A 144,179-nucleotide genomic window follows, 5' to 3' on the forward strand; every position below is an offset into this window, starting at 1 on the left:
ACTGGAAAACACAGGTTAGAAAATTCATCTTGTCAAAATTCTTGGTGTCATAGATGGAGACGCTAAGGTGCAGAAAAATGAAGTGATTTCTGTAAAGTCAGAATGTGGCAGAAGTAGGATTATCATCAAAATGTCTCCCAAAATTTCCCCATATAAAAAAGCAAATTACGGGGCGGAGCCAAGATGGCAGAGAAGATACACACTATTCTGTGAACGTTCTTACTCCCTCACAACCAATTAGATAAATCAGCCTCAAAAATAGCACTGTACTGATAGATACCACAAGGACTGGTAGCATGACTTACAAGCTGAAGAGAATCTGGAGTTTCAACAGAAAAGGTCAGCTCCCAGGGGAGGAAGAAGAGAGACCAGCACAGACGGTCGGGTAGTGGCACACTGCTCCGATCGCGTTGGGGAGGGCTCTGGGATCAGAGAAGCCACTGAGATAAAGGAATCTGGCACAGGTTGTTAGCTCTTCTCTGCTTATAATACAGCAGTTCAGAAGAGAAATCTAAACTACTTTAAAAATTCAAAGATAGATTAGATCTTCCCGGATCCTGGGGGTGACTCAGCAGATCTCGGCGCTGTGGGTGTGGCCCCTAGCTCCCACCTGAGACTAGTTAAGAGATTGAGAAGTGGGCGGATAAGGCCCAAGGCAACACACACTGCCTGGCTCAGCTGAAGGCTGTGGAACTCAGCCCTGGGAAGGACCAGAGAAGCGGAACCTTTGAACTAGGGACCATGGTTTCTGGCAGACACTTCCAGTTTGAGAGCAGGGGCTTTTCACTTCACCTGCTACTGACATCCACGCTCCACTGGGACTCACAGGTTGGGCTTTGTGTTGCCTTTACTGTTCAGTCTCAAACCTCAGGGAAGCCACTAGAACACAGCCCCCACAAAGCACAGAAGTGCTAGTCACCTCTGAGGCACTTCCAGGGAGGGGGTGGGGAACTCTCTCCAGAGCTCTCTCTTAGCTCAGGAGCAAGAGCCGCTACATCCATCTAGTCTGGGATAATATGATGGCAGGAAATACAGAATTAGTCATTTTAACTGTAAATGTGAATGGGATGAACGCTCCCATCAAACGGAGACGGATAGCAGATTGGATCAAAAATTAGAACCCTACAATATGTTGTCTACAGGAAAAACACTTAAAGCAGGGAGATACATAAAGAGTAAAGGTAAAAGGTTGGAACAGAGCCTATTATGCTTCAGGTAAAGCCAAAAAAGCAGGGGTAGCTATCCTTATCTCAGATCAAGCAAAAGCAGAAGCTGATCTAGTTAAAAAAGATAAGGAAGGAAACTATATCCTGCTGAAAGGTAGCATAAATAATGAAGCCATATCAATACTAAACTTATATGCACCAAGTGGTATAGCATCTAACTTTCTAAAGGAAAAGTTAAGAGAATTGCAAGAAGAAATAGACAATAAAACTATAATAGTGGGAGTTCTCAACCTTGCACTCTCAGATTTAGACAAATCAAACCACAAAACAAATAAGAAAGAAATTTAAAAAGTAAATAGAACATTAGAAAAACTAGGTATGATAGACCTTTGGAGAAAACTGAATGGCAATAGAAAGGAATATACTTTCTTCTCAGCAGTTCATGGATCCTATACAAAAATAGACCATATATTAAGACATAAAGATCTCAAAATTAAATGTAGGAAGGCAGAAATAATAAATGCCTTCTTCTCAGATCACAATGCAATAAAAGCTACATTCAGTAAAAAGTTAGGGGTAAATAGACCAAAAAGTAATTGGAAACTGAATAATCTCATCTTAAAAAATGACTGGGTGAAAGAGCAAATTATAGAAACAATTCATAATTTCACCCAAGATAATGACAACAATGAGACATCATAACAAAATCTGTGGGGTGCAGCTAAAGCAATAATAAGGGGAAATTTTATATCTTTAGAGGATTATTTGAAGAAAATAGAGAAAGAGAAAATTAACGAATTGGGCCTGCAACTTAAAAAGCTAGAAAAAGACCAAATTAAAAACCCCTAATCAAAAATTAAACTTGAAATACAAAAATTAAAAGGAGAAATCAATAATATTGAAAGTAAAAAAAACTATTGAATTAATAAATAAAACCAAGAGTTGGTTTTATGAAAAAGCCAATAAAATAGATTAACCTTTGGTAAATTTGATTAGAAAAAAGAAAGAGGAAAAGCAAATTGTCAGTCTTACAAATGAAAAGGGGGGTCTTTCCACCAATGAAGAGGAAATTAGAGAAATAATAAGGAGTTACTTTGCCCAACTTTATGCCATTAAATTTGTTAACTTAAATGAAATGGATGACTTCCACCAAAAATATAGACTCCCTAGATTAACAGAGGAGGAGATAAATTGCTTAAATAGTCCCATTTCAGAAAAGGAAATAGAACAAGCTATTAATCAACTCCCCAGGAAAAAATCCCCAGGACCAGATGGATTTACATGTGAATTCTACCAAACATTTAAAGAAGAATTAGCCCCAATGTTATATAAATTATTTGAAAAAATAGGGGATGAAGGAGTCCTGCCAAACTCCTTTTATGACACAGACATGGTACTGATACCTAAACCAGGTCGATCAAAAACTGAGAAAGAAAATTATAGACCAATTTCCTAAATGAATATTGATGCTAAAATCTTAAATAAGATATTGGCAAAAAGACTTCAGAAAATCATCCCCAGGATAATACACTATTATCAAGTAAGATTTATTCCAGGAATGCAGGGCTGGTTTAATATTAGGAAAACTATTAATATAATTGACCATATTAATAATCAAATTAATAAGAACCATATGATCATCTCAATAGATGCAGCAAAAGCATTTGACAAAATCCAACATCCATTCCTACTAAAAACTCTTGAAAGTATAGGAATAAATGGACTATTCCTTAGAATAATCAGGAGCATATATTTAAGACCGTCAGTAAGCATAATATGCAATAGAAATAAACTGCAACCTTTCCCAGTAAGATCAGGAGTGAAAAAAGTTTGCCCACTATCACCATTAATATTCTATATAGTACTAGAAACGCTAGCCTCGGCAATAAGAGCCGAGAAAGAGATTCAAGGAATTAGAGTAGGAAATGAGGAAATCAAACTATCACTCTTTGCAGATGACATGATGGTATACTTAGAGAACCCCAAAGACTCTGCTAAAAAGCTATTAGAAATAATTCAAAATTTCAGCAAAGTGGCAGGATACAAAATAAATCCACATAAATCCTCAGCATTTTTATATATCACTAACAAAATGCAACAGCAAGAGATACAAAGAGAAATTCCATTCCAAACAAATGTTGAGAGTATAAAGTATTTGTGAATCCATCTACCAAAGAAAAGTCAGGAATTATATGAGAAAAATTACAAAGCACTTGCCACAAAAATAAAGTCAGATTTAAATAATTGGAAAGACATTCAGTGCTCTTGGATAGGCCGAGCAAATGTAATCAAGATGACAATACGCCCCAAAGTAATCTATTTATTTAACGCTATACCAATCAGACTCCAAGAAACTATTTCAATGACCTAGAAAAAATAACAACAAAATTCATATGGAAGAATAAAAGGTCGAGAATTGCAAGGCAACTAATGAAAAATGAAAGGGGTCTAAGTGTACCTGATCTAAAGCTATATTATATAGCAGCAGTCACCAAAACCATTTGGTATTGGCTAAGAAATAGACCGGTAGATCAGTGGAACAGGTTAGATACAAAGGATAAAAAAGGGTACATCTATAGCAATCTAATCTTTGACAAACCCAAAGATACCAACATTAGGGACAAAAATTCATTATTTGGAAAAAACTGTTGGGAAAACTGGAAATTAATATGGCAGAAATTAGATATGGATCCACACTTAACACCATATACCAAGATAAGATCAAAATGGGTCCATGATTTAGGCATAAAGAGGGAGATAATAAATAGATTAGAAGAACAGAGGATAGTCTACCTCTCAGACTTGTGGAGGAGGAAGGAATTTATGACCAGAGGAGAACTAGAGATCATTATTGATCACAAAATAGAAGATTTTGATTACATCAAATTAAAATTTTCTGTACAAACAATACTAATACAAAAAAGATTAGAAGGGAAGTAACAAATTGGGAAAATATTTTTAAAAGCAAAGGTTCTGACAAAGGTCTCATTTCCAAAATATATAGAGAACTGAGCCTAATTTATAAGAAACCGGATCATTCCCCAATTGATAAATGGTTAAAGGATATGAACAGACAATTCTCAGATGAAGAAATTGAAACTATATCCACTCATATGAAAGAGTGTTCCAAATCACTACTGATCAGAGAAATGCAAATTAAGACAACTCTGAGATACCACTATATACCTGTCAGATTGGCTAAGATGACAGGAACAAATAATGATGAATGTTGGAGGGAATGTGGGAAAACTGGGACACTAATACATTGCTGGTAGAGTTGTGAAAGAATCCAACCATTCTGGAGAGCAATTTGGAACTATGCCCAAAAAGTCATCAAACTGTGCATACCCTTTGACCCAGCAGTACTACTACTGGGCTTATATCCCAAAGAAATACTAAAGAGCAGAAAGAGACCTATATGTGCCAAAATGTTTGTGGCAGCTCTTTTTCTTGTAGCTACAAACTGGAAGATGAATGGATGTCCATCAGTTGGAGAATGGTTGGGTAAATTATGGTATATGGAGGTTATGGAATATTATTGCTCTGTAAGAAATGATCAGCAGGAGGAATACAGAGAGGCTTGGAGAGACTTACATCAACTGATGCTGAGTGAAATGAGCAGAACCAGAAGATCACTGTACACTTCAACAACAATACTGTATGAGGATATATTCTGATGGAAGTGGAAATCTTTAACCTAAAGAAGAGCCAACTCACTTCCAGTTGATCAATGATGGAAAGAGGTAGCTACACCCAGAGTAGAAACACTGGGAAGTGAATGTAAATTCTTAGCACTAATATCTGTCTGCCCAGGTTACATGTACCTTCTGAATCTAATGCTTATTGTGCAACAAGAAAATGGTATTTACACACATGTATTGTATCTAGGTTATATTGTAACACATGTAAAATGTATGGGATTGCCTGTCATCAGGGGGAGGGAGTAGAGGGAGGGGGGGATAATTTGGAAAAATTAATACAAGGGATAATATTATAAAATATATATATATATATATATATAATAAAAATATATAATAAAGGCAATACATTTAAATTTTAAAAAAGCAAATTACAAATAACAATATACTTATTCTCCATGAGAAAATGTGGATTTGTATCCTTGACTCAATTATTTCAAATTCCGAAGGCCCAGATTTCTAGAACCAATCAAACAATCAAAGGTTTAAACTAGGTACGAAAAATATAATCATTTTGAGAAGAATCAAGCACTTGGATTATTGGATGAAAGCAAGGTCACACAGGAAATATTCTGTGTATGACTGAGAGATTCAGACTACCCCAGGGCCTATGTTTAACACAGTAAGATAATTTGGAAATTCACAGTACAGCAGTGAAGTAGTCAGACTTTGAAACTTTCCAGGATCTTGAGTTTTCAGAGGAGACAGAGCTTTGTACCTGATTCACAAGGAAGACAGAAAGGAGGAGATGCATCTGAAGGAAATTTTTAGCAAACACACAAACACACACATTTACCATTGACCATGTCTTCAATTCTAGAGCTAAGAAGCACAGCAATTCCAGGAATCTTCAGGACTCTTGAAAGACATTTATCAAAGAGATTAGAAAGAGGAAAGGAAAAAAGTATTTATATAGTACTTACTAATTGTCAGGCACTGTGCTGTGAACTTTACATGTATTACCTTTACTACAACCCTATGAGGAAGGTCCTATTATAAACTTCATTTTATAGTTGAGGATACTGAGACAAATAATGGTTTAAGTGACTTTTCTCAGTTCACAGAATTTAGTAAAATCTGACCTGTGTTTATAGCAAGATTGTTCCTCAGGTATTTCCTTCAGGCCCAAGAGTATCTCTCCTGCCCTACCTACCTGCTTCCCAAGAGAGTTAAACCTAGTGAATGGACTCATGAGGAATCCAGAAAGAGAAAAATAGATTCCAAGTACCCAGGAACTAGTTATGCCTTAACCTCATGTTATACAAGCTTCATTTATCATCACCTTTATAGCATATGGTATATTCTACCTTTGGATCAATTTGTATTTGAAAGAGCATGTCCCAGATTTGGTGAGACAAATGTGTTAATGATTTTTCCATGTATATTTCATTAATAAATCTTTTTTATAAAATTTTCTGACTTATTGTGAGGAACACACCAGTGAAAATATGTGAAAGAGTAGTACTAAAATCCACAACATTTATGGTTTACCTCTAAAGCTGGAGAAAACCTCTGAGGATGCACTTTGCCAATATCAAGGGAAGATGGGAAAGTAGACCAGAAGGGTTGGTACATACATTTGATTTCCATAAGAAGTGGGATACAATTACTATATCTATATAATGCAGTTATGTGCAAACAAACTGCATAATTGCTGCTAAACCAGATTTCTCAAGAAATCAAGAGTGCCAAAAATGTGAATCATCAAGGTAGGAGATTGCTGTCTAGACGGCTCAGTTTTAACAGCTTAAGTAGTTCCCTTTTTAATTCCAACTTTCCTTAGAACAAATAACAAGAAAAAGTAAGTATAGGATCCCAAGATCCTTACTTGGATTTTTTTAAAATTACAATCAATTGTAATTGTATTTCAGCCCTATTTATTATCTCTCCTTTCACCCTGTCTCTTAAAAAGTGTTTTGGTAATGACCACTCCCTCCCCTAATGTACCCTATCTTTTTTTCACCTACTCTGCTTCCCATATCCCCTTACTCTCCTATTTACCTGAAGGATGAAATAAATCTCTATACCCCTAGTAAACTTGTATGTTATTTCCTCTTTGAGCCAAATCTGATGAGAATGATATTCACTCACTCACTCACTCTCTCTTGCCCCTCTCTCCCTTTACTGTAAAAGCTTTTTCTTGTCTCTTTTTTTATGGTAGATTACACCATTCCATTCCACTTCTCCCTCTCTTTTTATCCTAGTGCATTCCTCTCTCACTCCTTAATTTCATCATTTAAAAAAAAAAACACCATATTATCCCTTCATATTCACCTCACACGTGTGCATCTATCTACATATACTTCTTCTACCTGCCACAATAAGAACTTTCTAATGCATTACAAATATCATTCTCCCATGTAGGAATGTAAACAGATAAACCTTATTAAGTGTCTTACAATATCACTTTCCTAATTAGCTCCTTATGCTTCTCCAGAATCTTGTATTTGAAAATCATATTTTCCATCCATCTCTGGTCTTTTCATCATAAATGCTTGAAAATTATCTGTTTAATTTAATGACCACCAGACTTCCGACTAAGATGGCGGCGTGGAGGCAGACAGCTGCTTGAGCTCCCCGTTTTCTCTCAGGACTTACTTCATGACAAGCCTCAGAGTTAATGTTTGACCGGAAAAGAAACACACACATAATCACCAACAGAAGCCATCCTTGAAATTCACCAGAGAAGGTCTGTGTTTGGTCTGGGGAGGATTGAACAGACTGAGCCCAGACTGAAGGCAGGCAGCGAGAGTGAGACAGGCAGGTCATACAGCTCAGACCTGAGTGGGGAGGGGTAGTATCTCTGCCGTTTCTGCAAAAAGACTTTTACCCCAGTGTGGATATTCTGTCTTGGCAGGAAGTCAGGAGCAGCAGAGAGGGTGTAAACACCGGAGGTGAAGAATAAAACCCAGGAAAGCTAGCATCTCTCTGGAACCTGGCAACCCCCAAACCCCACCTGGAGTGACAGCACATTCTCAGAGCCCAGACACAGTGCAGCCATCACTGTCCTGTTAGGGGCTCTCTGCTGCCCTGCCCCCAGTCTGTAGAGGAAGCCCATTAACACCATTCAGCCCCATCCTCCCCAAAACAGACCAATTGTTTCTCTTGTCAATTTGTTTTCTTCGATTCTGCTCGGACAAAATGAACAAAAAATTCAAAAGGTCTCTAACAATCTAAAGCTTCTGTATGGAGAGAGAGCAGACTTCAAATACTGAGGAGTCTAAAAACAGATTGTCCCCAGAGGAAGCCCCTAAGGGGGATATGAGCTGCTCCTCCATACAAAAGAACCTCATAGAGGAAATCAAAAAGGCTCTCACAAGAGAGTTAGAAGAAGAATGGGAAAAGGAAAGGAAAGCTTGGCAAGAGAGCCTGGAGAAGGCATCCAGAGTGGATAAAGAGATCAAATCATTGAAAAACAAAATTAGTAATCTGGAAAAGGTAAACAACTCCAAGGAAAACAGGATTAGTGAGCTGGATAAAGAAAACAGCTCTCTAAAAAATAAAATGAATAAAATGGAAAAAAAAATTCCATAGAAGAAAAAAACTCACTTAAAAACACAATTGGACAATTACAAAAAGATATAAAAAAAGTGAGTGAAGAAATTAGATGGGCGAACAAGTAGAAATGAATGACTCAAGGAGAAACCAAGAGGTAGTCCAACAAAACCAGAGAAATGAAACAATTGAAAAGAATGTCAAGTACCTTACTAGAAAGACAACAGACCTGGAAAACAGATCCAGGAGAGACAATTTGAGAATAATCGGACTCCCTGAAAAATGGGAGGAAAAAAAGTGCTTGGACAATATTTTCGAGGAAATTATCAAAGAGAACTGCCCAGACGTTTTGGAAACAGAGGGTAAAATAGACATTGAAAAAATTCATCAATCATCTACTGAAAGGGACCCTAAAATCAAAATGCCAAGAAATATAATGGCCAAGTTCAAGAACCATCAGACAAAGGAAAAAATACTGGAAGCTGCTAGAAAAAAGCAATTAAGATACAGAAGAGACACAATAAGGATAACCCAGAATCTAGCAGTGATCACATTAAAAGAACGAAGGGCCTGGAACATGATATTCCGGAAGGCTAAGGATCTTGGTATGCAGCCAAGAATAACTTACCCAGCAAAAATGAGCATGATTTTCCAGGGAAGAAGATGGACATTTAATGAAATAAATGAATTCCATCTATTCTTGATGAAAAAACCAGACCTACATAAAATATTTGATCTTCAAATACAGAACTCAAAAGATTTCTAAAAAGGGAAAAAAAATCTTGAGAACTATACTTCTGCCATAAAAATATGTAAAGAACATATGTATAATTTGTCCTAGAAACTAGAGGTGGAAAGGAAATTATATCATAAAAAAGTGTAAAGTGGTGGTACTACATCTCATGAAGAGGCAAAGATAACCTATTATATCTGAGAGAAAGAAAGGAGGGAGATGAACATAGTGTGTATCAATAGACATATTTAATTTATGGTGAAACTTCTTCCACTTCATTGAAAAGTGAGAGGGAAGGAGTAAGCTAAGGGGAAGTGAATACAGAAATTGTGAGGAAAAGGGGTAAAATAAGGGGAGGAACTTTTAGGTGGGGGAGGGATACTAAAAAGGGAGGGCTGTGAAAAGAAAGCGGTGTTCACAAGATTTAAGTGAAATGGATGCCTACCTCCAAAAATATAGGCTTCCTAGATTAACAAAGGAGGAGATAAATTGCTTAAATAGTACCATTTCAGAAAAAGAACTAGAAAAAGTTATTAATCAACCCTCCAGGAAAAAATCCCCAGTACCAGATGAATTTACATGTGAATTCTACCAAACATTTAAAGAACAACTTGCCCCAATGTTATATAAACTATTTGAAAAAAAAAAAAATAGGGGATGAAGGAGTCCTGCCAAGCTCCTTTTATGACACATACATGGTAATGATACCTAAACTAGGTAGATCAAAAACTGAGAAAGAAAAATTTCCTTAATGAATATTGATGCTAAAATCTTAAATAAGATATTAACAAAAAGACTTCAGAAAATCATCCCCAGGATAATACACGATGATCAAGTAGAATTTATACCAGGAATGCAGGGCTGGTTTAATTTTAGGAAAACTATTAATATAATTGACCATATTAATAATCAAATTAATAAAAACCATATGATCATCTCAATAGATGCAGAAAAAGTATTTGATAAAATCCAACATCCATTCCTACTAAAAACGCTTGAGAGTATAGGAATAAATGGACTATTCCTTAGAATAATCAGGAGCATATATTTAAGACCGTCAGTAAGCATAATATGTAATGGGGATAAACTGTAACCATTCCCAGTAAGATCAGAAGTGAAACAAGGTTGTTCTCTATCACCATTACTATTCAATATTGTATTAGAAATGCTAGCCTCGGCAATAAGAGTTGAGAAAGAGATTAAAGGAATAAGAGTAGGTAATGAGGAAATCAAACTGTCACTCTTTGCAGATGATATGATGCCATACTTAGAAAACCCCAGAGATTCTAATAAAAAGTTATTAGAAATAATTCACAACTTTAGCTAAGTTGCTGGGTACAAAATAAATCCACATAAATCCTCAGCATTTTTATGCATCACCAATAAATTGCAATAGCAAGAGATACAAAGAGAAATTCCATTCCAAACAAATGTTGAGAGTATAAAGTATTTGTGAATCCATCTACCAAAGAAAAGTCAGGAATTATATGACCAAAATTACAAGGCACTTGCCACAAAAATAAAGGCATATTTAAATAATTGGAAAGACATCCAGTGCTCATGGATAGGCCAAGCAAGTATAAGAAAGATGACAATACTTCCCAAACTAATCTATTTATTTAACGCTATACCAATCAGACTCCCAAGAAACTATTTCAATGACCTAGAAAAAATAACAACAAAGTTCATGTGGAAGAACAAAAGGTGGAGAATTTCAAGGGAATTAATGAAAAAAAGTCAGATGAAGGTGGTCTAGGTATAACTGATCTAAAGCTGTATTATATAGCAGCAGTCACCAAAATAATTTGGTATTGGCTAAGAAATAGACCAGTTGATCAATGGAATAGATTAGGTACAAAGGACAAAAAAGGGTACAACTATAGCAATCTAGGGTTTGATAAACTCAAACATACCAACATTAGGGTTAAAATTCATTATTTGAAAAAACTGTTGGGGAAACTGGAAAATAGCATGGCAAAAATTAGATATGGATCCACACTTAAAACCATATACCAAGATAAGATCAAAATGGGTCCATGATTTAGGCATAAAGAATGAGGTCATAAATAGATTAGAGAAACAGAGGATAGTCTACCTCTCAGACCTGTGGAGGAAGAAGGAATTTATGACTAGAGGAGAACTAGAGATCATTATTGATCACGAAAAAGAAGATTTTGATTACATCAAACTAAAAAGTTTCTATACAAATAATACTAATGCAAACAAGATTAGAAAGGAAGTAACAAATTGGGAAAATATTTTTCAGTTCAAGGTTCTGATAAAGGTCTCATTTCCCAAATATATAGAGAATTGATCCTAATTTATAAGAAATCAAACAATTCTCCAGTTGATAAATGGTCAAAGGATATGAGCAATTTTCAGATGATGAAATTGAAACTATATCCACTCATATGAAAGAGTGTTCCTAATCACTACTGATCAGAGAAATGCAAATTAAGACAACTCTGAGGTATCACTACACACCTGTCAGATTGGCTAAGATGACAGGAATAAATAATTATGAATGTTGGAGGGGATGTTGGAAAACTGGTACACTAATACATTGTTGGTGGAGTTATGAAAGAATCCAGCCATTCTGGAGAGCAATTTGGAACTATGCCCAAAAAGTTATCAAACTGTGCATACCCTTTGATCCAGCAGTGCTACTACTGGGCTTATATCCCAAAGAAATCCTAAAGAGGGTAAAGGGACCTGTATGTGCCAAAATGTTTGTGGCAGCTTTTTCGTAGTGGCTAGAAACTGGAAGATGAATGGATGTCCATCAATTGGAGAATGGTTGGGTAAATTACGGCATATGAATATTATGGAATATTATTGCTCTGTAAGAAATGACCAGCAGGATGAATTCAGAAAGGCTTGGAGAGACTTGCATGAACTGATGCTGAGTGAAATGAGCAGAACCAGAAGATTACTATACACTTCAACAACAATACTGTATGAGGACGTATTCTGATGGAAGTGGTTATCTTCAACATCAAGAAGATCCAACTCACTTCCAGCTGATTAATGATGGACAGAAACAACTACATCCAGAGAAGGAACACTGGGAATTGAATGTAAAATATTAGCACTACTGTCTATCTACCCAGGTTACTTATACCTTCGGAATCTAATTCTTAATGTGCAACAAGAAAATTGGATTTACACACATATATTGTATCTAGGTTATACTGTAACACATGTAAAATGTATGGGATTGCCTGTCATCTAGACGAGGGAGTAGAGGGAGGGACGGGAAAATTTGGAAAAATGAATACAAGGGATAATGTTATAAAAAATTACTCATGCATATATACTGTTAAAATTTATAATTATACAATTAACAAAAAATTACCCAGGCATATGTTCTGTCAATAAAACATTATACTTTTTTTTAAAAATATGATTTTCAGATAGACCTATAATTTTAAAATTACCTTTCTTGGATCTATTTTCCAGGTCAGTTGTTTTTCTAATGAGGTATTTCACATTTTAAAAATCAATTTTTGTTTTTGTTTTGGTTATCTTGATTTCTCACAAAGACAATAGCTTCCATTTGTTCAATTCTATTTTTAAAGAATTATGTTCCTCAATTAGCTTTTGTATTTCCTTTCCATATTGGCCAATTTTGCTTTTTAAGGCATTCTTCTCCTTATTTGATTCTTGTATTTCTTTGTACCATTTTCAGTTCTTTTCCTAAATGTCCTTCTATGTCTTTTATTTGATTTTGAAAATCCCTTTTTGAACTCTTCCATGAAGGCTTACTTTCCTTTGTAGGAGTTTGGATTTTATTATCATCTTCTGAATATGTGTTTTCATCTTTCTTGTCACCATGATTACTTTCAATGTTCAGAATTTTTTATTTTTCTCTGCTCATTTCCCTAGCCTATTACTTAGTTTTTAACTCTTTTTTGAAGTAAGGCTCAATTTTCAAGGTGGAAGAAATATTTGTCCCAGGTTTCAGGAATTTTGTGCAGCTGTTTTGGGAGATCCTTCTAGAAACCTTCTCACAAGCATTCTTTTCTACCCTCAAGCTCTTAGCAGTGACCCTCACCCACTATAGCTGTAAGTAAATTTAGAATGCTGAAGCAGCAGAATTCTTTGCTTTGTTGACCTTAGGCCTTCCAGGGTTGGGCTCAGGGCTGTGCTAGTGTGGCTTCTGCTGGGACTCTACACTGGCTCCCTCCCCATTGCTACATATCCACTTTGTTGAGCTTCCAAAACGTTCCTGTTTTCCTTTGTCTGAAGGATCCAGAAGCCTCCAGCACTGATTCAGAGGGTCCACCTTGCTGAAGGGTCTGAGCTGGGACTGAGGCTGGGGCTGTGCTGGCAATGCTTGCTGGTCTCCCACCCTGGTTGCTGACTTTCTAGATTCTCTTTGATGTCTCTGGCCTGAGAGATCTGGAAGCTGTCAGAATTGCCACTGATTCAGTAGTTTGACCTGGGCCAAGTCTGGGTCCAGGGTAGATCAGGGCCTAGATCAGGTAGCCCTACACTGAGACTACATGCTAAACTCCATCTGGTATCACAAATCTTTTCTGCTGACCTTCTAAGTTGTGTTCACTTGGTAATTATTCTACTTCATCTTTTGAGGTGTTCTGGTGCTAGAAATTTTGTTTAGAGTCATTATTTAAAGGAATTTGGACCAGCAGGACAGAAGTTGGGCAAGTTCCTACCTTTTCTCTGCCTTATTAGATCTGTATTTCAGGATCCTTACTAATGAATAATTAGTAGATTTCTGTTTACCTATGAAAAGACAAAGATTAAATAATCTACCCAATAATCTTCACCTTCTTATTATCCCCAACAAAAGCTAATTCACAGGGTAGAATGAACCCTTATACTGGTGGCCAAATGATTAATTATTCGTTAGAGAAGTTAGTGGATACCCCCCCTCTGGATGTATGTTGTATTACTGTCTAATGGAAAAGTAAGTAAAAATATGAGTTCAATATTAAGAGGTAGTAGGTAAAGGTGATTTAGAGAAAGTGGTGGATTTAAGAAGCTTAAAGCCCAAAATATATGTATTGGGCTACTCATATTGGTAGTGAGGAAGAAAATGAGTAGTTCAATCATCCCTATGTCTATCTAAGCGAAATGTAATATAGTGTTGCAAATAGAAAACTAGGCTGTAAATTAAAAACATTGACCATGGTTCAAGCCCTGTCAATGACCCATTTAGTTTCTCATTATCCAAGGAAACTTTATAAGAATTTCAGTTGTGGAACAAGTGCCAACATATATCAGCAGATAGGGTTTTCTCTTCAGGAGCTTATCATACTGATGAAATAACCAGTCTGCTTTAAAAAAAATGAACACAACTAGAATCTAAAAATCTAAAGCATATTGGCAGAATGACAAGTTCAAGATGCTTTTCTTTAAGTGGTTAACACATACTTGGGGATAAAAACACATCATGCAATGCTTCAGATTCATGAAACCTCTAACATTATAATCATATATATATATATATATATATATATATATATATATATATATATATATATGTATGTGCATATATTTAATGTGTGTATGCATGTATGTGTATTATATATGGAAATATATATAAAGCTAATGCAAATGATGATGATGGTAAAAAGTTATTTCATGTTGAAAAGTTTTGTGGCCATTCAGAAATCTGATATGAGTAAACATACTTTTCATGTTGAAAAATATTTTTCAATTATTAGAGCTGCCCAAAAGTAGACTAGGCTGTTTGGATAAAAATAAATTTCCCATGGGAATAAATCTTCAAATGGAGTCTGACTGACTAATTGTCAAGATTTGTCAAGGAGATTCCTGCACAGGTTTGAATTGAATGACAGAATTTTTAAGGTCCTGACTTAGATTCTATGATTCTATCAAAAAAGATAAAATCATAATTGGACTCCTTCTGCTATTCTTCACTTTAGTTAAGAATATAGACTCAATTCATCTCATGTGAGTAGTTTTTTTTTTGTTTGTTTTTGTTTTTGTTTTTGTTTTTTTTGGTTTGTTTTTTGGTGCAGTCTGTGCTCAGATGTCAATCTCTTTAAAATATTAGTAATTATATTCCTAACAATAGGCTCCCATTTAGTGCTTCTCTAGTGTTTATCATAAGAGTAAGAACATAGATGTGGCAGTAGGTTAAGAAGCATATAACTTTGTCCTATTAAACATCATATGAAAAAGCAACTGGGCATTATTTACTTCAGTACTTCTGTAAACCATTTGCAGTTTTCACCTAAACCATGGCTCCTTTCTGATTTCTTAATTTGACTTCTGATCTAGTCAAATCATCAGTATTATGACATGTGGAATGAACATTAATGTCTGCCAGACTTATAAGGTTTATCTTCTTATTTGTTCTCCCTATTATTGTTTTGATTATATACATTATTATTTCCAAGTCAACTCAACTTAACCTCCAGAAAACTTTTTGATACTTTTAATTGAATTTGTCAAATTACTTGCCTAATCATAGAGTAATCATTAAAATATTGTTTTAGGAAACTGGGTGAAGACTCCTGTATAAATAAATGTTGCATAGTTTGAAATATTTTGGCTTTGTAATGGTTTAGAATTTGATACTTAGAACAAAATCAAAGTTTTTGTCCATGCCATTTTTTCTTTTAAAAATATGACTCCCACCCATGGAGATTACTTCATAGAGCTAGAAAAAATAACAAAATTCATCTGTAAGAACAAAATGTCAAGAATTTCAAGATAATTAATGAAACAAAATACAAATGAAGGTGTTCTAGTTATACCAGACCTTAAAAATATATTCTAAAACAGCACTCATCAATATTATTTGGTACTGGCTAAGAAATACAGTAGTCAATCAGTAGAATAGGTTGGGTTCACAGGACAAAATACTCAATGACTATAGTAATTTAATATTTGAAAAACCCCAAAACCACAGCTTCTGGGATAAGAACTCATTATTTGACAAAAAGTGCTTGGAAAATTAGAAATTAGTATGGCAGAAACTAGATGTTGACCCGCACCTAACATCCTATAGCAAGAAAAGATAAAATTGGTTCACAATTTAGACATAAAAACATTAATATAAGTACATTAGAAGAAAAAAGGATAGTCTTCTTCTCAGATCTGGGAAGAAGGAAGGAATTTGTGATCAAAGAAAAACTCAAAAACATTATTGAATGCAAAATGGATAATTTTGATTCTATTATGTTAAAAAGATTTTTATACAAATAAATCCAATGCAGACAAGATTGAAGATTAGAATGAAAGCAGAAAACTAGAGAAAAACTTTTACATGCAAGGATATTGATAAAGGCCTCATTTCTAAAAATACAGAGAAAGCTGTTCATTAGAGGATTTTCAGTACCAACCTAAATCTTGATCATGGGGGAGAAGTGAAGTGGCAGAACTCACAAAGATGGTCAAACAGGAGTCTGTTTATTCAAAACTTTCTCAACCTTATATACCCTAATATATTTACATAAGTAAGTGTAGTTCTTTCAGGTAAGTATAGTTCATTCAGAAATGTGAATGGCATGTACACTGTGCATGCACTAACTATAGGATACTGTGCATGCAAATCCACATAAACAATTTGCTGTTGTGTACAGCTTTTCCCTAGCCACTTTAATATAACTCTGCTTTAATTACTACATAGGTTGTCATACCTCATGACTTCTCAGAAATGCTAAGACGCTCCTAGGGAGGATGGGGAGCCGAACCAGACACAACAGTAGGGTTCCTTTTACTGAACTAAAGGGTCTAATACCTCACTCAGGTTTCCCCAATAGGTATTGTGGCCCTCTACAAGAACTGACTCAAATTTATAAAAATTCAAGCCATTCTCCAATTGATAAATGGTCAAAGGATATGAACAGACAATTTTCATATGAAGAAATTAAAACCATTTACGATCACATGAAAAGGTGCTCTAAATCATTACTGATCAGAGAAATGCAAATTAAGACAACTCTGAGATAAGACTACACACCTCTCAGATTTACTAAAATGATACGAAAGGTTAATGACGAATATTGGAGGGGATGTGGGAAAACTGGGACACTAATACATTGTTGATCAACCTGTGAACTGATTCAACCATTCTGGAGAGCAGTTTGGAACTATGCTCTAAAAGTTATCAAACTGTGCATACCCTTTGTCCCAGCAGTGTTACTACTGGGCTTATGTCCCAAAGACATCATAAAGGAGAGAAAGGGACCCATATGTGTAAAAATGTTTGTGGCAGCTCTTTTTGTAGTGGCAATAATCTGAAATTTGAGTGGGTGCCCATCAGCTGGAGAATGGCTGGGTAAATTATTGTTTATGAATGTTATGGAATATTATTATTCTATAAGAAACAATAAGAAGGATGGATATCAGAGAGGACTGGAGAGACTTACATGAACTGATGCTAAATTAAATGAACAGAACCAGGAGATCATTGCACAGCAACAAGAAGATTATATGACGATCAATTCTAGTGGACGAGGCTTTCTTCAACAAAATGATTCAGCCAGTTCCAATGGTCTTGTGATGGAGAAAATCATCTGCACACAGAAAGAGGACAATAGGAACTGAATGTGTGCCCCACATTAGTATTTTCACTTTTTTTGTCTGTTTCCATTTTGTTTTCTTATTTTTTTTCTGTTTGATCTGATTTTTTTGTGCAGCATGACATTTGGGGAAATACATATAGAAGGATTTCACATGTTTAACACATATTAGACTACTTGCTGACTGGGGAAAACGGTGGGAAAAATAAGAACACAGGGTTTTGTAGGGAAGAATATCAAAAATTATCCATGTATATATTTTGAAAATAAAAAGTTTTAATTAATAAAAAAATGGAATAATGACCTACCTAGAAAAAATATATGATCAAATGTCATTCAATTCAAGTCAATAGTTTATTTACATTGTTGCTTTTAAAGAATATTATTCTAAAATACATCAGAATCTATTATTCCAACAGAGAGATTATAATATCCATGGGATTCAATTTCATTCTCCATTAAAATCCAAATTTCAATAGTGCTAGCAAGTTGCAAACATCTTGACAAGCTACAAGTAAAACTTACATCCTTTGACTTCTCACGGTAGGCCCTAAACACTTTGTACTTTGTACTTACTTTTTAAGTACTTTATCTAAAGCAAAGTGGAAACTTGATATGTCTTCTTCAAGTTCACTTCTGAAAGGTAATTAGGATCATATAGTAAGTCAAATATTAAGATAATGTTGCCTGCTTTAAGAATCACAAAAGGTGAAGTTAAAGCTTACAAGTTGTTCAGATAAACCATATGGAATTAGTGTTTCATATATTTTTGTTTAGTGATTTTAAATATGTTTCATTATCAAAATATTTCAAAATCGAATTCTTATCTACCAACCTTGAAATTTATTCTGAAGGGAGGTCACTCACCACACACACACACACCAGCTAGCTAATTATCTAATTGCTATTGTGTTCTAGCTACTCATTGTTTCATAGCAAACTTCTTTCTCTTTTTCTTATTGATGTCATCATATTTTATATGATGTTATGTGTTTATATGATGTTATATGTTATGTTTATATGTGTTACTAGATGGTTTGTCTTATGAAGTCCTAACCCCGAATGATTGGAAATCCATAGCAAGGACATGTCTGGAACCTGGAGAAAATTTATTATGGCTTGCGGAATTTCATGAATTATGTAAAATTCAAGTCAGATGCAATTTGGAAATAGGAGTTAACACACAATTCACTTTTGAGCACTTAGCTGGTGAAGGTCAGTATGGAGAGAATTCGGAACAGATTAATTATACCATGACAATATATGAACAAATTGCTAAGGCTGCAATAAAAGCTTGGGGTGTCCTTCCTGGACAGAAAGATCGGGGAGAGGCTTTCACTAAAATACAGCAAGGTCCCAATGAACCTTTTGCAGATTTTGTGGGACGTTTGCAAACTGCTGTCAAAAGAACTATTGGAGAAAATTCAGCTACAGAAATAATGACCAGACATCTGGCTAAGGAAAATGCCAATGAGATTTGCAAAAGAATTATATGGGGATTAGACAAAGATGCTCCTTTAGAGGAGATCATAAGACGCTGTGCTACAGTGGGAACAAATGCTTTTTACACCCGGACAATGATGAATGTGGAAAGACAGGGTCCCTCCTGGCAAGGGCCTTCTAGAGAAACTCATAGATGTTTTCAATGTGGAAAAATTGGACATCTAAGAGCTCAGTGTAGGTATGGAGATACAGTGAGGAAACAGGGTGAGAGAAAACCTAAAACCCCACGTCCAAAATGCAACAGAGGACTCCATTGGGCATCAGAGTGTAGAATAATTCAGGGAAATGGGATGAGGGGCCCAGGTCCAGGGCCCCAGGCAAAAAAGACTTGGGGCATGATGGCAGCTGATGTTACACCCAAAGAACCTTTAGAAGGCCGGGACTCTGATTTAATCAACCAGCAGAAAAGCAATCACATGGCAGAAAGGGATTACCTGATCAGTCAACCAAAAGGCAATCAGATTGCAAAAATGGATTACACTTGGGGAGAATACAGGCCTTTTAAACCAACAGGGCTGTGTCCAGTGCAAACAATTCCAATGTAATTGCCAGATGATGAGAAGAGATTTAGAAAGTGGTAAATAGAAGGTAATTAGATAGGTTAACTGCCTGGGGGAGAGGGTTTGCTTGTATTTCTTCAGCAGGAGAAGGAATCAGATGGGTGCCAAGGAGTTGTATTCGCCTTGTCCATCAGAGAGAGACAGAAAAAGAGAAAGACCTCAAAATAAAGGAGAAGATCTAAGAAACATCTTACACCGAAAGAGCATGGCTAATAAAAAGACTGTTAAAGAACTTTAAAACCAGCAGGAATCATTGGACTTCCTCACACAAGATGAGACTAATGGACAATGGACTTATGGACATTTATAAATTTTCAATTTATGATTATGTTATATACTTCTAGCATGTGTTACGTTACTATGTTACTATGTGCTTATGTAATTTATGTAATTATCTGTAATACTTCCCATATTGATGGATTTATGTTTCAAGGTCATGACTGTCCTATGTTCTAAATCAAAAGAAAGGGGGAGATGTTAGGATTACTAAGTGAGAACTCGGGTTGTCTGGATAGTGACAAGGTGAGAATTCAGGTTGGACAATTACAAGGTGAGAACTCAGGTTGACTTGATGGAAGGAGCAGGCTCATTGGCTGAGGTGGTTCTTCCCAGAAGCCCTTGCATTATCCCACGCCCATTCTCTGGGAGAATAAAAGAGAGAACAGTGGGCCTGGAAAGTGAGTCTACATGGAGAAGGATAAGAGCTGGAGGAGATTCAAGGAGAAGACTTTGCATTACATCTGGCTTGACGGGGCTCTCTGCAGGAAGGGAAGTCACTTCTAAGGACAAGAGTTAACAGGGAAGGGAAGTCACTTCTAAGGACAAGAGTTAACAGCAACTGCCTGGAGACAACGGTTCACTACAGGAAGAAGAATCTGTCGGAAAGATTTGAGTAGACACAGCAGATCTCTTCCCAGAGAGCGATCCGGCAGCTTCTAGAGACGACAGCTCGCTACAGGCTGTTATTCTGAACTTTATATCTTCTCTTTAAAAACATCACAAACCATCTTCTCAACAATCGTGCTTCCTAATTGAGAAAAAGGAGCAATCATTCATGAATTCCTGTTTCTCAAATACAGTTTTCAAAACTCATCTGTATCACGCCTATCCTTTCTTCTTTTGTTCTAGTTCTTGATGAATAAGTGGATCTTTTCCTCCACAAAGTAAACTTATCTACTTGTTCTCTTGAGGTAAGCTCCTTCCAACTTCTCTTAGAAAATGTTTCCCTTTTAAAGAAAGGAAAAAATAAATAATCATTTTCATTTTGATTTATGAATGAGTTTTTCCCCATTATCATAACAGCAATAGTAAATAAGAATGATCCTTTACTTGACTTTGTTATCCCCTCAAGCTATTGTTCCTGTGTCTGGTTTCCCTTTTATAATAAAATTGGTTTTCAAAAAAAAATCAAGGCAAACAAAAACTTTTTACTTGACTTTTCTGCATTTTTTGCTGCTCTTGATCACAACTTCCTCCCTTGACATAAGCATATCTCACTTTTCATATTTTGTTTCCTTACCTTCAAAGAAATGAACTCATATCTGTCATATACTCATAGAAGCAGAGTTCTTGAAATGGAAGGGATATCACAAGTCACCCCCCCAAATCACAAGTTCAATTGAATAAGTTTATTATGTGCCCATAATAAGTGAAGACAGTAAAGAGTCAGTCCTGGAATCAGGAAAACCTGAATTGAAGTGTCCTGGGACACTTACTGTGTGCCCTTGACCACACCTACTTTACCTCAGTTACTTCATCTGTGAAAATGAATTAGAGAATGAAATGACAAACCATTCCAATATTTTTGTCAAGAAATTCCTAAAAGGATGCCCATCAGTTGAAGAATGGCTGAATAAATTATGGTATATAAATGTTATGTATGGAATACTATCTTTCTATAGGAAATGATCAGCAGGATAATATCAGAGAGGGCTTGGAGGATTTATGTTAACTGATGCTAAGTGAAATGAGCAGAACTAGAAGATCATTATACACCACAAAAATATTATACCATAATCGATTTTGATGAACATAGCACTGTTCAATTTGTGATGAAGAATGCCATTTGCACCCAAAGATAGCACTGTGGAAACTGAGTGTGGATCACAACATAGTATTTTCACTTTTTTTTGCTCTTGTTTGCTTGCATTTTGTTTTCTTTCTCACTTTTTTTTTTCCTTTTTGATCTGACTTTTCTTGTGCAGCATGATAATTGTGAAAATATATATGTAAAAGAATTGCATATGTTTAACATACATTGGATTATTTGCCACCTAGAGGAGGGAGTAGGAGGAAGGGAGGCAAAAAAATTTGGAACACAAGGTTTTTCAAGGGTGAATTTGCAAATTATCCATGCATATATTTTGAAAATAAAAAGGTTTAATAAATATTTTTAAAATAAATAAAAAATGCAAACTCCCCAAAGGGTAGTGTTAGACACAACTAAAAACAACTGAACAATTTATGTGAAAACTAAGTCATATGGATCTTAACTTACTTGCATATGCATTAATTGTGGGATTTGAATTTCAGGACTCTTCTGACTTCAGCATTCTCTCCATTTATAACTCTGCCGCTCTTCTTTTCTGTTTCTTAAAATCTTTATCTTTTATCATATCATAATTTTAGTTATTTATTTTTGTATTTATCATTTATTATTCTCTATGCTACCACAAACCTTCAGTATAAAACAAATTTTCTGAGGGCAGGGCTGTTAAGTTTCTATTTTTTGTTTTTTTGGGTTTTTTTGTAATTTATGTAGCTAATATATTGCCTTCTGAAAAGAAAACAATAAGTATCTATGCAAGTCAAATGAATGAGAACAACATAGGAAAATGGTTAGAACACAAGATTTGGAGTCAGAAAACTTTTGTTACAATCCTCCTTCTAAAACATTTTGGAGATGTGAACGTGGAGAAGTAATTTAACCTCTAAATGTTTAAGCAACTTTCTTCAAACATAACTTAGAAAAAGCTGTCAATTCTCATTCAAAGGAGTATAGTTCTACAATAGTATTTCTCAGATTTGTGAAATCACAGACATGAACCATCTTAAAAATACTAAAACCTGATTTCCTAGAGTAGCTTTTCCTCCTCCCTCAAAAACTACTCTCCCAGGTTTCATTCATAATAATAAATTGTCCTTGATGGTGGCTGACTACAACTTTGAGAGTTGTAGAAATTAATCTATAAGATTGAGTTGTAATTATAATTATATTGAAAATGTGTCTTTTTCTAGTTTCCCTGAACAGTTCCCCTCCCCTTTTATAGTATTATAAGTAAATTTATTAGTAAAGACATATCAGTAAATAAGATTCCAAAAACAAAACCTATGTCACTAGATTGTCCCCTAGATCAAAGGAGCATAATTTGCAATGTATGATATATATTAACCAAATTTACATTGTTAATATGTGCTCAAACGGAGGAAAACAGCTAAGTTTTGCTGTCACTAGCTTTTTGGTTTTATAATCTGTAAATCTCGGATAAATTGTAGACAAATGTTGCTTATAAGTTTGAGATGTTGCTGATATGTTAATGAATCAACCTCAGGGTGACACAGATAAAAACTAGTCTGTTCCGTACCAAAACCCTATAAAAATGGGACCTCAAAATCCTATCCCTTCCCTGAGCATTGAGTTCCTTAGGCTGACTGCAGCCAGCTCTAATCCATGGTTGAGTGAGTGATTTTCCATGCCCCTCCCCTTCCTTTCCCCATTCTCTTTTTCACCTTGCCTTCCTTCTCCCTTTATTTCAATCCTGCCCACAGCATCTTCCTCTGTAACCCTTCATTTTGTACCATTTATTTGTCTATTTTTGCCATTGTATCTTGACTAATTAAATATATATTTGAAGTATTACTTTTGCAATTCCAACTGATCTTTCAGGTAAGAACCTAAAGAATAAGGAGTACCTGTCCCAATTAATAATTCCATAAAGTAATTTTCAATTCAAGACATTCATAAGCCCTAAACAGGTGCTCCTTAAGAACAACAAGCCACTTAGACTGGAGGCACAGTGGATAGAGCACTGTCCCCAGAGATGGGAATACTGGACTTCAAACCCAGTCTCACAAATTTACTAGTTTTTTTTTTTTTTTTTTTAATCCTGGGCAAGCCACCTAAACTCTGCTTGCTTCAAATTCCTTGACTGTAAAGTGGTGATGATATTAGAAAAAGGGGCAAAGTTCTCAGCTTAGTCCCTGTAATATACTTGGCACTGTGCTTATTCTTCTCTCCTATTGCAGTTAGGTTTAACTAGATTTTTGGGAAAAGATTTACTGAGAAAATTAGTAAGAAGAACAACTAAAAAATTAAACCCAAATTGAGGAAGGTGTGACTAGAAGGGTGCTTTCTCCCCCCTCTGCACAGCAAAGTCAATTAAAGGGATCTAAACTTTTAAAAGTATAAAAGTAATGATATATATATATATATATATATATATATATATATATATATATATATATATATTTTTTTTTTTTTTTTTTTTTTTTTTTTAGAAGAACTCATGTGGCAAAGGAGAAACTCCTGATTACTGGAAGTCACTTTTTTATTCATACAGTGTTCATGATTTCTTTAATTACAATTCTTTTTTGTGACTCTATTAACAGCTTTATCCTTATACCTTATACCTGCATACCTTGCTCTTCTCTTCTTCTGGAAAGCTCATGCTGCCATAAATTTCTTTCCTCTCAGAACTGACTATACTTCTGTATAAATTCAGAAAAGAATATGTTATATACATCAAATTTGTAATTAATTATCACATAGAAAAGCAAATCAATGTTGTACAATCCAAAACTATAGTTTCAAAACACTTTTCTTGGATTGGTATATAACACTTAATAGGTATATTTTATTCTTTCAGCTAACAACACTTTTCATATGTATGTGCAAAAGTGTCTTTAATAATAACTCATTTTGATTCTCTTAAGTTAATTAAAATTATTTCTATTTCATGCTTTTGATTAATGAATCAGGTTAACATCATATGATTTTTAATTGGACTATGATAAAAAAGAAAAAGAATAATACATTATTTCTAAAAAGCTCAGATAAAGAGAACTAAAGTGACTTGCTCAGAGTTACACAACTAGTAATTGTCTGAAGTGGCTTTGAATTCACATCTTCTTCACTTAAAGTCCAATACTCCCTAACAAACTTTCTTAAGTTCTATTTTCAACTTTCTATTTCCTAAATGTTACTTCCTGCTTCCTTCCATTTCTTTATCTCATACTGAAATAATGGAATATATTCATTCATTACCCCTACCTCCAATATATCCCCAGTTCTAATAACAGCACTCACAAAACATTCATTCAAGGTTTCTCCCTCTGAAGTAGAAGAGAAGCAACAAAATCATAATAAAAATAGTAAACTTTGAGTAAGAAAACCTGGCTTTGAGTACTGGGACCTTACAAAATGACGTTGCCCTCTCTGAGCCCTAGTTTCCTCATCTAAAAATTAGTTTTTAAATCAGATGACTTCTAGGTCTCCTTCTTGTTCTGACATTCTGTGACACTTCATTTTATTGTGTAGCTCTCATCTCCACTTACCATATTTTATTTTGTATTATAATATTTAAATAAATCTTGTATTATAATATTTAAATAAATCTTATCTCTCTTTTAAAATGAGAGAGTACACTCCTTGATGGGAGGTGACCTTTGTAATTTATCTTATTATTTCTCCTAAATCACATCTTAAAATCTTGCACTTGAGAAAAATTTAAACAAACTTTTGTTGAATTGAAATGAACTAAAAGCCGAGTTTAATTTCTTTTTCTGTCAGACTATTTGGAGAATGCTAGACCACACTTATCCATCTCTATAGGACTTAGACTGTGGGCTATATGACTTAGCATCATTTTCCTCAGTAATGTCACACTCTAAAATAAGACTAAGAACAAGAATATGGTGCTAATTTTGTTATTCTTATTTTGCTGTTTGTTGTTGTTTAATTTAAGTAACCAAAAGCTAGTAAAGCAAATGGATTTTTCTTCTAAGAAAACCTTAGCATCCAGAGTACAGGATGCCTTTGGCTCCAGACTTCATAATTATAGCAGAAATTGATTTAATTAAAACAATGACCAAGAAGAGGTACTCATTAAATTCTATATTATTTATATGACAGATTAAACATTTCATGAGTATGAGGACCAAATCTTTCCTTAAAACACAGGTTTGATAAATATACCTTCTCCCTACTGATGATAATATCATAAAATTCAAAGTCTAAAACTGCTCAAGGGAAGGTTCACATTATGGAAATTTAGAGATATGATCACAGATTCTCAATATGCCACAATGGCAATTCTGCTCTAGTGTTATGTCCCTGGCAAATGAATGTTTCCAGGGCTATGATTTTTTGACAATAAAGAGGACCATTTCCACTAGGCACTATTTCTAAAATACTATCAGAACACCAAAGGATATCTTTTAAAAGAAGTGAAATAACAAAGCACTGATAATGTTTGTGCCATTAGAGAAATGAAAGAAGCACCCCAATATTTTGCTTACAAATATCTAGAATTCTAATTAATTAATTTGCAGAATTTCCATATCAGATAATAAAATGTTTTAGCTTTGTGCATGAGGAATGGAAATAACAAGGTTGTAAAATCAAAGAGCAAGGAAAGAAAATTCAGACTTATGCTTTTTGTCCTATCACTGATTAATCAGAACAGAGAAATAATTAGAAATACATGATGCTGCATTAAAATGTAATAAATTCCCAGTCCCATTTATCCATAGATACATTTTTATAAATTATTATGCATATGTGTATCATAATATGTCCATTATGTGTAGAATTTCAGGGTGATCAGGGCTGGGAGATGGTTGAAAGATAAAAGGATTTTAATCCAAGATTAGTTTCCTTCTAGTATTGAATAGTCTGCAAGATTACCTCTTTACAGATATTAGGAAGGATACTGGATTTGGAGGCAGAGAAAGTAGATTTAATTTCCAATTGAGATACTTAATTTTGTGAGGCCTCTGACCTTGTCTTCACTCATAAACGGTGGTAATGAGAACTCCCTCTCTCTCTCTCTGTCCCTCTCCTTCTGTTTCTCTCTGTCTCTCTCTGTCTCTCTGTCTCTGTCTCTATCTCTGTCTCTCTGTCTCTCTCTGTCTCTGTCTCTCTATCTTTCTCTCTTTTTCCCTCTCTTTCTCTCTCTCTCTCTCCTTCCCTCCCTCTCCCTCTCTCTCTCTCTCTCTCTCTCTCTCTCTCTCTCTCTCTCTCTCTCTCTCTCTCTCTCTCTCTCTCTCTCTCTCTCTCTCTGCATCAGAAAGGATCTGAAATTATATTTTACTGTCTTCAAGATTAACTTTTCAATTTCCTGTTACCTATTGATATTATGTTTTAGAGTAGAAGGATCCTTAAAGAGACTTGAATTTGACAGATGAAGCAAAATCAAGTATTCTTTTTATGACACTATTATTGAAACCATTCACAGGAAGGCTTTCCTAACATTTTTTCTACTTGCAAAAAATAATGACAGCAGCTCATATAGTCCTTCATTGTATAAAAATGTACTTTGTAGTATACAAATATATAAGTATACTTCCTTTTCAACAATCTTATAAAGTATGTTTGGTAAGTTATATTCTGATCTCATAGATGTGGAAATCAAAATTCAGATATTAAGTAATTTACCCATAGTAATAAATAGTAAGGTTAGAGAATATTTCAACTGACTTTCTGACTGCATCAAGTTACACCATTAACTAGACTTAGAGAATTTAATTGAGACATCAAAATTTAGATAAGATGATTAACTCAGGTTTATTGCCTCTATTTAACTATGTCAATTAATTAAGTAAAGGTGAGTCTGAAAATTCTATCTTTATTCCTAATATTGACTAACTAGTTTATATTATTATATAATAGCAATCTATCCCTTGTGCTTTGATGGGACATTTGAGTCTTTACCTTCCCCTTATGCCATTTGAAAAATTCCATTGACTCTAGTCTGTCCCATGACTACATGAATTTGGTGAAAACAGCTGTTTAGGACTGTAGATTTTTGTTTGAGTCTTTTAACAGCAAAACAATGAAGTGATTACTGAAATACCACCAAGCACTAAAAGTATGATTGGCAATAGTAGCTATCAATAAATCTTTGAACAATTTTTATGTTAGTTATATACTCAAATCTAAATACAGATCATTTTGAAAACAAAGCACTACACTAGCAAAACTTGTACAATGGATAGAAAATTAGATCTGGAATTAGGAAGACCTGAGTTCAAATTTGTCCTCAGACACTTACTAATTGTGTGATTCTGAAAGAATCATTTTACCTCTGTTTATCTGTTTTCCTTATCTTTAAGAAGGAAATTATTAGTGTGTGTGTGTGTGTGTGTGTGCATGCATGTTGCTTATATAGTTTACATACTGTATTATATATTAATATATGTTATGTTATATATGTATAAAGTCCTTTCCAAATAGTCTCGTTTAGCCTTACAGTGAGGATAAGATGGAACAATATTTGAAAAGCACTTTGCAAAACTTAAAGTACTATATAAAGGGTATATTTTGTTAACACTTCTATCAGACACCTAATATAAAATCTGAGGAAAATGAACTATAAATTTATCCTTTATGTCATCAATGATAATTTAAATTTCTTTATGACAGGATGCTTATCAAATTAAAATTTTCAACTTTTTTTTTCATCTACCCCTTTTTTGAGACATGTAGGAGATGTGAGTATTTAGGCAAGGAGTTTACCTTTTCATAAGTATAGAAGCTCATTTGAATAGGTCTAGGTCAGGATGACGATATTACGATTTTATCTTTATCCTTATGTTTTGTCTCTGGGACAAAAGAAACAGGAGAACAAAACATATTCACCAAATATTTATTATTTTTTTCCAAGTAAAGAGACATGTTTGCCATGGAAAATGCCTTTTTAGAATGAGGAAGATGGTGGGAGATTAGTACTTTATTAAAAGTACTAAGAGTATTCCTAGATCTGGCAGCAGGATCAAAGAGATAGAAATGGAACTGAGCTGTAAATATTACTATGGAATGTGATTTCTTTTTTTCTTCAATGTTAGTAAAACCACTTCGCCTGTGATCTAACATTTTAGATTCCATTTTTTCTAGTTGAATAGTACAGTAATTTTAAAAATATTTTTTAGGAAATTTTAATTTTATGTGATTATTTTTCTGCAACTAGAATGTTGCCTGATCCCAGTAACTATTTAGAAATATTAGAGATGGCTACAAGATATTTTCAATTGCTTCAGGTCCTAGATGCACATAAAGCATTCTTGATTTGGAGTACCACACATAGGACTTATACTGGATCTAACCAAATTTATATTTTGGCTTCACTCAAATTTTATTGGGATTTACTACTATTTATATCACACAGGTAGTTAATAAAAAAAAACAAAAAACATGGTTCACAAACCTCCTCTAACATCATTGTCAGTTGATGGTCCTCTTTATTATATGAGTGCCATGTTTTCTCAGAACTAATGAGTTTATTAGGCAGGCTGTAATGGTAAATAAATCTACATCAAGTAAGGGTTACAAAGAATTTTGCATACATTAAAGTATGTCTTTCAAGTCAAGAATGATCAAGTGGGAAAAATGCTAGTCTTGGAGTCAGAAACTCTTGATTTGAATATTACTTCTGACATTTAGTGGCTAGGTAATCTTAGACAAATCAATTAACCTTTCCTTGGTCCTAGATTTCATCATTTGTAAAATGTGAGCTCTTAGACTACATACAGTACTTAGTTATATTTTATGTCTAAAAATAAAATGTTGTTGTTTACAACTCTGTGAGATAAATTGTACAAATTTCATCATTTACATTTTATGGCTGAAAAAAAAAGAGATTTAAATAGGTGCTTTTGTCAAGGTCCCATGCCTATTAAATGGAAGAGATCCCATGTTTGGTATACAATAACAATAATCTGGGAAAATAATTAAATATATAAACTATACAAAAGTACTAATGCTATTATGATACCATGAAGTCCTCTGGTGGTGGTGTTGTTTTTTTTTTTGTTTGTTTGTTTTTTGTTTTTTGTTTTTTTTGTTTGTTTGTTTTTAATTTACTTAAACTTAATAAAAAAGCAAAAACAACCAAGTAAAATATTCCCATGTGCATAGCAGGACATAAAACATAATTCAAAGTAAAAAAATAACAATATTTTTACATTTTAAGAAAGCCTATATAAGAATATTATACACTGTGGTCAGAGCTATATATCTCTTCTTTCCTTCCTTGCAGGTTTTATTTTATTCTCTGATATGTATTTTACTTTATTTTTTGCTCTTTTTTCTACCTCTTCAAGAAAGCTAAAATGAAATGGATACAATTCTCTATAAAGATGGAGATCTATCTATGTATTTATGTATCTATATATCTATTTATGTATCTATCCTAAGGTCTTTTTGGCTAAAATATATATAAACATACACACATATACAGACATATGCACATAGACATGTATATATATATACACAAATATAGAGATAATCATATACACATATACATATATATATATTGATATTGATATTGATATGGATTTAAGACCATTCTAAGCCTATTTATACTTGTACTGTTTATCTAAAGATGGAAGTTCTTTTGCTCTTCAATATATAGTGTTCCAAGAGCTTCAGTCTTTTTATGTAGCCAGTACTGGGCCTTCTCAGATTCTAATTTTGATTGCCATAATTGAATTGTTTTTTTTTTTTTTTCTTGTTGCATATAATATTTTCTCCTTGGAATTTTTTAATATTTTGTTTTATTATTTCTTGGGCTTTTATAATTTCACTGGCTTCCTCTTGCCCAATTCTAATTTGAAGGAGACATTTTCTTAAATTCTTGAAGTTTGACTTCAAGAATCAGTCAAACAAAACAAACAAATGAAAAAATAGAAGAAAATATAGATACTCCATGGGGGGGGGGGGAACTGACTTGGAAAATAGATCTAGGAGAGACAATCTACAAATTACTGGACTTCCTGAAAATCATGATTTTAAAAAGAGCCTAGACATTATCTTTCAGGAAATCATCAAGGAAAACAGCCCAGATGGCCTAGAATCAGAGGGTAAAATAGCCATTAAAAGAATTCACCAAGCACTTCCTGAAAGAGAACCCAAAATGAAAACTTTAAGGAACATCATCACTAAATTGCAGAATTATCAAATCAAGGAGAAAATATTGCAAGCAGCCAGAAGCAAACAATTCAAATATTGAGGAACTACAATCAGGATTACATAAGATCTAGCAGCTTCCATATCAAAAGATTAAAAGACATAGAATCTGATATCACAAAATGCAAAGTAATTAGGCCAAAAAATCAATTAACCAGCAAAATTAAGCATCATCTTTCAGGAAAAAAAGATGGATATTAAATGAAACAGATAAATTAAAACTTTTTCTGATGAAAAGACCAGAGCTGAATAGAAAATTTGATCTTCAAATACAGAATTCAAGAGAGGGATAAAAAGGTAAAAAGGAAAGAAAAAAAATAACTTTCTTTTAAAATTTAAAAAGCTTATGTCCCTTTGTGGGAAGATATGTTTAACTGTTAAAATCTGTGTATCTGTAATGGGGATACTTAAAGGGTACAGATATAATTTGATACTTTTGTCATGATTGAATAAATAAATTAGATAAGGAAAGGTGATTCTACTGGAAGAAGAGGAAAAATGAGTTAAAATTCGATAAACTATATCTCATGAGAAGGCAAAAAGACCTATTGCAATTGAGGGGAAAAGGGGAGATGGATGAGCATTGTATGAATATTACTTTCATCAGATTTGGTTCAAAGAGAGAATATCAAACACATTAAGTTCACAAAAGTTTCATCCTATATGGAAGTAGGAAGAGAAGGGGGAAAGGAAGCAGAGAGACAAATAGGAGAAAAGAAGTACATGGGGAAAGGTATAAAAAGGGAGGACTGCAAATTGAGAAGGCTATTTGAGAGAGGGGTGATCAGAGACAAAATACTGGGCAGAAGAGAACGGGGTAAAGGGAAGAGAAAATTATAATGGGGTAAACAAGATGTCAGGAAATACAGAGATAGTAATTTTATCTGTGAATGTGATTGGGATGAACTCTTCCATAAAGTGGAAGCAGATCCCAGACCAGATTAAAAGCCAGAACTCTACCATTTGTTGTTTTCAAGAAACTAATTTAAAGCAGAGTGATACATTTAGAATAAAGGTAAAAGGCTGGAATAGAATCTATTATGCTTCAGCTGAGGTTAAAAAAAACAAAAAACAGAGGGAGCAATCCTGATCACAGATCAAGCAAAAGCAAAACTACATCTAATTAAAAGAAATAAGGAAGGAAACCATATCCTTTTAAAAGATACCAAAGATAATGAAGGCATATCAATACTAAACATATATTCACCAAGTGGTATAGCAAACAAATTCCCAGAAGAAAAGATAAAAGAGCTGCACAACTATACTAGTGGGACATCTCAAACTTGATCTCTCACAGTTATATAAATTGAAGTACAAAATAAGTAAGAAAGAAGTTAAGGAGAAAAGTAGAATTCTAGAAAAGTTAAGGATGATAGACTTTTGGAAGAAATTGAATGAAGGCAGAAAGGAATATACTTTTTTCAAGGCAATACATGGAACTTATACAAAAATTAACCATTTATTAGGGCAAAAAAAAAACCTAAAAAATAAAATGCAGAAAGACAGAAATAGTTCAATTTTTCAGATCATGATACAATAAAAATTACATACAAAAAATGAGCAGGGGAAAAGAGACCAAAAATTAATTAGAAACTAAATAATTTAATCCTAATTAATAAGTGAGAGAATGAAAAATCATAATCAATAATTTCAACCAAGAGAATGACAACAATGAAACAACATAGCAAAATTTGTAGGATGCAGCCAAAGCAGTTATTAAGGGTAATTTTATATCTCTAAGATATTTACATGCATAAAATAGAGAAAAAGATGATCAATGAATTGGGCTTGCAACTAAAAAAGCTAGAAAAAAATTAATCCTCTTAAATAAATGCCAAATATAAAATTCTGAAAATAAAAGGGGAAATTAATAAAGTTGAAAAGAAGAAAATTATTGACATAATAAATAAAACTAATTTTTTTAAAACCAACAAAATAAATAAATATTTAGTTAATTTAATTAGAAAAAGGAAAGAAGAAAATCAAATTATTAGTCTCAAAAATGAAAAGGGAAAACTTTCCCCAATAAAGAGGAAATCAGAGCAAAAATTAAGAGTTATTTTGCCCAACTTTATGTCAATAAATGACAATATAAGTGAAATTCATGAATACCTATAAAATATAGATTGCTCAGATTAAAAGGAGAGGAAATACATTACTTAAATAGTCCCATTTTAGACAAAGGAATTGAACAAGCTATTTATCAGTGCCCTAAGAAAAAATCTTCAGGGCAACATGGATTTACATGTGAATTCTACCAAACATTTAAAGAGCAATTAAATCCAATACTATGGAAACTATTTTTTTTAAGAGCCAAAAGTCATTTTATTTTTTTATTATAGCTTTTTATTTACCAGATATATGCATGGGTAATTTTATAGCATTGACAACTGCCAAACCTTTTGTTCCAAATTTTTTTTCCCTCCTTCCCCCCATCCCCTCCTCTGATAGCAGGTTGACCAATACATGTTAAATATGTTAAAGCTATATAAACTATTTGGAAAATATGGAAAGAATGAATTCTACTAAATTCCTTTTATGACACAGATATGGTGCTGATACCTAAACCAGATAGGGTGAAAAAAGAGAAAAAAAAAAGTTTTACACAAATCTCCCTAATTCATATTGAAGCAAAAATCTTAAATAAAATGTTAGCAAAAAGATAACAGAAAGTCATCTCCATGATACAATATGACAAAGTAGGATTTACACCAGGAATGCAGGGCTGGTTATATATTAGGTGTTAGGGACCACACCTAAGTGCCAAACCCCAAAAGCTTGTAAAGGGCTAAAGAGGAGCAGGTCTGTTCTCTGGAAGCCCTCATAGTTGTGAATCATAACATTCTTGAAGGAATTGCAAATCAGCCTTTACTAATGCAGATGTTGCCTCTCAGTCTTTTTTTTTTTTTATCATTATCATCCTCTCACATGAAAGGATGTATTCTTCTGGACAGAATTAGATCCCCAGAAGCCACCAGCAGGTGGCTCACATAACACCCAGCATCCACTAGATAACAAACTAACAAAAAATAATGTGATTAGCTCAGTAGATGAAGAAAAAGCATTTGATAAACTCCAACATTCATTTCTATTAAAAACATTAAAAAAAGGAATAAATGGAGTTTGCCTTAAAATGATAAGTAGCATTTATTTAAAACCATCAGTAAGCATCATATGTAATGGGGATAAACTGGAACCATTCCTAATAAGATCAGGGGTGAAACAAGATTGCCCACTATCACCATTACTATTCATTATTGTATTAGAAATGCTAGCTTTGGCAATAAGAGAAGAAAAAGAGATTAAAGGAATGAGAGAAGGTAATGAGGAAACTAAATTATCACTCCTTGCAGATGATATAATGGTATAGTTAGAGAATCCTAGAGAATCAAAGAAAAAAACTACTAGAAACAACTAATAACCTTAGCAAAGTTGCAGGTTACAAAATAAATCCACATAAATCATTAGTATATTTATATATTACCAACAAAGTCAAATAGCAAGAGAGATGAAGAGAATTTCCATTCAACATAACCGTTGATAGTATAAAATGTTTGGGATTCTATCTGCCAAGACAAAGTCAGTAACTATATAATCACAAATACAAAATACTTTCCAAGCGAGGAGAGTCAGTTCTAATGAATTGGAAAAGTATCAAGTGCTTATGGGGAGGTCAAGCTAATATCATAAAAATGACAATACTAACTAAATTAACCTACTTGTTTAGTGCCATGCCAATAAAACTCCCAAGAAATTATTATACAGATCTAGAAAAAAATAATAGGCAACTAGACCTAGAAGAATAAAATGTCAAGAATTTCAAGGGAATTAATGAAAAGTTCAAATGAAGGTGGCCTGGCTATGTCTAGATCTAAAACTATATTATAAAGAAGTAGTAATCAAAAGCATTTGATACTGGCTAAGAAACAAAGTAGTTGATTGGAGGAATAGGTTAAGTTCACAGGACAAAATAGTCAATTACTATAGTAATGTTTGACAAACCCCCAAAATGCCACCTTTTAGGATAAGAATTCTATTTGACAAAAACTGCTGGGAAAATTGGAAATGAGTACAACAGAATCTAGGCATTTACCCTCTCCCAAAATCATATACCAAGATAACATCAAAATGGGTTCATGATATAGACATAAAGAATGATATTGTAAACAAATTAGAAGAACACAGGATAGTTTACCTCTCAGTTCTGTGGAGAAGCAAGGAATTTGTGGCTAAAGAAGAACTGGAGATCATTATTTATAAAAAATAGATAATGTTAGTTATATTAAGTTATAAAGTCTTTGTACAAAACAAAAACAAAACAAAAAAAAAACTAATGTACAAATTAGAAGGGAAGCAATAAACTGGGAAAATATTTTTATATTTAAGATTTCTTATAAAGGCCTCATTTCTAAAATACACAGAGAATTGACTCAAATTTATAAAAAGTCAAGCCATTCTCCAATTGATACATGGTCAAATGATAGGAGCAGTCAATTTTCAGATGAAAAATTAAAACCATTTCTACTCATATGAAAAAGTGCTCTAAATCACTATTGATCAGAGAAATGCAAATTAAGACAACTCTGAGATTTCATTACACCTCTCAGATTGGCAAAATGATAATGCTGAATGTTGGAAGGGATGGGGGAGAACTGGGACATATACATTATTGGTCGAGCTGAGAATACATCCATCCATTCTAGAGAGCAATTTTGAACTACAGTAAAAAAAAACTTATGAAACTGTCCATATCCTTTGACCTAGAAGTGTTTCTGCTGGGCTTGTATCCCAAAGAGATATTAAAGGAAGGAAAAGGACCCACATGTACAAAAATGTTTGTGGCAGCCCTTTTTGTAGTGGCAAGAATTGGAAACTGAGTGGATGCCCATCAATTGTAGAATGGCTGAATAAATTATTGTATATGAAAGTTATGGAATATTATTGTTCTATAAGAAACGACCAGTAGGATGATTTCAGAGAGACCTGGAGAGATCTACATGAACTGATGCAAAGTGAAATGAGCAAAATCAGGAGATCAATTGCACATGGCAACAAGAAGATTATATTACAATCAATTCTGATGGACTTGGCTCTTTTCAACAATGAAATGATTCAGACCAGTTCAATTCTGCCTCCAGGGCTGAATTAGACTTTTGTCCCAAAGAACCCAGCATGGAATGTGAGCCTTTTTAAATAGGCTTCCAAACTCCAGTTTGGTGCATTTCTCTGTCTTCACAGAGAATGCCTAGAGATAACCAGATAGTGCCAAAAGACACTCAAAACCAGATGGTGCCAGAGCACCCAGCCAGATTTATTGTCTGAATAATATTCAGACCAGATATGTGTCTTAAAAGACACTGGACCATACTGTGTCCAGTGGGTACCATTGGTCTCTGAAATTAACATCTATTGGTGTCTTATTTTTCTGAGAGTCCAGATGCTAACACAGACAGACAGAACAGGTAAACAGATGAGATTGTGTCCTAAAACACCCAGATTTACTTTCCTGTGGCCAAAATGGAGGTATCCACCAACAAGCCTCTTTGCAGATGAAAAACTGCTCTCTTCCAGGAAACTCTGGAGCAATCCAGAGGGCCAGACTTTTCCAAACAAAGAGCCCAGACGTCAGCTACCTCAAGTCCCAAGGCAGAGACCTGAAGGTCTCTAATATCTAATCCCTCACTCATATGTCATTGGGGCTTCCAAAATATAATCCTGGAGAAATTAAAGCAAGATAGAGATTAGAGAGTTTTGAATATTTTACTTGGATTTCTGAGAGGGAGAGAGTCTGGAGGCAGAGCAGAATCCATTCTGCCTCCAGGGCTCAAGTAGACTTTTGTCTCAAAGTATCCATCATCAAATGTGAGATTCCAATGAATTATATATGTTTTCATACATCAGGGTAGTCAAGGGGTTAGAGTCTGAACATTGACAAATAGTTGGAATTTTCAAGGACAGACCATCAATTCATTTCTGACAGGGTGGGGGTAGGACCATAAATTCTTGATAATTTAGGAGGATTTAGGAGCCAGAATATCTGAATGCCCCTTTATCTGGGATTATACATTTATATATATATATATATATTTACATATCAGTTTTAATGGTCAGGAAGGGGAGTTACAACCAGGGGGATTGAGGCAGAACAATTCAAGGAACTAAGGCAGAACAATTTAGGGGAACTGAGGCAGGATAATTAGGAAACTGTGACACAACATCCCTTGGCCTATATTATTTCTTCACTTCTGAAATATATACTGGTTCTTTCTTGTTGAGGGCTGAGAAAAACAAAGTTTCCTTCAGTCTTTCCTGCTTTGATATTCAACTCCCAACAATGTTTTAAAGGTGAAAAATATTGTGACTGGGGCCAAGTTATCCAGTTATCCCCCAAGGCTAGCTGCTTGCTTTCAATAGAGCTAGCCTGGAGATATTTATACTTCATGTAGGCTACTGAGGATCTTTCTTCATATCTCTGGTTGTCCCCAAAAGGCCACTGTTCTATTATAACTCTTGTTTATTTTTACTTCTCCACATTGACTGTGTGGGGCTACTTTTTCACATTTGTGAAGGAAATCTAGATTGAGAGTTCAACACCCCTGAATCCCATCATTTGGGGTAAACATGAACATTTCCTGAGTTGATCCCAAGCTTTATAATGATCATTCAAATATGCTGATCAGAACCATTGTAATGGATTCAATGTAACTAGTTAAGTAAATGGAAATAGATTTTGTATTAAAAATATATAATTTACAGGTAGAAAGGATCTTTTTTAAAAAGCTGCTTCTAATACTTATTCTTTATGTGGTGAAACTTAGGGCCAAAGATATTAAGAAACTTTTCAATTATATAAAGTAAGTTAATAGAAGTTAAATACCACATTTTTTCTCAAAGGACTTGTGTTCATACTTTGGTACTTGCATGTTTTGAAGAAATAACTTTATTTCTCTAGACCATGTCCTCATTTTTGAAATATAGTAACTGCAATAGATAATTAGGAAAGTAATATTCATCTATAAAATTCATTTTAGTCAAACTCACAGTGGTAAGAATTACATGCTTTTTTTTTCCCCAGCAGAAGTTATTGGGTGTAACTTTATCTTAGAAGTTTAGGTTCCTTCCTTCTTTCCTCTCTTCCCTCTTATGAGTGTAGGGAGGAGAACAAATGCTCATGGCACAAAAAAAAAAAAAAAAAAAGTCTTTTTGGAGCTGAAGGATTTACATTTGGAGGAAAGATCACAATCCTTCTAGATTTTCTATCTCAACAAAGCTAAAAACAAAAACCTTAAAAGCACAAATGTCAAACAGAATTTAAAACTTTCTTTGAAGCTAAAAGCAATCTGTCAATTGTCAAAAGGGAATAGTTCTCTTTCAGTCATGAATTTAGCAGCATCAAACATCCACAAGTTTTAATTTCCTCTAACCTTCCCAGTAGGAAGAACACAAATTCATTATCTCTTCTTTATCTTCCAGGCAAAATATTTACTTAGAAAAGAAACCTTTAGTAATTAACCTGCACTTGTGGTCTAAGGCAATTTAAGAGCAAGAGGTTGATGCCATAGTGTCTCAGGGTTTCTGAGTTCTAAGAAGTCAAAATTCATTCTGTCCACTAGATTTTTTTTCATAAGCAAAGCTGCATGCCAGGAAAGGTAAAAGGCTTCAGTTGCTTTTAGGTATATCTGTTTTCTGGGAAGAATAATCTGCCTGCTAATTCCATTGCTGCTACCTACTATCTGAATTGCTAACTGTGGGCCTGTGTCTCTCTCCAGAAAGATTTTTTTTTCCAAATATGGAATATACAAAAAAAGTTATTTCTGCTATGTCTTATCCAATTATGTACCTTTACTTTTCTCCCTTGAAGATTATTTTTAATCACATCAGTTTGTTTGAGCTTACATGACTTGTATGTCTTCAAGAAATAAATGCAATCCAAAGGAAAAAATAAATTAGTTAGTTGCAGGAGTTTGTGTAGTGGTTGTCTGTACTTGTGATTTCATCAGTATGATATAAAAATGCCCTTTAACAAAGAATAACAACAACCCAACTATAACACATGTTTTAATATTTTTATGTGAAGTAATAGAGAAAAAGAATAAGCATTATTGAAATGTCCACTAGGTATCAGATATTGGGCTCAGCACATTACAAATATTATCTCAGCTGATCCTTATACAAACCTCTTGAGATAGGTATTATTAAGTCTTTCTCACTCCTGGTCCAGACCTTCTAGCCACTGAGTCATTTAGTTGTATCTAAAATCAATTGCATTGATCTTGAGATAAACTCCCCAGGTGCAAGCATACATGTCTCCCTACTATGTAGGAGAGCTTGATTAAAATGGAGAAAAGCACATAAAAATCCTGCAATGAGCATCCATAATTGGTCTTTAAAATATATGAGTTACTTATCAAATCATGAGAATTTCAAAATATCAGAGTAAACAGTAAGCCACGGTAACTCTCTCATGTTTCCACAACCCAGCAATCATAAAACAGTACACAAGACAGGTTCTGAAGCAATGGTACCAGCATGTACATGGAGTGAAATAATCGTTTAGCCAGAAACTTGGAAAATCAACAAGGGAATTATCTCTCACTCTGTTAAAAGCAGGAATGCAGTCCATGAAAGAAAGCTTCCCAGCCAGCTATCAGGAAAACCCACTGCAGCAAACCAAAAGGACATCCTGAGGCCCAGGGTGGTTGACCTGGTGATCACCAATACCAGGATGTCCACATGTGGCTTGGAAAAGCCAGGAAATCCTGTGAACTCCAGCTTCTCAGATTCAGCACAGCTGGGGTATGCAAGTACAGACTTCTACATATTTCAGTAGCCCGGGGAAAATGCAGAAATACTTCATTGGACCTCAGTACAAGGCAGTTACCACTTATTGGACTTGAAAGGGGCAGCAGTAAATCTGCCAGACCCCAAAAGCCTCCAGCAGTTTTGGCTCCCCCTATACCCCCCTTAACCCAATATCAGACACAAGAAGCAATATCAGAGCAATAGTAATGCAGCATTGGGTAAACATCCAGGGCCTACAGTCATCATCACAAAAAATCTTGAGGCATTCTTTCCACCCTGGAATTACAGCTCATATTTAAAAGAAAGGAAAAAGGACAAAACACAAAAAAGATAATTATTATGTTAGAGAACTAAATAACACAAATTCAGAACAGTAGAGCAGTGTCAAAATATCTATAACCAAGTCCCCAAAGAAAAATGGAAACTGCTCTCAAGCCCAAAAATAATTCACAGAAGAGCTGCAAAAGCTTAAATATCATATAAGAGAGGTAGAAGAAAAATTGTGAAAAGAAATATGTGATGAAAAAAAAAACTATTTTTAAAAAGTAAAATTGGCCACATAGGAAAGGAGTTGCAAAAATCCATTAAAGAAAATAATTTCTTAAAGAGTAAAGTGTACAAAATTGAAAGAAAAAGTACAAAGGCTATTTGTAAAAAAAAAAAAAAAATTAAAACCTTGAACTGGGCAAGTCAGAGCTAATGATTGTGAGATATCAAGAATCAATGAAATAATTGATGAAAAATGAAAAATGAAAGAAATATAATGCATCTCACGGGAAAAGCAACTAATTTGGAAAATAGATACAGGAGGGACATCAGAATAACTGGACTACCTAGGAGCTGAAGAGTATCTTCAAAAATATTTTTTTTAAGGAAAACTGTCCTGATGACATGGACCTAAAGGGCAAAATAAGTTTGAAAGAATGCATCAACTTTCTCAGGAAAAATAAAAACTCCAAGGAACATTACAGCCAAATTTTGGAACTATAATGTCAAGGAGAAAGTTCCAGTGGCTAGAAAGAAATAATTTGAATATCACAGAATTACAATCAATAACACACAGAAACTTGCAGATGCAACATTAAAGAAGCAGAGGTCATGGAACATGATATTCTGGAAGGCAAAAGATGTAGGACTGACCAGGAAGGACTAACCCAGCAAAATTGAGCTTAATGCAACCAGGGTGAAATAGTTATTCAATAAAATAGAAAAATGTCAAGCTTTCATAAGGAGAAAATCAGAAGTAAACCAAAATTTGAGCTTCTATATTAATATTCAAGAGAAATATTAATAGGTAAAAAAGGAAGAGAAAAAACAACAGATTCTATAAAGCTAAACTTCTGCATCTCAACACTGGAAGATGATACTTGTAATTTGTGAAAAGTACATTAATAGTACATCTAGATGGAATATACATAGAGAGTATGAGTTTAAGGTGAATTTAAAGAATTACATTAAAAAATAAGGAATGAGAAAGAGGAATGTACCAGATGCAGAAGGAAGGAAGAGATAGAAAGGTGGAAATTGTTTTAATATGAAAAGACACAAAAGTCCTATTATAGTAGAGGAGAAGATAGGAGTATAAGCAATAAACATTGCTTAAACCTTACGCTCACCAATATTGACTCAAACAAGGAAAATTTACACAATAAATTGAATATAGAAATCTATCTTACCCAACAGGGAAATGGAGGGAAGGACTGATTAACAGAGGGGAGAGCAGATCAGAGGAAGTGGTAGACAGAAAGAAAACATTGATTAGGAGGTAAAGGGTAAAAGGAGAGGAGAAACAGGAGGTAAAATGCAGAATAGAATGAATCAAAAATCAGAATTCTACAGTAGGTTGTTTTTTCTTGTTATATAATTGGTGGGAAAAAATGAAATGCTACTAAGACTATTTACATATATATTTATGTATGTGTGTATGTATGTTTTAGAATTTCCTAAAACATAATGGTGACATTCAAAATTGATACTCGTCTAACAATGAAGGAGTCAATTTGCCAACTCTTGTAGTTTTCTCATGTGTAAAATTATCAAATCAAGAAAGATTCTATTGTATGTCCAGTATAATTCTACATCTTTGATCTTATTCATTCTGCTTATTTTGGTGAGTATTTGCTATATCATTATCGTGAATAATGCATGAAAACTATAATAATCCTATAATAATCATTAACAATAACATTGACAGTTGATCCCTTTCTTAGTTTCTTAGTTATTAAATTAGAATAAGCACTTTTTTTTGAGAATGCTCTTGGACTTGTTGAGTATTCTGAAAGCATAGAGTATAAATAGTTCTTTAAGGAATTTTATTGTTGTTCAGCCATTTCAATCATGTCCAACCCTTCACAATCTCATCTGGGTTTTCTCTGAATAAATCTCATCCAATTTATGCAGAAAACAAAACAGAAGAAAACTCCATACCTAAAACTGAAAATCTATAATCCCTTACACTCAAACAGTGATGCCAGTGATCAGCAAATAGATTTCAGGAAGGTTCTATTTGTTCTTCCCTTATAGTTTTCTGTCCTCCTATAAGCTTCTTAAGAAGGATCCAGGCTCCTGCTTAAGGTGGCATCAGGAACAGTAATAATTCAAACTTTACAGTAACTTTAGAAAAAGGTCCTGTGAGGCCCATAGGAATGGGTCTGCAGAGGATCAGAGGCTCTTATTTAATTGAAATTTAATTATTTATTTGCTCTAAGGATGCTAAGGATGAAGCAACCTATAGACAGAAGTTATCTCATTCATCATGTATAAAGAATATGCTTGGAAACTGCAGGGAATTCCACTGTCATTGTGATTCAGCATTTGTGAATAAGTGTATATTTATTAAATGTGTGCTTGTTAGCATTACATATTTAGATTTTCTTTTATGTGTAGGAATAAATATTCTGCCTTATGCCAGATTCATATTGTACAACAAATACCTTTCTACTCCCCCTTTTGGACACCTAGAGACATGAGTCATGACACAATATAAAAGATCTTTTCCCTCTCTTCCATAGGCAGTTGAGATAGCAATTAAAGTCCTTCCTTAGAATATAGGCTTTCCAAAAATTGAATTCAGTAAATACACAATACTTTTCAAAGCAGAGGAAAAGTAAGGGAGAGACAGAAAGAGAGAGAGGGAGAAAGACAAGGTATAGTGCTTTGGTCTCCTTCATAGTAAAAAAGTGACCAAAATAAATTACCTTATTATGTTGAGATTAATGTATCATATGCTTCAATGTGGCTCATTGAATGTGGCTTAGAAGCCTCTATCATAGATTTAGCACAACAGTCAATGTGAATATTTGGAATGGAGATATCTTTAAAGATATCTTTAAATTTATACCTTTAACATTTCTTTTTAAGCTACTGCAAGTCTACTTTGCAGGTACAATGTCATAGATTCTTTGTATAGCAGTAATTCCGTCTAAGATTCATGTTTCATACGAGTAGAACTAGGAGATCATTATACACTTCAACAATGATACTGTATGAGGATGTATTCTGATGGAAGTGGATATCTTCAACATAGAGAAGAGCTAATCCAATTCCAATTGATCAATGATGGACAGAATCAGCTACATCCAGAAAAGGAACACTGGGAAATGACTGTAAACTGAGACCATTGTTGTTTTTTTTGTTTGTTTGTTTTTGTTTTTTGTTTTGTTTTGTTTCTCTTCCCAGATTATTTTTACCTTGTAAATACAATCCTTCCTTTGCAACAACAACAACAACAAAATTCGGTTCTGCACATATATATTGTACCTAGGATATACTATGAGATATTTAATATGTATGGGAATGCCTGCCATCTAGGAGAGGGGGTGGAGGGAAGGAAGGGAAAATCTCGGAACAGAAGGAAGTACAAGGGATAATGTTGTAAAAAAAAAAAAAAATTACCTATGCATATGTACTGTCAAAGAAAATGTTATAATTATAAAAATTAATTTAAAAACTAAATGAAAGATTTATGTTTCATATATCCTAACATAAAAATGGAGATGAAAAGATAAACAGATTTGATTGATATCACAATCAACATTAATTGTACGTTCCTTATATTTATACTTTGAACTGAAAGTCCCAATGTCTTTATGATGCGTACTGGTCACATTGAATGAAAATCCACTTCAAGAGAGAAAATCAAAAAACTTTAGCATTATATATTTATGACAGGAAGGAAATTAAAAATTTAACTAATCAAGCTTTTTTCTAAAATGGGACTATTTAACCAATTTACTTCTTCCTTTATTTATCTGGGCAACCTATATTTTTGAAGGCATTCATCCATTCCATTTATCAAGTTTATTGGCCTAAAGTTGGGCAAAGTAACTCCTAATTATTGCTCTGATTTCCTCTTCATTGGTGGAAAGTTCTCCCCTTTCATTTTTATGACTAATTTGATTTCCCCCTTTCCTTTTTCGAATCAAATTTACCAAGGGTTTATCTATTATTTTGTTGTTTTTTTTCATAGAACCAACTCATAGTTTTATTTATTAATTCAATAGTTTTTTTTTAACTTTCAATTTTACTAATTTCGCCTTTTATTTTTAGAATTTCAAATTTAGTGTTTGATTGAGGGTTTTTAATTTGCTCTTTTTTCTAGCTTATTTAGTTGCAAGCCTAAATCAGTGATTCTCTTTCCCTATTTTGTGCAAGTAGGCCTCTAGAGCTATAAAATTTCCCCTTATTACCACTTTGGCTGCATCCCACACATTTTTGTATGACATGTCATTATTGTCATTCTCTTGGGTGAAATTATTAATTATCTCTATGATTTTGCTGTTTCACCCATTCATTCTTTAGGATGAGATTAGTTAGTTTCCAATTACTTTTTGATCTATTTTTCCCTGGCTTTTTATTGAATGGAATTTTTTATTTCATCGTGATCTGAAAAGGATGCATTTACTATTTCTGCCTTTCTTCATTTGAATTTGAGGTTTTTATGAGGTCTGAGAGTGCAAGGTTGAGATTTCCCAATATTATAATTTTGCTTTCTATTTCTTCTTGCAGCTCTCTTAACTTCTCCTTTAGGAATTTAGATGCTATACCACTTGGTGCATATATGTTGAATATTAATATTGCTTCATTAACTATGCTACCCTTTAGCAAGACATAGTGTCTTTCCTTAACTCTTGTAGTTAGATCAATTTTTGCTTTTGCTTGATCTGAGATCAGGATGGCTACCCCTTATTTTTTGACTTTACCTGAAACGTATTAAGTTTTGCTCCAGCCTTTTTACCTTTACTCTGTATGTATTGCCCTGCTTCAAGTGTGTTTCCTATGAACAACATATTGTAGGATTCTGGCTTTTTATCCAGTCTGCTATTTGCCTCTGCTTTATGGAGGAGTTTACCCCATTCACTTTTATGGTTAAAATTACTAATTCTGTATTTCCTGCCATCTTGTTATCTCTAGATTCAAGTTTCTTCTTTATAGAATGAAGCAAGTGAGGCTGAGAAAAATTATGTACTTCACCCCAAATCACACAAGTATTAAGTAGAATTAGGGCCCACACACAGGTCATCAGATTCCAAATCCAATACACTTTCTAGTTTCTAAATTATCTTTCCAAAGAAAGTCATATTAGAAAAAAAAAAACTTATGCATATTTTAATCGATTGAAATATGCACTCCAAAAATAAAAAAATAAAAAAGGAATTAGAGACTCCAGTGGATGTTTAAAAGATCAGATTTTAACCACTTTTATGTCTTTAATAAATATTGCATTCCTACTATTTTAATAGTAATTCAGAAAATTGAGACTGATAAAATAAAAATAATTTGTAGTGATATATAATGTTATTTGTTTCTCAAAACGCCATTTAAAACTAAACTGTTTTATTACTATTTTCATTTGTGCTAGCTATTATTATTGTTTGACAGCTGTACAAAAGACAGTGAGAAAGTAATTGGTTTCTCAATCATGCCAACTTTTGTTTCCAGTAAATAGTTATCCACATTATGAAAACAGTTATCATAATTACTTCACCTGTGGGTATTCTTATCTAAAAGGTAAAGCAGAATTGTACTTTCATATTAAGTACAGAAGGAAATGTTCCAAACAAAGGTGCCCAAACTTGGAGAAATAGCATATTTTTTGGTGAATCAGTGAAGCTCAAAATATTTAATCACCATGGCCCTACTAAAATTTTGTAGAATTGTAAATAATTTAAAGAATAAAGGACTATCAACAACAACAACAAAGAAATAAATTCCTAATAAAACAAATACTGTAGGAATTTTTTTTAATAAAAATAATATCTAGACTTGATTTTAGCTATTAGTTTCTTGTATTTCTAGACTACTTTCATTTCTCTTCTAGATTTGTCATACCTGTATATATAGTGAGTCTTAATTGATGCCTTGGTTTCTGGGATCTAGTTTTCTTTCCTGGCACACACCTTTAGGATCTGTTCCTATCCTGACTCATACCTTTTTTTCCCCCTCTTCCCAGTTCCTAGTCTTGGCCTGACTTTCCCACATCTGACTGCCAGTCTTGTTTCAATATTTAGTACTATTCACATGCTTTGAATCACACACACACACACACACACACACACACACACACACACAGCCTTATCTGAATCAAATCTAAATGGATCATTAAGGAGGATTCATGACAAAGATGGGTTGCTTAACCTTTCATCCAAACTAATCCAAATTCCTTTTAATAATGACCAAACAAATGTTAGAGCATCAGAACACCCAAAAATATGGAGTCGAACATTTTCCAGCTAAAGGCAGCTGAGAAGGTCAGAAGAAAGTCTATGACATCAGGGTGATCCCACCGTGAATTCCCAAAGTATGTGTTGCCATTGCAGCCTTGGCCCCAGCCCCATTCCTGTTCCAGTGTCAGCTAACCAGGACCTCTGGGCTTCAGGGCACCAGGGAGAACTTGGAAGTTTAGCAGAAAGGATCTGGGATACCAGAGTGGGAGTCCAGAGTGCAGGTCCATCCCAGGTCAGGTCAGTACAACCCAAGTCCCAGTCCTGACCTCAGCATCAGCAAAGCAGGACTCTGTTGCTTTAGTGCAACAAAGCTTACAGCTACAGTGAGGTAGGGATGCTCTTAACAGTTTAAGAGCAGAAAAGAATGATCAGTCAAATCCCAAGAAGCATCTCTGAAAATAGCCACACAAGTTCAGTGCACCCTCCACCCTGGAAAAGCAACCACACTTTAACAAAAAAAGAAAAAAAAGTATTAGGCTAGGAAATTGAAAAGACAGCAGAAAAAATTTCTGACTCTTGAAAGTTATTATGGTGACAAGGAAGATCAAAACATACACTCAGATGATGATAACAGTGTCAAATCTCTTACATCCAAAGACTCAAAGAAAAATAAGAATTGGGCTCAGGGCCAGTTCAAAAAAATCAAGTAAGAGAGGAGAGGAAAAGTTAGGGAAATAATTGAGAGGTGCAAAAGGAAATACAAAAAAACTAATGAGGAGAAGAATGCCTAAAAAAGCAAATTGGCCAATTGAGATAGGAGGTACAAAAATTCACTGAGGAAAATAATTCTTAAAAATTAGAATTGAATAAATGGAAGCTAGTGGCTTTATGAGAAATCAAGGCAAAAATTTGAAATACCTTATTGGACAAACAACTGATGTGAAATTTAGATCCAAGAGAGGTGATTTTAAAATATAAAAGTTAAAAGTTATGAAAGTCATGATAAAAAAAGAGCCTCAACATTTTCATTCAAGAAATTATCAAGGAAAACACATTTAATATTCTATAAGACAAGGGTAAAATAGAAACTGAAATAATTTACCAATTATTCCTGGAAAATGTTCCCAAAATGAAAACTTTCCTGAATAATATGGTCAAATTCCAGAACTCCCAGGTCAAGGAAAATATTCCAGAAAGAAACAATTCAAGTATGGTGGTACCACAGTCAAGATAACACAAGATTTAGCAGGTTCTATATTAAAGGACCAGAAAGCTTGGAATGTAATATTCTGGAGAATAATGAGCTAATATTACAATGAAGAATCACCTCATCAGCAAAACTGAGTATAATTCTTCAGAGGAATTCAATGACATAGTGGATTTCTAAGCATTCTTGGTGAAAAAACCAGAGCATTTGATGTTCAAATACAGGACTGTGGAGAAGCATAAGGAAGTCATTAGGAAAGTAATAGGAAAGGGATTTCATATAAGTTTCATCTGTTTACATTCCTATATGGGAGGATGATACTTGTAACTCATTAGAACTTTCTCATTATTATGGCAGTTAGAAGAAGTATATATAGAAAGAGAGCACAGGTATGAGTTGAATATAAAGGGATAGTGTATATTTTTTTTAATTTTTTTAAATGATGAAATTAAGGTGTGAGGGAGGAATGTGCTAGTAGAAAGGGAAAGAAAGAGGTGTAATGGTGCAAACTATTTGCTTAAAAAGAGGCAAGAATTTTTTTTTTTTTTTGCATTGGAGGGGAATAGAGAGAAGAGAGGGTGAGTGAGAGAATTTTTCTGTCATAAGAATGCTCCAAATAGGAAACAACTTATATACTCAATATAGAAATCTATCTTATCACTGCAGCAAAATAGGAAGGAAATGATATATAAGAAGGTGGGATAAGGTGATAAAAAGAGAAGGCATATTGGAGGAGAGAGTGATCAGTACCAAAAGACTTTTCAGGAGAAATAGGGTAAAAGGAAAGAAAAAATAGAATAAATGGGAGAAAATACAGTTAGCAATAGTTATTGTAAAAATAATTTTGAAGCAAGTTTCTCTGATAAGGCCTCTTTTCTCAAATATAGAGAGAGTAAAGTAAAATTTATAAAAAAAAAAAGTGCCTTCTCCCAATTGATAAATGATAAAAAGATATGATCTGGGCCAAAAGGGCTATCAATACATGATAATCCTTTCATCTAACAACAGCACTACTAAACATGAATAGCAAAGGAGATTTAAAATAAAAAGGCAAATGACCTATAGGTAGAAAGAATATTCATAGCAGCTGTCTTCTCCAGGCAAAAAAAAAAAAAAGTTGGAAATTGGGAGATTTCCACCAATTGGGGAATGTCTCAATAAATTGTAGTATATGTTTGTAATAGAATATTATTGTTCAATGGGAAATGATGAGCACGATGCTATTAAAAAAAAAAATCTGGAAAATCCTCCACGAATTCAAGCAAAGTGAAATGTTCTATATAAACAGTAATTGTAATGTTGTGGGATGTCCAGCTGTAAATGACATAATATCTATGACTATTCTGAAGGACTAATGGTGAAAAATCCTATCCATATTCAGAGAAGGATCTGAATATAGATAAGCACTCCCTCTCTCCCACCTCTTTCTCTCTTTAATTTATTTTTTTCTTGAGGGTTATTTTCATTAAGATGGAAGATTTGTGTTTTCTTTTACAACTTGTTTTTTATGTAAATTTACTTATCTTTTTATGTAGTTTCTTAATTATGGGTGGGGATAAGGGAGAGTGAAGATCTCAAAGATTTTTAAAACAAATGTAAAAAAATGTTTTGAATGTAATTGGGAAAGTATTAAATAATTTAATTTGTCATTAATGCATTTGAAATGGTTAATTCTTGTCAACTTTTTTGACCCATATATTAAAGGTAATGTGAAGAAACTAGATGGGATTTGGGTCTTAGAACTATCCCAAGTTCAGAAGAAAATTCAATAGACCTAGAATATCAAGCTAATAGCAAAAATAAATAAATAAACAAATAAATAAATAATGAAAATGCTTAATGTAAGGATAATTTCAAAACCATTCACAAGTTAGTGAATTGAATTTAAATTTCAAAACACTGAAAGTTCATTCAGAAAAAAAATATGATTTGTCAAGTTAAAATATCAGGAAAGCGAAAATTTTTAATTAATCATTTTTTAATTTGAAGGACTTTTAACATGTAAGCTCCTTTTGTACTTAGACAGATTATATCTGTCATTTTATAAATGATACAATTACTAAAATTGATTTGTAAATTGCATATGTAGTTGAAGTTAATTTACATTTAATTTAGAGTAAAATTTTATTTCCTTTGCTTCATTTGTCCAGTGCTTTGGGCTGTGCCTTAAGTGGAAGATTTGTAAAAAGAGGATGATTGTCAACTAGTGTTTATTTTACTGATAATGCTAGCGAACTTAGATTTTCTATAAATCTAAGACTTTACTATGACATTATGACATATAAGATATTCAATGACCTTTTCTTTTTATTAAGTATATTATATATTTGCTAAACCTCCTTTTTCTCTATCACTTGTTATATGATTGTTAGTGACATTTTTAACCCTCCTCAGTGGCTTTGAGCATCTTGCTATACCAAATGATGAATTTAATTTAGCTTGTCAAAATGTATGTTTATTTTCCTGATGTTTGTGTGTGTGAGTATATGTGCACACATCCATACATGTGTAAGTCTTAATTAAAAAAATTTAACTTACTATATGGTATGTTGATGGATATGCCATAATGAAATTTTATCATATAGCAAATTCCCCATGACATAAATTTGTTAAATTTTTATCCTATGTCATATGTCAATTAGACACTGCAGAACATATATAGATACATATGACAGTCCCTTTGTTTCTAGAGATTTGACACTCTTTTAGGGAAAATAAAACAGACATAAGTATAAATATGAAATTGATTTTTAGTTTAAAAAATAATATGGGAATAAGGCATTTTGCTTACCATATACCAATACGGTATTTTATTATGGTATATTATCTTTAAAGTTTATAAACAAAGAAAACCTGATATACCTAATAACAGTGATTGTCAATCAGTGTAATCAATCAATAATAGTAATGTGATTCACCATTTATTTCCCACTTTTGAAACTATATTTAGATAAACTTTTCTAATTTTTTAATGCAATACACATGTTCTGCACTCACTCTTCTGGAAGCAAATACTACATTTGCCATACAAAGTTCTAGAGTACATGAGGTACTCCTATCTACTTCTTGTCTACTTCTAGCAGATCAAAGCAAAAAGTAATTAAAGGCCTATAACTCATACTCTAGTTCTATTTAGCTGTTTTTCATTAATTAGCTTTATCAAGAGATATTTATTTACAAACATTTCTATGCAAATCCTTAGGAGAATACTTTCTCCTATATCATTTCAATTTAAAGGGAAGTATTTTCAAAATTTATCTCAGTTTTTAATATAATAATGGACCTACCATGGGCAGATTAAGTTCCTATCTCACCTTTACTGGTCTGCTTCAGTAGGATCATTCTTCATTACACAAAGTATTGATACTTGACTAATTCCAATAGTCACCCTGAAACTCAGTTTCTAGAATGCGAAAACCAGTAAAACTTAAAAATATTTAGAAATCCAAAGGTCAAAGATATTATCTTGACATATGAGAACAATTTGTTCCACTGGCCAAGGAGGCAGGTAAAGCAGGTGCTGTGGAGTGTTTAAAACTGGATTAGACATCCAAGATGCCATCATCCCCTGCATCCTGAGACATCCATCAACAGTCATCTTAACTTTGCCCTGCCACTGAACCATGATAGCTCTGGAAGAGAGAGATGCTCATGACTGCATGCAACTCTGTCTCACTTAAATCCAATTTACATATGAATCAAAAGATATCACCATGCCATTTTAGCTTGAAAATAAAATAAGGAAAAAAAAAAAGCAATAAAAACCAAAGACTTAGGCTTCTTTATGTTGCCCTCAGAAAGGAGAAGTCCTCTTTCCTTACTTCATTGTCACTTAGCAGATGATGAGCAGAATAGAATTACTCCACAAGTAACAGATTAGCAAAAAATATCAAGGTAAGAGTGATGGTAGGAGCCAATCAAAGGGTTTTTAATGCCTCCATAGCCAATAAACTTCCCATTCAAAAAAATAGGTAGAAGGCCAAAAATAATTACAGAGTACTTACCAATTATATATATATATATATATATATATATATATGTATATATATGTATATATATATATATAAAAAGTGTATGTATATATACATATATATACATACATGTATATATATATATATATACATATATATATATATATATATATATATATATATATGAGTATTTCTCAGAACAATGCTTTTCAGTGTCTTCCATGTGGAGAGATTTTAGACTAATTTATTTTTTTAAGTATTTTAAACAATTGTGTATTTGAAATTGTATTCCCATTGTTTGTCTCTCTCTATGACCCCAATAGTTTATATCATCTGTAGTTATCTGAAATAGAATTTCTCTCCCTTTTTCTGATGGATTTTGTTTATAACATATAGAAATTCTAATTATGCTGCTGGATTCATTTTATATTGTGCAGCTTTGCTTAAGCAATTACTTGCTCCATTTAGAGTTTTTTTTTTAGTTGATTCTCTTGAGTTCTCTAAAGCATCATCAAATCACCTGTTAAAAGAATCCATTACATTTTTGACAGTGGTTATTTATTTTTGTTTTTTCTTTTTCTTTAAAATTAAATATTCTAATTATATATGTATTTTTAAAAATTCTATTTTATTTATTAATGTAATAAACTTGTTAATTTTGTTAATATATCCTTTTACTTTTAAGATTTCTATTTTGTTATTAAATGCTTTTAATTTATTGGGGTGGTAGTTTGTGTTTTGTGTTTTTTTGTTTTTGCTTTTTTTTTTTTTTTAGTTACATTGTCAATTAATTGATCTGTTTTTTTTTTTAATTGGAGATGAAATTCTTTGTAGTTATTACTTTTCTCTTATATAAAGCTTTCCATGAATCCCCAAAATTTCATTATGCTGTTTTGTTATTGTCTATTTCAATGAAGTTGATTAATTTTCTCATTTTTATAATCAAGCTATATGGTTTTCGTTAATAAATTTTAAACATTGCTTAAAAGATTCTATATATAACATTATATTTATTGCTTTATGATTTCTGCATTTTGATCTGTTTGTGAAGTTTCTATGCCCTGATAAATGATTGTTTTATTTGTTTTTTTTTTTTTGTTGTTTGTTTGTTTGTTTTTTTGTACCAGAGCAATTTACAGCTGAAAGGAGATATTTTTCTTTCTATTACCATTCAAGATTGATTATTTAGAGCTGCAGCATGGCTAACTTTTCTAAAATTTTATTCAGTTCTTTAATTTATTTTTGTGGATTTTTTTTTTTTTTTGCTTAGATTTATTTAATTCTTAGAATGGTGAGTTGAAGTCTTCCACTATTAGAGTTTTATTGTCTATATGTCTAACTCTGTCAGCTATTCATCTAATAATTTAAATGCTATGGCATTTTGTGTATCTGTTTAGTATTGATATTAATTCATTGCACCTTTTTCTACCATTACCCCACTTCTTCTACCACTCTGAGATTCCTTTCATATATTGCATTCCCCCATCAAACTACAACTCTTTGAGGATAGGGACTGTATTTTTTCCCTTTATTTGTATCCCTAGTGCTAAGCATATTACTTGGCATAAATTTGTACTTAACATGTTTATCATATTGTACTATATTGGTAATAATGACCTATTTTCTTCACTGACAATTATAAATCCCAAATAATAATTTTCATTTCTAATTTCTTTCTTTAGATATATTTTCAATGTGATCAGTTCTTTTTTGTTGTTGTTGTCATTGTCTTTCTATTTTCTCTTACTATTTGGAACATCATCAATCATTTTGTTATGCATTATTTGATAAACAAACTGTATATTATCTTTGAAGATGTAGTATCCTTTATTTCTGATTAGTAGACTTTTTTAATTGTACATGATCATGATTTTTTTGTATTTTTTATTTTTTGGAATAAGACAAGCATTTATGTATGATTTTCCTTGAAACTTTTTTTTTATTTTTTATTTCAACCTTTATGTGTGTTTTCTTAACACTTCCTTTCTGATCTGATTGCTGGATGTCAGTTAGCTTCTAGCATGTTTGAACCTCCTCTGTGCACTATATATGATTTAGTTACCTGTCTGTTTTTTGAATCTTGAATCTTGTTTTATGAATCTGGGTTTCAGTTCACTTTCCCCTTACAAACATTTATAATGGTCCCTTCCCAATTCTTCTTACCTCTTACTCTTTACTTCTCCAGATGAACTGAATCAACAATCATCACTTCTCATAGGGTTTTCTGCATAGATTACTGAACTGAATCTGTATCTTTAAAGGCCTCTCAACATATAGTTACAACTCAATCCTGAAGTAGAATATTTACATCCTCACTGCATTTCCTCCATAGCCATATGTAACTGCCTGAGTTGGGTGAAAATCCCTTGCTGAGACCTAGGTATGAGTCTTTGAGTGACTGTTTTCCTGCTATCAATTAATAGAGGATCATGAGGGAGAAATGCTGAATGATCATCAAGAAATAGCTTTCTCTGTAGTCATTTCATTTTAATACCAAGTTCTCTCCTTTATTTCATGGATTCAGCCGTATTTATTTTATTTATGTCACCTAATTCCTTCTTTCTAAATATTAGGTAGTTAATAGTTCTAAAGACATGATCTTCTTGTCACATGACATGGATTTCTTAAAGAGTGATTTGGTTTTCATTTATATATAGCTGGAGAGGTAGTCCTATGAGGATGGATAAATTCTACAAGTGGAAATGTAAAGAGAGAAACAAAGAATTAAGCATTTGAGCTGCAGGGATGTCTTTGGTTCTCCAGCAAAAAAAAAAAAAAAAAAAAAAGTAAACAGGCCAAAGGGTGAAAAAGGAACAATGATCAGATAAGCAAGAGGAGAATTAAAATAATCTAATACTTTGAAGGGCAATGGAGGAAAGGATTTAAGAAGCTCAACAATGCCAAGTGCTAATACCTATGAAAACAAGATTGAACAATAAAATATATCACTAAATTATATGGTACAGATAAATTGTTCGAGCTCAGAAGAAATCAATAGTTTGTAGATGTTAGAAAAAGCTGCAGAAAAGAGAGATTGGCCTTGAAAGATAGTTATGTATATGAAGGAAACAAATTAAACCTGTTTTGGGACAATAGAGTGAACCCAATAAACTTTTTGGGATTTTTTCAGACATTAGTCTTTGATCCAATAGAGAAATTTGTTGAAAATTTTCCAAACTAATTACTAATTATTCTAACAAAATATTCCCTTTCTCTTATAACCTCACTGTCAAGCACAATCAAATGGAAAATACCTTTTCATTTCCCCTCAAAAGAATTCTATTTTTGTTTTTTGGTATTTTCTTATTTGAACCATCTTATTCTAAATGTGCACTAAAGTCAACTGCATGACCTATTTGTTTTACCAGGAGCTAATCCTTTATACACTGAATTACCCAGAGGTACTTGGAATGATGTGTTCCATTTCTATTCATTCCTTTCTTTTAACTGAAATTTTTCTAATTCATTTCTGAGAACTCACTAATCCTTATGTGTTAGTAACTTCATTTAAAAAGAAACTGCTTTCCTTGATATTTTGAAAGAAAAAAAAAACCTTTACATATGTTGATTTTTATATTTTAGCATTTCATCCCTAATTTTCATATTTTAGCTCCCATGTCCAGCCCATTCTTTCTTTATATTTTAATATTTCTTCCTCCTGAAGAATTTGTTTTTGTGGAATTTTAGTTGGCCACATGAGTTTAATAAAGAATTATTTAGGCCTTTATTTCTAGGGTTTCTAGTTTAATATTAATCAGAATATTACCTTCATTATCTTCACAGGATAAATCCCAGAGGCTCTATTCCCAATTTCCTCATATAATATCTTTATCAGAACTAAAATAATGCTGATGTTCACATTCTATTCATCATGACCACAGTGTTAGAAGGTGAATATAGTCCAGTATTATAAAGCTATTATTATAAACGGAAAATAATGAATTGCAAAACCAAGACTATAAGCAAAAAAAAAGGCCTTAAATAAATCTCTCAGCATTAATTTTACTATGTTTCTCAAGGAATTTTGAAATTCTTGAAATGTGTTGAACATTGGTCTCTAGAGTATGATGTATTGCTTCCAGCTGTGAAACAAATGTGGCTCAGAAATAGGTTAGTTGCCTCACACCATCTGGAAAATACCTGTGAGCCAACAAGGGAGAAGTATTTCTAGGAAAGTTTAAATAGATTTTATTGCTTTCAAGTCTGACAAAGACTACCAGATTATCAACTGCAATTTTAAAGAGTATAGGAAACTATGTACAACAGGGTTTTTTTTTTACTTTTTTTAGCAATATTATTTGAAATTAGCCATCTATAGAATTGGATAATCAAATGATTCATTCATGTTATTGTTTCTTGAAAAAACAGCATCCCTCATTATCAAGTTGGAAAGATTGTTGTGTATGTGTGTGTGTGTGTGTTATGTCATGTTTTCTATTAGAGTATTCAAAACAAAATAAGTTAAATTATTTTAAATTGAACATATGGTGGTTAAAATAATATGGTTTTTCAATTCAATAAATTATTATTTATTATTTTCAACAATTGTGTATGGAAAGATTGATAAGAAGATGAAAATAAACAAAATTCTTGCTCTCAAGGAATTTACAATCCTGCCTTTGACCCTTGCTATCCTTAGGCAAATCATTTTCCTTTTCCAAGCCTCAGCTCCAAGTTCCTTCCATCTCTAGATATACAGTCACACTATGCTTACCATAAACATAATACTAAAAAGAAGAGGTGAGAAAAATACTGTCTCAAAGAATTTGAGGAATTCAAATTTGAGATCTTTTAGGAGGAATATTAGGCATGTTCCATTTGACCCCACAGGGGAGAACAAGGAATATATAGGGAAGACACACAAAGGTTAATTTAGGTTCATTGTCAAGAAATACTTTCTAATAATTGGAAATTTCAACTGTGTTCATTGCTTCCAAAAAGTGGGGAGGGAAGTATCCTTTCCCTAAAGGTTCTCAAGCAGAGACTGGACTCTCACTTGTCAGGTATGTTCTAGGAGAATTCCTTTTCACATGTGAATTGTTCTAGATGTCTACTGGCATCTGATTTAAATTTCATATTCTGTAATTCTATGATTCATTTGTATGTTTCTACCTTGGGAACATTTTTAAGTGTTTCCTCTTCCTTGAATAAACAGCAAGAGGTGATGAGGAAAGAAGATGGAGCTAATTTTTCTTCACTTTCCTCAAGAGGCAAAGATAGGTTACAGAAGCACATACCAGGTTATTAAACAAGACATTAAATTTCTGGTTACTTCATTCTTTTCTTCCATTTTGTTTTATTAATAAAAATTGTCAATTTGCTATTTTGAGAAATCGATATTTTTATCTGTATAAATAACTTAATGGATTGAGAGATTATAAATTTGGTACTTAGAAAAGAGCAAAAGAGAAAAAAAAAAGTTCATAACATATTTCTTTGAGAATGAGGAGACTTTCCTGAAACTTAAGGACAAAAGAAAATCATTTTCTAATTGATAGGTATCATCAGGTGCAGGTCTAAGATAAATGCTAATTTGCCCCAAAGTCCAGTGCAGGAAGGACTACTTAAGAAAGAAATTATCTTACCAAAAGCTTCACCTACTCATTGATGAATGAAGAATAATTTACTATTTCTGCCTTTCTTCAATTCATTGTGAGATTTTTATGATCTAATACATGATCAGTTTTTGTGTAGATACTATGTACTGTGGAGAGAAATGTATATTCCTTTCTATACCCATTCAATTTTCTCCAGAGGCCGATCAGATATTAGTTTTCAAATATTCTATTAATCTCCTTAAATGATTTCTTGTTTACTTTATGGTTAAATTTAACTAATTCTGAGAGGAGGGTTGAAGTTCCCTACTGGTATACATTTTCTATTTCTTCCTGTAACTGACAACTTATACTCTAAGAATTTCCTTGTACCACTTGGTGCATATATAAGTATAGATATTTTCATTTTTATAGTGCCTTTTAAGGATATTTAACTTCCTTATTTATATTTAAACTACATTTATGTTTGCTTTTGTTTTGCTTGAGATCAGGATTGCTATCCCTGTTTTGTTTTTCATAAGCTGAAATGCAATATATTCTTCTCTAGGCTTTTGCCCTTATGTGTGTGGATCTCTCTGTTTCAAATGTGTTTCTTGTAAGCAACATATTGTAGGATTCTGTTTTTTTTAAATCTATTTTTATCTATTTTTATTTTAAAAGAGAATCATCACATTTACAATTACAATTACCAGTTGTGTTTTTCCCTCCCTCCTATTTTCTCCCTGTTTATACTATTTTTATTTCTTTCCATCATACCCCTCCTTACCAATATTTTGTTTCTCCCCACTTCTTCCCTCATTCTCACTTGGTTGATTCTTGGTTGTAATCCAAGCTCCTTTGACCATTGTACTGCCTTTAACTCTACATCTGCTGCTCTGCATTATTTCAACACCTGAAGCAAGGTGTCCTTTATCATCTCTCATCTCATTACTTTGCTGATAACTCAAGCCTTGACTGAAATCACCTCTGTGATATCTTCTCTCTTCAGATGGAAGAACTGAAGGATGGAGGATGGAACACTTTCCAAAATCTTGCTTTATAGAGGGCATTACTCTAGCTGCACTTTTTGGCTCACTCCACTCTAAATCTGTTGCTCTTTCCAGAGTCAAATCCACCAAAGAAGATGCTCCCAGTCTCTCCTACATATATTCTTTCTTTATTCTTTTTATGTGTTGTCTTCCCCAATTAAATTGTAAGTTCAACTATATGGTGCAGTGAATAGAGTGCTGGCAGTTAGGAAGACCTAAAGTCAAAATGTTCAAAATGTTCTCAGATATTTATTAGCTATATGATCTTGAGTTTCCTTCTCTGTCAAAAGAACTGCGGAAGAAAACAATGGCACATTATTCTAGTCTGTTTGTCAAGAAAATCACAAATGGGGTCATGAAGAATTGGACATGAATGATATGATTGAAGAACCACAGTGAGATTGTAAATTCCTTGAGGACAAGAGCTGTCTTCTTTTAAATTGTATTCCCAGTGCTGAGCATGTTGCCTAGGAGTAAATTCACACCTAAAAGAACCAACACTCTGTATCAGGCCTTAATAGGTTAAACCTAGTTCTTTTCAAAGACATTCACTTGTAGAGAACCATGGGAAATAGAGTACATATAAAAAGTGGAAATCAAAGCCACAGTCTTTGAATGAGCAATCCTTTAGGGAAATATATAAATCTACAGAGTATCTTAGAATCCAAAGTATGAAGGTCCCCTTGGTTATAAAAAAAAAAAAAAAAAAAAAAAAAAGGAATGGGCTTGAGATGATCTTTCCTACTGTCTGAAGAAGGTGGAGGTGGGGCAGGAGGGAGAAGAATGGAATTTTAATTTTCCTCCTCCAACTTCTAGCTATCAATCATGGGACTTCTGGCTCTATAGTACTGCCAGCCATTCTATCAGTATACCAGGCAAGACAAGAATAACTTTCATCTTTCTGGGCTGTCTTCCAGTGAAAGTAGGAGTTAGAATACTGATGAGTTCCTATTTTTCTCTTTCTATTGTCCTTGCTTTAGTCTTCCTCTCTTTTTTAAAGGATCTCAGGTACCAACCCCACCCATCAGCACATAATCTGTGGTAGATTTTTTATTTTCCTACTTTAACAAAAGTAATAGGGTTGTGAAAAAGTGGTATTACCTTTATATTTTAGGTTTTATTCTGCAAATACAGGAAGCTTTTTTTCTGTTTCCTTGTTTCTTCTTTCTTTTTTTTTTCTTTGTTCCTTCATTTTTCTCTTTTATGAGACTGGGTCTCCATCTATTTCCCAAGCCAGAATTACATTTTTCACTCACAGGTCCAATTCTACTGCTGTTTTATACAAAAGCTTCAACCTGATCCATTTCTAACATGGGACTATTTACCATTTCTTAGCAAATTTAGTCATTTACCACACATAAATACTCTCTCTCTCTCTCTCTCTCTCTCTCTCTCTCTCTCTCTCTCTCTCTCTCTCTCTCTCTCTCTCTCTCTCTCTCTCTCTCTCTCACATATACTCCAGAGGATAATTTCATGGGTACTAGATTTAGTGAGGAAATGCAATTGACTTTAGCTTCAGTGTAGCTCAGAATTGTAAGAGTTCAAGTAATCCACTAGCCTCGACCATTCTAGAAGCAGAGTTATAAGCATGCACTAATAGGCTCAGCACTTCATTAGGATTTGTCTTTTTATAGATGAAAGAGAAAAAATAGGAGAAAATTTCAATACTTGACCCTGTCAAGCAAATTGTTGAATGCCAGTTAACATCATATCATACTAAATTAACTTATTAAAAATATAATTTCATGCCTGGAAGAATCTTTCTATCTGGACAATTTTTTCATTAAATGAGATAATATTAAGTGTATGGACCTAAATACTGTTGATATTTAAACCATTATTAAAGTATATATTTCAGACAAGCCTGGGCACTTCAAAGTTTGTCATGAGAGTTTGATGAAATTTTTCTTTATTTCTGCAAAACATATAACCTTGAAGAGCAGTATGCTTGACATTCCATAAAGTTTCCAAGGTATGTCTCTTCTTTGATATTTAAAGACCAATGAGAAAACATAACTCATGAGATAATATGGTATTCAGAGACTCTTGAGAAAACACAAGTAAATAGTAGCTTCTCCTGTCTATGTACATAACACTAAATAATCTGTCAGAAATAAAGCCTAAAAAAGTTTGTTTGTTTTTATTAAAGATTTTTATTTACAAAACATATGGTTGGGCAATTTTTCAACACTAACCCTTGCAACCTTCTGTTCCAAATTTTCCCCTCCTTCCCTCCCCCACTCCCCTAGATGGCATGTGGTCCAGTACGTGTTAAATATGTTACAATATATGTTAAATCCAATATTTATATACATAGTTATACAGTTATCTTGCTGCACAAGAAAAATTGGATCAAGAAGGAAAAAAAAAAAACTGGGAAAGAAAACAAAATGCAAGCAAACAACAGAAAGAATGAAAATGCTATGTTGTGGTCCACACTCAGTTCCCACAGTTCTCTCTCTAGTTGGAGATGGTTCTCTTCATCACTGAACAGTGGGAAATGGTTGGAATCATCTCATTGTTGAAGAGAGCCATGTCCTTCAGAATTGATCATTGTATAGTCGTCTTGTTGCTGTGTACAATGATCTCCTGGTTCTGCTCATTTCACTTAGCATCAGTTCATGTAAGTCTCTCCAGGCCTTTCTAACATCATCCTCCTGATCATTTCTTATAAAATAATATTCCATAACAATCATATACCGTAATTTTTAAACTATTCTCCAATTGATGGGTATCCACTCAGTTTCCAGTTTCTGGCCACTACAAAGAGAACTTCCACAAACATTTTTGCACATACTGGTCCCTTTCCCTCTTTTAAGATCTCTTTGGGATATAAGCCCAATAGAAACATTGCTGGGTCAAAAGGTATGTCCAGTTTGATAACTCTGCTCAGAGTTCCACCAACAATGCATCAGTGTTCAAGTTTTCCTGCATCCCCTCCAACATTCATTATTATTTTTTCCTGTCATCTTAACCAATCTGACAGGTGTGTAGTGGTATCTCAGAGTTGTCTTAATTTGCATTTCTCTGATCAATAATGACTTGTAGCACCTTTTTATATGACTAGAAATGATTTTAATTTCTTCATCTGAAAATTGTCTATTCATATCCTTTGACCATTTATCAATTGGAGAATGGTTTGAATTAAGATCAGTTTGTTTAGGCACAACTCTTTTAATAACACACACTTGTTTGTTTCTTGATTTTACCCTTAAAATAAAATGGTGCCAGCCAAATTGTTGATTCATGTGTACATGTTAGTCATATTGTTCTCTCCCCACCCTACTCCAACAATTTAATCTTTCATAGCATCTTTTGCTCCAAATAGATAACTAATGCAGATAATATATATGATTCTAGAATTAAAAATACTTGTTTTCTAAAGTCAATAATAAAATCACTGCTATTAAAATACAGTAAAGAAATTCCACTGAAGACCAGAGTTCAAATTTTGCCTCTAACACATACTGACTATATGATCCTGGGAATATTATTTAGATAATTAGTACCTCAAACAGTTTTAAAAAATATTATGTTGGGGGCAGCTAGATGGCATAGTGGATAGAGCACCAGCCCTGAATTCAGGAGGACCCGAGTTCAAATCTAGTCTCAGACACTTAACATTTCCTAGCTGTGTGACTCTGGGCAAGTCACTTAACCCACATCCTCAGGGGAAAAAAAAAAAAAAAAAAAAAATATATATATATATATATATATATATATATATATATAATGTTGTATATCAGGTGTTAAAACATTGATAGAGTTCTATAAGTAAGAATGTCCCACCATGAAAGCAAATCACAATTTTCTACTAAACATATGCATTTATATTGATACTATCTAGCTATTCATCCACTCACTCATCCATCCATCTAGAAAAATTCATATCCATGTGCACATAGATATACTTTTATCTATACATACAAATATATTATATGCATATAAACATGTATATATATATATATATATATATATATATATATATATATATATGTATTCATGATTATATAAATAAGAAATAAAAAAATTTGCTTTAAGTCTGTGCCTCCCAAAAATTCTTGATGAGGAATGTTTATACTTACATTTATATTATCAAAATATTCATATCCATATATTACATATGTGTACATGTATGCTGTGCATTATATTATATATGTGTGTGTGTGTATATATATATACACATATAAGTTTGCATGCATGTATGTATTTTATAGGTATGTAGAAAAGAAGCTATAAAGAAGGAGAGAGATGGGAAGTAGGGGACTAGGAAATGGACTTGTGTATTCATTGTTGTAAGAATCTCTGAGATAAGGGCACTCCCTTTAATAATTAATTTGTAAACATTAATGATTAACTGAATTCCAGTTCTATGCTAAGTGTTGGGGATATAAAAAAAAAAAGGCAAAATATAACCCCTGACCTCATGTAGCTTACAGTTTAGTGAATGCAAAGCAAACAAATATTTACATGCAAATTATATGCAGGAAATGTAGGAAATAACAAAGAGGACATTAGAATTAATAGAGATGGGGAAATACTTCCCTGTAGAAGATAGCATTTTACTTTGATCATAAGGGAATCTTGGGAGGTTAATAGAGTGAGAGAGTGAAACTATTTTATTTATTGGGGTCAGCAAGAGAGTATACTCAGATTTGAGAGACTGAGTGTGTACTCATGAAAATCAAAGAGTATCATTCAGGAAGTAAGGTTTATGGAGACTGTAAAAATAGGAGAGGTCTAAGTTATGAAGAGCTTTAAATGTCATATAGAATAATTTATATTTGATCCTGAAGATGATAGGGAGTCACTGGAATTTGTTGAGAATTTATTAATATCTAAATGGAAGATGAATTAAAGTGGAACAGCAATTTAAGTCAGGCAAACCCACCAACAATTTATTGCAATAATCTAGGCATGAGGTGATAAGGATTTGCAATAGTCTGATGACACAGTCAGAGGACAGAAGGGAGAGTATTAGAAAGATGTTACAAAGGTGAAATTAACAAACCTTGATACCTGACAAAATATGAGTCAGGGTAGTGAAGCATAATGAGAAATAGAATGACTCCTAAGTTGGGAACTTGAGCACTGGCAGGATGGTATTGCCCAGTTCAGTAATAACAGAGGTTAAGTAGCAAAGAAATTAGCATCTGACATCCAAACTGAGATGTCTGAAAGGTCTTTGGAGATATGAGATTGTCTGCAGAGTTTAGGATTGGAAGCAAAAATTTGAGAATCATTAACATAAAGATGCTGGTTAGCATATTCTCTCCAATTTAAGAATCCTAGATAGCTGTCTAGGGTACTCTAAGGTCACACAGTCAGTATATATTAAGAGGTACAATTTGAACCTAGGTTTTACTAACATTTAGGCAGGCTTTCTATCCAGTAGATCATGGTGTATCGTGTTGCCTGGCATAGACACAATGGAAATGTAAATTTTGTAAAGCCCTTTTCATATGTAAACTTTTTCATAGAATCAGTATTGCCACTGAGTCTCCCCAATTCCTGGTTCATGAATATTTGAATACTCTCCTTAATTCTTCAGGGTTACATGAGCAAAGCTCTGAGAACTCTATTGATTTAAATAGAGGGTGGTGGATCTAATGATGTGATACATCTATCATTTAAGACAAGACAAGTTTGAAGAGTATAATCATTATGATGGTCAATGAGTAATGAATATTTGAACCACATCATCTTATGAAGAATTTAAAAGGCAAAGAGATGTACATATGTACATCAGTAGAGAAAAAACGTATTCAAAAGAAGTATTAGGTACTCGAAGTATTGAATCCAGAGACCCACTATGCCTGTTAAAGTACCTCAAAATTGAACATCAGTTTATAAAGACTCATCTAAAACCAGGAAACTGCTAATTTTTGAAATTTTTATTCAGTGGGACAAAATTATTTCTTATATACCAAAAAATAACTGTAGTTGTATTGGTTTAGAAATTATGAACATCTGAGTGACTCTGCTGTAGCTGCTATGGGTAAAGGACACAATATTGGTAATGCATTATGCTTGCTAAAGCTTCACTGTGAATGCCATTCTTTCTATCCCTCAGTATTTTTCCTGCTCATTACCTCTATTATGATTTAATTTTTTTTCTTCCAAATTTTGACTTTATTGTTAACTCCATATTGTTCTCATTTTTGAATCTTTTCTCCCTTGTACTATAATAGCTCATGCCTTTCCAACTCCAACACTGGATTCCTGCCAAGATGGCTATGTTAATGTGGAGTAAGAACTCTCAATCTCTCCTGATGTGCTCCAACAAAACTATCAAATACATACCTGACTTGAAAATAGTCAAGAAATTGAATGGAAAACCAGTGAATTCTTCAATTGCAGGTATGAATGGAAAAAAAAAAAAAAAAAAAGGGAAGATCATGGACATGCAGGAAGAGTTCAGACTGTCCAGTAAAGATTGATCTATTGCAACTGTACTCTCCTAGAAGAACAAAGAGAGAAAAAGATGAATAGTTATATGGCTGGTTAGCATTACTATGTTCTGAGTCTCCAAGAGAGGAGTTCTCTCTTCAGAAATATTAACAGTGGTCAAAAAGTTCCAGGATGGGGACTTAGAAATCCCAGGAAGTAGAATATCTCAGGCCAAGGCATTCTGCTTTCCCTTCTACTTTCCCCCCCTCCCCCCAATCAGTAAACATTAATGAGAACCTACCATGCGTCAGGCTAAGGGGATACAAAAACAGACAAAAAAGAGAATCCCTATTCTCAAAAGCTTATTTAATAGAGTATATCATGTGTAAATAAATATAGTAAAATGAAGCTATATACAAGAGAAGTGGGAAATAATAATTAAGTCTTGAGACTCCAGAGATGTCTCTAGAGATAGAGATGAGTCATCTGAAGAATATAAAAGGCAGCCCAAGAATTTAGAGTAAAATCAAGCAAGGTTAAACTTTTACCTGTATACATATACATGCATTTCATTGTCTATTACCTTTTATCAAAATGTATTTATCTTGTTTAATCGATTTTAATTATTTCTATTTTAGTCTTGTTGTGCCACAGCTCTCTTTTAATGTCCTGACCCAGTTTCCCTAATTGTCCTATTCAGTGACTCTGCCTCAGGTTATAACCATTCCCTTTTAATATTAGGTTAAAGGTCTTAGACCTTAGGCTATACTTATTCCCTCTTAATGTTGGATGGGATAAAGGTCTTTGTCCATTTTAGACATCATTAGAATATCAGGAGCCTCTCCAGTACCTCCCATTATGTCATCCTAAGTGCCTCCCCCATTAAGTCATTGTTCTTGTTACCCCATAAAAGAATGCTGTATTGGATATTCAGGGCTGGATTCTTTGAGACAATAGGCTTGTTCAGACCTGGGACCAACCATGGATCCATTGGTCTCAGTAAATTTCTCCATTTAATAAATTCTGTATTGAATAGTCTCTAATCTCTGTCTTATTCAGTTTCTCTAGCATTAGTCATAACTTTGACTGAGACCATAATTACCTCCATTGCCTTTTTATCATCATTTGAAGCATAATAAATTTTCTTCCAACTCTTCATTTTAACTCTGTTTATCTCTGTCTAAAATGTACATCTTGTGGACAGAATCAGCTACATCCAGAAAAGGAACACTGGGAAATGAGTGTAAACTGTTATTTTTACCTTCTGAATCCAATTCTTCCTGTGCAACAAAAAATTCGGTTCTACACACATATATTGTAGCTAGAATATACTGTAATATATTTAACATATATAAGACTGCCTGCCATCTGGGGGAGGGGGTTGGGGGAGGAAGGAAAAAAAATCTGAATAGAAGTAAGTGCAAGGGATAATGTTGTAAAAAATTACCCATGCATATGTACTGTCAAAAAAAAAAGTTATAATTATAAAATAAAATAAATATTAAATTATAAAAAAAATAAAATAAAATGTACATCTTGTAAACAACATATTGTTGGATTATTATTTTAATCCATCCTACTATCTATTTCTATTTCAAGGCTTAAGGCATGCTATGCACATTCAAAGTTATGACTGATATTTGGTATTTTCCCTCCATCTTATTTTCATTATTTTCTTTCTCAGCCTTTCCTTTCATTTTATGCTGGTTACCTTATGTTCTTCCCTTTGCTTTTTATTTCTTATTTTGCATCCTCTATAAAAGTATCTCCCTTATTTATTTATCGCAACATCCTATTCTTAATTAAAACTTCCTTGTCCCACCCTACCTTATCTTCCAGTTTTCTTACCACTGTAGTTCAAAAGACTTCTAAACCTCTTCAGATATATACAGTTTTCCTTCAATTGAAATTTAAGAAAGGTTCCAATGTGATTAGTCCTATACCCCCAGCTTATTTCCCTGTATTAGTTCCTTCTTATGCTCCATTTTAAGATTTAATTCCTCACCTTTTAAACTTTTGTCTCCCAATTTTTTATAATTAGCTCATCACACATAATCACAGTCCCAAACTTTCTCTGAACTACCTTAGTAATGATGATTTAAGAAAACTATACTTTGGGGCAATTAGGTGGCACAATGGATAAAACACCAGTCCTGAAGTAAGGGGGAAATTAATTCAAATCTGGCCTCAGTCACTTAAAACTTCCTAGCTGTGTGACCCTGGGCAAGTCACTTAATGCCAACTACCTCAGGATTAAAAAAAAATTAATATTAATAACATTTTCATATATTATATCTAAATAGTCCAATATTTATTAGTACTTTATAATTAGCCTTTAATAATTTCCTTATAATTATTTTGGATGTTTTATATTTTTAACTTTCTATTGAATTCTGGTTGTTTTGTTACAAATTGATCTCCTCTTTCTCTATTTTATTCATGTAGCTATTTAGTGATATAAAATTTCCCCTAAGAACTGCTTTGGTTGCATCTCATAGGTTTTGATATGTTGTCTCATTGTTGTTGTTTTGGATTAAATTATATATTTTTTTTTGGTCCACTGATTTTTTAGAATTAGATTATTTAATTTTCAATTGGTTTTTTAATGTATCTTTCACTGTGCCTTTATTGAATATAATTTTTACTACACCATGCTCTGAAAAGGAAGCATTTACTATTTTTGCATTTGATTGTAAAGTTTTTAAACTCTAATACATGGTTAATTTTTTTGTAGGTGCCATGTACTGGAAAGAAAAAGATATATACCTTTCTGTCACTATTCAATTTTCTCCAGGCTTCTATCATATCTAGATTTTCTAGGATTCTATTAACCTCCCTAGTTGTTTTTTTTTTTGTTTTTTGTTTTTTGTTTTTTTGTTTGTTTTGTTTTGTTTTGGTTTGGTTTGCTTTGGTTTGGTTTGGTTTGGGTTTTTTTTTTTGTTTGTTTGTTTGTTTATTTTGTGGTTATATTTGTCTGATTCTGAGAGGGGAAGTTTGAAGTCCCCCCACTAGCATAGTTTTATTGCCTATATTTTCCTGTAAATGACTTAAAATCCTCCCTAGAAATGTGGCTGCTCTAATCTTTGCTGCATACACATTTAGTAAATGAAACTATTTCATCTTTTACAGTACGTGTTATCAAGATGTACTTTCCTTCCTCTTTTCTCTTTGATTATGATCTATTTTCACTTTTATCTTATTTGAGATCAGAATTGCAATCCCTGTTTTGGGTTTGTTTGTTTGTTTTTTGGTTTTCTTTGTTTCCTTCAGCTAAAGCCAAATAAATTTTGTTCCAGCCTTTAACATTTACTCTGTATATTTCTCTTTGTGCCAAATGTATTTCTTATAAACAGCATAGTGTAGGATTCTGCTTTTTAATCTACTCTGCTATTTGCTTGTGTTTTGTGGGAGAGTTCATCCCATTCACATTCAGAGTTATGATTATAAGTTTTGTATTTCCCTTCAACTTTTTTTTCCCCCTGTATATACTTGTGTTCTCACTTTTCTTCCTGACCTTACTAGTGATTTTTAACCCACCTCACCCACTTCCTTATTTTTTATCAACCCTCCACCCTCTCTTTGTAGTGTTTTTTTTTTAACCTACTCCATACACTACCTTATCTTCTATGATATACTTCCTTCTTTTAGTTTTTTTTTTTCCTTGTATTTCTGCACTTGTCTTTCCTGTCTCTCCCTTTTCTTTCCCTCTCTCTCTTAATTCTTTATAGGGTGAAATAAATTTCTCTACCCATTTAAATGATTAAATTATTCCCTTTCTGTATCTAGACTGAAGAGATCAAGCTTCCGATAATGCTTATCTCCCTCCCTTTTTTTCTTTTATTATAATTAGTCTTTTGTGCCTCTTCATGTGATCTTATTTTTCCTATCATAATTTCCCTTTCCTCTATTTCCAGTAGAGACTTTTTTTCCACACCTTAATGACTTTTTATTTGATACCATCACATTAGAGTCACTCTGTGTGATACTCTGCCCTGTATGCCCCAGTGATAGATACAGTTCTCAAGAATTACAGATATTGTTTTCCCATTGAGGGATGTAAACAGTTTCAACTTAAAACAAAATATATTTTCCCTGGTTTATTTTCTATGCTTTTTAGTCCTGTGCTTGAGATTAAATTTTCTATTTAATTATTATTTTTTTTTCAATAGAAATAATGCAACATCTCTTACTTCATTGAAGACACAATTACCTTCCCTGGAAGATGAAGCTGAGTCTCACAGGGTAATTAATTCTTGTTTGTAACCATAGGTTCTTTGTTTCCCAAAATATAGTACTCTAATCTATTCCTCAGATCTTGTATAGTTGAAGCTACCAGATTTTGGGTAATCCTGATTGTTGCTCCTTGATATTTGCAATGATTTTGTCTGATATTTTGCAGTATATTTTTCCTTGAGTTTTGCAGCAGTGTTCTTTGGGGTTTCCCTTGAGGGATCTCTTTCTGAAGATAATTGATGGATTCTTTCAATGAGTACTTCCCCCTCTGTTTCTAGAATATTGGATCAGTTTTCCTTAATGATATCTTAAAGAATGCTATATTTTTGGTCATGGTCTTCAGGGGAGCCAATAATTTTTTAATTGTCTATTTTAGATCTATTTTTCAGGTTGGCTATTTTCCAATGAGGCATTTCACATTTTCTTCCATTTTTCATAAATTTTAGTTTCTTTGACTGATTCTTGCTGTCTCATAGAGTCATTAGCTTCCATTTGTCCCATTCTAGTTTGAAAATGAGATTTTTTTTAAGTTAGTTTTTATATTAATTTTTCTGTTTGATTAATTCTATCTTTGAAGATAGTATTTCCTTTAGTGAATTTTTTTCTTTTTTTTTGCATTTGCCAAATTGTATTTTGTAAATTTTTTTTTTTTCATGGATGAAGAATAGTTTATTTTTTTATTATACTATTTTTATTGACAGAAAATATGTATTGGTAATTTTTACAATATGCACTCACTTCTTTTCCAACTTTTCCCTTCCTGCCCTAGATGACTTGCAGTCTTATACATGGTAAGCATTTTAAAGTATATCCTAGAAACAATATATGTATGCAGATCTGTACAGTTCTCCTGTTGCACAAGAAAAATTGGATTCAGAAGGTAAAAATAACCTGGGAAGAAAAACAAAAATGCAAGTAGTCCACATTCATTTCCCATTGTCCCTTCTCTGGTTGTAGCTGATTCTATCCATCATTGATTAATTGGAATGGAATTACATCTTCTCTTTGCCAAAAATATCCACTTCCATCAGAATACATCCTCATACAGTATTGTTGTTGAAGTGTATAATGATCTCCTGGTTTTGTTCCATTTCACTCAGCATCAGTTCATGTAAGTCTCTCTAAGCCTCTCTGTAGTCATCCTACTGGTCATTTCTTGCAGTATAATAATATTCCATAACATTGATATATCATAATTTACCCAACCATTCTCCAATTGATAGGCATCCATTCATTTTCCAGTTTCTAGCCACTATAAAAAGAGCTGCAACAAATATTTTGGCACATACAGTCCCTTTTCCCTTCTTTACTATCTCTTCCTGATGTAAGCCCAGTAGTAACATTGCTGGATCAAAGGGTATGCACAGTTTGATAACTTATTGAGTATAATTCCAAATTGCTCTCCAAAATGGCTGGATCTGTTCACAACTCCACCAACAATGCATCAGTGTACAGATTTTCCGGCATCCCCTCCAATATTCATCATTATCTTTTCCTGTCATCTTAGCCAATTTTAGAGGTGTGTAGTGGTATCTCAGTGTTGTCTTAATTTGCATTTCTCTGATCAATAGTGATTTAGAACACCCTTTCATATGAGTAGAAATAATTTCAATTTCATCATCAGAAAATTGTTCATACCTTTTGATCATTTATCAATAGGAAAATGGCTTGATTTCTTATAAATTAGAATCAATTCACTATATATTTTGGTAATGAAGCCTTTTTCAGAATCTTTAACTATAAAAATGTTTTCCCAGTTTACTGTTTCCCTTCTAATATTGTTTGAATTAGTTTTGTTTGTACAAAAGCTTTTTAACTTGATATAATCAAAATTTTCTATTTTTTGATCTCTAGTTCTTCTTTGGTCACAAATTCCTTCCTCCTTCACAAGTCTAAAAGATAAACTATCCTATGTTCCTCTAATTTATTTATACTCACATTCTTTATGCCTAAATCATGAACAGATTTTGATCTTATCTTGTGTACATTGTTAAGTGTGAGTTCATACTAGTTTCTGCCATACTAATTTCCAGTTTTCCCAGAAATTTTTGTCAAATAGTGAATACTTATCCCAAAAGTTAGGATATTTGGGTTTGTTAAATATTAGATTGCTATACTTATTGACAATTTTGTCTTGTGAGCCTAACCTATTCCAAATGGTTTTGGTGACTGCTGTTTTATAAAATAGTTTTAGATCAGGTACAGCTAGGCTGCCTTCATTTGATTTTTTTTTTCATTAGTTACCTTGAAATTCTTGACCTTTTGTTCTTCCATGTGAATTTTGTTGTTATTTTTTCTAGGTCATTAAAATAGTTTCTTGGGAGTCTGATTGGTATAGCACTAAATAAATCGATTAGTTTAGGGAGTATTGGCATCTTTATCGTATTTGTTCGGTCTATCCAAGAGCACTTAATATTTTTCAAATTGTTTAAACCTGACTTTGTGTGGAAAGTGTTTTGTAATTTTGTTCATATAATTCCTGACTTTCCTTTGGTAGATATATTCCCAAATATTATATGCTATCAACAGTTATTTTGAATGGAATTTCTCTTTGTATCTCTTGCTGTTGGATTTTGTTGGTGATGTATAAAAAAAAACCTTTTTAGTAGAATCTCTGTGGTTCTCTAAGTATACCATCATATCATCTGCAAAGACTGATAATTTGTTTTTCTTATTACCCACTCTATTTTCTTTAATCTCTTTCTTAACTCTTATTGCTGAGGGTAGCGTTTCTAATACAATATTGAATGGTAATGGTGATAGTGATCAACCTTGTTTCACTCCCGATCTTACTGGGAATGGTTCAAGGTTATCCCCATTACATATGATGTTACTGATGGTTTTAAATAGATGCTCCTGACTATTTTAAGAAAAGTCCATTTATTCCTATTTTCTCAAGTGTTTTTAATAGGGATGGATGTTGGATTTTATCAAATGCTTTTTCTGTATCTATTGAGATGATCACATGTTTTTTTTGTTAATTTTGGTATTGATATAGTCACCAATTGTATTTTTTTAATAACTTGTTTTGTTCAATCAAATTTTTATTTCCTTTACAAGCTGTTGACTCATATATTCCTCATTTCCTTTCTTATTTTCTCTTCTACCTTTCTTATTTGCCTTTTAAAGTCTTTTATGAGTACTTCTGAGAAACTTCTTTGGGCTTGGCAGCAATTCATATCACTCTGAGATTTTTTCTGTGGATGTTCTGTCCTTATCAGAGTTTCTGTTTTGTTCTACTCTATAACAATAATTACCCTCTATGGTCAAGATTCATTTTTTCTGTTTCTTGCTTATTTTCTTTCCTTTTCTTTTAGCATTCTCTCTCTCTCTCTCTCTCTCTCTCTCTCTCTCTCTCTCTCTCTCTCTCTCTCTCTCTCTCTTTCTCTTTCTTTCTCTTTCTCTCTCTCTCTCTCTCTCTCTCTCTTTTTTTTTTTTTTACTTTTATGGTTGACCTCTGGTCATGGGGTAAAAGTGTTGTTCTAATCTTCTTGTGAAGCTCTGAGCTTTGGCTTTGGACATAGGGATTCCTTGTATTTGTAGGAACTAATTTTGCTTTGCTCTTTTCAGGAAATACCTGGTTTCTCAGAACTTGCCTTCTGAGCTGGGATTGCAAGTTACCTCACTCATTTGCTCCTTTACTGAGCCTGGGCTTAGGGTCTTAGTTGCTTATTTGCTGTGCTTAAGACTTTCACACTACCTTCACACTAGCCTGTCTGAGCTGTGCTAAGTGCCCTTTTCACCCCAGTGAGAATGATGTTTCTTGAAGGCCTTCCAATCTATCTTGAGCTGAAGAGTGGTTTTATTCCATTAGATTGTTCAGAGGTTTGATTTCATTTGGTTTTCAAGGGAAACTATGAGAACTCAATGATCTTTTTTGCTTTACTCTGTCATCTTTGCTCTACCCCTGGAAGCTGTATTATAACTTTTCTACCAAGCCATGCTTTATCATTCTAATTTAGAAAAATCAACTTTTGAATTTTTTATGGTTAATTTTTTTTCCAACTTTTTGGTAGTTATTGTGCATATTGTTTATCTGACTTTCCTTACTTTGCACTTTATCAGTTCTTGTTACCCTTCAAGATTTTCTTTATTTTCATCATATTTGTCATTTTTACAATTCATTTCCACAATTTTCTTCATTACATCTCAATTCACTTTGTTTCTAGTTATTTTCTAAAATGAAAAATGCTGCTATAAATATTGATATATGTGAGGATTTTCTTGTATGGTCTTCTTGAGGTATAAACTTAATATTCAAGTCTCTTAGTTAAAGGAAATGGACATTTTAGCCACTTTTTCATCTTTGTAATATGTAGCATTTAAGATTATATTTGAGGATTTTTTTATATGCATTTTCTGTGGGGGAATGGTTCGGGTGTGTGAGAGAAAGAGAGAGAGACAGAAACAGAGAGACAGAGATAAACACAAACATACAGAGAGACAGACATAGAGACACAGAGAGAAAGAGACAGAGACAGAGACAGAGACAGAGAGAGAAATAAATATTTGGCCATGCAATTCTTATAGTACAGAAAGATCTGTATCTTTCAAGAATGGTATTTCACATTCTTGCTAAATATTCAAATATATGTACCATAATAATTATTCCAGACAACTCAAGCAGTACCACTTCATTTGTCTATGTTTCTATAGAGACAACTTTAGTTAATAACAATCATTCTGTTTCCATTTTTACTCAATTTATGATATAGCTAGTAGGCAAAACTGCAATTCAAAACAAATTCCCTATAGTCTCTTTAAAGTATCTCTGGGTTGTCAAAAGTTAAGTATTTGCCAGGGTCCTTACCTTTAAAATTGGTCTCATTAGCCAGCCTTGTGCTTGGGGACCTAGAAGACTCTCAAATAGTCAGATAAAATTAGAAACTTAATTTTAATGGAAACTGTTCTGCCTGATATTTGATATTTGATTTTTCTGTGTAAAATATAATACTTCAAAATTTGAAGCAAATCATCATTTTCTAAGCTTAGGTATAGGCATCTGTCAAGAGCTCATTTGCATGTATGTGTCTGTACTCTTGCTATTACAAGTTATTGAAGTTATAAGATGAACTCAGTTGATCATTTTAGAAGAAACTGAAAAATAAGTGAAACAATTTAAATAAGAGTCTAAAGTGAGGAGGTGCTTTCTGTGCTAGGATTGCATTATATTATTTCCTACATTTTACTCATATATATGTACACACACACACACACACACACATATATATGCAACCATGCATCCAAGCATATCTCATAAGGTAGGTATTGCCTGAATATGTACTTATGCATGTGTATGTGATTATTGAAACTACCTTCTGACTGAAAGCACCATTATGTCTTTTTTTTTCCCCCTAACTTTCTTAGTATATGCATAAGCAGACATACACTCACAAAAACAAATTTTGTGTACACTTTTCTTGAAGTCTATTTGAATGAACTGTAGACACATACACACACACACACACACACACACACACACATACACACACACACACACAGAATGTTTATGGCAGCTAGGTACCATAGAACCCACTACTTTGGAGAAGAAGAGATATATATATGCATTTGTATGTGTTTACATAGAGCCTTTTATTCCTCTAGATAGAAGGATAGGTGATAGATAGATAGATAGATAGATAGATAGATAGATAGATAGATAGATAAAAATAGGACCCATAATTTAATTGGTGTAGGAGCTCCCTTTACCAGTATAGGATAGCGCCTTCTCTGTATATTAACATTAACAGATAGCCTAGAGCATCATGAATGAGTAGCCACTTGCTCAAGGTCTTGCAGCCAAGATCCCAGAGCTGAGACTTGTACTTAGATGTCTATACAAAATTACTTGTTACTCTTTCTACTTATATGTATATTATAAAACCAGGAATATACATAATAGGAATATATATACATCTATCTCATCACATAGGATCATAATAAAAAAAAATTACAAATGGCAAATCGTGTCTAATCTATATTATCAGACTTGATTTTTGCTAATTATTGAATTATTAAAGTCAATTAAGCTAGCTTTCATTTGTAAGTTGTTAGAGTTTAATTTCTCTCTTGTGTACCTAAGTTCCATGTTTTGAAAGGTTTTCCTTTTCTGCATGAGTTCAAGTTTCCTTCTTTGTGAGTGTAAGTTAAATCCTCATTAGACTCAGGAAATACAAAATATTCCATGAACCTCTCATAACATAACCATAAATTACTTCATTAATCATAGACACATAAGTCATTAAGAAAGCTAAGCTTTCGTCTAATTAAAGTCACATGGTGTTGGTAATGATAGCTACCCTAATGTTAGATATCAACCCAATTTCCTATTCCTATAAATCCTATGGATATGCATTAATTCGTGAAATTATATTTTGATTAGTTCCTCCTTTTAGTCCATAAAATATTCTATATTCTGTCATTAATGTCTTTAGCTTCTAAGGAATCAATAACACTATTAGCCACTGCTATGTTAAAAAACTGAATGTCTTTGGAACTTTTTTTTTTTTTTTTAATATCATATTTTCTCTAACACAACATTCTTTGTTGACAACAGAATGATGAATTTATAATTAGAAAGGATTCAAGAGGCCATTGTCTCTAACCCTATATTTTGAAAACTATGAAACTGAAATCATAAGAGGTTAAATGACTTTTCCAAGATGACATATTTGGGAAATGTTGAGATAGGAATCAAATGCAGATCATTCTAATTTCAGGCCCATAGTTATATTTTCCCTCATATCTCTCTCTCTTTGTGTGCATATGTATATATAGATATTAAAACTTCTATATCTCATGTTGATATACTATCATAAATATCTAGAAAGACAACCTAAAGGGAAAAAAGTAGGGTTTAAAAATACCCATATGAGAGTGATTGAAAATCATTATAAGATTTCTTCTTTAATACCAAACCATTTATATGCATTCCCTCATAATTTCCTTGTTAGAAAAAAGTCCATAAGTCTTGTTTTTAGTTAAGGACTCCAAAGACAAATAAAAAATTTACTTGTAAAGATGATTTCATCAATTTAGGAATATGCTGATATCAAAGCACTCTTCATCACATCAGGTCAACAACTGTTTTGTAACTTAGAGACTTAGAAAGTTTCTTGGGGGCAAAGAGAGAAGCTATCTCTTTTCTTGTGTTATATAAACACTATGTTTTGAGAAGTGAGACTTGAAACTTGCTCTTCATCAGTCATTGGCTAGTTCTCTATTCACTGAGGCACACCATATCTGAAATAAGACATAATAATTTTTTTTAATCCATATATAAAGTGGTCTCCACCATCATCCCTCTGAGATTCAACCTCAATTAAAATCTTCTTTTATACTGATTTCTTTATTTCTCATGTAAACAGTGTGTGAGTGTGCGTGTGTATGTGTGTGTGTGTGCGCATGTGACATGTGGGTAGCTTACCAGTTTGATTACTTGTCTTTTACATGGTTCTATCTAGACATAAGTCACAAAGAGATATGAACAGATAACTCTAGAATGCTCTTCTAGCTTTATCCATGAGAGATAGGAAGTAAACAGAAAATTAGTCCCATACTAAGACTAGCCACTCTATTTTCCTCAGAGGCAGTGCCATTAGGATATTAATCAATCAACATTTATTAAGAAATTCCAGGTAATTCTGGGAATAGAGCCAAAATGGTGGAGTAAAGTCAGGAAGCTGCTCTAGCTCTCACAATTTCCCTCAAAAACCACATGAAACCAAGGCTCTGAACAGAATCTGATGTAATGAAATCAATGTCCAGCTCAAGATAGATTGGAAGAACTTCAAGAAAAGGGTCTTCAGCCCAGGTCATTTAGACTCTAGGGAAGATTGTGAGAATGTCTTAATCACATCAATCAGCAACTAAGACCTTCAGATCTGGCTGAGTAGAGGAGCAGATCAATGGGGCAGCTTCCAGTCCCAGCTCAGAAGGCAAAGTTAGGGAAACCAAGCTGTTCCTAAACAGAGTAGGCAAAGCTAGATAAAGAGGCCCCTGTGCTCAAAACCAAGGCTCAAACCTGGGCAGGAACTGGGACAGTGCCACCTTTGTCTCACAAGCAGAGCTCCATGTTAAAAGTAAAATTAAAAAAAATAAATAAATAAAAAATTAAAATTAAAATTAAAAAGAGGAAATATCAAAAGAAAAGGAAACAAAAAAAGTGAGTAAGAAACAGAAAAGAACCTTGACCATAGAAGTTACTATAGTGAGTGGTGACTGGGCAGACCAAAAAGAGATACAAAAATTAACTGAAGAAAATCACACATTAAAAACTACAACAGAGCAAATGGAAGTTAATGATTCAGTGAGACAGGAAGAACCACTCAAAGTAAAAAAGAATGAAAAAAAATGGAAGAAAATGTGAAATACCTCATTGACAAAACTTCCAAATTGGAAAATAGATCCAAAAGAGACTATTTTAAATTATTGGCCTATCTGAAGGCCATAATCAAAAAAAAAAAAAAAAAAAAAAAGAGGCTGGATAGCATTAAGGAAAACTGCCCCAATATTCTTGAAAGAAAGCAGGAAATATTCATTGAAAAATCCCATTGATTACCTCTGGAAAAAGATCCTACAAGGAAAATGCCAAGGAACATTTTTGCAAAACTGTAAAACTATAATCTCAAGGAAAACATTTCACAAGGAGCCAGAAAACAAAACAACAATAACAACAAATACAAACAAACAAACAAAAAAAACAAACTGTTCAAATCAAGGAGCAACAGTCAAGATTACCCAGGATTTGGCAGTTCTACAATAAAGGATCAGAATGCATGGAGTACAATATTCCAGAATGCAAAGGACCTTGGGTAATAACCAACAATTAACTATCCAGGGAGACTCAACATCATCTTTCAGGGGAGCTGCAATGACCTAAAAGACTTTCAATCATATCTATTGAAAAAAAAACAGAACTAAACAGAAAATTTAATCTACAAACACAGGATGCACGAGAACCATAAAAAGGTAAATGGGGAAATATATATATATTTAAAAGTTAAAAAGTGTTTACATCTCTAGATAGGAAAATGATATCTGTAATTCTTGAGAGCTGTATCTGTCACTGAGGTACACAGAGGGGAGCATTATATGGACTGAGAGTGTGGAAAATATCTGTACTGAAAATAGAGGAATGGGGAGGTATAAAGGGACAATCAGTTCACATAAAGAGGCACAAAAGACCCATTTCAATTGAGGAAAAGAAGGGAGGGAAATGAAGATTGTATGAAGTTTGATCTCATCAGTTGTTACTTTAAAAGAGAATAATTTAATCATTCAGTTGGATATAGACATTTATCTGATCTTATAAAGAAGTAGGAGGAGAAAGAGGAAAATAAAAGGGAGGGACAGGATAGAAAGGAAGGCAGAAACACTAGGAAAAAGAGTAAGAGAAGGGGGGAAGGACAGATAGAAGATAAGGTAATGGGTGGAGTGGGTTAAAAAAACACTAATAAGAGAAGGGTGAAAGAATTTAAGATAATAGGGGGGTAAAATAAACACAGAAGTAAGGACTGGGTGGAAAGAGAGAACAAAAGCATATGAAAAAGAGAAAATAAGATGGAGGGAAATGCAGAACTGGTAATAATAATTGTGAATGTGAATGGAATGAACTCTCCCATAAAAAAGAAGCAAAAAGCATAGTAAATTAAAAAACAGAATCCTACAATATGGTGTTTTCAAGAAACACATTTATCATAGAGAAACACAGAAAGAGTAAAGGTTAAGGCTGGAACAGGTTTTTATTATGCTTCAGCTAAAGTTAAAAAAATAAAAAATAAAAAATCAGGGGTTCTAATCAATTCTGATCCCAAATAAGGCAAAAGTAAAAATAGATCATATTAAAGAGAAAAGAAGGGAAAATGGGTCTTGATAAAGAGTACCATAAATAACAAAGTAATAATGATATTAAATATGTATGAATCAAGAGGCACAACATCTAACTTCCTAGAGGTGGATTTTAAGGAAGTTACAGGAAGAAATAGGCAGTAAAATATTCTAGGGTAGGGAGGGGGGGAGGTCCTTAACCTTTCCCTCTCAGAATAAGACAAATCTAACTACAAAATGAACAAGAAAGAAACTGGGGAGGCTAATAGGATCGTAGAAAACCTAGATATATGATAAATCTCTGGAGAAAATTGAATAGGCATAGAAAGGAATAAACCTTTATCTTGGCAGTGCATGACACACAAAAACTTATCATGTATTAGTGCATAAAAAACCTCATAATCAAATACAGAAAGGCAGAAATTACAAATGCTTTCTTTTCAGATCACAATGTAACAAAAATTATAATCAGCTAAGATATAGGGAAAGATAGACTAAAAACCAATTGTAAATTGTCATCCAATTCCAAACAATGAGTGAATCAAACAAAAAAAAAAAAAAATCACAGAAACAATCTATAATTTCATTCAAGAGAATGACAATTATGAGATAACACCAAAACTTGTGGGATGCAGGCAAAGCAGTTCTTAGGGAAAATTTTATATCTCTCAATAGCTGCATAAATGAAATAGAGAAAGAAGGATTAATGAATTAGGCATGCAAGTAAAAAAGGTAGATAAAGAACAAGTTAAAATCCACCCATGAAGTACCAAATTATAAATTTTGAAACTCAAAGGAGTCATTAATAAAATAGAAACTTAAAAAAAAATTATTATTGAATTAATAAATAAAACTAAGACTTTTTCTTTTCAAAACTAACAAAATAGTTAAATCTTTGGTTATTTTTATCAGAAAAATGAAAGAAAATAAACAAAATCACCAGCAGTAAAAATAAAAGTGGTGAACTTATCACCAATGGAAAAAAAAAAAAAAAAAAAAAAAACAACAATCAGGACATATATTGTCCAACTCTATGGCAGCAAGTTTGACAATGTAACTGAAATGGGTGAATATTTACAAAAATATAAATTGAAATATAAATTGGCTAAGTTAATAGAAAAGTAAAATAGTTAAATAGACCCATAAGAAATTGAACTTTAAGAATCCCTAAGAAAATAATCTCCAGTGGCAGATGGATTCACAAGTCAATTCTACCAAATATTTAAAGAACAATTAATTCCAATACTATTTAAACTATTTGGAAAAAATAGGTTAATAAGGGTGCCTACCAAATTCCTTCTATGATACAAATATGGTATTGATACCTAAACCAGGAAAATCCAAAACAGAGAAAGAAAATTACAGACCAATCTCTCTAATGAATATTCATGAAAAAATTTAAAATCAACTATTAGTACAGAGATTACATCAACTTATCAGAAAGATAATACACTATGACCAAGTGGAATTTATACTAGGAATCGATGGCTGGTTTAGTATCAGGAAAATTATTACCATAATCAACAATATCAATAACAAAACCAACAGAAAATATATAATAAAATAAAGGCATGAAGCTGACATCTAAAGAAATGATGCTGACAAAATATAGCATCCATTCCTATTAAAAACACTAGAGAGTACAGGGATGGATGGAGCTTTCCTTAAAATAATAAACAGTATCTATCTAAAACCAATAGCAAGCATTATTCGTAATGGAGAGGAGCTGGACACATTCCCAATAAGATCAGGGGTAAAACAACAATGCCCATTATCACCACTATTATTCAACATTATTCTAGAAATGCTGACTTTAACAATAAGAAAAATAAATTAAAGGAATTGCAATAGGCAATAAGGAAGTACAATTATTATCTCTTAGATATGATGATATGCTTACAGAATCCTAGAAAATCATCCAAAAACTATTGGAAACAATTCACAGCTTTAGGAAAGTTGCAGGATAGAAAATAAAGCCACAAAAATCATCAGCATTTTTATATATTACTGATAGAGCTCAGCCACGAGAGATAGAGAGATTCCATTTAAACTTACTGTAGAGAAAATAAAATACTTGGGGATCTACCTGCCAAGACAAACTCAAAAACTATAAGAACACAATTACAAACCACTTCTCACACAAATAAAATCAGATCTAAACAACTGGAAAAATATCAGTTGTTTATGACGAGGCCAAGCTAATATAACAAAAGTAACACTTTTGCCTAAATTGGTCTACTTGTGCAGTGTCATACCAATCAAACTACCAAAACATTATTTTATAGAACTAGAAAAAATAGCAAAATTCATCTGAAAGAACAAAAGGTCAAGAATGTCAAGCAAAAAAAAAAAAAAAAAAAAAAAAAAAAAAATCAAAGGATGGAGACTTAGCATTACCAAGCCTAAAATTGTATTAAGCAATGCAATTATTATATGTGCAAGGCACCAGGATAAGCACAATCTATCTATCTGTCCCCTAAATTTTGTTACTCTTGGAAAAAACATTTGTGTTTCAAGCAACTCTCCTGATTGTTATCCTATTAAGGGGAAAGAATGACCCAAGTTATATATCTAAAGACATAACTCCTTTGCTACCAAACACCAGTAAGACACAGTTACTTAGGGAATAGCAAATAAACCCATTTATCCAAATCAAAAGTAAACAAAAATCACTATACTTGTAATGGCATAATATTAAAAATGTCCTTTATTAGTTTCAAAATATTCAGAAATAATTATTTCTCTACCTAAAAATCCATTCCACTGAGTGGATGACCATCAATTGGAGAATGACTGAATAAATTGAGGTATATGAATATTATGGAATATTCTTGTTCTGTAAGAAATAACCAGCAGGATGAATACAGAGAGGCTTGGAGAGACTTACATCAACTGATGTTGAGTGAAATGAGCAGGACCAAGAGATCATTATATACTTCAACAACAATACTGTATGATGATCAATTCTGATGGATGTGGCTCTCTTCAACAATGAGATGAGCCAAATCAGTTGCAATAGAGCAGTAATGAACTGAACCAGCTACACCCAGCAAAAGCATATTGGGGCAGCTAGATGGTGCATCGGATAGAGCACCATCCCTGAATTCAGGAGGACCTGAGTACACTTAGTACTTCCTAGCTGTGTGACCCTGGGCAAGTCACTTAACCCCAATTGCCTCAGAAGAAAAAAATAATCATTTGCATATTAATCATTGGAAGGATACTCTTTCAGTCCCCTAGGGGAATAAACAAGTTTTAATCATTGTAGAAGAATAAATGACCTATCTTTTTACCAAAACCTGCATTTTTTACATATAGTGATTTTCCCCCTGTTCAACATTCCTATGAATGTTACCTTAAATTTTCTTGGGTTAGAGAGATATATGCCTGAGGGTATGGTAGAGAATATGTCAGTTTGGATATTTCTCTATCTAAGCTAGAAATGCTTGGAATTAGAATAATGTCAAATTAATAAAAATCATTTCTCTCACTCTTGTGCCTAAAATTCAGAGTTTAGTGTTACTATTTTTTTCACATGCTGTTTAATTATTGTTTGATCCATACTAGTCTATATATTAAAGTAACTGATCACATTTCAATCTCCATCTGCCAATGCTTTAACATTCAAACTGTACACATACTTTGTTGAAACACTGCATATGACAGCACAGGTACATGGTTAAATGCAGTATATTATTTATGCATATCTGTCAAAAGCTTATAAATGTATCCTTTATAGCTCCAGCAAAAGAGTGAAGCTGATTGTATTCTGAAACATCTTTATGAGCAGTGGGCTGTATGAAGCACTTTCCAACCTTAGTAAAATTTCCACATGATTTGAAATTGTCACAACAAAGGTACCAGTTTTTAGGCTTGTGTGCATTGAAAGCCATTATTTGGTGATAAGTGAGCATAAAAATCTAAATGTTTTTTCAAATATGTAACAAAAACATGATGTATTTTCAGAGGGGCTACTAGTTCAAGGGTCAGAAGGGTCAAAAATGGCAATTACTGAAGAAGAAACAGTAATGGTAATTTTTGATTCCTTGATGAGGAATAAAAAAAAAAAAAAAAAAAAAAAAAAAAACAACTTGGTTGATCTGATGACATTTATCTTCTGTCTGGAACATCCATGATGTGGCAAAAAGTCTCCAAATACTTATTAAATTTAATAATTGCCACCACTTTTTATAATTCCTAATATTACTAGAAAGAATCTACATAAAATATATTCATAAAGTATGTAAAATAATTGGGAATGAAATTGAAGATTTTAGGGGCATAAGTAATTGAATCATGCCTATTGAATATTGAAGGTATGTTCTTCAAAAAGAAAGACAAATTTAGCAAAAAGCAAAAACCAGAGGATTGAGGGATATAGAGTTGGGTGGAGAGGATTAAAGCTTCTTAAATATGGCTTTGATTAGAGATTAGAGAATCTTAATCTGAAGTCTATAAACAAATAAAAAGCCTAATTGAATTTCATTATAAATGGTTTCCTTTGTAGTCTTATTTAATTTGCTTTATGCATTTAAAAGCATTATTCCAGAAAGGAGGTCTGAAAGCTAAAAGCTTCAGAATTAAGAGTTGTCTGGGAAGGTTAAAAAACTCATTGGATTTTTCAGACTCAAGGAGAATTTAACCTACTACAAAGTGTGCTAGATATATGGGGGTAGAAGAGGGCTTTTAAAAAGTAAATAGACCAAAAGAAAAATATATTTCTTAGTTTGGTCAGTAGAAATTTCAGCTTCTTAGAGTAAACTAAATTGTAGTTTTGAGTTGCATTTAGAATATACAATCAAATAGTGTCATTCCATTGCAGAATGGAAATTGGGAGGCACAGGAGTTACTAATAGGCTTTTTTTGTTGTTTTATTTGTTTTGTTTTTCTTTTTAATCCATGATAATGCATTTCTCAGTGGTTAATTGTTTTCAGAATATCCAGTGTTGGCAGGAAATTCCTAAAATGGAGAAGGCATCCTTTAAGGTATAATTAGTAAAGCTTATGCTATTGTTATTAGTAGGGATTGGAATAAATTATACTCATATTATAGTCTATTTATAATCTTTTAGATTTGTTTTGTTGTTGTTCATACTTTTGTTTCTTTTAGCTATAAGGTTACTTTTCTGAAATATTTTCCAAAGTCTCAAAATGTTCACTCAACTTTTCTATAATGTATTTCATTAAGCAGTTATTATGTTCCAGTAACTATCCAAAGCTCTGAAGACATGAATATAAATAAGAAAAGAAAACAAGATAGTCATTGTCTTCAGGAAACTTACAATATATCCTATATTTTAATTCTAATGGAGGAAAATATCATATTTATGTGGGAAATATGATTTATATGTAAGTAAATTATATGTAGATAAATAGATGTAATGCTATTAAAGAAAGTTCCTATAGTGAGTACAAAAAGCCATAGATAATACAATACTTATATGAGACTTCCATTGTTTCTATCAGTATTAGATAAATATGACAGAAAGGCAAATAAAAGGGAAACTATGGAAGTGGAAAAACTGTTATAGAAGTCACAAATTAAAGATTAATTATTTTGAATAAAAAGATGATATAATCTACACATTTCTTTGTGTAACAAAGGAGCTTAAAAATAGACTGTGATCTAGGGCACAGTGACATCATAAATTTATGTCAAAAGAAGAAATGATGGATATATTCTTTGTGGAAGAAAATGCCCTAAAAATAATGATTATCACAAGGAGTATAATTAAATATATAAAATAGCTAATTATATGGGCATTTAATAATAATATCATGAATACTGATCAGCTTAAAGAACAAATGACAAAATTAAATAACTAGATAATAGATCATACATTGGAATATTTATATAGAATTATCTTTATGAGTATGCACCAACAAAATTCAAAAGACAGAATTGAGTATAAAAGTTTCAGGACAACCTAGAGAATTTAAAAGAAATAAGGAGAGTTTTTAAAAAATTAGATCAGAAATAAATAAAACTGAAAACACAGGAGCATAAGAATGATAAATAAAAGTTTAAAATATTTCTTTTAAACAATTAACAAAATCAACACATTTCTAATCAAACAATTCAAAAGAAAAATTCCCAAAATCTAAAAAAAAAAAATTTTTTTTTAATGTAAAAATGTTTTAATAGAAAGTGTAATATATTAATAGATACTAGCAAAACAAAGAATTTAATAGTAAAGTATTATTGTCAAAAGTATTTCACACTTAAATTAACAGAGTGAAATAATGCAACAAATTCAATTCAGTGAATATTTATTCAACATAAAACTTTTCTTAAAGTGAGTTAGTTATAGGGAAGGCATTTTGTTCCAGATAGAATTATGGGTGAATTCTATGAAATATTTTTTTCAAAAACAAAAGATCCATGCTACACAAATTAATTTCAACTTGAAAAATGCCAGGTAAGTTGGCTAAATCTTTGGGTTTTCAAAGTAAATCTGGCATCAATACTGAGAGCATAGAAAGAAGGGAGGATGCAGATGGGGAAACCAGACTCTGAAAGAGCAACCAATTTAGATCTCAAACAAAGTAGGTGATCTCCCATGACATCAATAATGAGTTTAGGTCTGTGAGTGTCCTCTATACTTTTAGCTTGAGTTAAAAAGTGAGCCTCATTTTCCATGATAATAACCGGGAAAGAAAATATGCTAACTTGTCAATAAGATAAATGTAGTTCTAATATCTAAGGAAGGATAAATTAAAGAAAGGACATCATATAAAAAATTGAATGAATATCACTGAATATTTTTAAGTAAAATCATATAAAAAAAAAAGGTTACAATAGTATTTTCAGCAAACATTTACTACCTGTTAACGAGAATTATACCAAGTATGCAGGGATGATTTAATATTAGGGGGAAAATATAAAATGTTAATTTTCAAGACAACAGTACCCAAAAATCTAATACTTAAATCAAAAGAAGCAAAAACAAATCTTTAGAAACAGATTTCCTAAAAAGAATAAACATTATATGTAGAGAGATATGTAAGCATATATGTGTGTGTGTGTGTGTGTGTGTGTGTGTGTGTGTGTGTGTAAAAAACACATGTGCTCTTGCCCGAAGAAAACATAATTTGTAATAGGAAAATAGTAGATTTTACAATTAATATGGAAATAAAAGAAATCTATCTCATATTTGCTCTTAAGTCTAGCAGGTAATTTTCATGTGAATAGTGATTACATAATTTTTGTATCTCTCCAACACATTGTAGCTGTTTAATGAATCACATTTTGATTGAATGTCTGTCAGAAATTGTAGAGTGAACAAAATTATTAAAAAAAAATAAATTGAAGCCATAAGCCCTAGGAAAGAGAAGATGAAACCATCCTGAACTCAAAAGATATAAATAGTTTTATTAGAAAACTCTAGGCACTCAGAAAAAAAAATTAATTTATATCTTTAAGTATATAAGAATAAGAAATAACTTTGTTATACAGCAATTTTTAAAAAAGAAAAAAATATTTACAGAAATAATGTTAGGAAGATAAAGGAATTAATTAATTATTATTATTATTATTATTTTTGTAAATTAGGCCAATAGAATACAAATGAAAATATAACCTAAATTAATTTCCAGATAATCAAACTACTGGTTATGATATAAAGTTAGACAAAATGACAACAAACATTTTTATAGTATCAAAGGAAATATTTTCTTTCTTTCTTTTTAAAGGAGCAATAAAAATGAATGTAATACCATTTTACTTTAAAATACTATTGTATTTTAAAGCTATAATTATCAAAAATAGTTCCTGCTTATTTTTTTAAATAGATCAGAGATTAGATTAGATGATCATTCAAAATAAATGATGAAACTCTATAGCTCTCTGTTCAAAATAGACAAATATGTAGACTATTGAAGGGAAGGATTTCTCATTTCACAAGAAATGAATCACTATTGTGTCTTTCTGCCCAACTACCTTTCCCTCATTCAGTCTTCTTTTTTCTATTCTTTCATCTCTCCCTTCCTTAGTTCTTTCTTTTGACTCAATTTGCATATTAGTTTATTCTTTCCCCTTATAGAAATTAGAATACAGCTAGGTGGCGCAGTGCATAGAGCACAAGCCTTGAATTCAGGAGGACCCGAATTTGGTCTCAGTCACCTAACACTTTCTAGCTGTGTGACCCTGGGCAAGTCACTTAACTCCAGACTCAGGGTGAAAAAAAAAAAAAAAAAAAAAGAAAAGAAATCAGAATACATACATTTAAATCAAATATCCACAAGAAAAATTATAACATCCTTAAATAATATTTAAATAATATGATGGGAGGATAAGTTCAAGTGGTAGCTAATTGCTGAACACAAAAGTTCTAACAAACAACAGAAATTATAGAGATAGAAACTTGTTTTATTATGCTTAAGAACAGATTTAAGAGGTAGAAAATAATCCTGAATTACAATTATAATTCTTATAAGGTATCTTACTGACAAAATTACAACAGACTGACAAAGAAAATTTCATGTGTATATTTAAATCTCATGTTCTTTTAGGTTAATAAAGTTTAAAAAAAAAGGCAGTTTGCTAATCTCATTTTTTTTTTCAATGTCTAAATATTGAACAAACTTTATAAAGTGGAATCACAATCTCATATGCTCTTTAGGAAAAAAAAAAGCCTTATGTAAATAGACTACAAATAAACTATTCTATAATTTATACTAAATTTGGATTTCATTTTGGGCTAATTAAGGGAAACTATGAATATGTCACCAAGAAGCAGGGCAAAATTGGAATCTTTCCTTTGGCTTCTAATCAGAGATCTTTGATTACTTAAATAAAATATACTTCCTATGCTATAGTTTCAGCATGCTCTATAACATCCTAACTAGAAAAAAAAAATTTAGTTCCAAACCCCCTCAAATATAATAAGTAAATAAAAATTAAACATTCTCAAAACTAATATTGAAAATGTGCAAATTCTATGTGGCAGAATCTATGTATTATTTATCTTTGCATTTAGAATACTTAAGATAGCATCAGGCAAATTTTAAGTAAAACATATTTGTTGAATAATGAATGAATGAATGAATAATTGTGTTATTTGTTTCCCTCTATCCAGAAAGCAATAATAGTTCAGTGAAGTGAACTGCCCATAACACTATCTTATGCTCATAAAAATAAGATATATGGCTGCTCCAATATGACTTTAATTCCTTTATTAGTTTATGGTAAAATTTAAACTTAAAAACTAAAACACTGAGACATGATCTGGAAAGAGGTGGCAGAAATGCTATGAGAAGTCAGTCTCAAATTGTAACAAGAATATTAGATAAGACTTCTGGAAACTGATTTTGACTGCTCTATCACAAATTACAAATTTTGTCATTATTTAATTTCTCTATGCCTTAATTCATTATATATTCAAAATAAATTTTGGATTAGGAGATGCACTTTAGTATTTTATATATTAGGGGCATGGTAGAGAACAAGAGTATGGTTTGAAGCAGTGGGTAAATCAAGTCATTGTCAGGAAAGCTGATATCTTCCTGATCCATGTGCAGTTTTCTGGTCAAACATGCCAAAAATTACCAGTATGATAACTCTGCCCAAAATCACAATACCATCATAGTTGGGTGGAAACAGGGATTCTGTAACTGGACTGAAATAAAGTGAACATTCAGATATTACATTCGTTCCTTAAGAAGACCCAATCCAGAATGGGAGACTCAGGATATCTATGAGAATGATCAGGGCAATCACTTTTCTTCCACAGTACTTAAAGAGAAACTAATTCTGTCTTCTTCCATGTTAGAACTGACACAGAGAGTAGAAGCCTAAATCAAAAGATACTACGTTCTTCATCCCATGATGAGCAAACTTCCATAGCTTAATTTTACAATCCTAGTAGTACAAATTCATCTGAAAAGAAAACTGCCTATCTAACCAGCTACATCACTTTACTCTAATTTCTAACATTCTTGGCTGTTCCCTTCATTTGTGCACTTGAGCACTGAGCTCTCTTTTGGATTAAAAAATAAATAAATAAACATAGAATATAACTATGAAATATTCAGTAGGTAGTTTGGGGAGCTCAAGAGAGAAATACAGACTAGATTCATAGATGTGGGAGTCATATACATAAAATTTAAAAATAGAACTACTAATATACCTGAATTTCCATTGCCCCTTTAACAGTTAATAGCCATATCTTTGACAATTTTCTTGAGATGAAATCTGAGAATTGTTTTGATTTATATTTCTCTTATTTTTAATAATTGGACCAGTCTGTCATTTGGTTGATAAGTGTTATAAGAAATCTGAAATTTTAATGATTCAATTTTAAAACTGTCCATAAATATTGCTAACTTCTACATACAAAACACTATGAAAACTACTGTAAAGTAATAAAAATGAATAAAATAAAATTCCAATTTCATGTAGTTTAAAATTGAGTGAGGAAAATAAGACATAATGGAAATATTTGTAGATGAAGGAGTGGTAGAAAGATGGAAAGGCTTTAAGAGAGTCACGAAAATACACTAAAGGGATTTTTAAAACAAAATAATGTATAACTGAAGAGATCAGAGAAGGCTTTGTGAATTAATAAGCATGTGAGCTAGGCCTTGAATCAAAACAAATCAAAATTCAAGGGAAGGGCATTCCTAGAGGAATGAACAGAATAAAAGATGATGCAAGGGCAAGAAAGCTTAAGAAGTGAATCAAGAACAATTAGATAAAAGCAGAGGTTTCATGTTGGGAAAAAATCAGAAATAACACTGGGAGCATTTAGTTGAGACCACACTGAAGAAACCTTGTAGATTTAGTATTATAGACTTTATTCTACAGGTAATGAGGAATCCCTAAGATTGTCTAAGTAGGGGAATTACATTATTTCAATTGGAGCATTTCTATGCTTAAATTTGTCAGTCTGAGTATATAAAACTGATTGAAATCATGGAAAATTGAAAACGGGAGACCAGTTACTACTGTAGTTAAGAAAAAATAATGAAGCTCAGAATAAAGATTGTTTCTATATAATGGAAATGAGGAGTTGGTGCTATATTTGCTATTTCCACCTATGTAAGTTATATAGATGATATAATTGTTATTTTGTTTTGCCATGGCACATTTTTGGTAGCACATTTATTTATTTATTTATTTATTTATTTATTTTAAAGGAAATCAAAGATTTCATTCAAATATAGGAAGTCATAAAGTATCATATCCAATGAGCACTGAGTAATATCATAAAATTTATGTGGATAATATTTTGAGTCAAGAAAGTAATTAGTTAACTGTTAGTAATTTGTAAACTTTTTGTTGCTCTTTTTTTTCTATTTAAGTAAAAGATAAGAAAAATTATTACTGGACTGACTGATGACTAAGCTAAACAACAAGACAAAGTATAAAATTTTAGAATTTGAAAATGACTTGCAAATTATATACACCAAGTAAATTATTTTTAAAAATGAGGAAATTGAAACCTAGTAAAGTCTAAATGATCAGCCCAATGTCAAACAGGTAGTTAATAACTATAATTGAGTATCTTGTGTGGATGCACACATATCTACACATAAGATTTTCTTACTAATCACAGAAACAAAGTAATGTAGGACAATAGTAGTACTTTGTACAAAATTATGGAAGACTTATGTTGATTTACAAAAAAGCATGAAGTAGAGAAGGCCAAAACAAGTTTATAGAAACTTTACTGACATTAGTAAAGCTATTATTAAGTTAGAAGGTAGAAATAATATTTAAAATGAACCTGGCAAATTGGAAACACATAAAAATAACAGAAATATATCTAGTAGTATTTCTCTAGTAACCTGTTTTCATTATCTATAAAAATTAGATGATCATTTAGAGTTTAAAATCTCAGTACTGAGTGTGATGCTAAATGGAATAGAAATGACCCTGGAGGAAAAGAAGATGGGAAGAGCAGCTGGATGAAACACTATATCAACATGATAGATTCAGTCATCAGTGGATGTAGATATAAGCAATGAGTTCAGTTCACAAAATATACAGGATAAATAACAGGGTAGAATACAAAACAGTTGGAAGTGCTAATTAAGAGCAACTATCAACTAGTAACTATCAACTCATGAGCCTACTTTCTTCGCTATACATAAATTTATGCAAATAGTTCACATTTGTAATAAGAAGAATTTATGAAGGTTTAATAAGAACACATTGATTTTCCTAAGGAATGTTCTTTTTTAATTCCTATTTTTTTTTCTTTTTAGCATATTTGATTTTTATCCCAAATATATATTAAAACAATTTTTAATATTTTTTAAAGTTTTGAACTTCAAATTCTTCTCCTTCCTTCTCTCTTCTCTCCACTCCCCAAAATAAGATAACCAGATACATGTAACACATGTGCAATCATGTAGAACATTTCTATATTTGTGATTTTGTACAAGAAGATTTGAATACAAAAAGAATCAAAGGAAATTAAAATATCATGTTTCAGTCCGTATTCAAACAATATCAGTTCTTTCTATGGAGGTGGATGGGAGGCTTTATCATTAGCCCTTTGGGATTATTTTAGATCATTATATAGCTGAAAATAGCAAATCCATTCACAATTCTTCCCAGAATAATATTGCTTTACTCTGTACAACATTTTCCTTGCTCTATTCACTTACTTTGCATCAGTAAAATTATTTGAAAATCATAGCTTTACAATTGCACAGTTTCCTGTAAAATACAGAAATGACAAAGTTCCAATTATGTTTATTAGCTATTTTTTTAAAAGATCATTAGATTCAGTATAGCAAAATGTTTCTTTAAAGGCACTCACTCAACAAATTATATCTTGTAAAGTTCTGTTGTCTCCAGAAACTGCCTGCCAATCGCTCTCTAGGAGGAGATCTGCTGTCTCAACTCAATCTCTGGGCAAGATTCTTATTCCTCTAGAGAACCAACTCTGACCTAGAGTAGAGACTCCTCTTCCTCCAGAGAGCTGCTCCAGCTCTGGCCCAGACAAGACTCTCTCCTTGCTCAATGGTGTCTTCCTTTATCCTCCCAGAGAATGGGCGTGGGATAATGCAAGGGCTTCTGGGAAAAAAATACTTCAACCAATGAACTTGTTCCTCCTAAGCATGTAAGCTCCTCCCCAGAAGTGCAAAGGGGTAAAACTCCCAGTAAAGGATGGAACTAGAGAATTGTTAAGTACCAACTTAGCACTTAGTAAGAACCTAACAATATCTCATAAAAATATTAAGATCATTTGAGATTTATATGTATATACAAAAAATTTTTCTTCTTTATTTTTTGTTTTTTTTATGTTTTTTCATTAATATCAGGTAAGGCTTTAAACAAGAAATTTAGTGCTGATCACTGGCCATGGAATATAGCCAGTTTGAACCCTGAAAAGGACAAGAAAAATTCTACATCATGGATAACATTCTGATTGCCTTAAGCCCTAGGAAGTTGCATGCTTAATTACTTAAAATTGTTAAATCTAAACGAGCACAAAATCAAAATCAAGAAGATGAAAATACTATTGCCAAGTTTATTAAAGTAATTGGTTAGATAGACTTTCCATCAAGTGAACATATCTTGGCTAGTTCATTTATTTGCTTTATTATTACATATATCTTTGGCAGACACTGCAAGTACACAGTGAAATGAATCCAGAACAAGAAAAAGGAGGAAGTAAACAGGATGAATCACATTTGAGAAATTAAAGTATTTTCAAAGATTCCAAACTTCATCCCGAAAAGAAATCCAACTTTTAATATTAATATTTTTCCAGCAATATATATGATTTTGGATTGTTCCACACCATAATTTTAAAAGTACTCCAATTGCAAGTCACAAATATAGGTTACTAGGGAACAAGATGGTCATTGTAAATAGCTAACAAAATACAGCCAACGATAAATTATGCACAGATAGGAAATACATGATTTTACAAAATATTATATCATCTGAAAAAAGGTTAGTCATTTAGGGGGAACAAAGGATGAGAGTCTAGTTGCTATAATGTTAATTCCTTTACTGCTAAATGGCTGAAAGCAAGTTATGTAGGTATACTCAAGGAGGATATGATAATTCTTTTTAAAAACTTCCACAGAATGAGAAGGCATGAATACATTTTCATTTTTATAATTGTTGGGAGCACCAACATGATGGGGATCATAGATGAATAAAATTATTGAAATAAATTTAATTAAATTCATCAGGGCAACTACATGCACAGGAGATAAGAGTTCAGGCCTGGAGCAGAAAGATTCATCTTTCTGAGTTCAAATTTAGCCTTAGTCACTTACTAGTTGTGTGATATTGGGTAAATCACCTAATCTGATTAATTAATTTCCTCATCCATAAAATGAGCTAGAGAAGAAAATGACAAGGCATTCCAAGTATCATTGACAAGAAAACCCAAACATTGGGTCCTGAAAAGTATTCAACATGTCTGAAACTACAACAATTAGATTCATCAATAGTTGCAGCCAGTTGGGTTCATTAGGATCCTGAATTTTGTCATTCAGTAGAAACTTAATTAAGTTAGAAACTATTAGAACTTATAGGACATAGCTCAGTTTATGGCATATAATAGTCACTAAATAAATGTGTTTTTTCTAGTTAGATAACTTTCCTAACTTTTGTGAATTTCATGCCTTCTATCATCGTTTTGACCCAATTTATATGTAAAAATTATAAAGAGAATAGGTACCAAAATATCTTCCTAGGTCATCCAACCACAGACCTCCTTGCAGAATAATCTGAATCAATTAGTCATTATTTCTGGGGATAGATCATTAAGAGAAATGATTCCATCTTGTGCTATTTTCATCTGGTTCAAATATTTCTTTTTTATTTAAGATATTATAAAATACCTTTTCAATTTATTGATAAGATCTAGGTATATTTTATGTAGGAAAATTCCCTAAACTACCAGCCTATTAATATCATCAAAAATGAAATTATTATGTCAGGAATTTACCTTGATTCACACATTCTCACTCTTAATGATCGCGAATTCTGTTTTTAAATACTCACACATCCATTTAATATTAGGGATAAAGCCGATGGCAAAATTTAATATTATGGACATAGGGAACTTCTTTTTTTTTTTTTTTTATTTTTTTTATTATATATATATATATATATTTTTAATAATATTATCCCTTGTATTCATTTTTCCAAATTATCCACCCTCCCTCTATTCCCTCCCCCCGATGACAGGTAATCCCATACATTTTATATGTGTTACAATATAGTCTAGGTACAATACATGTGTGTGAATATCATTTTCTTGTTGCACAATAAACATTAGAATCCGAAGGTACATGCAACCTGGGCAGACAGATATTAGTGCTAACAATTTACATTCACTTCCCAGTGTTTCTTCTCTGGGTGAAGCTACCTCTGTCCATCATTGATCAACTGAAAGTGAGTTGGATCTTCTTTATGTTGAAGATTTCTACTTCCATCAGAATACATCCTCATACAGTATTGTTGTTGAAGTGTACAGTGATCTTCTGGTTCTGCTCATTTCACTCAGCATCAGTTGATTTAAGTCTCTCCAAGCCTCTCTGTATTCCTCCTGCTGATCATTTCTTACAGAGCAATAATATTCCATAACCTTCATATACCACAATTTACCCAACTATTCTCCAACTGATGGACATCCATTCATCTTCCAGTTTCTAGCTACAACAAAAAGAGCTGCCACAAACATTTTGGCACATATATGTCTCTTTCCGCTCTTTAGTATTTCTTTGGGATATAATCCCAGTAGTAGCGCTGCTGGGTCAAAGGGTATGCACAGTTTGATAACTTTTTGGGCATAATTCCAGATTGCTCTCCAGAATGGCTGGATTCTTTCGCAACTCCACCAGCAATGTATTAGTGTCCCAATTTCCCCACATCCCCTCCAACATTTATCATTATTTGTTCCTGTCATCTTAACCAATCTGACAGGTGTGTAGTGGTATCTCAGAGTGGTCTTAATTTGCATTTCTCTGATCAGTAGTGATTTGGAACACTCTTTCATGTGAGTGGATATAGTTTCAATTTCTTCCTCTGAGAATTGTCTGTTCATATCCTTTGACCATTTATCAATTGGAGAATGGTTCGTTTTCTTATAAATTATGGTCAGTTCTCTATATATTTTGGAAATGAGACCTTTGTCAGAACCTTTGTTTTTAAAAATATTTTCCCAATTTGTTACTTCCCTTCTAATCTTGTTTGCATTAGTATTATTTGTACAGAAATTTTTAGTTTGATGTAATCAAAATCTTCTATTTTGTGATCAATAATGATCTCTAGTTCTCCTCTGGTCATAAATTCCTTCCTCCTCCACAAGTCTGAGAGGTAGATTATCCTCTGTTCCTCTAATCTATTTATTATCTCCCTCTTTATACCTAAATCATGGACCCATTTTGATCTTATCTTGGTATATGGTGTTAAGTGTGGATCCATATCTAATTTCTGCCATACTAATTTCCAGTTTTCCCAACAGTTTTTTCCGAATAATGAATTTTTATCCCTAATGTTGGAATCTTTGGGTTTGTCAAAGATTAGATTGCTATAGATGTACCCTTTTTTGTCCTTTGTATCTAATCTGTTCCACTGATCTACCGGTCTATTTCTTAGCCAATACCAAATGGTTTTGGTGACTGCTGCTATATAATATAGCTTTAGATCAGGTACACTTAGACCACCTTCCTCTGAGTTTTTTTTTCATTAGTTCCCTTGCAATTCTCGACCTTTTATTCTTCCATATGAATTTTGTTGTTATTTTTTCTAGGTCATTGAAATAGTTTCTTGGGAGTCTGATTGGTATAGCACTAAATAAATAGATTAGTTTGGGGAGTAGTGTCATCTTTATTATATTCGCTCGGCCTATCCAAGAGCACTGAATGTCTTTCCAATTATTTAAATCTGATTTTATTTTTGTGGCAAGTGTTTTGTAATTTTTCTCATATAATTCCTGACTTTTCTTTGGTAGATGGATTCCCAAATATTTTATACTCTCAACATTTGTTTGGAATGGAATTTCTCTTTGTATCTCTTGCTGTTGCATTTTGTTAGTGATATATAAAAATGCCGAGGATTTATGTGGATTTATTTTGTATCCTGCCACTTTGCTGAAATTTTGAATTATTTCTAGTAGCTTTTTAGCAGAGTCTTTGGGGTTCTCTAAGTATACCATCATGTCATCTGCAAAAAGTGACAGTTTAATTTCCTCATTTCCTACTCTAATTCCTTGAATCTCTTTCTCGGCTCTTATTGCCGAGGCTAGCGTTTCTAGTACTATATTGAATAGTAATGGTGATAGTGGGCAACCTTGTTTCACTCCTGATCTTACTGGGAAAGGTTGCAGTTTATTTCTATTGCATATTATGCTTACTGAAGGTCTTAAATATATGCTCCTGATTATTCTAAGGAATATTCCATTTATTCCTATACTCTCAAGAGTTTTTAGTAGGAATGGATGTTGGATTTTGTCAAATGCTTTTTCTGCATCTATTGAGATGATCATATGGTTCTTATTAATTTGATTATTAATATGGTCAATTATATTAATAGTTTTCCTAATATTAAACCAGCCCTGCATTCCTGGAATAAATCCTACTTGATCATAGTGTATTATCTTGGAGATGATTTTCTGAAGTCTTTTTGCTAATATCTTATTTAAGATTTTAGCATCAATATTCATTAAGGAGATTGGTCTATAATTTTCTTTCTCAGTTTTCGATCTACCTGGTTTAGGTATCAGTACCATGTCTGTGTCATAAAAGGAGTTTGGTAGGACTCCTTCATCCCCTATTTTTTCAAATAATTTATATAACATTGGGGCTAATTGTTGTTTAAATGTTTGGTAGAATTCACATGTGAATCCATCTGGCCCTGGGGATTTTTTCCTGGGGAGTTGATTAATAGCTTGTTCTATTTCTTTTTCTGAAATGGGACTATTTAAGCAATTTATCTCCTCCTCTGTTAATCTAGGGAGCCTATATTTTTGGAGGAAGTCATCCATTTCACTTAAGTTATCAAATTTATTGGCATAAAGTTGGGCAAAGTAACTCCTTATTATTTCTCTAATTTCCTCTTCATTGGTGGAAAGATCCCCCTTTTCATTTGTAAGACTATCAATTTGATTTTCCTCTTTCTTTTTTTTGATCAAATTTACCAAAGGTTTATCTATTTTATTGGCTTTTTCATAAAACCAACTCTTGGTTTTATTTATTAATTCAATAGTTTTTTTACTTTCAATTTTAATGATTTCTCCTTTTAATTTTTGTATTTCAAGTTTAATTTTTGGATTCGGGGTTTATAATTTGGTCTTTTTCTAGCCTTTTAAGTTGTAAGCCCAATTCGTTAATCTTCTCTTTCTCAATTTTCTTCAAATAAGCCTCTAAAGATATAAAATTTCCCCTTATTACTGCTTTAGCTGCATCCCAAAGATTTTGATATGATGTCTCATCATTGTCATTATCTTGGGTGAAATTGTTAATTGTTTCTATAATTTGCTCTTTCACCCAGTCATTCTTTAAGATGAGATTATTCAGTTTCCAATTACTTTTTGGTCTATTTACCCCTAACTTTTTACTGAATGTAGCTTTTATTGCATTGTGATCTGAGAAGAAGGCATTTATTATTTCTGCCTTCCTACATTTAATTTTGAGAACTTTATGTCCTAATATATGGTCAATTTTTGTATAGGATCCATGAACTGCTGAGAAGAAAGTATATTCCTTTCTATTGCCATTCAGTTTTCTCCAAAGGTCTATCATACCTAGTTTTTCTAATATTCTATTTACTTTTTTAATTTCTTTCTTTTTTGTTTTGTGGTTTGATTTGTCTAAATCTGAGAGTGCAAGGTTGAGATCTCCCACTATTATAGTTTTACTGTCTATTTCTTCTTGCAGTTCTCTTAACTTTTCCTTTAGAAAGTTAGATGCTAGACCACTTGGTGCATATATGTTTAGTATTGATATGGCTTCATTATTTATGCTACCTTTCAGCAGGATATAGTTTCCTTCCTTATCTTTTTTAACGAGATCTACTTCTGCTTTTGCTTGATCTGAGATAAGGATAGCTACACCTGCTTTTTTGGCTTTACCTGAAGCATAATAGGCTCTGTTCCAACCTTTTACCTTTATTCTGTATGTATCTCCCTGCTTTAAGTGTGTTTCCTGTAGGCAACATATTGTAGGGTTCTGATTTTTGATCCAATCTGCTATCCGTCTCCGTTTGATGGGATCGTTCATCCCATTTACATTTACAGTTAAAATTACTAATTCTGTATTTCCTGCCATCATATTATCCCCAGATTATGCTTTTTCCCTTGACCCCCCTGATCCCCCTCCCCGATATTTAATTTACAGACCCCCCTTGTGACACACAACCCTCCCTCTTTTTTTTTTTTTTTTTAGGATCCCTCCCCCCTCCCTCCAAGTCCCTTCACTTATTCTCCTTTTCCTTTTCCCTTTTCCTCTCCCCCCTTTTAATGAGGTGAGAGAAAATTCTCTGAAAAACAAATATGTTAATTATTTACTCTTTGAGCCTCTCCTGATGAGAGTAAGATTCACACAATGATTTTCCCCCTCACTAAGTTCCCTCATATATGGTGTATTTTCTATGCGTCTTCCTGGGATGTAGTTTCCCTCTTTTTATCACTCCTTCCCCTTTTTCTGAACCGACCTCCTTCCCTTTACTATACCCCCCTTTTTTTCTTTTATATCAGTAAAATCAAATTATCCTTGAGTATTTTTTATATACCCACAACAGAGTTACAGTTCTCAAGGGTTCTGTGTACCTTTTTCTGTTTCTCTTCAGTCTTGTGGATGTAGATCAAATTTTTTGTTTAAGTCTGGTTTTTTTCTTAGAAACATATAGAATTCCTCTGTTTCATTGAATGACCATCTTCTTCCATGGAAAAAGATGCTAAACTTAGCTGGGTAGTTCATTCTTGGTTGCAGTCCTTGATCTTTTGCCTTACGGAATATCAGGTTCCAGGACCTTCTATCTTTTAATGTGGAGGCAGCCAGATCTTGGGTGACCCTTATTGTGGCACCTTGGTATTTAAATTGTTTTTTTCTAGCTGCTTGCAGGATTTTCTCCTTTGTGTGGTAATTCTGCAGCTTAGCCACTGTATTCCGTGGTTTTCTTTTTTTAGGGTCTATTTCAGAAGGAGTTCGATGAATTCTTTCCACATCTACTTTCCCTTCTGTTTCTATTATCTCTGGACAGTTCTCTTTGATAATTTCCTGTAAAATAGAATCTAGGCTCTTTTTTTGGTCATAGTTTTCTGGAAGTCCAATAATCCGCAGATTATCTCTCCTAGATCTATTTTCCAGGTCTATAGATTTTCCCAGTAAGTATTTGACGTTGTTCTCCAGCTTCTCATTTTTTTTGTTTTGTTTGACTGATTCTTGGGTTCTCTGTGAATCATTCATTTCTATTTGTTCCATCCTGACTTTTAAGGAGTTATTTTCTTCTTTCACAGTTTTTAGTTCTTTTTGTAAATGCCCAATTTCGTTTTTAAATGAATTATTTTGTTCTACTGAATTTTTTTCCATTTCCCTAATTTTTTTTTTTAAGAATTATTTTCTTTTTCCAATTCAGAAATTCTATTTTCTTGAGACTTTTTTATCTTTTCCAAACTTTCCTGTGTTTTTTTAACCTTTTCTAATTCATAAATTTTGTTTCCCTGCATCTCCTGTGAATTCTTTATTTTTTCCAACTCCAATTTCAGGACGTTGTTATTCTCTATCATAGCTTCCCTTTCCTTTCCCCATTTTTCTTCAATCTCCCTCAATTTTTTAAGAGTTTCTTCTAGGAGAGAGTTATGTGATGGGGGGCAGGGATCATTCCCCTTTGGGTTGTTATCTGCTGACTCTCTGCTGTTAACTTCCTCGGGGTTGGATACCCGCTCTTTCTCTGTATAGAAGGAATCTATGGTTTTTCTAGCTTTTTTGCTCATATTTAAAAAAATCTTTTGGGGTCTGTCCCTGGGGTAGGAAATTATGTATTTACTTCTTTACCAGCTTCCTCCCAGACCAGATGGATGCAGCGGCTCCTGTGCCTGAGCTAAGATAGAGCTCTGGGAGAGAGTTCCCCACCCCCTCCCTGGAAGTGCCTCAGAGGTGATTAGCACTACTGTGCCCCGAGGGCGTAGAATAGTAAAGACAGCACAAAGCCCAGCCTATGTGTCCGGGTGGGGAGTGGATGTCTGCAGCAGGTGACATGAAAAGCCCCTGTGCTCAAACTGGAAGTGTCTGCCAGAAACCGCGGTTCCTAGTTCAAAGGTTCCGCTTCTCTGGGACTTCCTGGAGCTGAGTTCCACTCCCTCCAGCTAAGCTAGGCAGTGTGTGTTGCCTTGGGCCGTATCCACCCACTTGTCAATCTCTTAACTATTCTCAGGCGGTAGCTGAGGCCACACCCCCTGGTGCCGAGATCTGCTGAGTCACCTCCAGGATCAGGGGAAAATCTAATCTGAGTTTTAAAATATTTTGGCTTTCTCCTCTGAACTGCTAAATAATTAGCAGAGAAGAGCTAACAGCCTGTGCCAGATTCCTTTACCTCAGTGGCGTCTCTGATCCCAGAGCCCTTCCCAGCGCAATGGGCGCAGTATGCTAGCACCCAGCCGTCTGTGCTGGTCTCTCTTATTCCTCCCCTGGGAACTGACCTTTCCTGTTGAAACTCCAGATTCTCTTCAGCTGGTAAGTCGTGCTTCCAGTCCTCGTGGTATCTATCAGTCCTGAGCTAATTCTGAGACTTAATTTATCTAATTGGTTGTGAGGGAGTGAGGACGTTCACAGAGACGTGTGTTTCTTCTCCGCCATCTTGGCTCCGCCCCCCATAGGGAACTTCTTGATGAGGAAATTTTAGTCACTAATTCAGATCAAGATCTTATTTGCAATTTAAAACATTAGAGAATTAAATAGACTATGGAGTGTGAGGCATTTGTTCAGATTCACAGCCACTATGTGACACAGACTCTTTGAATCCAGACCTGAGGTATTTATCAGCCTTATCATGGTCATTCTTATTAATGTGTTTTAAAATTTTTAAGGGACTAATTATTCGACAAGAAGATTGTTCTTTTTGAACATAAGATTAGTATTTGCCAATTTTTAATAATAGATTGCCTTTCCTATTCTCCATACTTTTACAAAGCAATTTAACAATTATACCTCTCTCATCTGTCAGTTTTATGAGATCTGTTTTGTCTAGTCCCTGTGGACAAATTACTTCAGAGTTACTAGGTACATTATAAAATCTTACTTATTTTAGATTACAATTGCCCTTTAATTCTCTTTGTTCTATTTTCAACCAGTCCAAAGATCATCAAAAAATACCAGAAACAAAAGATAAAAGAAATCAGTAAAGATTGAAAAATTCAGCCTTCTTTTGCTGTATTTTAAAATCCAAATCATCCCAAGTGTTGTCTTGTATCTACAATGATCTTTCTTTACAGTTGTCATATATCTAAAAAATATTTTCATCTTATTCCCTTAAAATTTATTGCCATCTTTAGCTCATTTGTTGATTTAATGCTCTTCATCTTCATATAAGACTTAGCAATATTAAAAAAAATGGCTTAGCAGTACCAAACCTAAAACTATATTTTAAAGCAGCAATCCTTAAAGCCATTTGGTACTGGCTAAGAAATAGTGTGGTGGATTGTAAAGTCCAGGTTAGCCCCCTGGAGGCCCCAGAATCAACTGGAGTCAGGATAAACAAATGTCTTTGATCTTTAGGGGAAGAAATGTGACAAACTGTCACATGCTCTCCACCAATCGACCTCCCTTCTCATTGTCTTCCCACAAAGTGACTCTGGCTTGTCTCACTCAACCCCCTAATCCTTCCCTAAAATTCTCCTAACCCCAAGCATTGAGCTAGCATCAACTGTGAGAAGAGAAATTCGAAACATGCTAAAAAAGTTATTGTCCAATCAGTAATTAGCCCTAAGTGTTGGGGTTGTCTGATTCCAGTGCACCTATTCCAAGTTTTAGTTCTTTACATCTCCTGCTTTCTTTTGTTTTAGATCACAGGTGATCATGGCTCCCCTGATTTCTCAGGAAAGGAGGTGAAAGCACTAAAAAGGAGGTGATTATACCCTCCCTGATTTCTTAGGAAGAGAGATGAAAAACACCAAAGGGAACTGGGGAGTCAAGCCAGATATTGTTAGCAGGTTTCTGGGCTGAAGGGTCTTAAACTAGAAACAGGTACGCACAAACCCATCAGCATGGGAGGTACAACCACATAACAATAAAGCACGGGCTATTAGTGATGACTCTCCCCACAGCTGGTGCAGGCTCAATGTGGTGTAACAAATATGAATTGTATATTCAACTAGTGATATAACAAACAATATAAATCAACATCGTGTTGTAAAAGATTTCCAGAAGTCCTAGAAGGAGTAAGCTAAAACAATCACACATAAGCCTTCTTCAATAGCAAAGAAATAGTCCAAAACTAATCAATTGTCCATTGCTTCATGTGTCGGGAATCCAATTATTCTCACAAGTTTTTGAAGTCCTGCAACAGTCTTTTTATGTGTTAGGGAATCCAATGATTTCTTCAGATTTTGAAGTCCTGAAACAGCCTTATTATTTCTCAGAAAATCCAATGATTCCTGAGGGTTTTTAAGTCCTACAACAGTCTTATCATGTCTCAAAGAATCCAATGATTCCCGAGAGTTTTCAAGTCCTACAATAGTCTTTTGTCTCAGAGAATTCAATGATGCCTGAGGGTTTTGAATTCCAACAATTTTTGATGTCCATGAGTCAATTTCCATAACTGCCATGCTCTTTCAGTGGTGGGCACAGTCAGTGATGGAACCACCTGATATTTCTTGGGTTCAAGGGCCTGCTCCATCTCTCTCTGATGGATAAAGTGAATACTACTCATTGGCACCTATCTGATTCCTTCTCCATCTGTAGAGATACAAGCAAACCCTCTCCCCCAAGCAGTTAACCTATCTAGTCCCTTCCATTCACAACTTTCTGGGTCTCTCTGGTGATTAAGTAAAGATATTGGAGCTGTTCACACTGAAAAAACTGCCACACACTCTCCACCAATCAACCTTCCTTCTTGTTGTCCTTCTCCAAAGTTACTATGGCTTGTCTGACTTCATCCCCAATCCCTCCTTACAATTCTCTTAACCCCAAGCATTGAACTAGCATTAACTGTGAGAAAAGAAATTTCAAACATGATAATAGAGTTATTGTCCAATAGGTAATTAGCCTTAAGTGCTTGGTAGTCTGATTCAAGTGCACCTATTCAGAGTTTCAGCCCTTTACAATGGATCAGTGGAATATACTAGATACACATGATACTATAATCAAGGTTATAACAATCTATTTGATAAATCCCCAAACTTCACCTTCTTGAATTGGAACTTACTATTTGACAAAACATTCTGAGAAAACTGAAAAATAATATGCTACAAATGTGGCAAAAGACCTACATATCATACCCCATACAAAACTGAGGTCAAAATGGATACATGATTAGGGTATAAAAAGTGATACCATAAGCAATTTAGGAAAGCAAGGGATCATTTATATATCAAATTTTTGGAGAAGAAATGAATTTATGACCAAAGGAGAACTAGAGAACATTGTGAAAGGCAAAATGGAAAAGTTTGTTTTCATTAAACTTACAAAGTTTTTACACAAACAAAACCAATAGAAACAAGATTAAAAGGGAAGTACAAACCTGAGGAAAATTTACAGCCAGTGTTTCTGATCAAAGTTTTATTTTTAAAATATATAAAATTTGTCAAATTTGTAAGAATACGAGTCATTTTCTATTGAGTGATAATCAAAGGATATAAACAGATAATTTTCAGATGATGAAATTCAAGCCATTTATTGTTACATGAAAAAATGCTCTAAATCACTATTGATTAGAGAAATTTAAATTAAAACAACTCTGAGGTACCACTTCATACCTCTCAGATTGGCTAAAATGACAGGAATATATTAGAGAGAATGTGGGAAAACTGGGACATTGCTGGTGTTATGATACAGGAGTCACCTGCCAGTGGCTGCTGAGGTCTAACTCAGACTTGCATAATGGATCTTTTTATGTGAGATGATGATAACAAGGAGACTGAGATGCAGTTGAGTTGTCTGACCTCTACACTGAGAGTTATTTGCATTGTCTGACCTCTCTCCTCTTCCCTCTGCCTCCAATTTATTTCATTCCCAGTCCACAAATAACACCTATGTCAATAAAGAGTGCTTTGCAATTCTGTTAGACATCCACACCTGTGGAGGCTCTTGAAGAACTGACCTGTCCCTTTACCTAGAAATGATTCAACCATTCTGGAGGGCAATCTGCAACTATGACCAAAGGTTTATAAAACTATGCATACCCCTTTGATCCAGCAATACCATTACTGTGTCTGTATTACAAGGAGGAAAAAGGACTTACATGCACAAAAATGTTTTTGGCAGCTCTTTTGTCATACCAAAAATTGGAAAATGAGTAAATGCCCATCAGTTGAGGAATGTCTGAATAAGCTTTGGTTTATGAAGGTAATAGAATATTACTGTTTAGTAAAAAATGATGAATAAGCTGATTTCAGAGTGACTTGAAAAGATTTATGTGAACTGATGCTGAATAAAATAGCAGAACCAAGAATACACACAGTAACAGCAAGAATCTACAATGAGCAGCTATGAAAGGCTTGATTCCTTTAGTTGTTCAATGATCCAAAGCAATTTCAATAGACATTGGACAGGAAATGCCATCTGTATCCAGAAAAAGAACTAAGGTGACTGAATATAAATCACCACATGCTATGTTCATTTCCTTTATTTTCTGTTTTTATTTGTTTGTTTGTTTGTTTTTTCATTTCTCCCATGTTTTTTTTTTTCCTTTTCCTCTGATTTTTCTCTACTGACATAATTCATTTAGCAATGTGTTTTAAAATAAACAAACAAACAAGAAAGGAAATAATGGATATTGCTTCAAGACAAAAGTTGCAGTTCTTTTGTATTTATATCCCAAGTGCTTAGAATGGAGCTTGAAACATTATATGCTTAATAAATGCTTTTTCTTTAAAAAAAACCATTCTAAATTACCTGTACATAATGTCATCTTGCCAAATCCAAGTTAATCATGCAAATTATGTGAAATTTTATCATTATTTTAATAAATTGTCTCCTCCCTATTCTTTTCTGTCTTCTGCTTGCAAAATTTGAACTTCATTATAATAATTTAGAGAACATATTCTTCTGTAGACTTTTAAGGCATATAATTATAATTATATTTTATTAATGACATAAAATGATTTTTTTCTAAAATATGAGGTTCATATCAGAAAACATAGAAATTTCTTTTTAACTGTCATGAACTCTAAGATGAAATGATTTATTTTTCCCAAGGTTACTTTCATTTCAAGTTTGACAATCATAGACATGTCAGATCAATAGACAGTCAAAATTATTATTGTAGAAGGAAGTTTAAGCATCTATCCAAAATTTGCTCAGTTTGGAGAAGAAGAAACAGACTCAAGGATATAAGTTTTTTTGTTTCTCATTTTTAATATTCCATACCTAGTGTCTTGAATTCAGATTTTTATAACCCTTTGCTTTGCCCTTGTCAATGAATATTCTTAAAGATTCATCATCTTCATCTGAAAAATAGAAATGATAAAAATACTCAATTTCCCTGTCTGCTTATAGGATTATTGTAGGAATTCAATTATGTCATATATCTTCACTGGCAGAAATGATTACTTAGTCAGTGGCAGTAATATGTAAAATAGACACCCAGAAATGAAGAAGTAGCATAGGAATGGAGAAAGATAAATGTTAACTTCTCCACATTTTTTTTTTAAAGAAGAGAACAAATTCTTCAAACTGTAAGTCAGTGAATATGACTTTAATTCCCAAGGATTTCATTTTGGGGTGAGTTATGAAATAGTTGTTTATTGGGATTCCTTTAAATTTTAAAAATTATTTTATTGAAAAAGCTTTGCATGTATCTATATATATGTATATATGTATATATCTATATCTATATCTATCTATCTATCTATCTATCTATCTATCTATATATCAGGTATTATTTTTTTCTGCCATTCCTATCTCCTGTATTTCATGTTAATTTTAACCAGATTTCAAACATATGAAAATGTTAGTACAAGGAGTGATCCTGACAAGTCAATGTTCTTGGTTTTATTTTGCAAACCTTACCTCTGTTTTCTCATCTGTGAAATGAGCAGATTAGATTCACATCTTAAGATCTGCTACCCTATGACCTTAAAGGATTAGCTTTTAGGGATTTGGGAATATAATCTAAAATGTACAAAAGAATATTATCATGTCCCACCAAAAGAAAAGAATAGGAAAAAATTAGAGAAAAAAAATCAGTTCATATAAGTGCAATCATCAGTCAAAACATATCAACTCATTTTTCTTTGTTCAGTAAAATATTTGACTTGAATGAATTGACTTCATAAAATACCACATTCTTACTGTTTATTTCAATATTTATTGCAATCATTATTGATTGCAATAATACATAGAACTTGCTAAGCCTTCACTAAATATAATATATTCCAATAGATATCAGAATAGTACCTTAACTAGAGTCAGTGTTGTCTTATGAAAAACAGTGATTACAAACCTTTAATGAGTGCATCAGGGATTGATAGCTGTATGGCATATGTCTAGAACTTATTAGCTATGAATTTTATTGACCTCAATTAGACAATTTCTCACTAACTTCTTGCAAGAGAACATTAATATTCATTGGAAATCAAAATGTGATGTTTACTGTTTTGGAAGTTTTTTCCAGATGAAGAAAATATTTCTGCATTGTTCCTGTCAGCACTGTCAGCAGTGAAGTTTTCTTTAATATTCAGGACCTTTAATACTAAATCCTGGATATCTCAAACTGTTGCAGATGTTGAAATAATTGGCTTTGTTATGACCATGTTAGCTTGTAAAATGAAGCTGATGATAATACCTGTCCTGATTCATCTATATCCCAAATGAAGCAAAGCATACAAAATGTCAGATAAATGTAACATATTATTTTATCCCTTCTGATTCCCAGATTTTATTTTATTCAGATTGCTTCCTCAACAAAATTAAGATGGATACTCTCAGACCAATATTATTCACAATGTTTTTGTCATTGACTTAGAATATAGAAATAAAGCCAACATTATCATAATAATATCCTTCAACTCCAAGTTTTGGGGCTGCTAAATAAATAGAAATATTATTATGTTAATTAATCAACTAACATTTATATTAAGAAACTGCTATGTACCAGACATTATGATAAGGTTGGAAGATATAAATAAAAAGATGTTTCTCAGATTCTACTGAAGAAAAATGCATTCACATATAGAAGTATATATAAAGGCATACAAAATAAATACCAGGTAATTTCAGAAGAGGCCTACTGACTAGGATCATTAGGAAAATATTCACATTTATGTAAGTATTTGAGCTGAGACTAGTAGGAAGAAAAAGATCCTAGTTTCCTTTATGTGTGACAATATCACTTTCTAATTTTATTTATTATGTAAAATTTGGCATCTTTATTAACTTAAAATCTATTCTTAACTTGTAGTTTTCCCATATTGGCAAATTAATATACTATTTCATACAACAGAGAAAAGTGAAATAAATTTAGACTTGGAAATTAATCACTATTTTAATAAAATAAGGATATTCTTATCTAAACACTTGTTTTTATGAGGCTCTGCTTTTTTATCCTACCTTGCCCCACAGACTTCTTTTAGGATCTTCTCATAAACTTTAGCTCATTCTATTTAAGCTCTCTTCAAGCTCTCTTCATATACTTTTTTAGATTAAAAATATTTATTTCTTTAAAATCCCTTATTTGTTGAGGACTTAACAGTCTTTCTAGCAAGGAATGCTCCTAATTTTTAGCAGCATAGTTCATCTACTATTGTATTTTAGAGTAGAGCTAAAAGTGAAGCCCATTCTTCAATTCTCCATATAAAGATAATATATCAGGAAGAAGAGAAATGGGTTATCCAACACCACTTGATTATAAAGTTCATACTATAAGAATTTCAACCCAGGAACTCATTTCTTTTTTCACATTTATTTTGTTAAATTCTGGGTATCTCCAGTAGTATCAGGGAAATATTGAAAGAATGAAAGGAAGAACTCAAATGTCTTAAATTATTTGCGAGCTGTTCAGGGTTCTTCTTGTGTTTGTCCATCTTGTAGTTACAGGCTTTTTTCTTTTCATGAAATAGACAGATGCTACATTATTTACATTTTCAGTCATCAATTCTTTCTTTAGCTTTCTTCTTTACATCTTGCAACTTGGTTCCTTGTTTCTCAAAGGAGCCAGACATTTTATTGAAACATTATTGGGTTATGAATTGAAAGGTAGGACTTCTGGGGATGGAGTCAAGATGGCAACGTGAAACCATGAAGGTTTGAAAGCATTTCCAATTACTCTCTAAAACCATATGAAACCAAACCCCTGAACAGAGTTAGACAGAATGAAAGAACTCTCCAGCTCAAGACAGATTTGAAAAACTTCAAGAAAGATCATTCTCCCTGGAATGAAAGCAGTATTCAGCCCAGCTCAGACAGACTTTGGGAAAGCCATTGAAAGGGTTTTAATCTCAGCAGATAATAACTGAGATGCTTAGTCCTAGCTCAGTAGTGGAACAAACCAATAGGGCAGTACTCATTCCCAGCTCAGAAGGCAAATTCTGCAAAACAAGGTAATTTTCTGCTAAAAGTAGATTAAAGCTATCTCTTGCAAACACATGGGGCCCCTGTGCTTGAAGTCAAGTCTTAGAGAAGTACAGGAAACTTAGGAAAATATTCCCTTTACCACAGGAGCAGAGTTTGACCATAAAATTGAAAAACTAAAAAGAGGAAATACCAAAAGAAAAGGAAATAAATGAGAAAACAGCACAAAAGAACCTTGACCATAGAATGCTACTATGGTGGCAGGAAAGACCAATGCATCAATTCAGATTGAACAAAATGTGACAAAGAAAATCCCAAAGTGATAAGAATTGGTCTCAAACCCAAAGAGACTTCTTGTAAGTACTCATACAAGACTGTAAAAGGCAAATAAGATATGTAGAGGAAAAATTAAAAAAAGAAATGAGAGAATAGCTTGGAAAAGAAAGTCAATTCCTTAAAAAATACAATTTGTCTCATAGGAAAAAAAAGCCCCACTGAAGAAAGTATGTTCAAATGTAGAATTAACCAAATGGAAAAAGAGACACAAAAACTATCTGAAGAAAATCACACATTAAAACAAGAATGGGGCAAATGAAAGTTAATGATTCTTTGAGATATCAAGAATCATTCAAGCAAATGAAAAATAATGAAAATGTGGAAGAATATGTAAAATGTCTCAATGGAAAAACAGCCAACCTGGAAAGTAAATACAGACTAGACAATTTAGAAATTTTTTTTTTATTTTTGTATTCATTTTTCCAAATTACCCCCCCTCCCTCTATTCCCTCCCCCCGATGACAGGCAATCCCATACATTGTACATGTGTTACAATATAGTCTAGGTACAATACATGTGTGTGAATATCATTTTCTTGTTGCACAATAAACATTAGAATCCGAAGGTACATGCAACCTGGGCAGACAGATATTAGTGCTAACAATTTACATTAACTTCCCAGTGTTTCTTCTCTGGGTGTAGCTACCTCTGTCCATCATTGATCAACTGGAAGTGAGTTGGATCTTCTTTATGTTGAAGATTTCCACTTCCATCAGAATACATCCTCATACAGTATTGTTGTTGAAGTGTACAGTGATCTTCTGGTTCTGCTCATTTCACTCAGCATCAGTTGATTTAAGTCTCTCCAGGCCTCTCTGTATTCCTCCTGCTGGTCATTTCTTACAGAGCAATAATATTCCATAACCTTCATATACCACAATTTACCCAACCATTCTCCAACTGATGGACATCCATTCATCTTCCAGTTTCTAGCTACAACAAAAAGAGCTGCCACAAACATTTTGGCACATATATGACTCTTTCCGCTCTTTAGTATTTCTTTGGGATATAATCCCAGTAGTAGCGCTGCTGGGTCAAAGGGTATGCACAGTTTGATAACTTTTTGGGCATAATTCCAGATTGCTCTCCAGAATGGCTGGATTCTTTCGCAACTCCACCAGCAATGTATTAGTGTCCTAATTTCCCCACATCCCCTCCAACATTTATCATTATTTGTTCCTGTCATCTTAGCCAATCTGACAGGTGTGTAGTGGTATCTCAGAGTGGTCTTAATTTGCATTTCTCTGATCAGTAGTGATTTGGAACACTCATGTGAGTGGATATAGTTTCAATTTCTCCCTCTGAGAATTGTCTGTTCATATCCTTTGACCATTTATCAATTGGAGAATGGTTCGGTTTCTTATAAATTATGGTCAGTTCTCTATATATTTTGGAAATGAGACCTTTGTCAGAACCTTTGTTTTTAAAAATATTTTCCCAATTTGTTACTTCCCTTCTAATCTTGTTTGCATTAGTATTATTTGTACAGAAACTTTTTAGTTTGATGTAATCAAAATCTTCTATTTTGTGATCAATAATGATCTCTAGTTCTCCTCTGGTCATAAATTCCTTCCTCCTCCACAAGTCTGAGAGGTAGGTTATCCTCTGTTCCTCTAATCTATTTATTATCTCCCTCTTTATGCCTAAATCATGGATCCATTTTGATCTTATCTTGGTATATGGTGTTAAGTGTGGATCCATATCTAATTTCTGCCATACTAATTTCCAGTTTTCCCAACAGTTTTTTCCGAATAATGAATTTTTATCCCTAATGTTGGAATCTTTGGGTTTGTCAAAGATTAGATTGCTATAGATGTATCCTTTTTTGTCCTTTGTATCTAATCTGTTCCACTGATCTACCGGTCTATTTCTTAGCCAATACCAAATGGTTTTGGTGACTGCTGCTATATAATATAGCTTTAGATCAGGTACACTTAGACCACCTTCCTCTGAGTTTTTTTTCATTAGTTCCCTTGCAATTCTCGACCTTTTATTCTTCCATATGAATTTTGTTGTTATTTTTTCTAGGTCATTGAAATAGTTTCTTGGGAGTCTGATTGGTATAGCACTAAATAAATAGATTAGTTTGGGGAGTAGTGTCATCTTTATTATATTCGCTCGGCCTATCCAAGAGCACTGAATGTCTTTCCAATTATTTAAATCTGATTTTATTTTTGTGGCAAGTGTTTTGTAATTTTTCTCATATAATTCCTGACTTTTCTTTGGTAGATGGATTCCCAAATATTTTATACTCTCAACATTTGTTTGGAATGGAATTTCTCTTTGTATCTCTTGCTGTTGCATTTTGTTAGTGATATATAAAAATGCCGAGGATTTATGTGGATTTATTTTGTATCCTGCCACTTTGCTGAAATTTTGAATTATTTCTAGTAGCTTTTTAGCAGAGTCTTTGGGGTTCTCTAAGTATACCATCATGTCATCTGCAAAAAGTGATAGTTTAATTTCCTCATTTCCTACTCTAATTCCTTGAATCTCTTTCTCGGCTCTTATTGCCGAGGCTAGCGTTTCTAGTACTATATTGAATAGTAATGGTGATAGTGGGCAACCTTGTTTCACTCCTGATCTTACTGGGAAAGGTTGCAGTTTATTTCTATTGCATATTATGCTTACTGAAGGTCTTAAATATATGCTCCTGATTATTCTAAGGAATATTCCATTTATTCCTATACTCTCAAGAGTTTTTAGTAGGAATGGATGTTGGATTTTGTCAAATGCTTTTTCTGCATCTATTGAGATGATCATATGGTTCTTATTAATTTGATTATTAATATGGTCAATTATATTAATAGTTTTCCTAATATTAAACCAGCCCTGCATTCCTGGAATAAATCCTACTTGATCATAGTGTATTATCTTGGAGATGATTTTCTGAAGTCTTTTTGCTAATATCTTATTTAAGATTTTAGCATCAATATTCATTAAGGAGATTGGTCTATAATTTTCTTTCTCAGTTTTCGATCTACCTGGTTTAGGTATCAGTACCATGTCTGTGTCATAAAAGGAGTTTGGTAGGACTCCTTCATCCCCTATTTTTTCAAATAATTTATATAACATTGGGGCTAATTGTTGTTTAAATGTTTGGTAGAATTCACATGTGAATCCATCTGGCCCTGGGGATTTTTTCCTGGGGAGTTGATTAATAGCTTGTTCTATTTCTTTTTCTGAAATGGGACTATTTAAGCAATTTATCTCCTCCTCTGTTAATCTAGGGAGCCTATATTTTTGGAGGAAGTCATCCATTTCACTTAAGTTATCAAATTTATTGGCATAAAGTTGGGCAAAGTAACTCCTTATTATTTCTCTAATTTCCTCTTCATTGGTGGAAAGATCCCCCTTTTCATTTGTAAGACTATCAATTTGATTTTCCTCTTTCTTTTTTTTGATCAAATTTACCAAAGGTTTATCTATTTTATTGGCTTTTTCATAAAACCAACTCTTGGTTTTATTTATTAATTCAATAGTTTTTTTACTTTCACTTTTATTGATTTCTCCTTTTAATTTTTGTATTTCAAGTTTAATTTTTGGTTGGGGGTGACAATTTAGAAATTAATGATTTAACTGAAGGTCATGACCAAATAAAGAGCCTGGATAGCATTTTTTAGGAAATCAAGGAAAACCACTCCAATATTCAAGAAACACAGGGTAAGTATTTATTAAAAGAATTCATCAATCACCTTTGGAAAGAGATCCCACAAGGAAAACTCTATGGGACAATGTTGCAAATGAAAAAATACTGAAAGCACCCAGACAAAAACAATTAAAACATAAAGAAGCAACTATCAGTATCATCCAGGATCTGGCAGCTTCTGCAATAAAGCATTGGAACATCTGGAATACCGTATTACAGAAGGCAAAGGACCTGGTGATATAACCAATATTTAACTGCCCAGTTAGATTGAGTATTATCTTTAAAAGGAGGCAATGAATTTACAATGCTGCAAGAGCCTTTCAATCATTTCTCCTGAAAGATCAAAAATTGGAGGAAGAGTCAAGATAGCAGAGAGTAGACATGTCTTTTTCTGAGCTCCTTCTAGTATCCCTCAGTTCAAAATCTGATTAGGACTCTGAACTGGTTTTGGAGTGGTAGAACTCATAAATGTTTGGAGTACAACAATTTTTAGAAGAAAATAATTTGGAAAAAATTCAGAAACGTCTGTTTCAACAGGCAGGGAGAGAGACTGTGAGCCAAGAGCCAGGGAAAGGAGCAAGGGCATTGGGGCCTCTGAGCACTGGGAAATCTACAGTGAAACTTTTAGGCTACCCAGGCTACTCTGTCCTGCTTACAAGCTACTGGTTCAGCAGATATGTTGTGAGATACACAAATAAAATATCATTTGAACTACTAAAAATCCCAGACCTGGCCAGCCTATCCAACACCAGAAGTCAGTCAGCAGCATCAACCCAAGACAAACTAAAGTGGTGGTCATCCCTTTGCCTTAAGAGCAGACTTCAACAAAACAAAAACAAAAACAAAAACAAAAACAAAAACAAAAACAAACAAACAAAAACAAACAAACAAACAAAAAAACCTCTGGCCATAGATAGCATTTATGGAGAAAGAGAAGAGCAGAAGATCCTAAAGGCAAATTATCTCCAAATGAAACCTCAAATGGTGATATGAGTTGGTTCCCATCTCACAAGGCTCTCTTGGAAGAATTCAAAAAGGATCTTAAAAGAGAGTTATAAGAAAAATAGGTTAAGAGAATGATATCTTTTTTAGAGGTTTTGGGAAAAGAAAAACAAATTATATGAAGAAAAGTGCTTAAAATAGATTTGATGAATTAGAAAAAGCCTATAACTCCTTACAAAATAAATATGATAAAGAAAAAAATTAAAAAGAGAATCTACAAAATAAAAAATGCAATGAATAAAACAACTCATTTAAAAGTTCAATTGGCTAAATGCAAAAGGAGATTTAAAAAAGCTAACTGAAGAAAATAATTCATAGAAAATTAGAACTGAGCAAAGAGATGTGAATAAATCATTGAGACATCAACAATCATTCAAAGAAAACCAAAAATATTGAAGAAAACAGAAGAAAATATAAAATATATCAATTGAAAAATAATTGACCTAGAAAATAGATCTATGAGAAACAATCTAAGAAGTAACTTTTGGAAAGACATGGTGAAAAACCAAACCAAACCAAACAACAACAACAACAACAACAACAACAACAAAAAAAAGCCTACTCATCATTTTACAGGAAAACATCAAGGAAAACTGCCTGGATGTCCTACAACCAGAGAGTAAAATAGCCATTGAAAGAATTTACTGATCATCTTTGCCTGAAAGAAGACACCAGAATGAAAACTCCAAGGAGCATCTTAGCTAAATTTAAGAATTATAAAATTAAGGAGAAAATTTTGTGAGCAGCCAGAAAGAAACAATTCAGATAACAAGGAGCCACAAAAAGGATTACCCGGTACCTAGCAGAATCAATTTTAAAGCATTTAAGGGCATGCAATCTGATATTCCAAAAGGCAAGGAACTTGGATTGCAGCCAAGAATCAACTATCCAGAAATATTGAGCTTCATCTTCCAAAAAAAAAAAATATCCAATGAAATAGGTGAATTTCATTTATATATCATGAAAACTATCAGAGCTGAATAGAAAATCTGATCTTTAAATACTGAAGAGAATAATACTTCAAGAGAAGAATAAAAAGATAAAAAGGAAAGGAAAAATAAATTTCTCTAAAAAGTTAAAGAGCTTATGTCCCTATATGGGAAAATTATATTTTTAATTCTTGAGATCTGTACCTCTATTATTGGTATATTTAAAGGATGCAAGTATAATTTGATTTTCTTCTCTTGACATTAAAAAAAAACCTAGAGAAGGAAAGGAGATTCTACTGGAACAAGAGGGAAATGGAGTTAAGTGCATCTCAAAAAAGAAGCAAAAAGACCTATTACAATGGAAGGAAAGAAAGATGGAGGATGAGCATTCTGTGAATTTTAGTCTTGTCACATTTTTCTGAAAGAGATACTATCAGAAACATTTAGTTTCATGAAGAAGCTTTTCTCACTCTATAGAGAAATATTTTTGTGATCTTCTTTTTTATTAATTTTATAACATTTTTTGACAGTACATATGCATAGGTAATTTTTTACTACATTATCCTTTGTACTCCCTTCTCTTCTGAATTTTCCCCCTGCTTCCCTCCATTCCCTCCCCTAGAGGGCAGGCATTCCCATACATATTAAATATGTTATAGAGTATCCTAGGTACAATATATATATATATCCAGAACCAAATTTTGTTGTTGCTGTTGTTATTGCAAAGGAAGAATTGGATTCAGAAGTTAAAAATAACCTGTGGAGAAAAACAAAAAATGCTAACAGTTTACACTTATTTCCCAGTGTTTGTTTTCTGGGTGTAGCAGATTCAGTCCATCATTGATCACTTGGAATTGGATTAGATCTTCTCTATGTTGAAGATATCCACTTTCATCAGAATACATCCTATTACAGTACCATTGTTGAAGTATATATTGATCTCCTAGTTCTGCACGTTTCACTCAACATCAATTGATGTAAATCTCTCCAAGGCTCTCTGTATTCATCCTGTTGGTCATTTCTTACAGATAAATAATATTCCATAACCTTCATATACCATAATTTACCCAACCATTCTCCAACTGATGGCCATCTGTTCATTTTCCAGTTTCTAGTCACTACAAAAAGGGCTGCCACAAACATTTTGGCATATAAAAGTCCCTTTCCCTTCTTTAGTATTTCCTTGGGATATAAGCCCAGTAGTAGCATTGCTGGATCAAAGGGTATGCACAGTTTGATATCTTTTTGGCCATAATTCCAGATTGCTCTCCAGAATAGTTGGATTCTTTCACAACTCCACCAACAATGCATCAGTTTCCCAGTTTTCCCACAGCCCCTCCAACATTCATCATTATTTGTTCCTGTCATCTTAGTCAATCTGACAGGTGAGTAGTGGTATCTCAGAGTGGTCTTAATTTGCATATCTCTGATCAATAGTGATTTGGAACACTCTTTCATATGAGTGGAAACAATTTTAATTTCATCATCTGAAAATTCTCTGTTCATATCCTTTTGACCATTTATCAATTGGAGAATGGCTTGATTTCTTATAAATTTGAGTCAATTCTTTGTATATTTTGGAGATGAGGCCTTTATCAGAACCTTTAACTGTAAAAATGTTTTCCCAATTTGTTACTTCCCTTCTAATCTTGTTTTCATTAGTTTAGTTTGTACAAAAGCTTCTTAATTTGATGTAATCAAAATTTTCTATTTTGTGATCAATAATGATCTCTAGTTCTCCTTTGGTCACAAATTCCTTCCTCCTCCACAAGTCTGAGAGGTAAATTATCCTATGTTCCTCTAATCTATTTATAATCTCGTTCTTTATGCCTAAAACATGAACCCATTTTGATCTTATCTTAGTATGTGGTGTTAAGTGTGGGTCCATGCCTAGTTTCTGCCATACTAATTTCCAGTTTTCCCAGCAGTTTTTGTCAAATAATAAATTCTTATCCCAAAAGTTGGGATCTTTGGGTTTGTCAAACACTAGATTGCTATTTTTATTCACTCTCTTGCCCTGTGAACCTAACCTATTCCACTAATTAACTAGTCTATTTCTTAGCCAATACCAAATGGTTTTGACTGATGCTTTATAATATAGTTCTAGATCAGGTACAAGTAGGCCACCTTCATTTGATTTTTTTTTTTTTTTTACATTACTTCCCTTGAAATTCTTGACCTTTTGTTCTTCCATATGAATTTTGTTGTTATTTTTTCTAGGTCATTAAAATAGTTTCTTGGGAGTCTGATTGGTATAGCACTAAATAAATAGATTCGTTTAGGGAGTATTGCCATCTTGATTATATTTGCTCAGCCTATCCAAGAGCACTTAATGTCTTTCCAATTATTTAAATCTGACTTTATTTTGTGGCAAGTGTTTTGTAATTTTACTCATATAATTCCTGGCTGTCCTTTGGTAGATATGTTCCCAAATATTTTATACTATCAACCATTATTTTGAATGGAATTTGTCTTTGTATCTCTTGCTGTTGGATTATGTTGGTAATGTATAAAAATGCTGAGGATTTATGTGATTTATTTTGTATCCTGCAACTTTGCTAAAGTTCTGAATTATTTCAAATAGCTTTTTAGCAGAGTTTTTGGGGTTCTGTAAGTATACCATCATATCATCTGCAAAGAGATATAGTTTCATTTCCTCATTACCTACTCTAATTCCTTGAATCTCTTTTTTGGCTCTTATTGCCGAGGCTAGCGTCTCTAGTACAATATTAAATAATAATGGTCATAGTGGGCAACCTTGTTTCACTCCTGATCTTAGTGGGAAAAATTCCAGTTTATTGCCAGTACATATTATGTTTACTGACGGTTTTAAATATAAGCTCCTTATTATTTTGAGGAATACTCCATTTATTCCTATACTCTCAAGTGTTTTTAGCAGGAATGGATATTGGATTTTATCAAATGCTTTTTGTGCATCTATTGAAATGATCATATGGTTTTTGTTAATTTGGTTATTGATATATTTGATTATGCTAATAGTTTTCCTAATATTGAAACAGCCCTGCATTGCTGGTATAAATCCCCCTTGGTTATAGTGTATTATCCTGGGGATGATTTTCTGTAGTCTTTTTGCTAATATTTTATTTAAGATTTTAGCATCAATATTCATTAGGGAGATTGGTCTATAATTTGCTTTTTCTGTTTTCAGCCTAACTGTTTTAGGTATCAATACCATGTCTGTGTCATAAAAGACATTTGGTAGGACTCCTTCAATCCCTATTTTTTCAAATAGTTTATATAGCATTGGAGTTAGGTGTACTTTCTATGTTTGGTAGTATTCACATGTAAATCCATCTAGTCCTGGGGATTTTTTCTTAGGGACTTGGTGAATAGTTTGTTCTATTTATTTTTCTGAAATGGGACTAATTAGACTATTTTCTTCTTACTCTGTTAATTTGGGGCAGCTATATTTTTGAAGGTATTCTTCCATTTAATTTGTTATCGAATTTATTGGCATTAAGTTAGGAAAAGTAGCTCCTAACTATTGTTCTAATTTCCTCATCATTAGTGGTGAGTTCTCCCTTTTCATTTTTAACACTTACAATTTGCTTTTTTCTCTTTATTTTTTTTAAATCAGATTCACTAAGGGTTTGTCTATTTTTTTTTTTTTTTTGTTTTTTCATAGAACCAACTCTTAGTTTTATTAATTAATCCAATAGTTTTTTTTTTAATTTTCAATTTTATTAATCTCACCTTTTATTTTTAGAATTGCAAGTTTCGTGTTTGTCTGGGTTTTTAAAACTTTGTTCCTTTTCTAGCATTTCTAGCAATTTGTTGACCTTCTCTTTCTCCATTTTATGCAAGTTGGCCTCTAGAGATATAAAACTTCCCCTTATTACTGCTTTGCTGTATCCCACACATTTTGATATGATGTCTCATTATTGTCATTTTCTTGGGTGAAGTTATTAATTATGTCTGTGATTTGCTGTTTCAACCAATCATTCTTTAGTATAACATTATTTAGTTTCCAATTATTTTTTGGTCTATTTTCCCCTGGCTTTTTATTGAATGTAACTTTCATTGCATTGTGGTCTGAAAAGGATGCATTTACTATTTCTGCCTTACTGCATTTGATTTTGAGGTTTTTATGTCCTGGTATATGATCAATTTTTGTATAGGTTCCATGAACTGCTGAGAAGAAAGTGTACTCCTTAATTTCTCCATTTAGCTTTCTCCAAAGATCTACCATATCAAACTTTTCTCGTATTCTATTTACCTCTTTGACTTCTTTCTTATTTATTTTGTGATTTGATTTATCTAATTCTGAGAGTGCAGGGTTGAGATCTTCCACTTTTATAGTTTTGCTGTCTAATTCTTTTTGCAGCTCTCTTAATTTCTCTTTTAAGAATTTAGATGCTGTACCACTTGGTGTGTATATGTTTAATATTTATACTACTTCATTATCTAAGTTACCCTTTAGCTAGATACAATGCCCTTCCTTATCTCTTTTAATTAGATCAATTTTTGTTTTTGCTTGATCTGAGATGAGGATGGCTACCCCTGCTTTTTTGGCTTCACCTGAAGCATAGTAGATTCTGCTCCGCCCTTTTACTTTTATTCTGAATGTATCACCCTATTTCAGGTGTGTTTCCTGTAAACAACATATAGTAGGATTCTGGCTCTTAATCCAGTCTGCTAATTGCTTCCTTTTTATGGTGGAGTTTACCCCATTCACATTTATGGTTAGAATGACTAATTCTATATTGCTTGCCATCCTGTTAACCCCTGCTTATGCTTTTCTCCTTTTCTTCCCTCTTACCCCTCTACCCAGTATTAAACTAGTGAGCACCACTTGTTTTTCACAGCCCTCCCTTTTTAGTATCCTTATCACACCTTAAAGTTCCTACCCCTATTTTATCCCCTTTCCTCACACTTTCTGTATTCCCTTCCCCTTAGATTACTCCTTCCCTCCCACTTTTCAATGAAGTGGAAGAAGTTTCACCATAAATTGAATATGTCTATTGATACACACTATGTTCATCCCCCTCCTTTCTTTATCTCAGATATAATAGGGTATCTTGGCCTCTTCCTGAGATGTAGTACCACCACTTTACCCTATTATGTGATATAATTTCCTTTCCACCTCTAGTTTCTAGGAGAAATTATACATGTGTTCTTTACTTATCTTTATGGCAAAAATATAGTTCTCAAGATTTCTTTTTACCTTTTTAGAAATCTCTTGAGTTCTGTATTTGAATACATCATTTTTGTGTAGATCTGGTTTTTTCATCAAGAATAGTTGGAATTCATTTATTTTGTTAAATATCCACCTTCTTCCCTGAAAGAAGATGTTCATTTTTGCTGGGTAAGTTATTCTTGGCTGCATACCAAGTTCCTTAGCCTTTTGGAATATCATATTCCAGGCCCTTCATTCTTTTAAGGTGGATGCTGCTAGATCCTGGGTTATCTGTATTGTGGCTCCTCCATATGTGAATTGCTTTTTTTCTAGCAGCTTCCAATATTTTTTCCTTTGTCTGATTGTTCTTGAATTTGGCCACTGTATTTCTTGGCGTTTTGATTTTAGGGTCCCTTTCAGTAGGTGATCGATGAATTTTTTCCATGTCTATTTTACCCTCTTTTTCCAAAACGTCTAGGCAGTTGTCTTTGATAATTTCTTGGAAAATAGTGTCCAGGCTCTTTTTTTTCCTCACATTTTTCAGGGAGACCGATTATTCTCAAATTGTCTCTCTTGGATCTATTTTCCAGGTCTTTTGTCTTTCCAATGAGGTACTTAACATTTTTCCCCATTGTTTCATTTTTTTGGTTTTGCTTCACTACATCTTGGTTTCTCCTTGAATGATTCATTTCTACTTGCTCGATTCTAATTTTCAATGATGTATTTCATTCACTCACTTTTTAAAATATCTTTTTGTAATTGTCCAATTGACTTTTTATCTTCTATGGATTTTTTTTTTTCCATTTCATCAATTTTATTTTTTGAGAGAGTTGTTTTCTTTCTGCAACTCACTAATTTTATTTCTCAATGATTTGATTTCTTTATCCACTCTGGATGACTTCTCCATACTCTCTTGCCAAACTTCCCTTTTGTTTTCCCATTTATCTTCTAAATCTCTTGTGAGAGCCTTTTTGATTTCTTCTATGAGACTTTTGTGTATTGAGGAGCAGATCATATCCCCCTTAGGGGATTCCTCTGGAGACAGTCTGCTTTTAGTCTCCTCAGGGTTTGAAGTCTGCTCTCTATCCATACAGAAGCTGACAATGGTTAGAGCCCTTTTAAAGTTTTTCTTCATTTTGTCAGAACGGGAATCAGGAAGCAAATTGACAAGAGAAACAATTGGTCTGTTTCTGGGTGGAGGGGAGATGAGGCTAGATGGTGTTACTGGGATTCCTCTACAGACTGCAGGAGACAGCAGCAAGGCACTAATAGGACAGTAATGGCTGTGCTGCATCTGTGCTCTAAGGCTCTAAGAACACACCGAGTCACTCAGGGTGGGGTTGGGGGTAGCCAGGTCCTGTGAGACGCTAGCTTTCCCGGGTTTTATTCTTTACTTCCAGTGTTACACCTTTTCTGCTGCTCCTGGCTTGCTGTCAAGATGAAATATCCACACTGGGTTAAAGGTCGTTTTGTAGAGCTGCTGTCCTCAGCCTGCATCCAGTCTGTTCATCCCCTCCCTCGAGCAAACACAGACCTTTTCTGGTGAATTTCAAGGATTTCTTCTGTTTTTTTTTTTTTTTTTTTTTTTTTTTTTTTTTTTTTTTTTTTTTTTCTGGTCAAGCATTAATTCTGAGGCTTGTCATGAAGTAAATTCTGAGAGAAAACGTGGAGCTCAAGCAGCTGTGTGCCTCCTCACCACCATCTTGGCCCGGAAGTGAACCTATAGAGAAATAGAAGGGATAAGGTGAAAGGGGAAGGCTAATAGAAAGGGGAACAGAGGTAGAAGGGAATAGTTATAAAAGGTGGAGGGGCTACAAAAAGGGAGGGCTGTTTGAGGGAGGCTGTGGTCACTAACAAAATACTGGGAAGGAGAAAAAAGGGGAAAGGGAAGAAAAAAGTATAACTGGGGGAAAACAAGGGAATTAAAGAAAAATAATTTCAGGGATGGTAACTTAGCATTTCTAGACCTAAAATTATAGTATAAAGCATCAGTCCTCAAAACCAATTTGCACTAGTTAAGAAATACAGTGGTAGATCATTGGAATATTTCAGAAACACATGATATAATAATCATGACCTATAATAATCTAAAATTTGAAAAACCCGCAAACTTCAGCTTCTTTGATAGACACTCACTATTTGACAAAATTTTCTGAGAAAACTGAAAAATAATATTTCAAAAACTCAACACAAACTTAAATCTCACGCCCCGTAGCAAAATAAAATCAACCTCAAAATAGTCAATAACTATAGCAACCTAGTGTTTGATAAACCCAAAGATCCCAACTTTTGGGATAAGAATTTATTATTTGACAAAAACTGCTGGGAAAACTGGAAATTAGTATGGCAGAAATTAATCATGGACCCACACTTAACGCATATACCAAGATAAGATCAAGATGGGTCCATGATTTAGGCATAAAGTAGGAGATCACAAATAAATTAGAGGAACCCAGGATAGTTTACTTCTCAGACTTGTGGAGGAGGAAGGAATTTGTGACCAAAGGAGAACTAGAGATCATTATTGATCACAAAATAGAAAATTTTGATTACATCAAATTAAAAAGCCTTTGGACAAGCAAAGCTAATGCAAACAAGATTATAAGGGAAGTAACAAACTGGGAAAACATTTTTATAGTTAAAGGTTCTAATAAAGGCCTCATTTCCAAGATATATACAGAACTGACTCTATAAGAAATCAAGCCATTGTCCAATTGATAAATGGTCAAAAGATATGAACAGACAATTTTCAGATGATGAAATTGAAACTATTCCCACTCATATGAGTGTTCCAAATCACTATTGATAAGAGAAATGCAAATTAAGACAACTCTGAGATACCACTACATGCCTGTCAGATTGGCTAAAATGACAGGAGAAGATAATGATGAATGTTGGAGGGGATGTGGGAAAACCGGGACACTGATGCATTGTTGGTGGAGTTGTGAACAAATCCAACCATTCTGGAGAGCAATCTGTAATTATGTCCCAAAAGTTATTAAACTATGCATACCCTTTGATCCAGCAGTACTACTTATATCCCAAAGAAATACTAAAGAAGGGAAAGGGACCTGTATGTGCCAAAATGTTTGTGGCAGCCCTTTTTGTAGTGGCTAGAAACTGGAAAATGAATAGATGCCCATCAATTGGAGAATGGTTGGGTAAATTGTGATGGGTAAATGAATGTTATAGAATATTATGTTTCTGTAAGAGATGACCAACAGGATGAATACAGAGAGGCTTGGAGAGATTTACATGAACTGATGCTAAGTGATATGAGCAGAGCCAGGAGATCATTATACACTTCAACAACAATTCTATGTGAGGATGTATTCTGATGGAAGTATTTCTCTTCAGAAAAGAGAAGATCCAACTCTGTTCCAATGATCAATGATGGACATAATCAGCTATACCCAGAGAAGGAACACTGGGAAATGAGTGTTAACTGTTTGCATTTTTGTCTTTCTTCCCAGGTTATTTTTACCTTCTGAATCAATTTTTTCCTGTGCAACAAGAAATTTGGTTCTGCACACATATATTGTATCTAGTATATAGTATAACATATCTAACATGTATAAAACTGCCTTCCATCTAAGGGAAGGGGTGGAGGAAAGGGAGGGAAAAATCGGAGCAGCAGTGAATGCAAGGGATAATGTTGTAAAAAATTACCCATGCATATGTATTGTCAAAAAAGTTATAATTTAGGAGATCATTATACACTTCAACAACAATATTATATGAGGATGTATTCTGATGGAAGTGGATATCTTCAACATAGAGAAGAACTAATCCAATTCCAATTGATCAATGATGGACAGAATGAGCTACACCCAGAGAAGAAACACTGGGAAATAAGTGTAAACTGTTAGAATTTTTTGTTTTTCCTAGGATATATATATTGTACCTAGGATATACTATAACATATTTAATATGTATGGGAATGCCTGCGATCTAGGGGAGGGGATGGAGGGAAAAATTTGGAACAGAAGGGGGTACAAGGGATAATGTTGTAAAAAATTACCTATGCATATGTACTGTCAAAAATTTTTTATAATTATAAAATTAATAAAAAATTTATAATTATAAAATAAAAAAATTCAAACTGGGGACATGATTTGAGCATAAAATAGTGATGCCATAAGCAAATTAGGGAAAACAAGATATGGTTTATCTCTCAGACCTTTGAATTTGGATCTAAGAAGAATTAGAGAACATTATGAAAGACAAAAATGGACAATTTTAATTACATTAAATTAAAAATTTTGTGCACAAATAAAACCCACAGAAACAAAATTAAAGGGGAAATACAAAGGTGGGAAAATTTTACAGACCACGTTTCTGATAAAAATCTCATTTCTAAACTATACAAAGAACTGTGTCAAATTAATAAGAATACAAGTCATTTCTAAATTGATGAATCATCCAGGTATATGAAGAGAAAATTTTCGGACAATGAAATTAGTCATTTATAAAAATGTTCTAACTCACTACTAATTAGAAAAATGCAAGTTAAAACAACTTTGAGGTACCTCCTCACACCTCTCAGATTAGCTAAGATTATAGGAAAAGACAATGGCAAATGTTGGAAGGGATGTGGGAAAACTGGAAAACTAATGAATTGTTGGTGGAGTTGTAAAATGATCCAACTATTCTGGACAGCAATCTGGAACTTTGCCCAAAGGGCTATTAAATTGTACATTTCCTTTGACCCTTAAAGTGTTATTATTGGGTCTATATCACAAGGACATCATAAAGAAGGGAAAAGAACCCACATGTGCAAAATATCTCTAGCAGCTCATGTGCGAAATATTTCTAGCAGCTCCTTTTGTCAAAGCAAATAATTCGAAAATGAGTATGTGTCTATTAGTTGGGAAATGGCTGAACAACCTCTGGTATATGCAGGTAATGGAATATTATTGTTCTAAAAATGATGAAGAAATTCATTTTAGAGTCACTTGGGGAGATTTACACAAAGATGCTGAGAGAAACAAAAAGAATCAGGAATGCATGTACACAAATGCAACAAGAACATATGAAGATCAACTACGAAAACTTGTTTTTTTTTTTTCTCAGTGGTTCAGTAATCTAAGGAAATCCCAATAGACTTTGTATAGAAAATTCCATATCTATTCAGAGGGGAAAATATTGAGAGGGAATGTAAATCAACACATGCTCTGTTCACTTCTTTTTTCTTTTTTTTCTCCCATCATTTTCCATTATTTGTGATTTTCCTCTCCCAATATGATTCATAAAGCTATGTGCATTTTAAATAAATAAATAAAAATATTTTATACACACACACACACATACACACACACACACACACACACACACACACACACACACACACATATATATATATATATATATGTGTGTGTGTGTGTGTGTGTGTGTGTGTGTGTGTGTATATATATATATATGTGTGTGTGTGTGTGTGTGTGTGTGTGTGTGTGTGTGTTTAAAACAGTTGAAAAGTACATTGGAAATCATTCAATATCATATTTTAAAATTTTTTTTTAATTTTTTATTAATTGTATAACTATAACATTTTTTGACAGTACATATGCATAGGTAATTTTTTATAACATTATCCCTTGCACTCCCTTCTGTTCCGAATTTTCCCCTCCTTCCCTCCACCCTCTCCCCTAGATGGCAAGCATTCCCATACATATTAAATATGTTATAGTATATTGTAGGTACAATATATATGTGCAGAACCAAATTTTGTTGTTGTTGTTGCAAAGGCAGAATTGGATTCGGAAGGTAAAAATAACCTGGGGAGAAAAACAAAAAATGCTAACAGTTTGCAGTCATTTCCCAGTGTTTCTTCTCTGGGTGTAGGTGATTCTGTCCATCTCAATATCATATTTTAATTTTACCTGGGAGTAAAATCAGATCCAGAATAGTTTCTTGGCCTAGGTGATACAATCACTCATCAGCAGACCTTGCATCACAACTAGTGCTTTGTTCTGTTTTAGTTTCTTTTTTGTACTATTATGACATTTAAAAATTTTGCCTTCACCAATTTTAAGCCATTAAAATAAACAGAACATTTTGTAACTGTGTTTAGGGGTGTCCAGAGAATATCATAATTCTAAAATTGCCTTTTTACAATAATATAGAGGCAAACAGAAAATATCTATCCTTATTCTGGCTCAAACAGAATAGTTCTGTTATTTGCAATTTCTATAACTTCTACCTATGATCAAAAGTGGGGTTAATAATTGTAACATATACAAAATAGATTGTTTCATGAAAAAGTGAAGGTATATTTTGAATAGAAACACAATAATCATTGGAAAAAAATATCTATCTAGTCAAGGCTTTACAATGGGCATTTTTTTTTTCAAAGTTAGTTTAGATTCCATTCATGAATGGCATTTTTTTCATTCCTTAGCACTTATTTTCTCTACTTTCCTTTATTTTCTGATTTTAGGTATTCATGAAAAATACATTCATACAGCAAAGTTAATGATTCAGTGTTCATTTGTTAGTCTGATCAGTCCCATTTCAGCACTTCTTTCTTCAGGAAAAATAATCATCTCTGTAAAGATATATTGACAATATTTAAATGATAGTAAAACACATTTTATTCTGATTCTAAGTTGATGCAATGCATGTTGTCCCACTGAAAATCAAAGGGAAATAACAGATAGTGATTTTCTGAAACTTTTATACACATGGATAACAAGTACAGCAAGGAAATGATGTAGTTTTCATTCTAGCTTATGACTGATTTGTTCTTCATTGATTGAGGATCAAATGCAAACATTTCCTCCAACTTCACACTCCATGGCAATCCTAATTGATGCAGCTCACTACCATGGAAGATTTAAAGAACTTGTTGATTAAGCTTACTAGGAGATGAAGACAGTTCATGATTGTTCTCCAATATTCTCAAGAGTAGGAACAAATAGCTCCTTCATACAAGGAAGCTAGGGGTAAAATAAAAGCAGCATGAAAATTCAAATTATTGGATTGTTCTCAACCATTTATAGCAGACAAGAAAGTTCCAACAGCAGTTGTAAATCTCCATTAGTAAAGCTGCAACTACTCGTGAAAGACAACTTCAACTTTGGCATTATTCTCCTCATTAGACAATAATTGAAGGAGTGAAATATTTTTTGCTGTTGCTGTTTTAGCCTAGGTCTAAATTACTACAAATTCATTATAAAATTAATGCAAAATATTTTTACATTGGATATTTTAAATTATATCATATCATTAGGACAATTTAAAAAAATAAGATGAAAAGGGTTATGCATTTTGTTTTGTTTCATATTATTTCTTTCTGAGAAAACTATGTTACCTTTGTGACCTTGAACTAAATACTTATTTTAAGTAAATTTTAATTTTTTCATTCCCAGTATGTAGGAGTTGGATCAGATAACTACTGAGATCCATTCTGATTCTCAAATTCTTCACCTGGATGAGCATTAATATTCCTTTGAGCGCCAAACATGATTTTATAATGCTATGAATCAGATTATCCTGAACTTTAATCATTACTTAGAAATAAAATTATTTATAAATGTTTTATTTTTAACAATCATTTAATATGACATATGGTATGTTCATTGTCATATTTAACCAAAATAATAGATTTTTCATTTAAATTGAAAGTTTCACTTATATACTACTTTTCTCCCAGAAGCATATGCTTTTTTGACATAAGTTTTACTATTTTTAAAGAATTCATTCAGAAGAATATTTGGCGTAGAGATAGATGTGAAAGTCAATCTTTTTTTTTAATTGCAATACATAAAATACTATGTTCCATTTCAAACACTGTTTTTGTTTTTTTTAAATTAAATGTCTGATTCCACTTAATACATCTTCCTTAACGAGCATGACATATGTTCATTTAGTTGTTTTCTAGATTTTCCACAGGAGTGTGGAGAATTTTGATTACTGAATTATTAATTTCACTTTTCCCACCCATCATAAAAGTAAAAATGCCAATAACATTTTAGAAGTTTACTTGGCAAGACATTCTTTAGAATATGGTTATTATCACCAGGGATGCTATGTCACAAAATCAAGATATGTAACCCTCACTAATACCCCCATCTTCTTGGTTAGCTAACTAGTTAATTCACTTGAATTATTACAGAAAACAAACTTCAGAGTTGTTTTTTTGTAATGATTTAGTCCCTTGATTTTTGTCTTTTTAATTTAAAAACAGCAATATTGTTTAAATTAGGAGAGGCAGCAGAATAGTTTAGACAGATATTTGGCCTTGGAATCAGAGAGAACTGAGTTCAAGAATCTCTGACTTATACTAGCTGTGTGATTTTGGCACAGTTACTTAGACTTTTATTGCTTTCAAACAATAAATAAGGCGACATTTCAGCACAGGGGTTTTTCTACATTGATTGAGAAAGTTCTTACAAAAATTCTCTATGATAATGAAGTCATGTGTCCAGTAAAAGTGGTCATACTATTATCCCTAGTCACATAGCAGCTTTACTGGGAAATTATTATGATTTTTAAAAATGGACCGTGTGTTTCAAAAGTGAGCAGCTAAAAATCATTTAAAATAAAATTCACCTTATTTTTTTTTGCAATCAATAACATCCCCATTTCTGATCACAGATACCCGTCTCTTTTTGATCCTTTTTCAACATATCTTTATTGAAGGAGTAGTTAAAAGGAATATATTTGTAAATATATATAACAATTAAAATAATATCCACATTTCACTTGCTATCTTTTTTTCCAATATGAATTGCTAAGGCAACATATTTTGAATGTTTCTTATCTGAATTAGTAGACCCTAAAGATTCCAGGATCTTGGTGCAATCAAAATAAAGCTATCTGTAAACAGAAGCATCTAGAAAATTTATTATTCACCAAGAATTCTTTTAAGCAGATGTTTTTCATGGTATATATACTCCAAGACCATGTCAAATATGTGCAATAAAAATAATTTCCTCTGTTGTGCCTCATTTGATATAGATAAGTGGAATAATTAAGTTAAATATATAATTGAATTAAAAGGTATTCTAGTAATGATAGCCTATGATATCTTTCATTATTTATGAAGAATACCATGGTTTTAATATTATATGACAAATTTAAAGATACAAAAAGACTGTTCTCTGGAATCTGAGAGCAATGGTGTTATTGAATGAGAAGTTAGGAAAAGTTTACAAGTAGCCCATGTATTAGTGTTCAAAGAATCGGAATTCCAAAAATAAATTATGTCATACCTTGCACCAAAAAACAAACAAAAAAAAAACAAAACAGTAACAACAACAATAACAAAAATAGACTATCCAATTTGGAGAGGATTGATTTAAGAGAAGATAAATAAGACAATTTTAGACTATGGAGAATTTTAAAAGTCACACATTGTCTTAATGAGAAGCAAAATGAAAAGAGTTAAGGAATTTAAGTAGGATAATGACCTGGTCAAATATATCTCTAAGGAAAAAATTCTGTAGGTCTTTTGAAGTATTTATTTGAAAAAAGGTGATAAGGTAAGAGAGAAAATGTCATATACGTCAAATTCATCTAACAATACATTTCTATATGAAAATTTATTAAGAACTACAAACCTTTAAAATCAATTTGCCAAAAAATGAACAACCTTAATAATCTGAGTGACTTTAATATCAGAGTAGTCATGAACTCTCAGATATAACAGGAAGATCTTGGGAAGAATAGACTAGGAAATAGCAATAGCAATGATCACTTATTTGTGAAGACTTGTGTGTCTCATGAGCTCAGCACCAATATGGTCTTCTATTTACCTAAATATAACAAAATGTTGTAAATGCACCCTACCAGCAAATATTGGCATTTAATAGGTTGTATCATTGTAAAAAGAAGAGACAAATCAGATATGAGTGTGACTGATTTTATGGAAGCAAAATATTCACATTCAATAAAACCAGTAGCTCAAAGACAAGATGACTACTAGAAGACAATATTAACAGACTAAAGTGCTTCTCTATGCTTGAATAGTTCATTGTTATCATGGAGAAAAGCTGAACCAATATATGGTTGCAAACAGAGAGGCAAAAAAGGAGTGGGCAGTTTTCAGAGTTTATTGTACAGCACTACATTTATTAACCTGATCTGGGAAGAACACTTACCAAAATCAAGATTGAAAATGTTGTAGAAATCCAGAAGATGCTAAATATAAAATAATTCTTAAGGGTTTACTAGCAGTATAGTTCATCTGTATCTAAGAAAGCAATGTTTAATTTCATTAAAAATAAAGTACAGACAGAATTTAGAGAGATAAAGTATTCTTGCCTCAGTCAGAATGTAGGTGAAATTCAATGTTACACTAAGAGCTACAATCCAAAGTGATTTTTGATGACCTAATTATAGTCCAAAAACCATTGCTGCATCTCAAACAATCAGTTTTGATGAGCTACATTTATTAGTAATAAAGACATAATCCTGGAGACATGGGGTCAACATTTCCATAGTGTTCTCAAAAGACCATCATCAATCAAAGGCTGAAGTCACTGATCATATACCTCAGATGGAATTCAAAACTTCTCTAGCCAAACTTCTGAATGAGGAAGAGCTTTTGAATGCCATTAGATTCCTCTCACATGACAAAATTATCTAAAAGATAATTCTATTACAGATGACATTTGCAAGACAGGAACTCCATCAATCATACAAATCTGACAGAAAATTCCTCCATTAAATGATAAGAGGAAATTATTCCTTGGTTCAAGTATGCTTCCATTGTCCTTCTCTATAAAGGAAAGGGAAATAGATTGTCCTCTACCAATCACAGGGGGATCTCTTTCATTATCATGCCCAGCAAGATTCTTGCCAGAGTCCTTAATAAGCTCATTCTTTATCTGGAAATATTTCTCTAAGAGCCAGTGTGGGTTCATAAAGGGCCAAGAAATAGTTGCTATAATGTTTACTACCTAACAAATCCAGGAAAAATTCCAGGAGCAAAAATGAGGTCTGTACACAAAGTTTGTTAACATGATGAAGACACTCAACATTTTCAGTCTTGAGGGCTTTTGGAAAATTATGGGAAAATTTTGTAGCTCATAAAATATTATCAGTATTACACATCATTTTCATAATAATATACTTGCACAGGTTCTGAGTAATGCATTTTCCCAGTCACCAGTGGAGTAAAGCTTTTTGGAATATTTTCTGCAAAATTGTCAGATACTTTCAATAAGGATGAAAATGGCATCAAGGTCAACTACCACATTGATGGTAAATGATGTAATTTCAAAAGGCTATAAGCAAAGAGTAAACTGGAGGGAGAATTGGTGTGCAATGTTCAATTCAAAGATGATCGTGAACTCAATACAACTTATGGGACAACAACAATTCAACAAAGTATGGATCAGTTCTCTAATAAATGAGCTAATTTTGACATAACAATTAACACTATCATCACCACCAACAACAGCAAAAAGTTTCTCCATCAGCCAGCATCATACTATCCATATGTATAAGGAGTGATTATTACAAATAGAAAAAAATGAATCTTAGGGATACATTCACTTACCCTGGAACTGTACTTTGTAGGGATATACACAAAGATGATGATAATGATGGATTCATTGACAGAGCTCCAAAGGAAAACGTGAAGAGAAGAGGTATTTGATTGTCTACCATTGTGCTTACCTTTTGTAACTACAAATCCTTGGTAATGTACCAGTGTAATTCCAGATAACTCAATTGCTTCTCTTTGAATTACCTTAGGAAGATCTAAAAGATAATCTGGCAAGACAAGATACTAGACACCAACGTCCTCTGGCAAACTCAACATCCAAAATTCAAACTTAACAAATAGCATGAATCTGATAGGTCATCTATATTGAATGCCAAATATATGTTAACCCAAAAGACCTATTTATGGGAAATAGTACACATTATTACTAATAGGAAAATGTACACATTAAGGTCAGAAAAATTAAGAAAATCAATACAAGGACATTCTCTCTAAAAAACACTGGAATTGACCTGAATACATTGGAGATGATAGTAAAGGCATAGCATGTCTTCATTGGAGAAGATGCTGTATTCTATCAGCAAATTCTATCAGAATTGCAGAAGCTCAAAAGAAATGCAAGATGCATTAATTTAGTGCAGCTCCACTTCACATGTTCATATGGATTATCTGTGCCCAATCTATCATAGAACTTTCAAAATTTTACTGGTACGATCAGCTACAGCTGGACCCACTTTATCTCAATAACATTATATTCTTTCTTTGCTCCTCTATGGAAATGAGGGAGAACAACTAGTTTTTGTTCAGTTCACTATTCCCTTCCCTACTTAAAAATCTATAGCCTATTTAAATAACTTAGTTTGAAAATGTGATTGAATGTCATCTTTTCCCAACCTAATACAATTTTAAACATGTGTTTTTATTGGAGATAATTTTTTCATCATAATTATTTTTTCCAAGTAGCTATCCACTTTTTCTGTACTTTCCAAGTAGTCATTCCATAAATAAATAATGTATAGCTTTTAAGACAAGAAGGAAAAAGAAGAAGGATGACTGAATAATGAATACATTTAATTATGTATTCAAGCATGAATAATCAATAAATTGGAATCAATACATTCCGAAAAAAAATATATACTGCCCCATATTTGTGGACCTATTTTTGTCAAGAGAATAAGCATGTGTTTCCTATCACATACACATACACACATATACATGCTTTCTTGTCATATCTTTCCTCTTTATATATATATATATATATATATATATATATATATATATATATACATATATATATACACACACACGTATATGTATGTATATACATATGTGAAAAAATATACCACGACACATACCCCTCCCTCATGTATATGCTGTAGATTATTATAACTATAACTATATTTATATCCATATATATGCAGTTGGGTGGCACAGTATAGAGTGCCAGGCCTGAAATCAGGAAGACATCCTTCTGATTTCAAATCTAGCTCAAGATACTAACTGATTTTATGACCTTGGACAATTCATTTAATCCTATTTGCCTGTTTTTTCCTCAGTGAAAAGAAGTATAGAGGCAGACAGGTGGAACTTCAGGGTGGTATAGCCCTGAAATCAGGAGAACCTGAGTTCAAATCTGGCCTCAGACGCTTAACATTTTCTAGCTGTGTGAGCAGGGGCAAGTTACTTAACCCCAAATGCCTCAGAAAAGAAAAAAAAAAGAAAGAATTGAAATAGGAAATGTCAAAATGTCATACAATGCATGTTTTATACACACACACACACACATATATATATATATATATATATATACATGCATATGTCATATATATTTTTGATTACTCATTCAACTTCATCCTTTCTTAAATAAGATGCATCAACTTTATTTTTGAAGAAGCTTTTCAATTTTGTGTAATCAACTGTATTTATTTCATCTTTTACAATTTCCTGCACTTCAAATTTGGTTAAGAATATATTTTCTACCCATAATTGTGAATGGTACTTGATTGACTTATCTTCTTTTATTTTTATAAAATAACTTTTAGTGTAAGATCATGAAGCAATTTAGAATGTACTCTGAATATAGTATAAGGTATTGTTCCAAGCCTAATTTAATGACTACTTTGTTGTTTTCTCACACTCTTAAAAAATCAAATAGAGTTTATTTTACTTTTTTCCCTCCTAATTTATTTATGCTTTCTGGTTTGTCAAATACTAGATTATGGAGTTCCATTGTTTCTAACTTTTTCTTCTTTATTATTTTTCATATATATCCCTCAATCTTTATTAATTTTTTGGGTTATTTTTGACTTTTCTTTAAATAAACTGATGAATCAGTTACAGTTAATCAATGGTGAAATGGCTAATTCCAAAATACTGTCACCTCTGTAGCTTGCCTTCTTAAATATTAAATAGTGTTAGTTTCAAGAACTTGGTAAATTAAATTTTGTTCATGATCCAACTTAACTACTGAGAACATTGAACAAATTCTAAGAAACATGGTTGAATATCAGCCTAAGCAATGTCAACCCATGTTTACATAATATTTTAATGAAAGAGAGAATTCCATTGTTATAGAAAACTTTTTCTTTTCTATTTTTAGATTGAGAGCTAAAAGAGCCTTATGGACATTAAATCCCAACCCCTCAAGTTACAGATAAAGAAACTAAGGTTAATAATAATTAATTGAAATGCCTAATATTAAATATTACTGTCAGATATTCTGATTATATATCCCACTCTCGTTCATAACATCTATAACAATCTTATTTATGACATTAATTTACTTAGCAAGATTAATTTTGATTTTAATGATAAAAAGAATATCCACCCTTATGAAATCATAACTACATCAAGTATTAAGAAAATTAGAGTTATTAAATTTTGTACCATGCTAGTATTATGTCAACTAGAATTATGTATAATAACATTAGGTATGTTTTGGATTATATGCTGAAATATGACAAATTCAAAACCAATAATATGCATTTAAGGAACATTGGCAAAAATAAAATTTCATAGTATATATTCCTTGAAGAAACATAATGTGAATCCCTGAAGGAAAGGCTAAGTTTTATTTCTTTTACTAATGTTATAAAAGAATTGGTACATGGTTTAAAAAAAAAGTATTTCTTCAAATCATCTTCTTCAGATGACAGAGAAGAAATGTGGTATAACGGAGAGAAAGCTAGTCTCAAAACCAAAATGCATTTTTAACACCTGCTGAATATTTAACACTAGGGAAACTACTTAATCTCTCTATGCAGTCTAAAGTTTTCTTGAAAACTATAAATTGCACAGATACTGACCTGCTTCAGGAAGAGTTTCTTCATTGGTACTTTATTGTACCATTGTAATTACAGGACTAATTTCTAGTGCTTTCTTTTGACTGGACCATTTAAAATATTTTGGCATTTCTAGAGGGATCCCAGACTTTTCTTGATTCATTCTGAAGCCTAAAGTCCAGCTGAAATTCCTTTATACCAAGACATTTTAATTACCTATGACCAAGATTAAGGAGATTACATCTCTGCTTTGCATAAATTAAAAAGTGATCTTTATCATAATATGGCATAATATAGCAGGGAGAAAGAGTCAGAATACAAAGCAAAATAGAAATTTTTTTAGCTAGTTCCAAACATAGTTTCAAACACTTTTTAATTATTTTATTGAATTATTATAAATTACATGAATATCAAACACATACATATTCAAATACAAGAAGTACATACAGAAGCAAATCATATGCTCTTAAAATTATTTACTTTTTGATATTATCTGTTTGGATTTGTCTTCTTCCATTCACTTAAGCAGAATTCCTGCCATATAAATGGTTGTAGCCTTCTTTCTTCTTAACTGATAACCAGTCATCCTAATCTCATAGTGACCTCTGACATTATTCCTAATTTCTACCTCCTTGATTCCAATCTCTGATGAAGTGGTTTTCTACTTTATTAAGGCCAATACCCTTCATATTATTGTTGATTCCAGGCCTTTCCATTTCCTCCAGCAAATTCTACCCATTATCAGAATCTCTCTCCAATCTTCAAACCTTCATTACCTGCTGCTCAGTTGCCAATATTCCCTTCTGCTATTCTTAAGAAAAAAATCCACTATATTCTATCATTTATAAAAGTATATATCCTACATTTTCATCATTGTCTCAGCTTTATTCTTTGAAAAATCCATCTACACTTCCTTTGACGCCTATTATCTCTCAGGTGATGCTTTTTTTTTTTTTTTTTTTTTTTTTCATTCCTGGCAATCTGGCTGCTGACTTCATCATGCCTATCACTCCAATGTTACCAACAATTACTAATCTCTAAAACTAATTTAATTTTATCAATCTTTTTTTATTCTTCATCATCCTGCTACATTAGACTCTAATGACTATTCATTAATGCTCTATTCTCTTGAGGTACTGGAGACACTGCCCTCTTAGTTCTTTTTTTGTTTGACTTGCCTTTCTTGTTTTGTTTTTTTTTTTACTGATGGGTCATCAACATCATGCTCACTAACTGTGGGTGAATCCCTAAAACTCTTTCTGGTTCTAGTCCTCGTCATCCTTTTTTTCTCTTTACTTCTGTTAAAAATGATTTCTATTTATTCACAAATCATTTTTTCAATTATATACAAAAATGTCTAACACAATTTTTAAAAAATTGAATGACAAAATTTCCCCCTCCAATTCACACACACTCTTGAGAAGGCAAACCCCCCCAAAAAAAAAGCCCCAATGATTTTATATGTGAAGTCATACAAAATATGTCCATATTAGTTATGTTTCAAAAGAAAAGCTAAGTAAAACAAAAAATGAAAAAGTGAAAAAATATGCATCAGTCATTAAAAATTTATCAGTTTTCTCTCTCTGGAATTGATAGCATCTTTTTTTCATGAATTTTTTGGGAACTATTTCAGATCATTGTTTTGATAAGAGCAGCTAAGTCTTTTTCAAAGGTAATTAACCTTTTGTTACTGTATAACATATTCTCTTGATTCTTCTCACTTCATTTTACATGGTTTCATTTAAGTCTTTCCAGATTTACCTGAAAGCATCTTGCTCATTATTTTTATAGCTTAATGGAATTCCATGACAATCATATACCAAAACTTATTTAACCATTGACTTAACCAATTGAAAGGCATCTCTTTGATTTCCAAATGTTTATCACCATAAAGAGTTACTATCAATATTTTAAAATAGGTGTTCTTTTTCCTTTCTTTTTAAAGTCTCTCAGTGATTTTGTAGGGTCAAAGAATGTGCCAACTTTAAGAACCTTTACATATAATTGTCAATTGTTCTCCAGAATTTTTTGACTGATTAACAACTCCACGAGTGATGAATTAGTGTCCACATTTTTCCACATCCACACTAGCATCTGTAATTTTCTTTTTGTAATGTTAATCAATCTGATTCATTTGAAGTGGACTTAAAGTTGTTTTACTTTTCATTTCTCTAATCAATTGTGATTTAGAATATTTTTCCTGTCACTATTGGTTGTACTATTTTTGACTTTTAATAACTGTTGATTCATATTATTTGACCATTATACAACTGTCAAATGGTTCCTTTTTTAATAAATTTGATTCAATTTCCTATATATGTAGAAAAAATGAACCTTTATCAGAGAAACTACATGCAATTTTCCCCCATTTCCTATTTTCCTTTTTAATATTGGCTATATTTGTTGTTTATGATTAATAGTTTCTTATGCAGTTAGCATTCTGGAATTTCTAAGACACCTTTAATCTTTTTTATTCATTAATTTCCTTTATATTCATGATTTTTTTTCTTTCAGATGTTTTTGTTACTAAGCTTCTTAGCTCCATTAAAAAAATCTTCAGTTGCTTAATTGATATGGCACTGAATAAAAAAATTCACTAAGGTAGAATTATAATATTTTTTATATTGGCTTAGCCTATTCATGAAGAATTAATTCTTCTCTAATTTTTTTGATCTCTATAAGAAAAGCATTTTGTAACTATGTTCATATAATGCCTGGGTTAATCTTGATAGATAAACTTCCAAATATTTAATATGATCTGACCACCCTTTTTTGCACTATTTTCTCCTTTACTGTAAAAGATCTTCCCACCATACCTCTTTGATATGAGTTAATTTTCTCCTTTCTTCTTCTCCTATCCCCCTTCCCCTAAGATATTTCTTTTTCTTTTCCATCCATTTCATATAAACCCTGTATGAGCAGGGTTCTTTCTATGTAAATGATTTAATAAGATGAACCTCTTAGAACTTAAAAACACATACATCATCTTCACATATAGAAACATAAAATGTTAAAACTCATTGAGTCTCTTATGATTCTGCTTACTTGTTTACCTTTTTACTTTTTTTTTTAAGAATTATAGTTTTACAGCTACACCCAGAGAAGGAACACTGGGAAATGAGTGTAAAATGTTTGCACTATTGCACTATTGTCTTTCTATCCAAGTTACTTATAACTTCAGAATCCAATTCTTACCGTGCAACAAGAAATTTAGTTTTACACACATTGTATCTAGGATATACTGTAACACATTTATTATGTATGGGATTACCTGTCATCTAGGGGAAAGAACAGAGGAAGGGAGGGGAAAATTTGGAAAAGTGAATACAAGGGATAATGTAAAAAAAAATTACCCTTGCATATGTACTGTCAAAAAATTATAATTATAAATTTAATTTAAAAAAAGAGAATTATAGTTTAAGTTAAACATTATAATTCTGCTTTGGTCTTCTAATCAGAAATTCAGTTATTTCATCAAACACTCATTTTTCATTAATGATTATATTCAGATTTGATGGATAGGATATTTGTGGTTTTAATCCCAGCTCTTTAGCCTTGTGTTATCACATATGTGTAAAACTTTGTAATTATCAAATTAATTTATTAAGTTATTATCAAGTCTAAAAAATAATTTGAAGAAAGCATAAAGTTTAAAACTCACATTTTTTAATATAAAATTTAAAATTGTCACCACTTTCTTTGTCTACATTCTGCTTTTTACCTAGGAATAACCTAATCCCTTGGGGCTGAAATTGATATTTCTCTTCATAATCTGAATTCTTGGGGGACTTGAATTTTTGCTCCTCCTCAAGACTCCATCATTCACTTTTAAAAGTGCTTTATAAGCACTTCCAAGAAGGATCTTTGTTCTTGAGACCAATTTATATTGCCCTTTGAGAGTCCTCATGTAAGCATTTTGTTCTCTTCTGAGGTGGTGCTTTGGTCTTCCTTATCACTATAGTAGCTTTCTAGAGTTAAAGTTCTTTTCTGATTCTTGTTCATTTTCTTTCTTTCTTTTTATTTTTGACATTTAAGGTCAAAATCTGCTTCTGGGATATATGAAGTGTTGTCCTAACTTTCTTGTGCAGCTTTGAGCCTAAGCTTTGAAACTGGAGCCCCTGTGTTTGATGTCTTGCTCATGACAGGGTGAAGCCCTACCTGGTCTCTCCAAGAAATAGCCTGATTTCCCAAGCTAGAAATTTGCCTTTGACAATGGCACTGGAGACTGCCCTATTGATCTACTCTTCTATTAAGGCAGAAGAGTGTCTCAGTTACTGATCTGCTATGATCCAGTTCTCCCAGACCTTGCTGAGTATCTCTTTCACTCCAGTGAGACTGACTTGAAGTCCTGAAGTCCTTCCAATCTGTCTTGAACTGGAACATAGTTTCATTCCATCAGACTCTGTTCAGAGGCTTGGTTTAATGTGTTTTTCAAGGGAAACTGGGAAAACTCAGTTTCTTAGTTTCAGTGAACTGTTTTGACTTTGCTCCTGGAACTCTCCCTTAGTCATATTAATGAAGAGAAGATGCCAAGCACAAGGGAACTTAGTGATCTGTTCTATACTTTGCCACATTCTTTTGATTTAAAGTGCTTCTCTGAATCTTTTGACTATGACTTAAAAGTAGATATAGGAAATGGAGTTGCCAAACAGCATATGGTAGCTAGAGTAGAAGTTCTCTGTATTTTCTTTCTGATCAGTTGTCAAATTCCCTTGGTATGGGAGCCCCCAAAGCCATTGCTGCTTCTGTAGACACCACTTAGTTCCACTACTGGCTTCATCCATTTGGGTCTTGGACCATCTTCTACTGCCATGTCACAGATCTCTCTTTCTATCCACCTCAGTTGTCACTGGGGAAATGTCTCACTCTGACTTTTATCAGACTCTGTAACTTGAGAATTAAATATGAAGCATTATTTTAAGATCCTTTGGTGAGGAATATTGGGAGGGTTCAACCAAATTCATTGCATAGCCTGACATATGACTCATCTCCCAGAACCACACTCACTCTGGAAAATCACATCAGTTTCCAATAAATGATCTTATTATTTTTAGGCTGATGATATATATCTTCAATTCTAGCCTCTCTTTTTATCCTGCATTGCCAACAATCTTTTGTTTGGAACGTTGTAGGGAAAATTCAAAATAAATATTCAAAACAGAATTAATTTTTATTTTTGTCATGTCCTTCCCTCTTCCAAACTTCCCTTCTACTGTCAGGGTCACATTAACTTTTTAATCACCCATATTAACTTATGTACCCAATAAACTTTCAAATATAATCTCTCTCTCTAGAAACTTCTAATTCAATTTGCACATAGAGTTTTCTAAAATATCTCTTTGGATCAGAGAAGACATAGTAGAGATTTCTACTTCATCACTGTAATCAAGAAACATGTTCCAAAGATGCCCCCCTCCACTTTAAAGTGAGGCATCAAATTTCAAAAATATTCATTTCCACCAAAAGATAATTTTCTAGAGATGCTACTTCTCAGAAAGCATTTACTAAATATAAATTATTGAAATTAAAGTCTAATACTAACAAAGCCTTAGATGCAAATGAATATAACTCATTTGTAAGGGGAAAGGAATTCCCAATCTTTCAAGACAAAAAAAAAGTGAAATGATTTCTTTTAAAAAAAGAAATAGTGCTTTGGTTGATTTCACAGAGCAATGTTATTCATCAGCTCTAAGGAACTACAAAGACTGACTTAATTGCTTCAAAAATAAATGTTTCTTTCTAACCTTAGGGTTTTACATAAAGGAAAAGTGCTGGGGAACAGAAGGAGCTAAAAGCATGAAGGATAAAGCACTGGGCAGATTTAATTAAAACAAAGAAAAGAAAACTGATACATTACTCTGAGTTCTCATTAGACTTTACCCTACAGGGATGACCAGTTTTATATAACTGGAGCTCAGTATCTTCATTTCATTCCTTCTCATATAAGGATTAAATTATTCTTTAGAAACTCCAGAGCTTTCAAAATACACACATCATCATTTTCATGATTTTTTCCCTAGTATTTGTAAAACACCATATGTACTAGGCAATGCACACATTATAGAGAAAGACATATGACCCTGACTCTGAACTGAATTCCGAATGCAGCAGGAAACTGCTCTTCATTTTGGCTGCACTCCCTGCTGTCCAGTGGGATAAGCATTTGCCAAGTATTTCTTTCCATCATTTTTTCTCCTTATTTTATGAGCTGTGTGTCATTAGTAGCATGTTTTGTTTTGTTTTGATTTGTATACACAAGGGAGAAAAATGACAACCAAAAAGAAAGCCAAGGAAAGTAGGCAGAGGAGGATATGGCAGAAGGGTGGAAAAGAGTAAATCTCTTACATTTGTGCTTCTTCACATTTGATTTTTAAAGAATGAATGCTTCAGTATACCATTCTGCTAGTGATCATATTTCTGCTTTCTTATTTAATGATTGTTCTTCTGTATTTTTAATGGAATTTAGGGATTTTTTCCTTTTATATCACATATTTTTTTTCCATATCCAGAAAATCACTCCCATTCAAGTCCACAAACATTTATTAAATGATTATTATGTGCTTTTTCAGGCTAAAAGAAAGCTAGTCTCTGGTATCAAAGGGCTTATGTTCAATAAAATGGACAGTATCACTTAAAAGGAAGATGACAAGTCAATAGGTGAAGCATGGGAAAGCCCAAGGTGTCTAAAGTAGAATGTGGAGAATAATGAAATCACTACTGACCTAAATTGTTTACTTAAAATAAAATCACTCAGAAGAACTTGACAATTAGATGGCAGGCCTACAGAGGGAGAGAGCCTATTTTCAGTGTGAGCATGTGTATTATGATTTTAAAGGAAAGTTCCGATTTGCTCCTATAAATGATGCTCTCAAGCTCAATTGAAAAGTAAAAGTAAAAAGTTTTAATCAAACAAGACAAGGTACAGACAATTTTAGATTTACACAAACAAACAAATAGAAATAAGAACAATTGACAACATGACAATTATAGCAGATAGAGGAAGAGAATACATCACCAATTCAAGGGAACCTCAAAAACTCAAATGGCTGGGAGCCCCGTTTTAGCCTCAATCAACTTGAATTGTGTAAAGATTTTCCCGGGGGGAGCATCCTCCCCTCGGGTGAGACTCAATTATGGCATAGAACATGACCCTTTTATATGTTTTTTTAAAGACAAAGAAGACCCTCAGCCAAGAAGTTTGGCACGTATATATGTGCAGAGTGCGTGACAATTCTGTATGTTGAATCATTCCATATTGTCTATACCTTGACTTATCAATTGTATATGCTTGGGAGGAAGCCACCCAGCCCTAAGCATAAACGTTCCCAGGGATGGCTAGTTCCTGGTACCTATTGTCAAGGACATTATAGAGTTCATGGAATGGTCAAATTCCCATAATTTAGAAGCTCAGGCCTGTTAGATTTGAGTGAACTTACAATTCTAATATGAAATTTTAATTTCTTATTCAGCATGTAAAAGAAGAATAAGCTTCCATTTTGAGGAAGCTTTTAAGTCTTTGATTAGGTCACTTAGTTTTCCTTTCTGATATAATTCACCCATCATTCTGTTACTTAATTTTCTTATTCTGGCTTTCAGTTCATCTTCTCTGCTGCCTTCCAGGTTCTGTTAATAAAATGTTTTATTTTCTTTTTAAAGAGGAAAAATTGCAGAATAGAAAATTCAAGCAAACCAATCAAGAGAAAAAATATATAATTGTTTTCAATATTTAACACCCATGGAAAATTATCTTTTATAAAATCATCTTTCAGAATTTCTGTTCATATCTCTTCTGCATAATATATAAAGGTTGTTATTTATAATCATATATTCATCTTCAATAATTTTTGTTGTGATAATTGTATTTGTTGTTTTTCTATTTCTGATTTTTGAATTTTGTATGTATCTCTTTGCTTAGAAAATGTTTTAGATGATTCAAAGTTGGAAAGCAAAATTTATATGTTGACATACGGAGTGAAGACTCAGATCTCAATAGATCATAAAGACTAGATGTTTCTAATAAGGTGATATCTATTTAAATTGCAGGTAAAGTATTATACTTTATTTCAAAACATTAATTGTGTAAGCATAGAATAATAGAAAATAGTTCAGGTGGAAACAAAATGTGGTTAGAGTTATCTAAATGATATGTATCAATACTATGTAATTATAGATTTAGTAAAAAAGAAAACAAAACAAAAAAAAATCCTATAATCTTAAGATTTTGATGTCTGTTTAGTCTGATCTAATAGAAGTGTTGTGTTTAGAGCAGATTCTATCATTATGCATATTTGGGAATGGAACTGCCAATGAATCTATCATAGATTCAGAAGTAAAAAGACCTCAGAATATACTTAGTCTAAACACTCTAATTTTATACTAAAGAGGATTGGGATAGAGAGATTAACTGATGTAATCAGGGAGGCAAGTAAACAGTAACTTGTAGAGTAAGGATTTTTGTTTTCCTGAAGCAAGTGAGTTTAAGTGAATTGCCCAGGGTCACACAGTTAGGAAGTGTTAAGTATCTGAGACCATTTGAACTCAAGTCCTCCTGACTTCAGGGCTGATGTTTTATCCACTGCGCCACCTAGCTGCCTCATATGTGTAAGCTATTAATTGTTTCTAAATTCAGTGTTCCTTCCTTTGTATCACATTGTCTTTGAATTACTTCAAGTATTTAACAGGAGAATAGACTCTGCTGTCTTTAGAAAATGTGAAAGTCTCCTTAAAAAAAAAATTTCCCCAGAAAAAAGATCCACTTTTCAATAGCAATATCCTGCTGTGCTATTTTATGGTTATGATGGGTGAGCTATAACAATATATAAAGACGTTAATTCAATAATACTCAGAGGATAATAGAAAGGTGGCTAGTGAGCAGACTGCTATACAGAACAAATAAGGAGCAAAAGAGAAAAAGCAAAAGATATCAAGGGAACATATATCAGAGAAAGAAAGGATAGACAAATGGTGAAGATGAAAGATGATAGATGGACAGATTGAATTCCATTGGTTTTCTTGTGATGGCAGAAAAAAGAAGAGGGCGTCAAGCTTATTAAGTAGATCCCACTTGGGAAATTTCCTAGAGAACTATTGACAAGAGTCAGCCAGTACAGTTAGAAATAGATAAATTATGGGACACATTTTTGGAAGAAGCATCTAAAGCAATGAAATCATAGATCATTTAAACATTTGAGTATCAAAATGAGACTCTTAGTATCACTCTGTCATGCCCTGATTAAACCACAAGCATTATATTTAATACTGGCCATCATATGTTAGGAAGGACACTGGCAAGTAGAATTTCTTTCAGGAGAGGACAAACAAGATTCTGAGAACCCCCCCAAAATGCATTATGAAAATGCTTTGAAACTTTCTAGGATGCATTGTATAAAAGAGGAGACATAAGAGTGACATGATTAACATCTTCAAATATGCTTAAAATAATGTGTTTTGCTATTAATAAATATACTAACAAACATATGTGTAGAATATTAACCAATGTTTACCATTCCATTATTGACACAAAACTTTCTTTTGAAGCATCTTTATGAGGTAAGAGATCTATCATTTCCCTAATACAGATATAAACACATATGTTTGTTTTCAGATATACAAATATATTATACTTTTCTTGATACAGAAACATATATGTTTGTGTATCTATATATATATACATATGTTGGTGTGTATATATTTCTTCCTACTATATAGGTATTTATACATGTGAAACATACACATATTTTTTTCCCTAAGGTAAAGTTAAAATCCTAAATTTTAGAAATTGGCCTCCCTTAGCTTTCATAAACTCAAATTTCTTCCCAAATATTACCTTCGTTCAAATACCTTTGGTGATTTGCATAGGTAGAGGAAATTTCCTCACTTATGAGCTCCCTCTATTGAAAAAACTACAGTATTGAACAGAAAAAAAAGAGTCTAAGGTAAAACATTAACAAGTTAAAGTTTTAGTGTTGGAGTGAACAAAGGTTGAAAATACTTCCCCTGGGTGATTATAATTATTCCCATTGAGTCCTCAAAAGGAGTTAAGATGAATGTGATTTTAGCCTTTGTCCAGCTTAGCTTGGATTTCAGTGGTTCCATCTCTATACTGTAGTCTTTGCAGCAGGAATCTTCAAATCCAACAGCAAAAGATCCTAAGTCAACCTGGCTCACAGCAAACAAGTACAAAAAGCAACACTGGTGGCCAGCTGGCAAATGATAAGAAGT

This window comes from Sminthopsis crassicaudata, chromosome 1 (genome assembly GCF_048593235.1).
Source record: "Sminthopsis crassicaudata isolate SCR6 chromosome 1, ASM4859323v1, whole genome shotgun sequence".
Lineage (NCBI taxonomy): Eukaryota > Metazoa > Chordata > Mammalia > Dasyuromorphia > Dasyuridae > Sminthopsis > Sminthopsis crassicaudata.